Genomic DNA, 144,179 nt, shown 5'->3' on the forward strand with positions numbered 1-144,179 from the left:
CCATCCTGGAAAAGTCAAATTTTCTCCATTTTACAATGTCAGAAGTCAGTCAGCTAAATGACAAGATTTTTGTTTCATACATGTTTTTCTTCATCCTTCTTTTGACTTCAATTTAAACATTTTTCCATGCTTAATTTCTTCACTGTATTTGCCTACCAACTTTTTTACATAAACTTATTCTAAAGGCATTTAAAATAAAATTACATCTAATGAAAACTATTTAAAGGAAAAGTTGTGCTTAGGAAATAAGCATCTTGAAACTCCTTAACCAGTTTCTTGTTTGTCTGGTTACAACACATCTTTATTCTTTCAGGGAACTAAAGGTGCAAACATTTCAGTACACTAAATGCTTTTCAATATGGCAATCTGCAGGAGTAAACAGACTTGTAAGCCATCAGCAGACAGTCTGAAAAAGTAATTACCCAGGGGCTCTTTAAAAGAATTAGTACCCTGTAACATGCTGATTAATTGGCTTTTAACTAGTGAATCTCCTTGAGTGGGTCTTTCCAAGTGAATGGAAATTAAGAAACACATTTCATTGCTATCTGAGGTATGATAAAGGCATTTGAAAATCAGTTGTGTGGGATATGCAAAGTGCATTTAAGTGCACAGATGTACAAATAGAATTTATTTGGGGGGAGAAGGAAGTGCTGCCTAAAGCTACAAAAACTGACAGTTTGGAGCTGCCCAGTTGCACATTTAATTTAGGGTCTAATTTCACTTTTACTGAATTCAGTAACAAAATTCCTATTGATTCCAAGGAAAGCACAATCGGGAGCTTAATGTCCCCGGACTATACACACAACAGATTTTCAACAAATGCTGGGAGATGTTTTGTACTTGCACTTGCATGCTTATATCCTGCCCTACCCACTCAATAATGGCCTTAGTACGAATTGCTGAGCAACCTCAATCCCCTTGACTCCATGAGACTGGGGGACATTGACCTGGATCCTCAAAGGAACTGAGGCGTTGCAACACTGAGCATTGCAATGCCTAACTTTAAGCGCTTAAGGTTGTCCACACTTAAAATGCTACAGTGGCACAGGTTGCTGCTGCACCTGCCTGCCACTGTAGTGCTTCAGTGTAGATACTAATTATGTCACAGGGAGGGGTTCTCCCATTGGCATAGGTAATCCACCTCTGCAAAGGGAGGTGGCTAGATAAAAGAAAGAATTCTTCTGTTGACCTCACGCTGCCTAAACGGGCTCTTCGGTCATCTTCAATATGCTGCTCAGGGGGATGAATTTTTCACACCCTGGGTCGACATAGTTATACTGACCTAATTTTCCAGTGGAGTTCAGGCCTCAGAAAATCGCTGGAACAACAATGGGGTTCATAAAGCCTGAGTTAGGTGCCTAGGCTTCATATGCAATGCCTGGGGACAGAAAGGTACCTTAGAATGGGTTCCACAGAAGTCAGCATGCTAGACAGGGAGCTGCCTAAACTGACCAGAGGGAGATGTCAATTACAGGAGTGTGTCCTAAGTCCAGCCCCTCTGGCAGAGGTTGGTGCGTCAGCAGGGACTGCAGGGAGGCGCCTTTCTCTGCTTGCAATCCACAGCTGGGAACCCCTCTCCTGGAGTCAGGCCACTTAGGCACCTTCACCATTTCTTGTGAGAATGGGTAGGCACCTGCCTCCCCCCACACCACTGGAGGAGACAGCCTCCCTTATAACTAGCCTTGGAAGGGTTAGACTTTTATCAGTAAATGTCAGTAAACATCAATTTCACCATACACCCACAAACCGCTGAAAAAGCATTTCCATCAGTGATAATCAATATTTACAGATAGGCAAAGTAAGAAAAATGCAGCTTGAGAATTTAGAGTCAAAATCCCATGATTTAAACTTCTGAATTAGGCTCGTTATAAATGGACTAGCAAATGAATAGTAAAACCAGGTATGATTTGTTGATTTATGGATATTTACTTTCTGTATTTTGATGTGTGATGTTGACTATTTGTGTTTTAATGGTTTATAAAGCCTTAACTTTTTGAATCTCAGCAGCTGTCATTAAATAATTGTCTCACCTGCCCCCCACCATAATTACCTGCAACTGTGAAAATTTAAATTGATAAAAATCTGAAAAAAATGCTTTACATGGATATTATCCATTGAAATTATTAAAAATTAAATTACTCCACCCTATAACCTTTTGCCCAATGTTTAGGAAACTCACCCAAGATGTGGGAGGCCCCAGTTCTACTCCCCCGCCTCCACTTGATGAGAAGATATTTCAAAAGGGGTTCGCTACCTTTCAGGTGACTTCCCTGATCTCTTGCACTGCTCCATCTAAGCCGTGAGCGTGGGCGCGTGCACACAGATCTTAAACCCCGCACACATGGCGACACACCCGCCCACACTCCCGGCTTCGGCTGTGGCTTTTTTTTTTTTTTTTGCTTCGGTGGTGGCACAGAAGCATTTTTTTGTGCACACGACCTGTTAAAAATTAGAGGGAACATTGATCACCAGGCTATACAGTGATTCCCACTCTCTCTCTGCCTAATTACAAGTGCTAGTACATTATGTCTGGGCCCTTAATTTTTAACTGCAATCTTCTTCTAAAGTTGCTTTTCTAAAAGCAAATAATTTAGCAACCATGGGGACAAATCCTGAGTCCATTAAATTCATCTTGTAAAACTCCCATTGTCCCCTTAACTGAAGCTTAAATCTTTAGATGTGAGGGAATAGCACATTATTAATAATTATTTGTATTATCATAGTGCTTAGAACACCTAATCCTGGACAAGGACCCTACTGTGCTAGGCGATGTACAGACACAGAACAAAAAGATTGTCCCTGCCCCCAGAAAGCTTATAATAAAAGTGTGAGATAAGAGACAACAGCTGGATACAGGCAGACTGACATGGGAGTACAAGAAAACAATGACACTGTGGGTCAGCATGATAGGCTGTGGTCTCAGCACCCCAGCAGCATAACTGTTGTCAAGTTTTTGTGGGCATCGTAGCAAAGGAGAGTTTAAAGGAGAGTTCTGAAGGAGGATAACGAGTTAGTTTTGCACGTGTTTATGTGGAGCTTCTCCCAGGAGTGAGGGGCAGCATGGGAGAAATCTTGAAAGTGTTTGAAAATTTAACAAGTGGGCAATGAAGGCTGACACCATGGGCTGATTGGAGGCAGGACTTGACCTAATGTATAAACAGGAGAATTTCAAGTAGGAGTAGGGAGATTATATTACCTCTATATTTGGAACTGATGTGACCACTGCTGGAATACTGTGTCCAGTTCTGGTGTTCACAATTCAAGAAAGGTGTTGATCAATTGGAGAAGGTCCAGAGAAGAGCCATGAGAATGATTAAAGGATTTGAAAACATGCCTCATAGTGATAGACTCCAGCAGCTGAATCTGTTTATTTTAATAAAGGGAAGACTTGGTCGTATTCTATAAGGAATTACATGGGAAACACACATTTGATAGTGGACTCTTCAATCTAGCAGACAAAGATATAACAAGATCCAATGGCTGGAAGTTGAAGTTAAACAAATTCAGACTGGAAATAACACTGTTAACAGTGAGGGTAATCTTCTTCTTACTGTATGTGCAACATGCCTCAGGTGGCACATAACCAGAATTCATCACCAAATTTGGTCAGTTGGTTGGATTATTAGCTTTCCTGGCTCAGGCTGCGTACTGATGGGGAGAGCATGCCCCTAGTGAGGATAAGTAACCATTGGAACAACTTACCAATGGTGAGATAGATTTTCCATCAATGGACATTTTCAAATCAAGATTGGATGTTTTTTAAAAAGAAATGCTGTAGTTCAAACAGGAATTAATTGAGGCAAGGCCTATGGCCTATATTATGCAGGAACTCAAACTAGATGGCCACAGAGGTCCCTTCTTGCTTCATAGATTCATCCATGACTCTATTAATCATTAATGCTGCAAATATACATAGCTGGATGGAAATATTTTCAAACTTCACATAATTCCAGAAAAAATATCATTGTATTAGAGCACTGTGAGCCAAATGCGAACTGCGTGACTCTGGACAAATGTCTACAAACAGTGTAAGATGATCTTGACATGAATGCCTGGATTATTTCACTCTCTAGGCATGTTTGATTGGGCTGGGAAGCACTGTTAGCAGTGCCTTCATTGCTAACCAGGCTTAAATCACACTTCTAGTTATCACGGTTCTCGCAAGGTTCTCCAGGCTAGTGTAGTTGGATCGACTGAATCACTATTTTCAGTATTTTCAAAAGATCAGGAAAGCAATCTTTACTCAGAAAAGATGCTTAACTTTAAGCATGTGCTGAAGTCCCATTGAACTAAGTAGACATACATCATGTGCCTAAATGCTCTTCTGAATGGCGATGTGCTGAAGTGCTTTCCTGAATCAGCACTTTATATCATAGTCTATTACAGCTCTGAGGGACTTATTGTTTGTAGGCTGCTAAATAATGGTAAAGAGTCCTTGTTTGCATTTACACCAAAGTCAGTAATGGCTTCTGTTCAATTTGTCACCTCTGTGAACCTTTCTAAGAATGTATTGCAATCTCAGAAGTATACATGTAAGTCAAAAACCATCTGTTTAAAAAACCAGTAAAATAGAATCAGGCAGGAATACTTAAAAGTCTAAACCACTATTTCATCCTTACCTCATGCCATTTCCCTCCTCTTTTTTAAGCAATGGTGATGAGTTCAAAGGCAGAGTCAGAGCCTACATTTTAAGCCTTAACTCTGAATGCCCTTGTTTTGTTGGTTTTAGTCAGGTGGTTATTTTAACATATTTCTATGGTTTAATTTTATACAGCTATATAAAATGTATTTATTTATTGTAATTTAAGGGATTATTTCCTATATTATCTGAAATATAGAAAAAGCTCACTTTGTTTTGTGATTCTATTTTTAAATTCTATTATATAACTAGAAAGATGCAAGTCCAAGGGTTTAACATGACCCTTGGGAGAATTATAATCTCTGTGGAACACACTGCTCATAGCTGCGGTGAAATATCCATCACTGAAAATCTCAGCACTTTTAATTCCATCTCAGTGACATAGCTGGGGTAGCTGAAATATTGCTCACATGTGGGAAGCAGTGACTGTATGTGAAATTATCAAAATGACTCACTCAAAGAAAAACTCTAGTAAAGACAAATCTAGAAACAATTACTTTGTGTTTATCATTAGCAGGTTTTTTTAAAAAGCTCAGAGTGAAAAAGGTTAGGATGAGGTTGCTTATATTTTTTGGATATTTAAAACAAGATGCAATTCTTCAAAAGTTTTAAAGACCACAATCCGCAAAAGTAGTTAGGCACCTAAAGGTATGGCTACACTGCACACTCCTTATGGTGGTGTGTAGAGTACATACACTGTACGCCCCGCTGCTGCAGGTATAAGAGCAGTGTAGATGGTGAGGCACTGCTTAAGCGAGTAAAGACACACCTGAACTCTGTGGGTACGTACCCAATGTGGCTGTCTACATGCTCAATAAGTGCCTCCTTCGTCTACACGGCTATTTTTAGCAGGGAAGACTCCCACTGCCAGAGTCTTTCCCCGCCACAGGGTGCTATCGGAAACGCTCCAGTAGCGGGGAAAGGATCTGGCAGCAGGAAAAGGTTCTGGCAGCTCCCCTCTGTTGGAACCTTTCCCCGCTGCCTCCCTCCACCAGAGTCTTTCACTGACATATGTACTGTGTAGCTAAAGACCACATTGTGGACACAGCCTGTTTTTCACTGCAGCATGTAGCTACACATACAGGACTCCCCACTGCCAGTGGTGTACAGTGTAGACATAGCCTAAATCGCAGGTGGAGGTGCTTATATCACAGGCGTAGCCTCAAGTGGGCTTGGGTGGGCCATGACCCACTCAGTTAGAATCCAGTCTCACCCAATTTTCACTCACTCCTGCACTCCCTGCCTGCTGCCCATTACTCTTCCCCATGTGTCCTCTGCCAGGCAGAAAGGAAGGGATGCCTGGTTCCCTCCCATATGCAGCCAGAGCTGGACTGCTAGGGCTCCCATCCCAGCGCCGAACTCTCCTCGTGGCAGACACCCCTGGCCAGGCTTATGGCAGCTCCAGAATGCAGCTGGCAGGGAAGATGCAGAACAAGGGTGGAAAGGGGAGGTGTTTCCTACTCCAGGTACCTGGAAAATTCCTACACCCAACTCGCAGGTGAGTCCTGCCCCAGGCCTGTGCGTAGGGGATAGTGCATCATCTGCTTAGCCGCAAAACGCAGGGTGCAGCCAAGCCACAGCTTTAGTTTACAACTCCAGCCCACCCAGACTTGTCCTGTGGACAGGTTCTTGCCCATCCACCATAAGTTGGGCCCCCCCCCCCAAATTCCTACTTCCAGGTACCCCACTGGCCTAAGTCTCAGGTTTGGGCTCATTGTGACCTGCAAAACTCCCACTGAATCCTATAGGCTCCTTAACTCACCTAATTTAACCTAATTTTTCAGGGTAAAAGTTCCCTCAGTGCCTATGTTTCTTCCTCTGAGCATGCACACTGCTCTCCCACACTAGACATCCAGATGACCATCTCTGCCTAGGCTTCAGAATGATCCATGGACTGGGGGAGATAGACAGATGAATGCCTGTCTTGTGGAGGCAACCTGGCAGGTGTGCTTAGAGACTGTCTACAGAATTGGGTTCCATTCAAAATCCAGCTACTGGAGGAGAAGGTGGTGGTGCTCACCTTATGATTTTTAGCCCAGTGGTTAGAGAACTTGCCTGGGATGTGGGAGACTCGGGGGCATGGGATCCTGGGTCTCCCAACTTCTTAGATGAGTGCCTTAACCAGCAGGCTGCAGAGTCACTCTCTCTGTCCCACTTTTTCTGGCCCAATGGCTGATCCACTGTGGATAAAGAGAGAGAGAATGATTCTGTAAGCTAGTGGTTAGGGAACCCATGTGTTGCCTCTGTCAACAAAAACACTACCTTCCAGGCCTCCATAGGCCTCACTCTGTCTGTACAGGTTAGCAATAGACTCACCAACCGCGAGTCCTCTGAGTGTTCCTTGGGAGTGCTCAGCCCTTGTTCAACTGAACACTCTCAGAACTCTTGGATCTGCTCTTCCCAAAGAAACAGTACACACCAGCTTGTAACATTCACCTCAGGATCACCCTTTACTTAACACACATACACACACACACATAGTGAAAACAAGAATACGTTTATTATCAAAGACCAGAGATTCCAGTGTGAGAATATTGGGGAAAAAATGGTTACATATACAACAAAATCATAATGTACATTCTAGAAACTAATCTTAACTAACATGGCATTCCTCTATCTCCTACCAGATAGCTTACTCCAAGTTCTTTCCCCAGCATTTCAACCAGTTTCTTTGAAACCCCATAAAATCGAGTCTGCTGGTAGCTTGTCGTCACAGATTAAAAGAATGCCAGGGAATCTCTCTGTACCTCCAAATATATCAGAACAAACCTTTGATGTTCACCTAAAAGTAGGGTCCCCTTTCACCGCCACTATGTACCTCTTTTTGTTAATTTCCTTCTGAAGTCTATGCCAGATCTTCATTAGCATTTGACTTAATATGCTAATAGACTCCTACTGTATCACAGTGGCTCCCCATGGAGATAAATGTCTCCAACACTCTGTCTGGAGAAGTTTGTCTTAAGACACATTACTTTTGAGTGATCTACTTTTAACTACAGACCTAGAGAACATATTTTTTGTATATATGCGTAACTCCTCACATTTTCCATGCATACATCTCACAATGATTATAATGACCAATGTGACACAGACTTTCAGTAGAGATCTTACATGACTCCTTTTGGTGAACTCATGGGTGTGCTCCTGAGATGAGTTCCTGTTCGTGGATTGCTGAACAGAGATAGGCACCACACTGTAGCCCAGAATAAGGTTCTATCTCTGTGAGAGGGGCGTGATTTAGGCCTCTCATCAGCATCTCCCACTGGCTAGTTTAGGCAGCTCCCTGACTAACATGCAGGCTTTTGTGGAATCTATTCTTAGGTGTTTATATCTCCTTATTCATTTTATAGTGAGCCTAGGTTCCTTACTCAGCTTTGTGTATCTCAGCTTTGCTCCTGTGAGTTTCTGTTAGGTGCTGCGACACTGAGCGATGCCTAAGGTCCTTTGTGGCTCTGATCGAAAATGTTGACTAAACCTCATTGAACATTCTTTAGCCACTAGCTTTTGTTTCATGAAAATGGGGATCATATTGTAGAATTATCTTAGCCACATTTACAGTCACTTGTTTGATCACATCTCACTCCCATTTGGCTATTGAGGATCTGCTCTGCAGCTAATAGTTGCAATTAATAACTAATGGGGTTATATAAGTTATTTATATTGCGGGGTAATGAATTTATTATTTATGATTTTTATTATGATATTGCCTAGGAACCAACAAAGAATGAGGCCCCATTGTGCTAGGCGCTATACAAACACAGAGTAGAAGATGCGCCCTGACTTGACTATAGTGTCATTCTGATTCTCTCTCTGGCCCAATGCATATTTCATTTATACAAAGTGGAACAGCTTTAACAGAAGAGACTAAGGGGGGCCTGATGTATCAGAATATCCCATGGCTCAGTGGTTAGTGCACACTTCTGAAATGTGGGAGATTCATGTTCAAATCCTCTCTTTTTATCAGGAAGAGGGGAGAATTGAACTGGCTTCTCCCACATTCTGCATCAGTATCCTTAATCACTGGCTAAAGATTATAAGTGAGCACTTCCCTGCCAGTTGTTTTGTGTGGAGTTGGGAGTACTCAGAGTATGCCTGCCATATCGGGCCTTGCAGCCGAGAGAATGCCTATTTTCACCTGTTTTGAGAATCACACTGGGACATAGAAAAGGAGTACTTGTGACACCTTAGAGACTAACCAATTTATTTGAGCATAAGCTTTCGTGAGCTCCAGCTCACCTCATCAGACGCATACCGTGGAAAATACATAAGATGTTTCTATACACACAAACCATGAAAAAATGGGTGTTTATCACTACAAAAGGTTTCCTCTCCCACCACCCTACTCTTCTGCTAGTCATTGTAAAAAGTGGCCTATTTCCTCTTGTTTATTCCCCCCCCCCCCCACCAATGTTCCTCAGACATTCTTGTTAAACCCTGGATTTGTGCTGGAAATGGCCCACCTTGATTGTCATACAATCAATTTATTGTAAGGAGAGTGATCACTTTAGATAAGCTATCACCAACAGGAGAGTGGGTTTGTTGGGGGTGGGGGGGAAGAAAACCTGGATTTGTGCTGGAAATGGCCAACCTTGATTATCATACACATTGTAAGGAGAGTGATCACTTTATATAGACTATTACCAGCAGGAGAGTAGGGTGGGGGGAGAGAAAACCTTTTGTAGTGATAAACACCCATTTTTTTCATGGTTTGTATGTATAGAAACATCTTCTGTATTTTCCACGGTATGCGTCCGATGAGGTGAGCTGTAGCTCACAAAAGCTTATGCTCAAATAAATTGATTAGTCTCTAAGGTGCCACAAGTACTCCTTTTCTTTTTGCGAATACAGACTACCACAGCTGTTACTCTGAAACTGGGACATAGGCATCTAGGAACTTGCCTAAGGCATCAGTGCTCATCTAGAACCTCATGTAGGCACCTAGGAGCTTTTACAGTGAAAATTGAGATACCAAGGGAGCTTGGGCATCTACAAGGTTAGGTGGCAGCTGGTGACAGGGTTGAGGAGTTCAGTGTGCCTAAATTTTGGACTTAGGCACCTAAAGTGGGGGTTAAGTGCCTAAGTCCTCTTATGGTCTGGGCCTAGGTGTAAAATGCTTTGCAGAGGTGCAAATAACAACACAAGGTGCAAGCCAGTGGAGAATCAAGCATTATGAGATCAGACCAGCTGTCTCAGAGGGTGAAAACATGATATAAAATAACTTTACTATGCAGCAGAAAGTCAATACTTCAGAATCCAGTCTCCCTGGACTTCCCAGGCTATTGACAAACACTGTGGCTTTCCAACTGTAAAGCTGGGAATCCCCACATACAGTCATGATGAATTGTGAGATACAGGACCTCAAACCCAGCAATGGTATTGATCATCATCGTCATCAGGTTCCTATTACGCTGCTGGCGTTTAGGGCAGTGACGAAGCTCCTCCACTCCTGGCTGTTTCTGGCAAGTCTTTCAATTAGGACTGAGTATTTCCATTTCTAGTGTTTAAGGTAGTGTGATTTTTAGGGGAGACATTGAAAAATTAGGGTTAAAAGTAGAAAACACTTCTCCAGCAGATTGACTTTAATAAAATAAAATAAAATAATATTTCAAGTGTTTCAAGCAGCTCAGGTGTCTGAAATGGTAGAATAAGTCTCAAGGAAGATAGATTATTGTACAGGTGAGACAGTCAGAAGTGCATTGTCAAAACACAATATCACTAATTTGCATATACAGACTATATCTAAACATATCTATACAGTCTGGTTTACTGTTTGTGTATATTATATACATGTGTGATATATTTATAACAGGTAAAAGTGGATTATGTGGCATTATTACTTATTTTTGTAATATATTTAATAAGTATCCCTTATGGAATTTGTTACCATTGTAGACATTCAACAACAAAACTACCTGTTTAAAGAACACTGTCAACTTAGAAAAAATCACACTTCTGTGAAAATTTTACCTGCTACTGTTACAAATAGCATTTAAGATTATTGTAACTGTAAGAGATTAGAGAAAGAGATAGAAGCATTGTCTAGTCAGCTTTACTGTTCTCACTGTCAGTCAATCTATTTCTCCTGAAGTTTTTGTGGTCTTTCACATCGCAACATACTTATAAAAATAATAAAACGTCATAAAAAAGAAATTGGTGGGGGGGAGGGGTAGGCATATTATTTATTTATTTATTTGTTTGTTTCCAGTATTATGGTAGCACTTACCTGAAACTACTTTTAACTTATTTTTATTTAAATTGACTAGATTTCAACTTGAGTGTTCTTTAAAGACTTCTAAAACAAAACCTTTTTTTCTTTGAAGTTACACAATTGTAAATGTTGATTGTTTAATTGATGCTCCATTCATGCACTTAACTTCCCACTTAGGCACATGCAGGACATGACTTGAAGACATTAACAATCATTACTACATGTGGATTGCCTTAGGATTCAAGTTTATTTGTAATGGAGGCAAATACTCTGCATTTGGATGAATTCTATAAAAGCTGAACATTTTCTGCTCAAGGCAAAGCTTTCCAGCTTTTTGCTGGTTGTAATGAGTAATATGCACTCAAATTATGTATAATTTGGTTTTCATGGTTTGTGTCTTGGAGCACATAAAGTCAAGTATAATTACTGCCAAAAAGGCAGCTTCTACATGCACTTTGGGACATTCACCATGGACTTATGATACACCAGAAAGAGATTCACAATTACAGTACAGTACTAGGAAATTATTTAAGAATGTTTATTGTTTTCCCTCAAAGGCATGTGAAATTGCAATGAGCATTCACAGGAACTGCAATAAATGGTCATCAGGTTTTAGTGCTATTATAAACTAAAACTAGTATCAGTTGATATTCGTATATCCATGGGGGGAGAATTACCCTTTTAATCCCAGTCATTTCCCACAGTAAGATTCCACAAAATGGGATTCTTGAGGTCCCAAGAGGTAGTGGAATAGGAGAGGGAGGAGTCTTCTATGTTCAACAAGGCATTCTGCTGGGAGTCTCTAGTTTCCAGACAGGTGCCTGGGGCAAATAGTCTCCACTGTCTGCTGCAAGCTATTTTGTGTAGGTGAAAGTTCTCCATCTCCACCGGCAAGAAGACATTATGTTTTTGTTTTAAAACTGAAGCAGCATGTGGACTTTGCTGGGCTCTTTCTCCCCCAGTTGTGGCCACAGAAGTAGTTGCTTTAGCTCTAGGGCTTTATGAACTCCTGGGTTTTTTTACATACAACTTAAGTAGCCAGGAGAGAGGGAGACTCGAGATAAGGAGTGTTACGTGTAGTACTCTTCAGGGTGTGAGTTCTCTGCCCTGTACCCCAAACAACTCTACTAACCAGCCCTAAATTTTCCTTTGTGCTTTAAAAGCCACCAGAAAAGGCTTTCTGCAAAGAAACTGCAGTGAGAATTTCACTACAAAGATTCCCTTGCACGATTACATTAAGGATATAGAGTTTACTCCCCTTGGAAAATCCATCCCTAAGATGGCAGATCTTTCAGGATCCATGACAGGCCTGGCCTAGTCACATGGTAACCCTGTACAGAGGAGAGAGTTGGCTTTCTTTATTCCTTGTGTTGGGCCAACCTTCTTTTAAACAGGTTGGCCATGTGTGCAGTCAGCATGTATATGCATCCTGGGAATTTTGTGCCCCGATTCCTTTTTTACACATTCAGGGTATGTCTACACTACGGAATTAGGTCGAATTTATAGAAGTCGGGTTTTTAGAAATCGGTTTTATATAATCGAGTGTGTGTGCCCCACAGAAAATGCTCTAAGTGCATTAAGTGCATTAACTCGGCGGAGTGCTTCCACAGTATCGAGGCAAGCATCGATTTCCGGAGTGTTGCACTGTGGGTAGCTATCCCACAGTTCCCGCAGTCTCCGCTGCCCATTGGAATTCTGGGTTGAGATCCCAATGCCTGATGGGGCTAAAACATTGTCGCGAGTGGTTCTGGGTACATATCGTCAGGCCCCCGTTCCCTCCCTTCCTCCGTGAAAGCAAGGGCAGACAATCGTTTCGCACCTTTTTTCCTGAGTTACCTGTGCAGACATCATACCACGGCAAGCATGGAGCCCGCTCAGGTAACCGTCACTGTATGTCTCCTGGGTGCTGGCAGACACGGTACTGCATTGCTACACAGTAGCAGCAACCCATTGCCTTCTGGCAGCAGACGGTGCAATATGACTGGTAGCCGTCATTGTCATGTCTGAGGTGCTCCTGGCCGCGGCGGCCAGGAGCACCTGGGCAGACATGGGCGCAGGGACTACATTTGGAGTGACTTGACCAGGTCATGCTCTTTAGTCCTGCAGTCAGTCCTATTGAACCGTCTTATGGTGAGCAGGCAGGCGATACGGATTGCTAGCAGTCGTACTGTACCATCTTCTGCCGGGCAGGCAAGAGATGAGGATGGATAGCAGTCATATTGCACCATCTTCTGCCGGGCAGGCAAGAGATGAGGATGGCTAGCAGTCGTATTGCACCATCTTCTGCTGAGCAGCCATGAGATGTGGATGGCATGCAGTCCTTCTGCACCGTCTGCTGCCAGCCAAAGATGTAAAAGATAGATGGAGTGGATCAAAACAAGAAATAGACCAGATTTGTTTTGCACTCATTTGCTTCCCCCACTCCCCTGTCTAGGGGACTCATTCCTCTAGGTCACACTGCAGTCACTCACAGAGAAGGTGCAGCGAGGTAAATCTAGCTATGTATCTATCAGAGGCCAGACTAACCTCCTTGTTCCAATAAGAACAATAACTTAGGTGCACCATTTCTTATTGGAACCCTCCGTGAAGTCCTGCCTGAAATACTCCTTGATGTAAAGCCACCCCCACCCTTTGTTGATTTTAGCTCCCTGTAAGCCGTGTCATCAGTCGCCCCTCCCTCTGTCAGAGCAATGGCAGACAATCATTCCGCGCCTTTTTTCTGTGCGGACGCCATACCAAGGCAAGCATGGAGGCCGCTCAGCTCACTTTGACAATTAGGAGCACATTAAACACCACACGCATTATCCTGCAGTATATGCAGCACCAGAACCTGGCAGAGCAATACCGGGCGAGTAGACAACGTTAGCACGGTCACATGAGTGACCAGGACATGGACACAGATTTCTCTGAAAGCATGGGCCCTGGCAATGCATGCATCATGGTGCTAATGGGGCAGGTTCATGCTGTCGAACACTGATTCTGGGCTCGGGAAACAAGCACAGACTGGTGGGATCGCATAGTGTTGCAGGTCTGGGACGATTCCCAGTGGCTGCGAAACTTTCGCATGCGTAAGGGCACTTTCATGGAACTTTGTGACTTGCTTTCCCCTGCCCTGAAGCACATGAATACCAAGAGGAGAGCAGCCCTCACAGTTGAGAAGCAAGTGGCAATAGCCCTGTGGAAGCTTGCAACGCCAGACAGCTACCGGTCAGTTGGGAATCAATTTGGAGTGGGCAAATCTACTGTGGGGGCTGCTGTGATGCAAGTAGCCCACGCAATCAAAGATCTGCTGATATCAAGGGTAGTGACCCTGGGAAATGTGCAGGTCATAGCGGATGGCTTTGCTGCAATGGGATTCCCTAACTGTGGTGGGGCCGTAGACGGAACCCATATCCCTATCTTGGGACCGGAGCACCAAGCCGGCGAGTACATAAACCGCAAGGGGTACTTTTCGATAGTGCTGCAAGCTCTGGTGGATCACAAGGGACGTTTCACCAACATCAACGTGGGATGGCCGGGAAAGGTACATGACGCTCGCATCTTCAGGAACTCTGGTCTGTTTCAAAAGCTGCAGGAAGGGACTTTATTCCCAGACCAGAAAATAACTTTTGGGGACGCTGAAATGCCTATATGTATCCTTGAGGACCCAGCCTACCCCTTAATGCCATGGCTCATGAAGCCGTACACAGGCAGCCTGGACAGTAGTCAGGAGCTGTTCAACTACAGGCTGAGCAAGTGCAGAATGGTGGTAGAATGTGCATTTGGATGTTTAAAGGTGCGCTGGCGCAGTTTACTGACTCGCTTAGACCTCAGCGAAACCAATATTCCCACTGTTATTACTGCTTGCTGTGTGCTCCACAATATCTGTGAGAGTAAGGGGAAGACGTTTATGGCGGGGTGGGAGGTTGAGGCAAATCACCTAGCTGCTGGTTACGCGCAGCCAGACACCAGGGCGGTTAGAAGAGCACAGGAGGGCGCGGTACGCATCAGAGAAGCTTTGAAAACCAGTTTCATGACTGGCCAGGCTACGGTGTGAAAGTTCTCTTTGTTTCTCCTTGATGAAACCCGCCGCCCCTTAGTTCACTCTACTTCCCTGCAAGCTAACCACCCTCCCCTCCTCCCTTTAATCATTGCTTGCAGAGGCAATAAAGTCATTGTTGCTTCACATTCATGCATTCTTTATTCATTCATCACACAAATAGGGGGACGACTACCAAGGTAGCCCAGGAGGGGTGGTGGAGGAGGGAAGGAAAATGCCACACAGAACTTTAAAAGTTTACAACTTTAAAATTTATTGAATGCCAGCCTTCTTTTTTTGGGGCAATCCTCTGTGGCAGAGTGGCTGGTTGGCCAGTGGCCCCCCCACCGCGTTCTTGGGCGTCTGGGTGTGGAGGCTATGGAACTTGGGGAGGAGGGCGGTTGGTTACACAGGGGCTGTAGTGGCAGTCTGTGCTCCAGCTGCCTTTGCTGCAGCTCAACCATACACTGGAGCATACTGGTTTGGTCCTCCAGCAGCCTCAGCATTGAATCCTGCCTCCTCTCATCACGCTGCCGCCACATTTGAGCTTCAGCCCTGTCTTCAGCCCGCCACTTACTCTCTTCAGCCCACCACTTACTCTCTTCAGCCCGCCACCTCTCCTCCTGGTCATTTTGTGCTTTCCTGCACTCTGACATTATTGCCTCCATGCATTCGTCTGTGCTCTGTCAGTGTGGGAGGACAGCATGAGCTCAGAGAACATTTCATCACGAGTGCGTTTTTTTTTTCTTTCTAATCTTCACTAGCCTCTGGGAAGGAGAAGATCCTGTGATCATTGAAACACATGCAGCTGGTGGAGAAAAAAAAAGGGACAGCGGTATTTAAAAAGACACATTTTATAAACAGTGGCTACACTCTTTCAGGGTAAACCTTGCTGTTAACATTACGTACATAGCACACGTGCTCTTGTTACAAGGTCGCATTTTGCCTCCCCCCACTACGTGGCTAACCCCTCAACCTTCCCCCCTCCCCGTGGCTAACAGTGGGGAACATTTCTGTTCAGCCGCAGGCAAACAGCTCAGCAGGAACGGGCTCCTCTGAATGTCCCCTGAAGAAAAGCACCCTATTTCAACCAGGAGACCATGAATAATATCTCACTCTCCTGAGGATAACACAGAGAGATAAAGAACGGATGTTGCTTGAATGCCAGCAAACATACACTGCAATGCTTTGTTGTACAATGATTCCCAAGTACGTGTTACTGGCCTGGAGTGGTAAAGTGTCCTACCATGAAGGACGCAATAAGGACGAATAATAATAAGCCTTTGGGAGTACATCCAGGAGAGCCGTGAATGCCAGGGCAAATTAATCCTTTCACATGCTTGCTTTTAAACCATGTATAGTATTTTAAAAGGTACACTCACCGGAGGTCCCTTCTCCGCCTGCCGGGTCCAGGAGGCAGCCTTGGGTGGGTTCAGGGAGTACTGGCTCCAGGTCTAGGGTGAGAAACAGTTCCTGACTGCCAGGAAAAACGGTTTCTCCGCTTGCTTGCTGTGAGCTATCTACAACCTCATCATCATCATCTTCTTCGTCCCCAAAATTTGCTTCCGTGTTGCCTCCATCTCCATTGAAGGAGTCAAACAACACAGCTGGGGTAGTGGTGGCTGAACCCCCTAAAATGGCATGCAGCTCATCATAGAAGCGGCATGTTTGGGGCTCTGACCCGGAGCAGCCGTTCGCCCCTCTGGTTTTCTGGTAGGCTTGCCTCAGCTCCTTAAGTTTCACGCGGCACTGCTTCAGATCTCTGTTATGGCCTCTGTCCTTCATGCCCTGGGAGATTTTGACAAAGGTTTTGGCATTACGAAAACTGGAACGGAGTTCTGATAGCACGGATTCCTCTCCCCATACAGCGATCAGATCCCGTACCTCCCGTTCAGTCCATGCTGGAGCTCTTTTGCGATTCTGGGACTCCATCATGGTCACCTCTGCTGATGAGCTCTGCATCGTCACCTGCAGCTTGCCATGCTGGCCAAACAGGAAATGAGATTCAAAAGTTCACAGTTCTTTTCCTGTCTACCTGGCCAGTGCATCTGAGTTGAGAGTGCTGTCCTGAGCGGTCACAATGGAGCACTGTGGGATAGCTCCCGGAGACCAATACCATCGAATTGTGTCCACAGTACCCCAAATTCGACTTGGCAAGGCCGATTTAAGCGCTAATCCACTTGTCGGGGTGGAGTACGGAAATCGATTTTAAGAGCCCTTTAAGTCGAAATAAAGGGCTTCATCGTGTGGACGGGTGCAGGTTTACATTGATTTAACACTGCTAAATTCGACCTAAAGTCCTAGTGTGGACCAGGGCACACACACACACACACACACACACACAATCATTTAGAAAATGAGTGACACTATTGATTATGAGAGGACATAGCTCCATTTACTAGTGTGTGTGTATATATATATATATAAAAGAGAGAGATACTAGTATCTATATATCTACTAATAAATGGAGCTATGTCCTCTCATAACAGTGTCACTCATTCTCTAAATCATTTTGTCAAGCATTGATGAGTGGAAAATCTGAAATATTTGACTAGTGTAGAGATTAGCTGTTAATACAAGTTTGTGGGGGAAGCCTTATCCCCTATTTTCCCATACAGGACATAACCTTTGGTGGATGTAATTGGTAATTCTTTTTGATGTTCTGACATAAATCCCAGCAGATATAACTATGCTTCTGATGGTGCAGTAAAGAGCCCTTTGAAAATGGACTGAACATTTCAATTTAGATGTGAATCAACCATTATTAGTTATGTAAAATATATGTCAACTGCATCAGAGGATACCGCCAATTCAGTCAAAGGCAAAAATTGTGCTGTATTTTAACTTGGTTTCATTTAGTATTAATAAAGAGGAAAATATCTGACATCTGTCTGATTTAGACTCTCAGCTCAATTATGTTTATGTTAAAGCAGTATCTTAATTTAAATTAATTAATGCTATCTAAAAAATTTTACTTAAGCACTTTGTAGATGTTAATCTGCCTAAAAGTTAATGGACCTTTCAAGAAATATAAATTAAGGACCCAAGCCTGCAAATCCTTGTTCAGACTTAAATGAAATTATCATGGCCTGTACAAAGCCATTTGACTTCCCAACTGCAAGACCCAAGAGTCACTATGCAACTTTCTTTCCCTTGCTCCAACCTACCCCAGACTCCTGTGCCATATCAGACTGGGGAGGGGCATAGCACCTGAAACTAGATCCCAGCTTGAGGGGAATAGATGCATCTTGTTAGACAGGAAGAAGAGACTCAGATGTACTGCAATCAGAGCTATGACTTAAGTGCACCATGAACCCACCTCTCTTTTATTTACTCGTGTGTAGTCTGAGCAGTAAACTTGAAACTAGCATTGGTGAGAGAACCCCATGTGTCCCTATTGGTGGAGTCCCAGGCTCTTGCAGGTTTGACAGCACTGGCTGAACTGGCTCTGGGGACTACTGAAGAGTAGGAACTAGTTATGTGAACAAAGATTTGCAGTAGTAGGCTCTGTATTAATAAATGCAAGGGCTTTGAGATCCACTGATGAAATGTGCCAGATAAAAGCTAGATATTATTACTTTATTTTACAATTCATAATATGAGAGAGACAAACACAGCTATAACAACTCTGCCAAGAAAATACATAATATGCTAAATTTTAAAATGCTTTATTGAGCATTAAGAAAAATAGAGTCCACAAAAAATCCAACTGAATAATTAAATTAGAAGGTAAAGAAATTAGGAAAATTAAAGACATTTCATGCATTATTTAACACTTCAACTGTATAAAGTTTTCTTAACAATGCACTGAAATAGTGTTTTTTAAAATTATGCTTAATGACCCATACAACTGTTACATAAAACAGTAACACTTGCCCTGTGTAGTATTTTAAGATGTGTTTTTTATGCTTTACTTTCTGAATTCAACTATCTCTTTTCCTTTTTAACAGTTTGCACTCACACAAAATATATCATTCAGTGTTATGATAAAATAAGTACAGAATGTTTTGCTTTTATATTTCCTCTTGGATGTTAAAACTGCCAGCTTAACACTTCTGTTACTACTTATCTCTGAGTCACTGCCCTTGCCAACACTCAAGATAAGACAAGCTCGCATATTCCAAACAAAGAGGCACTTGCTGTTCATTCTGGGAATTGTAATAAAGTGTGTTACCGAACTGTTCATATTCAATTTTATTTTTTAATACATACATTTGATAATTCACTGTGATAGAGACAAAGATTTTCCTCTTTAAACAAGATTTAGATTGCTTTGACGAAGAGACAAATATTAAACTATGTAGTTAACCATGGAATATGTGGATGTATTTACATCTTAATATGCCAGTTTCACAAATCTGTGCAGTGAAATCCCGGCCCCATTAAGTCAATGGAAATTTTACCACTGACATCAATGGGAGCCGAATTAGGCCAGTGGTGAGTGGTTTTAAAAATCTTGCCTGTGGTGTCCTGTCAGCCTTTTCCCACTGCCTCTGCTGGCTACCATTACACCAGGTACACTCCAAAACAGCTGTCTGTAGAGTAATTTGCACTTGAAATGTTTTCAGCTTATATGATTTAAGTGCTAATTTGGGTAGTATTATGTATTAGAAAAGAGTTTTTCACCACCATTTTAACACATTTATGCCCCATTCACAATGGCATAAAAAACATGACAACAGAAAGTATTTTTCCAAATGAGACTACCGCTTGCTTTTTGTACGATAGGTGGAGGCAAAAACAATAAAGACAATGAGCCAAATCTTGGCCCTTCCCTGCTGTGCAGTGGAGCCACCAAGCATACAAGACCCACTTGGTTTCCTAGCTGCAAAGCTGCAATCAGCTCCTGAGATGGCAACTCTATATTCCGGTGAATATTATTACTCAGGTGAGTGCTAGAGGAAGCATATAATTTACATGAGGCCTCCAACCTGGAGTTGCTTGGCACTTTGCTTCCAAGGAGTGGAATGTGGTGTAACAGATTCCGCTGTAGGATCAGGGTGTGTGGAACTCCTGTGCAATAATTAGGATTGACTTATTATAGGCTACCTCAGCCTCGGGAAAGAGATGGGGCAAATATTGTCCCTGTCTCATTTCCATGTATCATCCAACCCCAACAGTGAATAAAGTGAAAGAAATTTGGAGCTCTGATCATTGTGGCTGGCCCAGCTACACGGGACCTGGATGGGACAAAGCTGACCTGTCACCACCTTTTAAGTTCGTCTGACCCTAGGACTGACTGAGAGATGGTTTGGACTCTGACATAAGCTGGAGCAGCCTCAGAGTGGCTCTAACTGTGCCAGTTGGTGTAATATGTGGAGGTCCTGGAGCACAGCACTATGCCTGTTCAGGCTCCTTCCCGGGACCCCTCTGCTGGGGACTGAAGGGTTGGTGTACCAGGGATTCTCCTTTGGCTGGGGGGAAATCCTCAAGGGGTGACCTAAGCCTCTGGAAGGATACAGAGGGGTCTTAGCAGGGGCTAAGCATCTGGCCCCATTACCTGATCATACCCTTCCTCTGCATTATTATTATGGGGCAGCCTTTATCTTTTCGGTATGGAGGCAGGAGGGCTCTGGGTGCTAGCCAAAACAAAGGGTGGCAATGCATTTCCCCGGGGCTGGGGTGGCCCGGATTCTTAACACGGGCTGGGGTGGGGTGGGAATGGTCGGGTTCAGGTGAAATCACACAAGTGGCGGTGACTTTGCCGGGTTTCTGTCAGAGCCTGGAGCCCCCCCCACCCCCCGGTGGCTCTGTTGGCAGTACCCTTCCCCCCTCGCGGATTTACTCTCTGGCTGCTGGGCCCCTTCGCGGGGCACGTCCCCCAGCTCCAGGCTTGTTGTTGTCACGTGGCCGGGGGAGGGGGCTCCGGCCGGGGGGCGGGCCGGGCTCAGCGGGAGGAGGCGGAAAGTTGGTGGAGCGGCTGGGGCTGGCGGAGACTGCAGCGGGCTGGGCGCTGTCTGCTTCGCCCGGCGGCCCCGGGGCATGAGCAGGACCTGCCGACCGCACTGAGAGCCGGCAGGTTGCGCCTGGGCGAGAGCGGGGCGGCGGCTCAGGGAGCCCCGGCCATGAGCTGCCCGCTCCGCGCTGCCCCAGCCGCCGCGCTGGGCTTGCTGCTGCTCCTGCTCGGCCGCCTGGCGGGGAGCTCGGCCGCCGGCGGCCCCGGCTCCCCCTCCTGCCCGGCTCCGTGCCGCTGCTTGGGGGACCTGCTGGTCTGCAGCCGCCTCAAGCTGAGCCGGGTGCCCGAGCGGCTCCCGCAAGGGGTGGTGCAGCTGTGAGTATCCCGCGGGGCGGCCCCCGCACGGCTCCTGCGCAAGGAGGGGGCTGGGCATGGCCGGGAGTGGGGGACCCTCAGCCCGCTCCGGGCTCCGGCAGGGCGCGGCGGCGCAGCAGCCCCCGAGTCCCCCCTCGGGGACTTGTTGCTGGGCTGGATTTGGAGGGTCTGGCCCTGCAGCTGCGGGGGGAGGGGAGCTGCCTCCAGCCCTCCACGTCCGTAGGGAGTGGCGTCCCCAGCGCCCCCCTCTGCAGCCCCCTGCCCATCTGGGCATCGTCGGCTCAGCCGGGGCATGGGTCACCTAGGGGAGCGTCTCAGCCCGTATATGTGACCTCTGCCTCCCTTACCCATCACCCCGCCGGCCTCCTCCCACGCACTTGTCCTGTCTGGGGGGGTCGGGACTCGGGACGGGGGGCATGGTCCTGATCAGAAAATTGTCCAAAGGAGAAGGGGTGCAAGGGTCTTTTGTCACTTACGAGGGGCTGAGTGTTTGTTTGTTTTTTTTAGTGAGGGAGAAAGTTTTTATAGAGGCGAATAATGCGGGGAACTGGAAGCTATTGGAAGTGACTTGTTCGTTCGCAAGTTGGGGCAGAGTCTGGTATCCTGCCAATAGGAAGAAATAAAACTGATACTGAACTGAAATGTAGAAGGTTATATTGGCGGGAGGGCTGAGGAGGAAGAAAGATGCTAAGATTGAATGTCTGTTTCTGTTTTAAGTATTAAAAAAAAAACCAAAAACTCTTCTCTAAGAAAACTGATGGCTGATAGGCATTGAAAATAATTGGGCCCAGAAAAGTTGCATATTGCTGTTAACATCACCAGAGTGCACTCCCCCCCCTCCACACCCCGGTATCTAATGAATATTCTTTACAATTACATTTTTGCAAAGCATAGTGTGTCCTTTGCAGGTAGTGTCAAATTGCCATATTCACTAGTATTTCTTTCCTATTGATCCTTTTTTTCCCCTCTAGTGGTTTTAAGAAATGTATTAAGAAGACAGCATATATCAATTAATTTAGCAAGACAAATTTGAAGACTGCTTAGTAACAAATATTAAAATGTCATATTTAGAATACTTAATTTTAGTAACAAACATTTTTGAACAAATCATAAGATATTGAAATTTCCTAAAAGAAAGAAAAAATTGGTACGATCTGGAACTTTTTTACATTTGACTTCTATATTTGTCTTATTAATTTTCTATTAAATTTCAAAAACCGATAGAGATAAAGACTAACGTAAACAGGAAGGCTTTCAATTAGTTTTGACTAATTCTGTTAAATTGCCTCATCTGGAGGTCATGCTTCTTTATTCATGAAACATGGATGGCTGTATTGACAACATATGGAACTGAACATATGAATGACTTTGGGAGGTGACTCTTTCCATGAGTAGTATTGGAAAGTATCTGTGAGAGAAAAGAAACTTAAGTTTTCCTTTTGGTTGATATGGTTAAGATGTTTCAGTGATATACATATTCAGCAATTCATTGTGCTTCCTGTTGAATGTTAATCTTTCTGGTTCTTTTGAGTTGCTCAGTAAGATAAAATAAATCTTTTGACAAAACTTGTCAATATGTCAGAAAATTAACATCCCTTTACCTTAGTGCTGTTAACTTAACATTTAGCTTTAACACCATGACAAACTAAAACTAAGGGGAAAGCATAGAACCTTTAACTGGAATTTACTTCTAAAAGTTGTCTTAACATAAATAACCAAATGTGTTGCCTTTTGCAATTATTTTAGTGATAGACACTAAAATAAATTACAGAGGGTTTTCTGTTTAGCACAATTGGAAGTGTAAATTGTTTTTATGTAAGTTCACATTCCTTTAAAGAAGTGAGAGAAAATAAGTTCCATTTGTATAAATAAATACTGGGCCTGTTGTAAGATATCCTGCTGTGATCACTCATTGGACAGCTGTGTCATTTGGTCTTAAACTCACAGGAGTACATCTTTGTAGGTGTCACCAAACCATGTGGTTTGGCTGCTTTTGTGTAAATGTTTCTTTTGTTTGTGTGAAATGCCTTAGAAGTACCCATGTTTCTTTCTTCCTTCCCTTCCCCTTAATAAGAGAGTGCAGAAACATGTGGCATTGTCTGTTTCCTCCTCCTGTTCAGTATTTGGAATTTTGACTGCTCACGGTGCAAGATAATGATTTTCAGCTTCAGGTAGTCAATAAAGTTTGAGTTAATGTGATTGTTACTCCAAACTATTTACTTATAAATAGTAACAGATTTTGTGTATTTTGTTGACAAATAGAAGAAAATATATATAATCTTGAAAGGCAGTAATTTAGTTGAAAAACTGCCAAGCCTTATTGGAAAATGTTGTAATATCCATTAGACCCAATTCTCAAGACCTTACTAAGGCAAGAACTCCCTTGTGGTTTGGTGGAGTTCTTGCTTGAGTTAGAACTTCAGGACTAAGCCCATTTTGAATGTTTTCCTCTTCTCTTCTGTCTCCCTATCCCCCAGTGCCTCCAAAAAGTCTGATATAAAGTAATATCTAGCATTATGAAGTGATGGCTCGGTCCTGTCTCATTCAAAGTTCTCACAAAATTAATTGAATGTTGTGGGTGTGCAAAAAATGCTGGATCGGAGCAGGCCTTATGACTACAGACAGTGAAATTAAGAAAATGAGCTTCATTGTTTGAAGGTTGAGTGTTTGCATTCTGTTACAGTGCTGTCAGTAGTTGCTCCATTATCCAGAAGCTGTCTCATGAAATATAGTGTAAATAGGGAATTTTGACCAGCTTTATTGGGGATTTAGAGTAAAGTGCATCTTCCTTAGTGCCATCTTCACATAATGTAATGGAAGTCCATTGAAAACTGAAAACTGATAAATATTTGTAGTGGCTTTGTATATAAATATCCTTAGATTTCAGTTTACTTCTAGCATATGTGCTCTGAGATTGAAAGAATGTTGCTTTGTTAGAATTAATGTTTCAGAGCCAGAATTGGGGGAGGGAAAGCAAATACTTGCCAGTGCTTTCAGTATTTTTAAATTCTATTGGAATTTTAGAATGTGTCTTACCAGGTTCACCTAGGAATGCCAAAGCTGTCCGTGAGACAGAAGGGAACATCTAAAAGATGATTTCAGCTAGTGTTTGTACTGCATCTTTAGTATTTACATTTTATAAATACTCTAGTTCTTTACCAGAATTGCCAGAAAAAAATTCCTTATGGTTTTCACAGCTGTTTTTCAATATTTTCCAGACTAAAACTTTAACATAGCAAGCTGATTTATGAGTCACTTTGGATCAGTGTCTTAAAACAGCTACAGCCTGGCTTTTTGTTTTTTAGCTTTCCTGATTTCTGCTGAATTAGCAGCTCTAAAGGCCCCAGTGGGATTGATTAAGAAGCTGTTGCTGGATTTGCATTTTAAAATTGCACTTGAGGCTCAGGTTTCTGAGTTCTCTAAGGGAAGAAGATGATAATTGCAACTAAGAGTTGTAAATTAAGTTAGGGTCTAAAAATTGTATTTATATAGTGTGTGATAATGGAGAGGTACCACCTCTTCTGTGTTAGGCCTTCTCTTTGGTTTTTTATTACATAACTATTAACACTTTAAAGCTGCAGTTCAGCTTTTCAGTGAAGAAGCACCATATGAAAGATTGTTAATGCAAAAGTAACTGAGTATGAATAATTTTTCTTTCAGATGTTTCATAAAATAGGTTCCTAAAGGACAGGGTCAAAAAGGCTTGAAACACTGCAGCATATTATAAGTATTACTGTTCTGTTGCAGTATAAATTTTTAAGTGAAGAGTGGACTATATAGTTTCTACTGTCTAGTAAGAGTTTCTTACATGTAAATTTGGTGTCCATAAAGTGTCTGAATTTAGTCCCCATTATATCTTTCTTGGCTCTTAGAACTCCAATAGTAAAAGTAACCATAGGAGAGATTTTCTTTCTCCATTTAATATGGCTTTAGTTCGGAGGAGTTAGATTTGGGAGGGAGAATCAAAAGTGGAAAATATTTGGCAACCTTAGTATTTAGTTTTCAGAGTAGCAGTCGTGTTAGTCTGTATTCGCAAAAAGAAAAGGCGTACTTGTGGCACCTTGGAGACTAACCAATTTATTTGAGCATAAGTTTACGATGACGTGAGCTGTAGCTCACGAAAGCTTATGCTCAAATAAATTCCTTAGTCTCTAAGGTGCCACAAGTACTACTTTTCTTTTAGTATTTAGTGTTGCCCACTCCTATTTCTAAGTAGAAATAATAAAAAAAAAAAAAAATAAAAAAACCCAAACAAACCCAGTCCACTTGCACTTTCTTATAAGTGGATTTTAATTCAAGGGCGGTAGTTGGATTTTGTCGGGTTTTTTAAAGTCTGTATCTTAAATTTTTACACCTAGGGCTCATGAGAAACTATAGGTTTAAATTTCACTTAAAATACATTTTCTAATTGCTGATTTTTCTAACTGTAGTTGATTCACATTGAGAAGTTCTGTCTTCACTCATAGTTCACCTGCAAGGAACAAACTTCCCCATAACATTTCTAAAAAAAGATTAACATTGAAACTGTGGCCTTATTAAATACTTTTTACTTTTATTGTATGTAATGTTAACAAAAAAAATTACACAAGTATGTGTGTTTGAGAGAGAAGGCTCAGAATTAACTTTTTTTTTTTGTTTGTTCTTTTTCAAATAGGAGATAAAAGTAAGTAAATCGATGTGGAGTCTCTGGATGTATATATTTTAAAAAATAGATACCCACAAATTTTGCATGTGGTATCTGCAGCGTTAAAGACTTAAATTTTGTTTCAAACAAAATTTAAGTTGTTACACTCACGGTTGCCTTGATAGACTCCAGATGGATGTGAGCTTGAGCTATGAGTGAAAGTGTCTGGCTCCAGTGTGGTGATCATGCACAGCAGTGGTTGTAATTGCAGGATTTTTATAGTTTAAAGACTCTGCCAATTTTTTTTACATGTTATAACTCTAGCAGAACAAATCTACTCACGTCTGTTACTGTCTGGTGGGTCCTTAGGCAAACATGTTTTAAATAAACCTTTTGCAGGGTTTTTTAGATGAAACGAAGAAACGCAGGTTTTTAGCAGTGATGTTGAAAGCTCTTTGTTGAAATAATTGCTGATTCCTAATTCTTGTCTAATGATGATGAACAGTAACATATTAGGCTCTAATATGACTTCATAGAATTTTGACTGTTTATTTGCATACTTCTCATAATCCCTACAGACAAACCAAAGCCAAATATTGAATTAAGTTTAAGGTGGTGGTGGGAGTCCTTAATAACTTTTTTAAAGTAAAATGTTTAATTTAGGTCACTTTTAAAATCTATTACTTTGCTGTAGTAGACTTCTTCAAGATTTGTTTGCGAATGTAGGGGTGAAGATGTCAAATTAAATATATATGTGCAGTTTTTAAATGTAAAATAAATGGATTTTTCTCAGATCTAGGGTCTGATGGATGGCTACTCTGGATTTTTAAACAGTGAAAGAATTAATCTTTCAATTTAAGTGTGACTAACCTTTATTTACAGGAGAACTCAGTCATGCTAATAAGACTAACATTTGTAGGCTTTTGAAAATGTTAGAACTGAACTGGTTTCCCATCTTCCAGATGAAGCTCCTTAGGTGCTTAGTCCATTTGCTGTCTCTGGACACTGCATACACTGCTCACTCCAAGAGGACACATGTAGAACTTCACTGAAATCATTTGCACTTTCTGATTAATAAACCATGCTAACATGTAGCCCTCTGGGGTTCTCAGTCTGGCATGGAGAGAGCTGAACTTTATGGCATGAAGTTGTTTCCTTAAATACAAGTTTTTATGCTGAAGTTCTGAGTAAGCTATAGACTGGCTTTTAAATGTAGGTTGGTTTCAGGCCTATTTATCTATTCACAGCTGCTGCTACTACATATGATCGGTATTAAATTTGCATACATGAGAATAGGGTTCCAAATCAAATGAAAACCTAAATTCTATTTTCATGCTTCCTTGCCTGTTGTATCTAGGCTTTGCAAACTGTTTTAGATTATTAGGTTTAAAACTATAAATGAAACTAACACATCCTATTCTTTTGAGCCTATATTAGAATTTAAGACTTAAGTGCAGCTCTATCTGTGAATTTCTCTTATAGTAGCCAAGAGGTTACTTTACCTAGACTACTTTTTTTTTTTTTTTTGGGTACGACGTGGTTTCCTTGACAATGTGTGTATATATGAAGCTTCCCATAGATATTAAGACTCTTTTGTGCTATTGTTTTTTTAAAAAACAAAAGGGATTGTTCAGTCACAAAACACCACATATAAACTAAAGACCTTTCTTTCCAGTTATTAGCAGTGGTCAAAGGATTTAAAATCACCTTCCTTGTTTTCACAAAACAATACTTGAGTGAGTTTCTATTGTAATTTTATTGATAGCAAAACTATAATGTAGATTTTTTTAATGTATTTAGAGACTATGTAGATTGAAGGTTCAGTCTAAATATGTATTATGAGAGCTAGTAAAAATATACCTGATATTTCAAAAGTGACATCTGATTTATTTTTGTAATCTCATAGGGACTTAAGTCACAACAGATTATCTTCAATCAAGGCCAGTTCCTTGAGTCACCTTCATAGTCTTCGAGAAATGTAAGTGATTTGTTTTTTTGGGGGTATAAAAATGTTTTGTCTGTAGGATGGCTGTCTGAGAGACAAAGGTGTGTGCTCTTATAGTGATGTGCTGCAATAAGTGAGTTTATAATTAGCTTTGAATTTTATGGGGTATTTAGCAATTTAAAATATATAGTGTATGCACTCCTTGTTTATATTGCAACAGACTTCCTTTTTTTGATCTTGACAGAAAATTAAACAACAATGAACTGGAGACCATACCTAATCTGGGACCAGTCTCTGCAAATATTACTCTTCTGTCCTTGTAAGTAGATTTTGATGGCACTCTTTCTAACTGTAAAGATGAAAAAAAATAGTGGAAATGTGCATTGATGTTAGTTTAAAAAAAAACTGGACGTTTATCAGATTGTGGCTGGGCAGTTGCTTATGTGATGTTGCATCAGGTTGTTTAAAAATGTGTGTATGTGTACACACGCAAAATTAAACTTAATCTAGTAGTGTTTCTGATGCTTCCCTAAGATATAGACAGACTGTATTATTATTAGTTTGTATTGTGGCAGTGCCTGCAGGCCCCAACCATAATCAGGACTCTGTTGTGCTAGGCACTGTACAAACACTAGTAACTACTATGCAAAAATGTGTATAGTGCAGGCCTTCAAAACAAGTTTGTGTATTTTGGTTGAAATTCTGCCCTCCTTGAAGTCTGTGGCAAAACTCCCATTGACTTCAGTGGAGTACAGTGGAATAGGGATTTCACCCCTTAATTTTAGGACACATATATGATAGATAGACTAGGATTCAGAATAAATCATGTGCCAGTAACTTTACTACAACTTGTTTGGTCTATCTTGTGTGTGTGTGTGAGAGAGAGAGAGAGAGAATTATTTCCTGTTATTGCAGATGTTACACAAGCTTTTGTTTGGTTTAGTTTGCATGCAATATGTTTATAATGAATCATCATATTACTAAAAGTATGTCACCTGTGATCAAAGGCAGAATTTGTACATTCAGAAAAAGTGGATATGAAGTTAAAACGAAAGGGACTCAAAACAGAGATGACCTGATTTTCATTTTAATGGGAAACTTGTGTAATGCTTATGCAACCATGAGGCTTTTGATCAACTTTCATAAAATGTGTGTGTATGAGGATACTTAAAATAGTAATGTCTTAACTAAATTTTAATTTTTTTTTCATAAACTGTCAAATACTTAAATACTAAAACATGGGTTTTCAGCTGTGGGGTTTACCAGCAGGATTTTTTCGTGTTAAAGCTAGTATTATTTAGCCCTATTCTTAATACAAATTGCAAGCTGCCTTGCAGAAGAGGCCTCTGAAGAGTTAAAACAATATAGTAAATTTTGGGAAGCTGTTCAATTAATTAAATTGATCACTATTCAATTGCTTACATCTGGTGATTTATAGGGGGTTTGTTTTTACTCTGATCCTAGGTCAGCTAAGTCAGCTGGTGCAGCCGCTGTGTCTGCACTGCTCTGTTTGAATAAGAATTAGGTGACATTTGATACTGATGTGGTTTTTCTACAGATCAGAATGAGAAAAGAATGAAAGAAAAAGCAGATGGTGTCTGACAAAGAACTACTGAATTTAAACACCCTATCTACTTTCATATTACATTAGTGTTAACACTTTTTTTTTATAGTGACACATCATTCTATAGTTTAATCATTGTGGTGAGTCTCAAATATACATTTAACTATTAAGTGTCATTTTTTTTAAAGGTCTGTTTACCATGAGATTAGAAACCTTTGCATAATAAAGCATTAGAAATCTTCCCTGTCTTGTTTTGAAATGTATGCAAAGTTGAGAGTTTGTCCTAAAGCATCCTCAACCTCTTTCCATGGAAATTAAACTCTAGTTCAGAGGAACCTAAAATTATCCTTCTGCAGCTGTGAAAAGAAATTTTTGATAAAATGAATTAATCCAGCCACTGCTGGATATTTGTCCCACACCCATGGATCAGTAGCTTAGTTTAGTTTACCCAGCTGGCCAAACATGGAGAAATCTTTATTAGATTTGATTTGTGCACTGTGTTCTGATTTTTTTTTAAAGTACCTTTTAAAAGTGTTCAACTGCCATGTACTGAAGATATTCCTTGGGAGCTGGCTGGTTGCCATTCTGCTTTGAAGCCCATGCCATGCCTATGTATGTCGTCAGGAAACTCCTGAGTATGCTCAGTGGAGCCCAATTAAAGTTACTAATGTTTACCATATACCTCATGACCACTGTGGAGAATCATTGGAATTAGAAATGGAAGAGACCTATGAAGCCATCTAGTGCATTCCACTATCAGTGTAAGACTAATTCTTGGAGCATATTATGTAGTGCTCAGTGGGCATGGGTAGTCAGAACAGAAAGCTAGAGAACGGTATTTCATGGTTCAGGGGAAAAAACTCTCTTGCCCCCAAGGGTTTTCACCCAAAAGACACCTCACAAGCTAGGGATTGTTAATGGCACAGAGGTCACAACTTCATTAAATAAACTAGTATGTAAATAAACAGAGGAATGAACATGCTCTTTGCAGCAGTGGATGGCTGTAGCTGGTTGGTAGTTCTGTACAAGAATGTGCAATATATCATTGTCACACATCAACACATATATCAGTCTAATGGCATAATTTTTGTCAGAGATAAAGAAACAGACTTTTTTTTCTGATCCTAAATTTAGTTTGCAGTGCTGTCAGTTTAAAAATTCTTTTTTTGTAAACTGAGCTAATTTGACGTATATAAGCCAGTGGAAGGGAACAATATTCAGCAATATGATGCAGCTTTCTCAGAGATGGTTTTCAGAGGGTGACTGCTTGAAGCAAACTTCTGATGAACTCTGTAGGAGCTTAGCTTTCATGGAAAAAGGGGATTGTGAAATCTTCCCAATGCAAGCAACTATTGTGTTCCTGAGTCTTGGTTCTTCTCAATAGCAGAAAAAAGGGTGTGTGAATTTACCTTAATGGGAGTTATCCTTCTGATTTGATTACATTTCTCCCAAGATGCGCACAAAAGCTAGCTATCTTGTTCAACAAGTCTTTGAAGAATGCAGCGTAGGGTGCCCTGATATGCTTTTCTTTCCTTGCCAGACTCTAGTGGCCCAGGATCTCTCTTCCAAGCAGTGAAAACTTCTCCTCCCTAGCAGCTGTTAGTACAGTTCTGAAGCTTTAAAAATCTACAGAGTGAATTCCACACAGGGTATGTCTATGTACAGTGCTGCAGTGGCGAAGTGGAGAAGATGCTCTATGCTTCGCCTAAAAAAAACCCACCTCTGTGAGCTGCAGAAGCTATGTCAGTGGGAGAAGGTCTCCCACTGACTTAGCGCTGTGCACACAAGTGCTTATGTTGGTGTAACCATGTTGCTCAGGGGGTGGAATATTCATATCCCTGAGTGACAGATGCTCCCTAACCTGCAGGGCACATACAGTTGTAAGGGCTCGGTAGGCAATGTAAGGCTTGACTTAACTAACACTGACTCAAGTAACTGCTGAAGAATATGCTGAAAATGTGTAGTAAATGCCCTTGTGTGGTATAACAGGACATTACTTGGCATACTGTGATGTTCCTTGAGAAATCCCTGAGGGGACCTTTTATTAGCAGTAGCACCCCTTTAACCCAATTGTTTCAGGTTTGGTTTTTGAAAAAATGACCATGGTTTAAACCAAAAATGGAACTGGCTTCTTTGACCTACTGTTGGTTGTTTCTGACTCTTCAAATTATACATACAATATAATTTATTTTTCTGCAGGAGAAAAATGAGCTCTGCATCAATTCAGTCCCTAGTTTCCTGCACATTTGGGTAATCCAAAACTAACACCTACGGCTAGTCACTGGAATTTAATTATTAAATATGTAATGTTAACTCAATACAATGTAAACATTTTTGGGTATACTGGATTTAACAACTAAATTACCACAAATATTTACACTGGCTATACATGGTAATATAGCCTCATTTATCTATCCCTAGAACTAAAATATTTTAGATATTTCCTTATTTGCATTCCTCAAATGCTTGTAAAGCCAGTTACAACTAACATAGCACTGTTTTTAAAACTTGTGATAGTTTCATGTTACAAAATTTTGAAATTCTGGGGGGAAAAAAAGCAAGGTATATTTTAATTATTGTTGGCTGTTGATCACTTTATATACTATTTTGTCAAGCTTAGAAGTGAATGCTAAGTGCCCCAACAGTTAGGGACATCACTGAATAAAATTTAAACAAGTTTTTGTTCTGAATTGCCTAAATACTGTCCTGCTGGTTCTTGCTCTACGTGGCACCCTGAAGTGGACTAAACTGGTGGTGTCATATTAATCAGTCTGTTTAGTGAGGGAGAAGGGACCTGGTAAATGTCTTTTAGGGCTTGTTTTCATTGCAACATTTACTTGGGGCCGGGTCTCTTCCCCGGCCCCTCCTGCAACCCCCCCGCACCTCCCCCAAGTGTCCCCGGCCCCCACTTGCTGCCCCTGTGCAGCTCCACCGGCCCCCAGAGCATCCCTGCCTCTCCCCTGCAGCCCCACACTGACTCGGTAACTTGATAAGATAACTTGAGTTCTGTCCACATACAAAAAACCTTAACATGAGTGTGGTGATGCTTTTAACTTGTATTGGTTGACCTGAGTGGGTGTGAAGGTTAAAACTAAAGGGAACAAAATTTGCCAGCTAACACAACCACTCTGTTGTGTGGACACAGGCTAGCAACACTCAAGTCCTCCAGTGTCTTCCCACAATTCCCCTTCCCCCCGTGCCCAGAAAGGCAGATATGTTTTCCCACAGTTCACTGGGAAAGAATTCATAGTAAGGATGGGCAGCAAGCAATCTGTATTTTTTCTGAGGTAGGTTAACTGGAGAGAAGTAATATGAGCCTCGATAACTTGAGCTAACTCTGCAGTAACTATGTAGCCAGAGTCTTGCATGATTTTGCAACATTACTTGTTAATTCTCAATTCTGTACCTAATGGGGTGTGAAACTTTGAAATTAAAAACTGCAAAAACATAGAGGTAATCAGTTTTTAAAAAGTCACTTGGCCACTGTCCTCCATAGCGTGGCTCCCTGCTCTAGAAGAGCCTTATGGTTCATAATGATTACTTAGGTTGGTATAACTTTAATCCCAAGGGATGACAAACTATTTAAGATGTAGCTAAGAAGCTACTTCTGGGGTGACATACGATGTTTCAGTGCATAACAACTTTATAAAGCAGTTCAGGAAAGGAAGGGAAGTATACCATATCCAACACAATGGACACTATATAGTAGGGAAACTCCAGGCATGTAGGATATAATTTGGCCTCAGCAGCATGGTATAATAATTTCCATGTGTTTGAAAAAAGTATAATGTGATATTTAATTACCACAAGTGGTTAGGGACCTCTATCTTTATATATTAATATTGTCTGAAAAATTAACTTTCATTGGTTTCAGTATTCCCTCATAAGGAAGAGGGCCATCTGTGAAATTACAAACACTTCTGCAACTCCTATGTTTTCTTTGAAGATATCAAAAATATTGACCAAACTGGAGTCTACTTTATTCACATAAAATACAGCCTATGGCATTACACGTGTGACGTCACCAGCAAAGGGCATCCTTCAGTACCTCTGAAAATGAAAGGCAGATATCAGTGGCTTTGAAGACCCTGAAAGACCTTTATTGTGTTGGGATATCAAGGGTGTTTTTTTTTTTTTTTGCCCTAAACCTGTTATACGTAAACTTGCAAATGAACTTCGAGCTTCAAAAAAAAATCAACGTCAGAATTATACAATATATCAATGGCTTGTAAGTCCCTGAAAGACCCTTCACATTTTGGGTCTTAAAGTATAAGGGCTATCGTCTCTCAAAATAAGGAAACCGCACATTCTGAGATGTGTATTGTATATAGCTTGAAAGACTACAATTAGAATATCTTAAAATAGTGAAGTCTGAAATCTTAGTGAAATTCTTTAAATAGTAAGCTTAGATTTATATATTTATTTGTACAGAGCAGATGGGAAAATTCTTGAAACAACCATTGTAAATCACTTACCTGTACCGAACAAAAATTAAGTTTGGCTAAAGCTAGACTGGAAAATTAAAAGTTCTGACAAAATGTGCAATAATTTGTAGACTTTTCTGTGTCTTTAGTGTCTCCATAGCATTGGCAGGAATCAGAAAATATTTGATTCAAGTGGAATAATATAGAACTTGTGAAAAGTGCATAATGACAACTCTAGAGAGTGAAATTTTTTGTTATATCCATAGGATAGGTTCGTCATGGACTGGATCAGTGATGCAATTTGTCAGACTAATATGTTAAAAACATTTATCGTGTTCTGGGCAGGCTACCTTTAGGAGGAGGTTCAAACAATTAAATACCATGGCCATTCAATTCTGAGCTTTGTGGTCGCCCAATAGGATGTCAGTATTGATGGAAGTTCTTGTGATGTAGCTACTTGTTTTTACTAGGCACTAGACTGGAACAACATGGTCATTTTTCTGAAGGTTATCAGACAGACTGCAATTACTTTGAATGATTTACCCAGCGTTGAAAGATTGTGCTCCACAGATTGCCTCAATTACCAATGTGCTTGACAATGTTCAGTATTAAAACAGGTTTCAGAGTAGTAGCCCTGTTAGTCTGTATTCGCAAAAAGAAAAGGAGTACTTGTGGCACCTTGGAGACTAACAAATTTATTTGAGCATAAGCTTTCGTGAGCTACAGCTCACTTCATCGGATGCATTCAGTGGAAAATACAGTGGGGAGAGTTATATACATAGAGAACATGAAACAATGGGTGTTACCATACATACCGTAATGAGAGTGATCACTTAAGGTGAGCTATTAACAGCAGGGGGGGGGGGGGGCTTTTTGCAGTGATGATCAAGATGGGCCATTTCCAGCAGTTGACAAGAACGTCTAATGAACAGTCAGGAGTGCAGGGGGGAATAAACATGGGGAAATAGTTTTACTTTCTGTAATGACCCATCCACTCCCAGTCTCTTTATTCAAGCCTAAGTTAATTGTATCCAGTTTGCAAATTAATTCCATTTCAGCAGTCTCTCATTGGAGTCTGTTTCTGAAGTTTTTTTGTTGAAGAATTGTCTCTTTTAGGTCTGTAATTGAGTGACCAAAGAGATTAAAGTGTTCTCCAACTGGTTTTTGAATGTTCTAATTCTTGACGTCTGATTTGTGTCCATTTATTCTTTTACGTGGAGACTGTCCAGTTTGACCAATGTACATGGCAGAGGGGCATTGCTGGCACATGATGGCATATATCACATTGGTAGATGCGCAGGTGAACGAGCCTCTGATAGTGTGGCTGATGTGATTAGGCCTTATGATGGTGTCCCCTGAATAGATATGTGGCAAGGGGCTTTGTTGCAAGAATTGTAGTTGTAAGAATGCTTGATAGAGATCTTGTAGGTGTTTGTCTCTGTCTGAGGGGTTGGAGCAAATGTGGTTCTATTGTAGAGCTTGGCTGTAGACAGTGGATCATGTGGTTTGGTCTGGATGAAAGCTGGAGGCATGTAGGTAGGAATAGCGGTCAGTAGGTTTCCAGTATAGGGTGGTGGTTATGTGACCATCGCTTATTAACACCATAGTGTCCAGGAAGTGGATCTCTTGTGTGGACTGGTCCAGGCTGAGGTTGATGATGGGATGGAAATTGTTGAAATCATGATGGAATTCCTGAAGGCTTCTTTTCCATGGGTTCAGATGATGAAGATGTCATCAATGTAGCACAAGTAGAGTAGGGGCATTAGGGGACGAGAGCTGAGGAAGCGTTGTTCTAAGTCATCCATAAAAATGTTGGCATACTGTGGGGCCATGCGGGTACCCATAGCAGTGCTGCTGATTTGAAGGTATACATTGTCCCCAAATGTGAAATAGTTATGGGTGAGGACAAGCATTCTTACAACTACACAACCCACCTGCTGAAGTGAAGAAACAGATTGACAGAGCCAGAAGTCACCTGCTGCAGGACAGGCCCAACAAAGAAAATAACAGAACCCACTAGCCATCACCTTCAGCCCCCAACTAAAACTTCTACAATCTATCCTGAAGGACGACCCATCACTCTCACAGATCTTGGGAGATAGGCCAGTCCTTGCTTACAGACAGCCCCGCAACCTGAAGCAAATACTCACCAGCAACCACATACCACACAACAGAACCACTAACCCAGGAACCTATTCTTGCAACAAAGCCCGTTGCCAACTGTGTCCACATATCTATTCAGGGGACACCATCATAGGACCTAATCACATCAGCCACGCTATCAGAGGCTCGTTCACCTGCGCATCTACCAATGTGATATATGCCATCATGTGGCAGCAATGCCCCTCTGCCATGTACATTGATTTGTGACCATTTATTCTTTTACGTAGAGACTGTCCAGTTTGACCAGACGTCAAGAATTATAACATTCAAAAACCAGTTGGAGAACACTTCACTCTCTTTGGTCACTCAATTACAGACCTAAAAGAGGCAATTCTTCAACAAAAAAACTTCAGAAACAGACTCCAATGAGAGACTGCTGAAATGGAATTAATTTGCAAACTGGATACAATTAACTTAGGCTTGAATAAAGAGACTGGGAGTGGATGGGTCATTACAGAAAGTAAAACTATTTCCCCATGTTTATTTGCAACCCCCCACTGTTTCTCAGAGGTTCTTGTCAACGGCCCACCTTGATTATCACTACAAAAGGTGTCCCCCCCCCCCCCCATCCACCTTGCTCTCCTGCTGGTAATAGCTCACCTTAAGTGATCACTCTCATTACAGTATGTATGGTAACACCCATTGTTTCATGTTCTCTATGTATATAAATCTCCCCACTGTATTTTCCACTGAATGCATCCGATGAAGTGAGCTGTAGCTCACGAAAGCTTATGCTCAAATAAATTTGTTAGTCTCTAAGTTGCCACAAGTACTCCTAGTATTAAAACAAAATCCTTTGCATTCCAGATAGTATTATTAAAATGAGAGCTTTAGATCAGTTTACCGAATATACTGAAATTGAATTTAAATACAAACATTTTATTTTTATGCATATTATGTACTTTTGGGAAAATAACTTTTGCTAATTTGTACGACTGTGCATGTTATTATTTTTAGTCCCAACCAACAGTGATCACAGAGAGAGATAGAAGGTTTAAATTTAAAGTTGATCTGGGCCAAGAAAGTTTTGTCAACCAAGTCGAAAGTTGTACTTTCTTGTCAGCTGCTCTAAAATTCTTCTAATTATTAATCCTTTATGTTTAATAGGGCAATTGTTAGTAATGGTGACGTTACCCTAAAAGCTAAAATCAATTGCTCTGTTGGAAAAATGTAAAAATGATTCTATTTTGATTGCAATCAAAAATTTTGCAGCACTCAATGATTTTTTTAGAAATACGGTCTGTTGCTCAGCTTTATAAATATATATTCAGAGAGAGAGAAATCCTAGAAAGCTGTGATGGATCAAAATAATGAGTTCTATAAATGTTTTTTTTTCTCTCATTGCTTATCCAGCCTGTGTACTTTCAGGGCATCTTTAGGTTTCAGTCTTTATCAGGCCCGGTGAGTGACTTTTTGTGAAATTTAAAAATAAGTTGCCATCAGCATGGAAACTAAGCTTTGACTAGGAGGAGCCAAGGTTGATCTTTGTGCATGTTAGATGTTTTTCTGCTATCTTGCTTCATAGCTAAAGTCAGAATCAATGGCGATCACCAAAGTCTCATCAGTGGGCAGGGTACTCCAGTCCTTTTTGGATTACACATTCAGATGACAAGGGAACCAGTTACAACATGATTGTTTCTTGTGATGGTTAAAGCAATTGCTCCACTATATGATGTAGATAGGACCTAACAATGTATTATTGGCAATATGAATTTTGCCACATTCTTTGGTATTTTAAATATGTCAGTGGGCAAAAGTATAACAAAGTTTTATGGGGGTTTTAGAGTGCTTGGGGCCTCTGATGCTACCAACCTAGCCACTTAACCTAAAAAGGTATTTATCCTATAGTGAGCCTTTTAACTCTTAAAAATGGAGAAGAAAAGCTGTTTCTTATCTGTAAGAAGTTTTTTGTTGGTTAACCAAGTTGCCTGATGTGTAGCTAAAAGTGCATACATTGATCAGTGTTAGTCGGTTTAATTCTTCCGGCTAAAATGAATTTTGAAGGGCCAGGTCCCATTACTGGGAAGAATGAAAAATTACTGGATGGTTTACTAGCTAGCTATTCTCATCCTTGCTTCCACATTAAAAATCATAAGGCAATCAACAATCAAAAGTTCTCATAATTTCAAGGTATTTGTGTTACTGATTGCCTAGATGGAATACCTGAACAATATCCTTCAGATGTTAGAACTTGCATTGTCTCATCCAGGTCCTGATTCACTGAAACACAGCATACTTAAGCACATGCCTAACTTTAAATGCCTGGGTAGTCCTACTAATTTCAGTGAGATTTCTCATGTGCTTAAAGTAAATCGTGTGCTTAAGTGCTTTGCTGAACTGTGTCTCTAATCCAAGTAAACTCTGATATATTTTTGAAGATGATCTTATACTACTACTCTATGTCCATTTCATAAATAGAGATGAAAATGTGAGTTAAATATTTTGTTTTGAGACTATGGCCATTATGCTCCAAGATCTTATTCTCAAATTAAATTAAGGAAGCATACAATAGTTTGTCTACCTCCACACTTGTTCAAATGTAGTTTAGTGGGCAATGTGTAGGGGCAAAGTTTGAATCAGGGTGGTAATTTGATGCATCTTTGGCTAAGTTTTAATGAGGGAATCTTAACAAATGCCTAAAGCAGGAGGACAAAATCACGAAAGATGATTGTCTGGAGGGGACAGGTGTCAGGGAGATCTAGGGCAACAATCTGGCAGGAACCCAGCTCTTTGCCATCTTGCAGTAGCAAAGACATGGATGGAAGCAGCATCATTTCACATTCCAAAGGTTATCTGTACAAGTATGAGTTCTAGAAATGACTTCTTAAAATAAAATCTTAAATTCTGTAGAAATTGGTGTCTTAAACCTCCTCTGTTTGCTAGATAATGGCATTGTCTCAAAGCCAGAATGCCAGATGAAAGAAGAGGATTAGGATACATAGGCTTTCTGGAAGAGCTTTGTTTTGAAGAGGGTAGAGCCATGTCAGACTGGGTTTCGGGCATGGAGTGACTTGGAGAAAATCCCAAGAATGAGAGTGGTGGTGAACTGTGAGTGATATGGGAAAGGTTGTGAGCAAAGAGGTAGACAGGAGCTAGATTTTGCAGTCACTTAAATTCAATGTGGCGAACAAGGGAAAAGAAATAAAAAGATTTGAAGAGGAACTGGGCGTGATCAGAGCGGCAAACAAGGAAGATAAACTTTTTTGTGGCAGCAATTTGGATAGATTGAATGGCAGGAGAAGGAAAACGCGTCTGGAAGATGACAACTTGTAGCTGAGGTATAAAACAGAGCCAAAACAAAGGCTTTTGCAAAGAGAACAGAGAATATCAAATAGATTTCTGAGATATTATAGAGGAAAACTGTCAGGATTTAGTGAGTGTTTGTGTTGGAGGACAAAGTGAATATAAAAATTAGAATGAGGCTGCAGTTGTAAGGAATGGGGAGGATATTAATTTCAGTGGTGATAAAAAGGGAGGAAAGGTGATGAGTTCATTTGCTGCCATGTTAAATTTTACTTGATGGTGGGGTATCTAGGAAGAAGTGTCAGATGAGCCCAAATGGAGCAGGGCAAGGTCGGGGTGAGATGGTAGATATGGTCATCCAGGAATAAGGCATTAAAAGGAGAAGTGAAGATACAGCCCTAACAAACCTTGACAGGGAGTGAGAAGAAAAGCAGTCCCAAGACACACTAAAGGAGCAAGTGGAGATGAGGTGGACATAGAACCAGAAAAGCACACCGTTTGAAGCCCAGAGAGAGGATAGTTTGTGAAAGGGAGCAATCTACTGTGTGGGGAAATGAAGAGCTGTTGCTACTTAGTGCTAAGTCAGTGGTGACTGACAAAAGCAGGTTCAGTGGAGTGGGGAAAGGGTGGCACCAGACTATAGTTTAGCAAGGGAAAAGTTAATATTGTAGTAAAGCATTGCTTTCTCTGATAGGGTGAAAATATAGGGGGGTTGTTTTTGTTTTCCCCTCATCCTTTTTTCTTTGGCCACTTTTCCTGGTATGTGTCATTTCATAGCTCCTTTCCCTTCCTCCCCTCATCCATGCCTGGCTTGGGCATCAGTAAACCTTTCCCTTCCAGAAATTCATGGCCACTCACATGACATACAACCCTCTCTGCCCCTTCCTTCCTAAGAAGGAGCCAGGGTCATTCAATGGACTAGCATGAGAAAGGAGGGGACTTAATGTTAATTTTGTACTTTTGTGCCTAGATACCACAAATATAGGCATAATAAAAATGCATAGAGCCAGGGCTGCTGTGAAGTCTGATCTGAAAGCCTGTCAAGAACATCACAGAATGTGAAGTTGGAAGAGATCCTCACAAGGGAAGCAGCAATGTGGCTCAAGGAGTGTGAAGTGCCTGTGTGTGAACCAGACATCAGACCTGTAGACTTATCAGCTGACTTGAAGGGAGCCAGAATGCTGTCCTGGCTCTACTTTGGCAGGTGCTTCTCTGGGATATGAGTGTCTCTTCAGGATATAAACATAATATTTTAATGACTGAAGAGAGAATGTTTCACCTATAAATGTCTCAGGCTGCAGTGAGGTGCACAGTTGTGAGAAAGGTGCACAGTCCCATTTATGGCAGTAGGGTGTTAACTTTGAAACATGACAGTTTAAATGACATCGTTAATTACACTACTGATAATTTTAGTAGAAACATCCTAGCTAATGTGCTTATTAAGTTGAATCCTATAACAGTGGAAAAGACATCGTAGTTCATTGTCTCTTTCTCTCCTGTGGCCACTGGAGAATTGTTTGCCACAGTAAACACTGCAGTAATTTTGTGCAGTTCTATTTGCCACAAAATACCAGGCTCCAGTCACTTAACTTGAGAGTTTATTGCACAGAAATGGTCCTGCTTTTTTTTCCAGCTTAAATTTTTCTTTTTTTATTGTCCTCCCATTATTCCCTGTCATATCATGGGCCCCAGATCTCATAGCATAGTGGGAGCCATCACTCGGAGACTTGGAGGAAGAAACCAACCATGGAACAGGGTAACAGCCAAAATGAAAGAAGCAGGCACCAGTAAAGGTGGAGAGGAGAAGAGGCTGGGGGAACCAAGAGGGGAGATTGTGTGCCAAGTGGAATGTGACTAGATTTTTTTTTAACCACTTTTTCTCCCACTGCCTGCCTCCCCTCCTCATCTTCCACACTTCTCAATAGGATCATGAAGTAAGGCCTGACTAGGAGTGTAGCAAAAGACAAGGACCAAGAACAGGATCTAGGGAGAACTTTACTGATGGAACGGGGAACAGTAATATGTTGCATATTGGAACATTGGACAGAGTTCAGCACAAGGGTGAAAAAGAGGACACCAATTCTCTCCCTGTTGTAGTAAATGTCAGCCTCCATGCAGTAGGAGTCTGTAGCCTAGATAAGAGTTCAAAATTCCACAGGTGTTTCTTTAATATATGGCACACAGGTTGAAAATATTTCAGTAGGTATTTAGACATACAGCCTTTGGGATAAAAAGTAGTGGTTTCCTTCAACATATTTGGGATATATCCACACAGCAGTTAAGAGGTGTGATTCCGAGTGCAGGTAGACAGATTCACACTAGCTTAGTGTGAGCTAGCTTGCTAAAAATAGCAGTGTGGACATTGCAGCATTGGAGATGACTCATGCTAGCTGCCCAGGCTTGGAAATGGGCTTCTAGCTGCCACTGACTCAACACCCACAGTGCTATTTTTAGCACACTAGCTCAAGTCTATCTACCTGCCCTGGGAAACACACAACTCCCAGCTACATTGTAAATATATCTTTTAAATACTTTTTGTAATGGCGTTACAAGACAGATATGGAAGTTGCTGTCCCATTTTTTTATTTCCCCCAGAGGCAAGGAAACTGTACAAGTCAATATGTTGAATATGCTGTAGCTGCTGTTTTGTATGGGATGTCCCCTGACTTCATGATTGATTGGGTTGCTATAAACTTTGTGGACATTAGTGGTGTAGTAAAAGTCATGAATGCTGAGAGGATAAGTGTGCATTTTTTTTAATAATCCTAACCTAAAACTAATTCATTGCACGTTCTAAACTGTTACTAATGTTAATATTTTGAGCATTGGTCTACACACAAACTTGTATGGATCTAACTAAATCCAGTTTGAATTCTCACCTTTTGTTGTTTTTGTGCAAGCTTGTGTGTGTACACTTAAATAAAAGATATGCGTTCAAACATCAATGCTAGTTATTTTGGTGTGTTTGCAAATAGACTAGCCCCTGGCATCTTTGCCTCTTCTTCAGCCACCCCAAGAAAAGTCTGTGGCACAGGGAAGTTATACTAGGTTTACAGTACATCATTCTACATAAATAAGTTTGAATCTGATTGGTTCAGGTATACATTTGTGGGAACTTGATGTTCTGGTTCTGCTGTTACCAGAAACACTCTAGTTACTGTGGTCTTCTGTTGAGGATCTGTAAGTGAAGCCAGGGCAGTGTATGTACAACTTACTTTGTCTAAGCACAGTAACATGGCACTTTGCAGTGGACTGCTGGGAAGCAATCTTTTGCACAAAAGATGTCAAACTTGTACTCTTAGTACTTCATTATGTTAGGATATTGTTTGGTTCTCCTCTGAGACGTTAGCTAGGCTTGTGTTTTCAAAAATGTTCTTTGTGACTAATATAAAAAATAACTTGAAGGATAGGAGTCTGAAAAAATTTACTATTTTTAATTTGCTACAAGGATTATAAAGAGTAAATCAAATTAGAATGGTTCAGTAGGCTTCCAGCACTGGATAGTCAGTCTCTTTCCGCCACCCCATATCTTTATTTTAGAAGTTTTAACAGGTAAATGTTAGAGACAATACAGTAATCCTTACAACAGTGAGACATTATACAGTAGTATAATCACTGGATCTCTATTTAACAGATGTTGCCGTGTTACAGACTTTACACTACCCGTTACATGTCTTTTCTAGTGATTTTTTTTATTTAAATTGAGTGAAATCTCTGATTACATACACATGTCACACACCAGGCATGCCTATAAAATGTCAATATTAAAAAAAGTGGACAGGTGTACAGGGGTTCTTTTGCAGGTGAATATACCTAAGTCCTTTGTCTTGGTATGTAATTGACACATCATTTTTTCCATAAAGAATGCCTTCCATATATATATTTATTTTTTTTGGAACCATTGCTCTAGAGTTGGACTGTTTTTTTTTTTTTTTTTTTTTTCCCCACTGGGGAGCTATCAGCCTAGCAGCTATTAGCAGATGAAAGATTAATTCTTCATTTCCTTTTGTATGATTGTTCCTGCTAAGAAACCCCAGGAGGGATTACCAAAGGATCATTTGGTAATAAATATCTGATACTTGGGGTTACAAACTTCATCACAGTAATGGCTGGATGTGTCTACCACATATGCATAAAATCTTCTTCGACCACAATTTCTCCAACATTTATCCTCATTCAATCTCTCTGTGTATCTATAGCTATAACCTGACTGGTTTGAAGTACCATTTGAAATAGCAGCTTAAAAAATGTTTTTATTATGCTACAGTCTAAGTTAGCTTAGTCATTTTTTCTAGATATAACCCCATTCCTTTGCTGTAATTTGTTCAGGTAGTTTTTAATTCACTGTGGGGTTTTGTTTGTTTGAAGAGGGAGTTGGATTAAGAAGTGGGGGCAGTCAGTAGTAAAGCATTCATATATCTTAAAGTATATTCCACAGTCAAGAGGCAACGTAATGCACAGTGAGGGCTTAATTACTGTGTCTTTGACCCCACATAAGAGTTGTAATAAAAACACTGATGTGTAGCCCTATTTTCGTGAACAAATGAGTTTGCTTTCTTTCCCTCTTTTGTGACTCCACTACCATGCCGCTCACCCCCACCCCAAAAAGCAAGCAAACAGACTTTCTGTATGCTGGTCTATGTCAAGTAATGGGCCAGGTAGTTAAGGCAGTAATCTGAAGATAGTATTTGGGTTTTATTCAGTTCTATTAGAAATGACTGAACTTTGTGATACAGGGGCTATTATCCTGCCAGTTGTAAGGAATTTCTGTTTTATGAGCAATGCTGACACAAAGACAGCACTGTGTAAGCCATGTCTATAACTGAACACTTTCACACTGCAATTTAGGAGGCGTGCAGTTCAGGAAATTGCTGGCTTCTGCTGGAGCACACTTTTACTGCAAGGAAAATTTTATTCATCACTCAAGTAATTGGCAGTTTTAATACCTAGTTAGTAATTACCTTATAAACAAACTAATATATAAATGAAAGGCTCTATGACCTGTTATCTAAATCATAGCCTTATTTGGCCAGTGAAAGTGACACATGATGGTTGTGGTTGTTGTTGTTTTTTATTAAAGTAATTTGTTACCATTTATTATAAATACTTCCAGCTAAGAGGTTTAAAAAAAAAATGCAGTGTACCTTTACCAGACAGCCTGAGGAATGAAACATGATACAGGAGAGCAATGTTGGAGAGACTGCAGGATCATTTACTCTTAATGGGAGGGCCTATTAATCTATTACTTCTGATTAAGTTTTTGAGTCTGGATTTTTCTGTCCTAATGAGTAGTAACCCCTTCTCATGTGCATAAGCAACCACCCCAGAATCTGTGGCCTACCACTTGATTTAAGGCCAGTATTGCTAATGTATTTTCAGAAACTATATTCTTGTTCATATCTTAACTTAAGCCACTTGGCATGCAGTCTCTAAATCGGGGGTCTCAAACATGTGGCCCACGGGGTTATTTGCTGCGGCCCGCCAAGCTCCCTGCGCCCCCCCCACCCCCTGTGCTTGCTCCCCCGAGTTATTTCCTGTGGGCTGCCAAGCTCCCCTTCGCCCCAGCGCGCTGTGTCCCAGTTCCCCTGCCTACCTCCAGGTGCTTAGCGCTTTTCAGCAGGGAGGGGGGAGGAACAGGGAGCTGTGTGCTCAGGGGAGGAGGCGGGGACGGGGATTTGGTAAGGGGTTGGAATGGGGCAGGGAGGGGGCAGAATTGGGATGGGGACTTTCGGGAAGGGGTTGGAATGGGGGTGGGGAAGGGATGGGCAGGAACAGGGCCTCATGGAAGGGGTGGATTGGGGGCAGCGGTAGGGAGCGGGGGTTGTCAGTGTCCGGTCAATGTACTAGTCCTCATGTGGCCCTCCTGGTGGTTTTAGTTTGAGATCCCTGCTCTAGATGGTGGGGGAAAAAGATCCCAATTTTTGAACACTGCTAAAACTAGGTATAGGAACTACTTCAACTAGATCTGATTGAGGTAGACTGGAACCTAACCAGCAAAGAGCAGACGCTGGCAGATGGTTACGTTCCTATAACCATTTCAGCTCCATTCTCCACTTTACCTCCCCAGCTCTGTACAGTGGATATCCCAGAATGTATTATCCTGTGTACTGTTGCTTCTGATCTCTATGCATGTCTCTTGGGCATGCTATCCCTCACTGAAGCGGTATAGGATTGCTGCTCAGATTTTCCTGGAATAAACCAATACAAAAACAAGGTTAGGTAGAATGGCAGGTACGAATGCAGAAATATGGTTATGATAAAAGGAAAAACTGTTTCTTGTAACAGGCTCTGATGCCAATGTCTCTAACCAGTTGCAAAGTTACTGTTGTAGTATGCATGGAGACAGGAAATACCATTAGTTGTGATGACCACACATAAAATCCCAGACACTCCTATATGGGTGACATGTACTAGTTTCTTTCTTAATTATTTGAGATGAAGTGAAATATCAACTCCACGTACAAAATAGCTGCGCTCTCTCAGTGGTGGTGCACAGTGATCAATCTGTCTTCTAATCTAGCTCCTTGTCCTTTTTTGGCCGTTTGGGTGGATGAACGTTCTTGTAACACTTATTTTAAAACAGCATTGTGGTGTGACTTGGTTAAGCCTTAGCATGATTTCAGTGCAATGCTGAGTGTCCTTTTGCTCAGTGACAGTACTGTATATCTTTAAAAAAAGATGTGCTCTTGTTCAATCACAAGTCTTTTGGAAATGATGCAGGAATTACTGGATGAAATTCTATATAGCCTGCACTGTGGAGGCCAGTGTGGATGATCACAGTGGTTCCTTTAGGTCTTAAAACCTATGAATCCCAGTAATCAGATTGTAATACAAGTAGATTCTTTTTCTGTCTTGGCAGTGTGATTAAGGAAATACGGATAAACAAGTTTCTTCAGAACATGCAGAATTGTAACTTCGTATATGATGTTAGCTAATCATTTTACTGAAGAGAACTTGCTGAATAGTATCTCTTCTCCGAAAAGTTAATTTCTCTATGGGAGAGTGGAGAACTAGTTTTTGCCAGGTTGATGTATAGTTTGCAAATGTTTATCACCAGAATGGCAGAATCTTTGACTAATATCCTAAAATTGCAGGACCGGTAACAAGATTGGGAGCATCTTGCCTGAACATCTGAAACCATTTCAGTCTCTAGAAACTTTGGACCTGAGCAACAATAATATTTCAGAGTTGAAAACTGCATCGTTTCCTTCTTTGCAACTCAAGTATCTGTAAGCAAACCTTCATTTTTAAATTTTTCCAAAGTGCTTTCAAAATGTTGAATATGCCATCAAATTATCTTAGTTGTCATTGCAGACCATACCTATCCTGCCTCTGTGCCGAGGCGGTATTTTTTTTTCAGCTTGATACTAACTTTAAATATTTAGTCCCATCTTTACCTGTTCACAACATAGATCATTGGTGTAGCCAGCTAGACTGTTCCAATGTAGCGTTTAGTTCATAGAAAATAAAAAGTCAAAGTACTAAGGCTAAACTGGTTAACAAAATATCTCTTGTTGAGGCCTAAAAATGTTACAAAATAAAGTTAAAAAAATCTTCAATTGGGTTTAGTTATATTGAATTACATTTGGAGTTTTATTAATTTCTTGAATCTTTACAGTATAATTGATTTGAGAATTCAGTTAATCCATAGCTGCATTTAGTCAGCATAGTTAAGGGGCATATGCTGATAACATACTTGCCAACTCACTGTTTTCTGACAGCAGCGAACTCTTACAGAATGGAACATAACTCTTGGCCCTCCAATTCCCCGTTGGTGAGGACTGTGGTTAGATCAGTAATTAATCTGTTAAATTCAAGTGTTGTTTACCCTGAGATAGGCACTGTATGATAATTATATCATACTACTTGGTATTAAAATTCCATTAAATAATTGTATATCTAACCTCCTATACATTTTCTCAACAGGTATATTAACAGTAATCGAATAACCTCCATGGAGCCAGGTGCCTTTGACAGTTTGTCTAGCACACTTCAAGTATTGAAACTGAACAGGAACAAAATTTCAGCCATCCCTCAAAAGATGTTTAAGCTGTCCCATTTGCAGCACCTGTAAGTGCAACCTACAGTTGGCTGATTGTTTTCAGGTCTTGCAAAGCGCTGGCAGTGCGGGGGTAACCAGACTCGAAGCGAGGCAGACACTGAGAACCTGCACTGCAGCTTCTAGTAACTGCAGCCTGATAGTGAAGAAAATGCTCTCACTCTCACATATGGGTGAGATGGGAATAGTCTTTGTGCTAAAATTGGATTTGCCTGATAAAGAAAAATACACAAGGGCAGCAAAAATACTCCATGAATTAGACACCTGAGGAGATACAAAGTGAGCTAAGGGCTTGTGAAAAAACACCCCCTCTCCCCCCTTAGTGCAGCAAGTTTCAGTGCTGTAAAGCATCCGTATAGACAGTGCACCAGCACTGGGAGCCGCGCCCTTCCTGGAGGTGGTGTGTTTTGGTTTTGGTTTTTTAGAGCGCTGGAAGAGCTCTTTCCCAGCGCTCTGCCACGACCACACAAGCCACGTTCAAGCGCTGCTGCGGCTGTGCTTTAGTGTTGCCAGTGTAGACTAGCCCTAACTACATAATTAGGAGACAAGATCAGCCTCTACATATTTTCTTGGCAAAAACAGATGCAGGGAAATCATTTGCTTTCAGAAAATGATAGGACAGGGAGCAATACCCTAAAGTTAGACGCCATCATCTTGACTAATGATACACTTCTGTCAGAACTTTTTTTTACCTTTTAAGTAATATCTAAAACTATTATAAATGAAAGGAATTGGAGAAGAGGCTTTTTTTGTTTTCTCTGAGCATTTGATAGTACTTTGTGTCTAGGGAGTTTCATTGTTTCTCCTGTATAGAGAGATTTCAGAGTAGCAGCCATGTTAGTCTGTATTCGCAAAAAGAAAAGGAGTACTAGTGGCACCTTAGAGACTAACCAATTTATTTGAGCATGAGCTTTCGTGAGCTACAGCTCACTTCATCGGATGCATTCAGCGGAAAATACAGTGGGGAGATTTATATACATAGAGAACATGAAACAATGGGTGTTACCATACACACTGTAACCAGAGTGATCACTTAAGATGAGCTGTTATCGGCAGGAGTAATAGCTGGCAATTGGAGTTATTACCAGCAGGAGTAAACTGCTGGAAATGGCCCACCTTGATTATCACTACAAAAGGTTCCCCCCCCCCCCGCTCTCCTGCTGGTAATAGCTCATCTTAAGTGGTCACTCTCCTTACAGTGTGTATGATAACACCCATTTTTTCATGTTCTGTGTGTATATAAATCTCCTCACTGTATTTTCCACTGAATGCATCCGATGAAGTGAGCTGTAGCTCATGAAAGCTTATGCTCAAATAAATTGGTTAGTCTCTAAGGTGCCACAGGTACTCCTTTTCTTTTTGTATAGAGAGAGTTCCTCTGCTGTGTGGGTCTCCTATATGTCTGTCTTAGTTTGCAAATATGACTTTGAAACCACAAAAATTGGCAGGGGGATTTACATGAGTTTGGGGAGTTGTAGTGTGATACCCAAAATAACTCTTAATTGACTGGATTTCAAATTGAGAGTGCCTCTTTAAGGGACAAAACTTCATTTGATTAACTCTTAAGAAAAAGTATGTAATAAATAATAAAGGTAGCTAGGCAGGAGGATACACTGTTGAGGAAGGTGGTTGCATACCATCCAGACATATTGAAAAGCAGTTTAAATCAGATCTCAATGGAAGTGAGAGTAGACTTGAAAATTCAGGGTGTATTTATGATCTCCATGGTCTTCTCAATCTTTAGATCCATCTGAAACTGTCATTCTTACCTGTTCTGATGTGCAGGGATTCAGATGAATGGAAAGCCAATCCTTATGCAGGTGGATTTAGTACCTTAGGTAGTGTGTTTACTTACCACTGCCGAGGCAAAGGAATTATGTGATTGTGCGTGATCTCATAATCATGCCCACCTTGACTTGCAAAGCTAGGCAGAGGAGGAACAGGGAAACACCAGCGTCTGCTATTAAGTGTGGCTCCATTAGGGCTTCTGTATATTAACCCCTTATGCAGAAGTGGGTGATAGAGCAGGTTTACAGGTTTGGTGGTTTAGTTCCTGAAAAGCTAAAAATTTGAAAAGTGAACTAGGTTGGAGGTGTAGAGTTTTGTGCCCCTGAGTGGGAAGGGTGTAGAAGCAGAAATCTCCTAGGGAGGGAAAGGCAGCTTGGCAGATCAGTAGTCCTTATGGAGAAAACAGAGGACCAATCTTGGGCCCTTTATAAGGATCCTTCTTTATTTAAACCCCTGATTACACACTAATTGCTACTGACTAAACATCAAGAACTTAAAAATGAATGTAAACTTCAGAAGGTGATTCATTATCTCCTAAACCAGCTTGGACCTTTTAAATTTAAAAATCAATGTAATAGCAAACACATGTCCTTCTATAGTTGAAATACATTAAGATTAACTGTGCTAGGACTATTCTGTGTTACAGTAAAAAGGTCTCATTTATCTTGTTTACTTTGTTTCATGTGTAGTGTGGGTGTTTAAAGTCTGATGATGAAGAAATGTTACAGGCATCCAGGTAAACTTACTCTGTTGTAACTGTAAAATTTATTGATGCAGGGAGCTGAATCGCAACAAAATAAAAAAAATAGATGGGCTTACTTTCCAAGGACTTACTGCTTTGAAATCACTAAAAATGCAACGAAATGGGGTAAATAGACTCATGGATGGAGCTTTCTGGGGACTAACCAACATGGAAGTCTTGTAAGTATAAACTTTCAGTCTTTTCAGAAAAGACATAATTTGTGTAATTCAAAATAAATAGACATGCTTGATCAAATTTTGAAGATATTTTCAAATTAAAATATTTTGGTTTGACAAGTAGTGAGCATTAATAATATGTAAATGCAGTTCTCGCAACTCTGCATGCCTTTTTTTATATATTCATTCTATGAAAACCAGGTATCTAGCCAGTAACATCTCACAATCAATCTCTGATCCATGATGAACCATGCACTTCACTTCACTTATTTTTTTTTTTTTTTTACCCTAAATTTTGTCTGTGTGTTTTGTAGGCAGCTGGACCATAACAACCTAACAGAGATTACCAAAGGCTGGCTTTATGGCTTGCTGATGTTGCAGCAGCTCCATCTCAGCCAAAACGCCATCAGCAGGATCAGCTCTGATGCCTGGGAATTTTGCCAGAAACTCAGCAAGCTGTGAGTAGCTTTTATTCTATTCCAGTTCTGAGAGCGGGGTACATGCCAAAGCATGAGCTGCTTACCACTGATCTGTGAATTTTTCATAACAAAGTTTCCAAAGTGACAACAGCTTTTTTTTGTGTGCAAGATAGTCCTATTTTGTTGTGAAAAGTTGAAGCCAACCATGACCCCTGCAGTTGTGCTAGGGCTTTGACACAGCAATTTTTGAATGAAAGAAATCCATTTGTGAATAGCAGGAAATAATACGCAAGTTGTATAATAATCAAAAATTGTGGTGGAGGCTTTGTGATAGCTGCAACTAAGAAGGTTTTTTGTTTAAAAAATGAAGTGGTAGGGAGAAATGAGTAATAAATACTCAAACATTGAAACAAATTTTTCCATCTTGAACTTGCAGAGATTTAACATTTAATCACTTCGCAAGATTAGATGATTCAAGCTTCGTTGGTTTAAGCCTACTAGTTGGACTGTATATTGGGAACAACAAAGTAAACTACATTGCTGATTGTGCCTTCCGGGGACTTTCCAGTTTACAGACTTTGTAAGTTGACATAATTTATTTTTAGGTCAGAAACCTAGGTGGTGCGTAAATATCCCCCCCTCCCCCCTTATTTTTTTCTTGAATTAATTTTGTTTTGAAGGAAGTGTAAAACAAACTTCGTAGTTCTAATCTTTCCTAGACCTTAGTAGTATGGTTTCTTTTTTGGTAAGATTTCATCCAGGGTAATAGTATCTGTTTTTTCGTGCAGTACAGGTTATGTACAAATTTATACATTCCCAGACCTTCCTATTTGTCATAGTGATTTCATAAGGAAGCTTCTTAAAAGAATCTCTGAAGGGAGAAAAGGAAACTAATAAATGGCTGTTTCTATTCTCATGGCAGGGAGCACAATACTAGCTTTCAGCCATGGCATCGTGGCATCTGCTGTACATGTGCACCCCAAACGAGCTATAGGCACATGGGTGGCCCTAGTAATTGGCTGGAGACTGGAGGCGGGGGACTCAATCCTCCTCGCTCCCCCACATCCAGTTTGTAGCACCCAGAAACATTCCTCTCCAGGCCCTGCTTATAGGGGAATGTGGAGGTCAGTAAAACTGTCCCCCTGCCAACATGGCTCCCAGTCCCTGTCCCATCCCCACAACATCATGCCTTTTTAAGGGAAGGATTTATGAGGAGCTGTTCTGTCAACTCCTGGGTCCCTTGACTTTGCAATCTGACCACCCTCTGTCCTGTGTCGGTCCTTTTTAAAAAGTTGCCTTTAAATCTAATGAGATGAATACCCTAACTGCTAAATGTCATAATTTGTATCTAAAGCATTAACCTGCCATGCCCCAGAGACTCTTGCAAATCCCAGTGGAGCTAAGAGAGAGTGGCAGAAAGGCTAAAACAGCACTGACAGCTTAGGCACCATGATTATAGGTTTCTCCTAATTAAATACGAGTTTCCCTCTTGGTAGATGTCATGAGGGTAGAAGCCTAAGCCCAGACATAGATATATTCAGAGGGTCATTAAAGACTAGGGGTTGATGATTATCAAGGCTTTGGGTTATTTAGCTGTGTCATCCTTTAGCATTTGTCTGAATACTGTCTAGAAATAATGCTGTTTTACTAACTTTGTGAATTGGGGGGGAGAGGTGAGAAGTGTGTGAATGAATTAAAATGGTCATACTCTGGAGGATGTTCAGCCTCAGTGTATTAGTGACATTTCCAATGGCCAGAACAGTAAGTTAGAGCTTATTCCAAGGGCTGGAAAAGCGTACATTAAAATTTTACTTCTAGGATTCAGACTTTCTGTGTATTCTTCTCCTGTGGCATGGTTCTGAGATTTTTTTCTAAAATCCTATCCTACAGAATTCTGATTCTCTGCTCAGACACCACTCCTCTTTCACAAATCTGGTCGCACACCTTTGCTGTGATGGCCCAAGGGTATAAAACTTGTTCCCTTTGACATCCATCTGTTGTCATATTTAACTCACTCTTTAAAGCTTCTGTCTTTAGGTGTGGTTTTATTTTGATATGACAACTGTTGGCCCCCTCATTTCTTACCATCCCCACTTTCCTTTTTCCCTTCTGATATATTTGGATGCTCTTGAATTTCTTTTAAATAAATTGATTCTTGTCATCTTTTAAAGTAGTGGTGAAAAAGGCCCTTGAACTTCAGACATTCCAGAAAAAGAAACAAATTGGATCAAGTGTCTTTTAAAATTGATATTAATATTGCACAATGTTCCTTACACAGACCATTCTAGAAATTGCTTTAAATACCATGTACTACTGAAGAAATATATACTTTTTGTGATTGGGTCTGCTCTCTTCACCCAGGGATCTGAAGAACAATGAAATCTCATGGACTATTGAAGATATGAATGGTGCATTCTCTGGACTTGACAAACTTAGAATGCTGTAAGTATGACTGACCTGATTTTGGATTTTCTTAGTTACTTAAAAATATATATATTGGCCTGAGCTCAGATAATACATACTGTGAGGGAGCCCAACCTTGGCAATTTTATTAGTCTCTTAAATTTGTGACTTCCTTACTGTTTTGCTCTTCATTGAAGCCTTCTTTTTTAGAAAACAAAACACCAGCTCTTTAGTCAAACAAAATCTGAAGACTATGATCCTTCTTGAATGTTATCAATATGGAGATTCATGCAGTTGCTGCTTAAAAACCTTTCACGCAGAATTAGTATTGCTCATAATAGGAAATGAAGGGAGGTGTGTTTTCAAAGATTACAAAAGCACAGTGCCTAAGGGAAGTCTTCGATAAAGTAATCCAGCATCTAGTGGCAATGGCTCTGCTATAATGCAAAGATGTCATTCCAAATATACAGCTATGGAATGAAAAGATGCTTACATTTATAGATTTTAAAAAACAAAATTCTACATTACTGAACTGTACACATTAAACATCTTTGAAAATCATACCTACATAGTTACTGAAGCAGAATAAATGGGTATATTTTAGAGATGAGGTATTTTGTTGCAGCAAGAAAGGCAGAATGGAGAATGTTAGTCACAGTTTAGTAATTGCCTAAAAAAGCAATTGTATAAGATTTTCTTCATAGTTCCAAAAAATGCCCCCATTTTACTGCATCTGTTTTCAATTAAGTATTTATATTTCCAGAATACTCCAAGGAAACAGGATTAGGTCCATTACAAAGAAAGCATTTTCTGGTTTGGATGCACTTGAACACCTGTAAGTAGCTGAAATTCATATTTAACCCAGCAGTGACCAAAGCAAATATCAAGATTAACCAAAACAAATATAAAACTACCAAGCTTACCTCATGACTGTCTGAATGAAGCAGATTTACCTTGTTCATCAGTAGTGTGGTACGTCTTAACAAGAACTTTCTGTCTAGGAATTCTGCTCCAAGTGCTATATTTTTAAGTGAACATCAGGATACTATAGAAACTTGTCTTTGTTCTTTTGTTTACTGAGCTGATTGCTGCATTCTGTACTGATAATATAGAGAGGTATAGCTTGAATCTTTATTTTAACCTTTATTTGAGCTAATAAAATGGATTTTTTTTTCTAAATTTTTTTCCCTCCCCCAGGGATCTAAGTAACAATGCGATCATGTCAGTGCAAGGAAATGCATTTTCGCAAATGAAGAAACTTGAAGAATTGTAAGTTCTTGCCTCCAAAATCTCCATATTAGAAAATATGTAAGCCATAAAAGATACCGACAGATTCAGTATTAATCTCTCACTGCAACAATTCTGAAGTCATGTAACAAATGGTTCATCAGTAGATTTTCTCTGTAGGAGCTGCATATGAGCTAGGTAGCATCAGGCAGCAAGTGTTCATTTTCTATTCCATTTGGTACCTAGAGTCCTGAGTTTAAACTGGTTGATCCCTAATACATGAGATAAGAAAGACTTATTAATGTACTGTAAAGTGGTATCACTGAACTACCACTTACTGTACCAGTAAAATGCATGTCATAATTCTTTAGCAAAGACCCATCTGCAGATCCTTCTTATTGGCTCCCTCTGTCCTGAATCAGCGGAGGAGCAGTTGAAAGTAAAGTCATAAAAGTGCTTTTCTGAGGGAATGCTGTAAAAGCTCTTTCTCTGTTGAGCTAAGTGCAACAGCTGTTACAGCTAACTCTTGCTGAAGCAGAAAAGGCCTTTGTTTTCTTTCCTTGAGTCACAGCTAATCTCTTGTCTCCGGTGCTCCTGTTTCATTCCTTCTCTAACTTTTCTTGTCTCAGCCCTGCCCAGTCTAGTCTCTGGAAACAAGATTGTGCAACATGACAAAACCGGATAAGTCAAAAAGAGAAGCTGCTCTTTCTGCGAGGAGAAACTACCTGAAACTTTGCTGGGGAACAAATGTGTGTTCCATTGTGGCTCAAGATTGCTATTCTGGGTCAGATGCAGAACCGCTTAGAGGCTGTCCCTCTTCTTCCTTCCCAATACCTGACAACATTTCCCAATGTTCAGGCCTCGGAGAGAAAGCAGTCAGCAACCTTCAGACAGTAGCATCCACCAAGGGAAGTAAGATGCTTAATTACATCATGCTCAGGGAAGTTCTGAGCCCTGCAGGGATGTGGACATTCCCTCTGTTTATAGAGCTTTTTCTAATGTCTCCCATGCCCACTCCCCAGAGTTCTCAAGTGTGTATCTCTCATGGCTGGTAAATAACTGGGCAGATGATAGGACATGCTTTCCCAAAATTGGCTGAATTAAATCCTTGTAATATGCATTCCCAGCAATTTCACCCATTCAAAGGACCGTAGAGAAGGTTAGCATGGTGAGGGTATGACTGATGTTCACTGCATCATGGTGGTCAAGAAGGCCATGGTTTTCTTCCATCCTAAAAATAGCAACAAGACCACTCTTCATTTAAAAAAGACCTGTTTCTTCTGGATCCAGTTCTGCCTGATGATTTGGCATTTTTAGGTTTTGAGCACAGAGCACTTGTGTGGAAAAACTTGATTTGAAAAGGGAATGTTCAGAGCTGGTAACATCCTCCCTTTTTCTTCTGGAAAGTAGTTAGCACAGAATTTCTATACTAATAAATGGGTGTTTCACTCACTACAAGTACATATATTTATCCCCCTGGACACGCACAAATTACTACAGTCTTTCCTCCAACAAGGTAACTTTTAAGACTTTTATCATTAGCTCTATCTAGATCCAAATACTTATGAGTAGTCCTCAGGGAGAAGTTTGATTTCTCGCTATTTTTGCTCCAGATTTGTAAGAGGTCTCAAATTTACTCTTCCAAGTAGGAAGAGTTCAAATTTTTAGTGGAAGTTTAAGTTGGTCTATATTCATTCACGGAATGTTCTTTTGAAACTATTAGTTTGGTTTCTTTGCATTTCTTCTTTTTGAATGTTACCATTCTCCTAGGTTTGGTAGTACTTTCAATGGAGGACTAAGTCTGCATTTGTGGTCCTTCAAATATCTTCCTAGTTCCTTTCCAAGATGAACTGTAATTTCCATCACTCCAGTTGTTTTGAGATCTGTATTTTAGCGCTAATCCTGTGGAGAAAAGATTACATAAATTGAGTATTTATGGTTCTAGCTATTTGAACTGATGTGAAGCTGTGAGTTTTTAGTGCTATTTCTGACCTTGATCTGAGATTAAACAAAATTTTGTAATGTACTATCGGCAATTGGATGCCTTTGCAGTTCAAATGCTTACAAAACTGGGTGTTTAAGCTCCAGCAAACGTTAAGACTCAGAGTATAAGATCTCCAGCAACATCTTAGGCAAAGAGGGCAGGAGACTCGGTTGAAAGCCAGGATTCTGAGGTGAAAATCCAGGCCTAATGAAGTTGGGGCAAAATTCCCAGGGGCAGGATTTTACTTGTGGTCTCATAATACATAGTATCAGAAGATACTACAAAGTGGATCTTTTGGTCTTCATCTTGGCAGCGGGTTTCCTGAGGCCATGGGGATCAGTATTTCTGCTGTTCATATCACAACATAGGGATTGGTGTATACCCACTACTCACATAAATACCACTGTTACCTTACTCATGCTCCTTCTTTTGTCAGTCCTTGTACAGTTCTTTAGATAGCTGTACCCCAACAGACCTCAGTTGGGATACAACTTGTAGTTGGGCTGAGCTTTTTTTCTTCCCCCAGAAAGTTTTTCTTTTGTGAGGGTATTTGAATTATGTAGGTTTTGGAACTCCTCTCGTCTGAGTGTTCTCTCAGGTACCCTCTTTACATCACTGCCCTGCCCCTTTATGTAACTGTCCTTGTCCTGACTCAAGATGGGGACATGCAATTGTAAAGAGACACAAATGTGACTTTTCAAAGAACAGAATAAGAATGAAAATGTTTGCTTTGTAGACCTGAAGTCTAATAATGGTGTCATGTGAGAACTGGGTGACATTAGTTTCTTTTATAATAAATCATTTGTGTTTAAAATTAAGTTTTACAAAAAATCCTATTGACTTGTACTGTTTGGGTGGATCTGCATTTTGTATAGAAAACATTTAATGTAATTGTTTTCCTTAGGCACTTAAATACATCAAGTCTTTTGTGTGACTGCCAGCTAAAATGGCTACCACAGTGGGTATCGGAAAACAACTTTCAGAGCTTTGTGAATGCCAATTGTGCCCATCCTCAGCTGCTAAAAGGCAGAAGTATCTTTGCTGTTAGCCCAGATGAGTTTGTGTGTGGTGAGTATAACCACTTCTCCTCACCTTCATAGGTTTTGCTTAGTGAATTTATTTTACACTGCTTTATCTGGCATGTTTTGATTTCTCTTGTTGGACTGAGAAGGGTTAATATTTTGTTTTTAATGTTTTGTCCTCTGCTTCCCAGACTTTTTTATCTGCAGGTACTCAGAGCTTGTGGTTTCATTCCAGATGGGGAGTAACATTTTTCTGACTTAATTTCATGTATTGCATACTTGCATGTTGCATACAAAGGAAAGATCAGTGGTTTGTGGTGGTAAATTTACGTGCTGCTAGAGTTAAAATATGAATACTGTTTAGGTAAGCACCATTTAAAAAATGTGGTGCATCTTGATGTACTTTAACTGACATGCCCATTAATATATGCAATATATTTAATTATATATGCAAATTGCATTAGTGCTTTATTAAATCTGAGATTAATTGCACTAAAGTTATATATTGAAGTATAGTTCCCATGGTAACCTTGACCTTGTCTATATGGGCTTTAAAACAATATTTTCAACTTTAAAAATCATTGTGACCGCATATACATTTCTTGTTTACGTTACTAACACCTCACTCTTATAAATGATTTTGATTTATCTTCTTGACCTGCTGCTCACAAACCGGGTTGAATTTGTAGGGGAAGCAAAAATGGATGGGAACCTGGGAGGCAGCAACCATGAGATGGTCGAGTTAAGGATCCTGACACAAGGAAGAAAGGAAAGCAGCAGAATATGGACCCTGGACTTCAAAAAAGCAGACTTTGACTCCCTCAGGGAACTGATGGGCAGGATCCCCTGGGAGAATAACATGAGGGGGAAAGGAGTCCAGGAGAGCTGGCTATATTTTAAAGAATCCTTATTGAGGTTACAGGGACAAACCATCCCGATATGTAGAAAGAATAGTAAATATGGCAGGCGACCAGCTTGGCTTAACAGTGAAATCCGTGCTGCTCTTAAAAAAGAAGCTTACAAGAAGTGGAAGATTGGACAAATGACCAGGGATGAGTATAAAAATATTGCTCGGGCATGCAGGAGTGAAATCAGGAAGGCCAAATCACACCTGGAGTTGCAGCTAGCAAGAGATGTTAAGAGTAACAAGAAGGGTTTCTTCAGGTATGTTAACAACAAGAAGAAAGTCAAGGAAAGTGTGGGCCTCTTACTGAATGAGGGAGGCAACCTAGTGACAGAGGATGTGGAAAAAGCTAATGTACTCCATGCTTTTTTTTGCCTCTGTCTTCACGAACGAGGTCAGCTCCCAGACTGCTGCACTAGGCAGCACAGCATGGGGAGTAGGTGACCAGTCCTCTGTGGAGAAAGAAGTGGTTTGGGACTATTTAGAAAAGCTGGACGTGCACAAGTCCGTGGGACCGGATGCATTGCATCCGAGAGTGCTAAAGGAGTTTGCGGATGTGATTGCAGAGCCATTGGCCATTATCTTTGAAAACTCATGGCGATCCGGGGAAGTCCCGGAGGACTGGAAAAAGGCTAATGGAGTGCCCATCTTTTAAAAAGGGAAGAAGGAGGATCCTGGGAACTACAGGCCAGTCAGCCTCACCTGAGTGTCTGGAAAAATCATGGAGCAGGTCCTCAGGGAATCAATTCTGAAGCACTTAGAGGAGAGGAAAGTGATCAGGAACAGTGCTGCACTTAGGACAGAAGAATCCAATGCACCGCTACAGACTAGGGACTGCAAGGCTCGTTAGCAGTTCTGCATAAAAGGACCTAGGGGTTACAGTGGATGAGAAGCTGGATATGAGTCAACAGTGTACCCTTGTTGCCAGCCAATGGCATTTTGGGATGTATAAGTAGGGGCATTGCCAGCAGATCGAGGGACGTGATTGTTCCCCTCTATTCAACACTGGTAAGGCCTCATCTGGAGTACTGTGTCCAGTTTTGGGCCTCACACTAGAAGAAGGATGTAGAAAAATTGGAAAGAGTCCAGCGGAGGGCAACAAAAATGATTAGGGGACTGGAACGCATGAGTTATGAGGAGAGGCTGAGGGAACTGGGGATTTTTAGTCTACGGAAGAGAAGAATGAGGGGGGATTTGATAACTGCTTTCAACTACCTGAAAGGGGGTTCCAAAGAGGATGGCTCTAGACTGTTCTCAGTGGTAGCTGATGACAGAACAAGGAGTAATGGTCTCAAGTTGCAGTTGGGGAGTTTTTGGTTGGATATTAGGAAAAACTTTTTTTCACTAGGGGTGTGGTGAAACACTGGAATGTGTTACCTAGGGAGATGGTGGAATCTCCTTCCTTAGAAGTTTTTAAGGTCAGGCTTGACAAAGCCCTGGCTCGGATGATTTAATTGGGGATCAGTCGTGCTTTGAGCAAGGGGTTGGACTAGATGACTTCCTGAGGTCCCTTCCAACCCTGATATTCTGTGATTCTATTAATCCAATTCACTTTTCTGTAGTTACGTTTTTACCTTTTGCATTTCTCACAGGTTAGACAGTGAATACTAATTAGAATCCGTTTTATTTTCAGGTTTGTAGTGCTGCAAATACTTCAGGGTAGCTTTTATTGTTTCCTGTCAACTTTGGGTTGAAAGTATCCCTTCATAATAGTCTTTCAGTATGTAAATTATACAATAGCTTAACACATACATTTTGTATTAATATGCATTTGCAACAAAAGTGCTGTTCACAGATGCTAAATACTGCGTGTCAAATATTGTCACTTTGTTGTCTAATCATGTAATGAAAGACCCTATTCTAATGTACAAAGTGGGAACCTTAATTCTTAATTTCTTGACTGTTTTAAGATAAAAATTTGGTACTTAATCTGGCATTAATATATATATTTGCTTGCAATTTCCATTAATAGAGGAAAAATTAAAGTTGACAAAATACTTTATTTTGTCCTGGATTTAAAGAGGTAAAATGGAAATTTCATCTTTCTTCACTATAATTTTGTTACCACAACAAGTTCAACATTGCTTAATTTTTATTAATCCTACCCTTATACCTATACAACCTCACAGGTCTTGGTGGGATTGCCTAGGTATAAAGGAGCACAGAATGTGCTTGGTGTCATGGTCTTGTTGCTGTTTTAATAGCAACTATTAACATTACTGTCTTATAAAAGTGTTTAGCTACTCTTAATTTAATATTGAAATATTAATGTATAAATTTCTAAAGCTGATGTGGACAGAACATAAAGTAAAGAAATTAATAGGGAGCTAATGAAGGACATACCTTCTTTATGAGGAAATCATTCCAGTGAGGAATTTGACATCTGAAAATAGCACTATCTATTAAGAACATAACATAAGAATGAGCATAATGGGTTAAACCAAAGGTCCATCTAGCCTAGTATCCTGTCTTCCAACAGTGGCCAGTTCCAGGTGCCCCACAGGGAATGAGTAGAACAGGGGCAATTATTGAGTGATCCATTCCCTGTTATCCGGTCCCAGTTTCTGGCAGTCAGCATCTTAGGGACACCCAGAGCATAGGGTTGCATCACTGGCTAGCTTGGCTAATAGCCATTATTGGACTTACCCTCCATGAACTTAATTCTTTTTTGAACCCAGTTTTACTTTTGGCCTTCAGAACATCCCCTGGTAATGAGTTCCACAGGTTGACTGCATGTTGTGTGAAGAAATATTTCCTTATCTATGTTTAAATCTGTTTTTCGTTGGGTGACCCCTGGTTCTTGTTATGTGAAGGGGTAAATAACACTTCCTTTTTCACATTCTCCACACCATTCATGATGAGACCTGTATTATATTGCCTCTTAGTTGGCTCTAAGCGGAACAGTCCCAGTCTCTTCAATCTCTCTTCATATGGAAGCTGTTCCATAGCCCTAATCATTTTGGTTACCCTTCTCTGTACCTTTTCATAACTGCATGCAGTATTCAAGGTGTGGGCGTACCAGGCATTGACAGAGTGGCATTATGATATTTTTTTTGTCTTATTATCTGTCCTATTCCTAACATTCTGTTAGCTTTTTTGACTTTCACTGCTCATTGAGAAATTGTTATTAGACAACTGTTTACGATGATTTCAAGAACTTTCTTGAGTGGGAACAGCTAATTTTGAACCCATCATTTTGTATGTATAGTTAGGATTGTGTGTTCCAGTGTGAATTACTTTGCATTTATCAAGTTGAATTTCATCTGCCATTTTGTTGTCCAGTCACCCAGTTTAGTGGGATCCCTTTGTAATTCCTTGGATTCAGCTGTGGACTTAACTGTCTTGAGTAATTTTGTATCATTTTCAAACTTCGCCACCTCACTGTTCACCCCCCATTTCCAGATAATTTATGAATGGATTAAACAGCTCAGATCCCAGTACAGGTTCTTGGGGATCACTGATATTTGCCACTCTCCATTGTGAAAACTGATCATTTATTCCTGTCCTTGGTTTCCTACCTTTTAACCAGTTACTGATCCATAAGAGGACCTTGGCTCTAGACTGTTCTCAATGGTAGCAGATGACAGAACGAGGAGTAATGGTCTCAAGTTGCAGTGGGGGAGGTTTAGATTGGATATTAGGAAAAACTTTTTCACTAAGAGGGTGGTGAAACACTGGAATGCGTTACCTAGGGAGGTGGTAGAATCTCCTTCCTTAGAGGTTTTTAAGGTCAGGCTTGACAAAGCCCTGGCTGGGATGATTTAACTGGGAATTGGTCCTGCTTTGAGCAGGGGGTTGGACTAGATGACCTTCTGGGGTCCCTTCCAACCCTGATATTCTATGATTCTATGATTCCTTTATATCCCATGACTCACTTCAGAGCCTTTGGTGTAGGTGTAGGACCTTGTCAAAGGTTTTCTGAAAGTCTAAATACATTATATTTACTAAAAAGAAAAGGAGTACTTGTGGCACCTTAGAGACTAACCAATTTATTTGAGCATGAGCTTTCGTGAGCTACAGCTCACTTCATTGGATGCATGCCGTGGAAACTGCAGCAGACTTTATATGTACACAGAGAATATGAAAAAATACCTCCTCCCACCCCACTGTCCAGCTGGTAATAGCTTATCTAAAGTGATCATCAGGTGGGCCATTTCCAGCACTTGTACAGATACAGACATTGGTTAGTCTCTATCTGTATTAAGTGGTGTGTGCCAGTTAAATCTTTAAAATGCAGCAATCACAATGTCTCTAGATATGTGTTCATAAAAAGACATAAAATTAACAACATATTAACTGCACAACATTATTTATTAATAGGAATAGAGAGACCCCTTTTCACATGTCAGATAAAAGTCTGGCTAAACAGAAGGGTGTGTTTTACTGTGCCTAGAAGGTTGATAAACTTGGCCTTTATTGGACCAGGAAAAAGAAGCAAGGGCAAAGAAATGAATCTTTTAGTACGTTGCTGTCCTGCCTTGTCATGTGAAAGCACACAGATGAAATCTTAACTTAGAGGGCAAGGCCAGTGGCATTGGTGGGGCTTGTCCCGTGGAGTTGGTGATTGAGGCTGTTGAAATGGAGATGCATTTGTACCATTGGCCTACACTTTCACCATCCAGGTCTTGGGCCGAAAGTTGCAACACATTGTGGCCCCCGTAATTTATGGCATTTATGTGTCTGCTCTGTTATCTATTCTGTAATATTGTTTTCTAAAAATTGTATGAATTTCTGGTGATGAACTAAAAGGAAAGAGTTATTGTTGCAGTGTCCTTTCCCTGAATACAACTTCCAAATTGAATAGAGGCCACCTTGTTTGGCTCCGGAGCATATTTGTTAAATTAACATCTCAGTGGGAAAAGGTGCATTTCTGCAGTGCTTAGTATTCTATCAAGCTGTGCTTCTTTCTTCTCCTTTTGTATATTTCAGATAGAATGATTACACATCTGAAGAAATGCTCGTTACACAAGAAGTTATTTTCTTTAACTTTAGAATGATGTACACTTTGTATGTTAATTTAAAATCTTCAGTGCCAAGTTGGAATTTTGAAAACAACTCAGAGGAAAAAAATTTAAAATTTGTTAATGGGATGGACACATGGAATGAGTGGTCCATAATAGTGTAGCTCAAACATGGCCAAATTGATGTACTTCACACTTTCTAAAATTATGCCTTTCAAGATGAAAGAAAGCATGAACAATTTCAGGCCAAAAATAAACTTTTGAGAAAACTGTTCACAATTGAAAATAGGTGCAGAAGTGACCTGTATTGACTGCTTAATTATACAGTAGTCTTACTATAGTGATTTTGTAACCAAATAAAACACGCTTAATAGCTGTCTCTTTTTTCCTTTGCTTATAAGTCAAGTGCTGAAGTTAATGGCTTGAAGAAGATGATGAGAAATATCCTTTATGGATTTTATTTTAAAGTGTGGTTCTACTCTGAAAATGGGCTATGTGAAAATGGCAGAATTTTACTCAACAGATCAGTTCCTTTTGTATATTGTATCGCATCTGCTTATGTTAGTGCCCTCCCTCCCCCAAACAAATGTTTTTAATACTTTTAACGTCTGTCTGCAGAGCATAGACAGCACAGCCACAAGAGAATGAGCTGCATCCTATTCCACCTCTCACATTATCAGTATAAACATTTAGTATGTTTCGGTAAATTATACCAATGCAAAACCACTGAACACAGTGTGGTGACGTAGATGTCACCAAGGATATAATTTGGCTTGTGGAACTTATTATAGGTATGATGCACAAGAAAGAAATAACCCAACAAGACTCTCAGATCCCAGGTTGTATTTGCAGGACTGGCTGTAGAACACATTTTTACTTGTAAAATTAAGTGCGTTTTTACTTGTAAATAATTGAAGGACAATAAACATGGAATCCCACAAAATACAAATGGTAAGTGCTCCCCCATCATACAAAACCCCACATGTGATCATTGTATAGTATGCTTAGCAGATTTTCAGCACTGCTGCATTTGAAAATTGGAGCAAAGAACTGCAAATCACTGGAACCACAACTTGTGTGTGGGTTGGGGGAGAACCCTGGAGTGTCTGACAATCTCTGGTGGCAGAAAGAACGATGTTTTGGTGAAGAAAAACTTATTGCAGCCTTAGGTGTAGAAAAAAGGAGTCTTGGCTTCGTGACTGAAAGTCAAAGTAGCTTTTACAGATGTTAAACTGTAGTTCTCTCCTTTTTATATATAAACAGCACATAGTCTGCTTTAGATGTGCTTTCTCTTCACTAAGAGAGGGCTTAGCACAGTAAACTCATAAATATGACATCTTTAAATGCCTGGAGATAAATGAAATCTAAAACTAAACCACTATATCTCTGCTTTATAAATACTTGTCTGACTTCTCTCAAACCTATAAAACAAAGGCTTACAAAATCTTTTTCTAAGAAGAGTCCTGGGGACCCAGGTATTTGCCTCTTTTCATCAGTGTCACAATTTTTTCCCCTTTCCCATCTTTACAGATGATTTTCCTAAACCACAGATCACTGTCCAGCCAGAAACTCAGTCAGCAATCAAAGGCTCCAATTTAAGTTTCATATGTTCGGCAGCCAGCAGCAGTGACTCCCCTATGACTTTTGCATGGAAAAAGGACAATGAATTACTGCATGATGCTGAAATGGAGAATTATGCACATCTCCGTGCACAGGGCGGTGAAGTGATGGAATACACTACCATACTTCGGCTACGCAATGTTGAATTCAGCAACGAAGGAAAATACCAGTGTGTGATTTCAAATCACTTTGGTTCATCCTACTCTGTCAAAGCCAAACTCACAGTTAACAGTAAGCATCCTGTTTTACCTGTGCATTTGAAGAGGAAATCAGTGTAAAGCAAATTAAAATATACAGTTTTCTTTTCCCACTGCATTATTTTTAGAAAATGCTTTATATCCTAATTTCAGCTCATGAAAGCATGCTGCTTCCAAGATATGTTTATTATTAAAGCTGCATCTAAAGGGCCCAACCAGAATCTGTCCCTATTGTGTGAGGTGCTGTACAAACACAGTTAAGAAACAATCCCTGTCCTGAAGAGCTTGCAATCTAAATAGACTAGGGAAAGGATAGGAGAGAGAAGAACCCCAGTCCACCTTTTACAGGGGACAACGACCTTCTCTACTGAGGTACGCAGACTGTGACTTGGCAGAGGTCAACTCTGCTACAGGCTTCCTGAATGAGGATGAAACCCACGTCTCCTGATTTAAACATAAGGCCATCTTTTCTCTAGATACAAGTTTCGGTCTTGTGAGGTTTTTTTCCAGACCTTTGTGCACCAGATCCTATCTGCAAAGCCTTGCACATCGCTGTTGTTGAAACTGGTATAAGTTTTATGCTTATTGGAGTTGGGTGTACTGAAATTGAGAAAATATTGTGCAAAGGAGGAAAAATAATTTGCCCCAAAATTGGAAACAAACCTACTTGTATCTGGTTAAACTTTTTGTTTTGTTTTTTGCTTTAGTGCTGCCTTCATTTACAAAGATGCCCATGGACCTAACCATTCGTGCTGGGGCAACGGCACGATTAGAATGTGCTGCAGTTGGTCATCCAGTACCGCAGATTGCCTGGCAGAAAGATGGTGGCACAGACTTTCCTGCAGCACGCAAGAGACGTATGCATGTCATGCCTGAGGATGATGTGTTCTTTATTGTTGATGTAAAAATTGAGGACACTGGAGTTTATAGCTGTACAGCTCAAAACACTGCTGGGAGCATTTCAGCTAATGCAACACTGACAGTACTAGGTGAGAAACTGTTGATATGTAATGATATAAGTCTTTTCTATTGAAGTGGTGTGACAAGTTTTGCCATACTTTTAGATGTTATTAATAAAATGTGTTATAGGGCTTAATAGGGAGATGTATCAATTCACTACTAGTGAGTGCTTTTGGAGGCACATGTTTAGCTGAAAAATGTCTTTTCAGATGAGTTCTGTGGTAATGTATTTCGTGAAGTCGTCATTTGTGAATCAATGGCCATTGGTTAGAAATCCATACTTATCATTTTTAATACACAATCATTGTTCTAATAAATAATAAAATAGAGTTACATTTTCCATTTAAATGCATAGTTTAAAATAGAAATGATTTAGTATACACAGAGAAAGGAGGAGGTTGCTGGGATTTTTTCCTGAGAAGTTCAGTAATAGAAAAAAGGAAAAAGTGAAGTTTTTTTTTTTATTATTTTTTTAAATTCAGAGTTGGCATCTCCACTAATAATATATTCTAGAGAACGCTATGCTAATATGTAACTTATTTCCTCGGTTTTTTTTCTTTTGTAGGGCTAGTGAGCATCTAGTTGTGATCACTAAATGAGCTGACGCCAGTCTTTTAGCTCAGGCTCCTGGAATATGTCTCCCCTTCTCCCCCACCAGTAGAAAAACTATAAGTATAATTAGGCCTTAATGATGCTTTCAATTTAGTTAAATCATTTCCCAAAACTGTTAGCTACCTCAGTGTTTGTGTAGAAATTTGCTTCTAGAATGGTGCGTGGCAACAACCTAGATATTTTGTCTTAAACATTTTGGGGTGATTGCAAAGAGCATGTGTATTTAGCAGATGCATAACTGTGTAGTCATTTGTCTAAAACAGGGGTGGCCAACCTGTGGCTCCAGAGCCACATGTGGCTCTTCAGAAGTTAATATGTGGCTCCTTGCATAGGTGCTGACTCCGGGATTGGAGCTACAGGTGCCAACTTTCCACTGCTCAACCCCAGGCCCTGCCTCCACTCCAGCCCTTACCCAACGCCCCCGCCCCTCCCTGCCCGCTCCCTCAGCATGCTGCACCCTTTCTCCTCCCCCCTCCATCCCAGAGCCTACTGCAAAACAGCTGGTCGCGACGGACAGGAGGCGTGGGGAGGGAGGGGAGGTGCTGATCGGCGGGACTGCCGGCGGGCACCGGGGTAGAGGGGGAGGGACTGTGATGTGGGCTGCTGATGTATTACTTTGGCAATGTACATTGGTAAATTCTGGCACCTTCTCCGGCTCAGGTTGGCCATCCCGGTCTAAAACATGCCATCTTTCTAAGGATTAATGTTTAGAAAAACACACATGTTAGAAATTTTGTGATTTTAATATTACCCCAACTCATTTGTTTTTTGTTTTGTTTTTGTTTTTCTGTGGATTGGGTTGGAACCACCTATGTTTTCTTATAAAGGTAATTTAGATTTTTTTTTCCCAGAAACACCATCATTTTTGCGGCCCTTGCTAGACCGAACAGTAACAAAAGGTGAAACTGCAGTCTTGCAATGCATTGCTGGTGGTAGCCCTCCGCCTCGGTTGAACTGGACTAAGGATGACAGCCCGTTGGTGGTAACAGAAAGGCACTTCTTCGCTGCAGGCAACCAGTTACTGATTATTGTGGACACAGACATTGAAGATGCTGGGAAATACACTTGTGAAATGTCTAATACGCTTGGAACAGAGAGAGGCAACATTCGTCTAAATGTAATTCCCACTCCCACTTGTGATTCTCCTCAAAACATTGCTCCATCATTGGATGATGATGGATGGGCCACAGTCGGCGTAGTGATCATAGCAGTGGTTTGCTGTGTGGTGGGCACTTCACTTGTGTGGGTGGTCATCATATACCACACAAGGAGAAGAAATGAAGATTGCAGCATCACAAATACAGGTGTGTAAACTGAAGCTTGGCAGTGCAAAGGAGTCCTCAAATGTGTTTGTGGTTGTTCTCCCATAACTTTCTTCCAGAAATGTTTGTGTGTTTTGACTCAAATTCAGAAGGGTGAATCATTTGTTGCCTTCATCATGTTGCTGGCTGGTTTAAAAATATTTCAAAGAAACCTAAAATATACTGATGGTTTTATGCATATTTCCCTCCCCCCCCTCTTAAATTACAGATGAGACCAACTTGCCTGCTGACATTCCAAGTTACCTGTCATCCCAGGGAACATTAGCTGAAAGGCAGGATGGGTATGGGTCATCAGAAAATGGAAGTCATCATCAGTTCATAACTTCTTCAATGGGGGGATATTTTTTACAGCAAAGAGATAGTAATGGTAAATACTTTAGGTATAAAACTTGGCACTGTTTTGGTTACTAGAAATCAGATACTACAATTCATTACGTTAGTTAGGAAGACAATGACACCAGTGAAGCATCTTCGTTAGTTACCATGTAGGCCCTGTGACTGACTTACTGATTGCTTCAACCCATTAAAATAATATTTGAAGCTGAGATTTTACTATGAAATACAGGGATGAGAAATGCTTGTGCTGATAACAGAAACTTGGTTTTACTGATCCACTTGACATATGGCCTTGTCTACATAGAGAAGCTTCTTCAATATACCTCAAGTATGAATTTAAACTGATTATACTTGCACCAAAACAAGATGAGTCTACACATGAACTCTACGAGTGTTAGAGTACCTTTTTTGTTGTTTCAGTTAGGTCTCTTGAAAGAAAACTTAAGCTATACCCCTCCTCATCCTCCAAAAGCACTCTTTTATACAGGAATAGTAGTGTCCATAGGGGGCATTATATTGTTTTACTATATGTTTAACCAATGAAACTTTCCCGTGTAAGCAAGGCCTTAATTTTTGAAAGCATCTCAAAATGATCATTGTGTTTTTAGAGGAGTAATCTACTCTGTAACACTTGATGACTTGTAGCCATTATTTGGACCATGGCTTCAGTATTCAGAGCAGAATCTTTGGTTGCAAATGAACTCATTGCGTGATTTTTTTTTTTTTAAATGAAATCCTGGCTCTTCTGGTATTTATTTTATACTCCTAGAAGATAAGCAGACCAACAGAGTGGTGACATGCTGAGAAATCTTGACATCGCCATTCTGGAGAGGGTTAGGGCTAAGGTGTAGCAGCCTTATAAAGCTGTTTAACTGAACTCTTGCAAACTCCTGCCCCTCCAGGAAAAGTGTTCTTAAATTCCACTGCAGGTTTCATCGCTGTAGTTGTTTTATTTGCAGAAGAACAAAACTCCACTAGTAAAACTAATTGTGCAGGATGAAGCCTAGAAAAAGGAGTCTGTTAGCTGATACATCGTGTCTTTATTTTTAAGGCATTTGTCATCTAGATAATGACAGTGAAACAGACCTGGAGGTTGTTACAGATCCATTCTTATGCCACTATCTGGGGACTTCAGGGACTGTGTATTTAAAAGGGAATGCTTATGGCTCTGACGTTTTTGAAGCATACCATACAAGTAAGTCAAATAAATATTTTAGTCCTGTTTCAGTCTTGCCTTATAAGATTCCTAGTAATCCTGATTTCTCCTTTTTATTAAGGCTGCAGCCCTGACCAAAGAACAGTGTGTATGGACCCATGTGACTCTACTTACTTAAAGAAAAAAGAACGCTATCCATATTCACTTGGAACATTATCACATTCACCAGAAGATCCCTTTGACCAGTATGTTGGCAGCATTGGAATGCAGGCTACAAGTAGTAAATTGCTTGACTCTACTTGCATGCCAAGTGAAGGAATTGGAGTGAAAAGCTTGACTCTAAACTCCGACATCTTTGATTTGAACAGAAATCAGGAACCATCCGCTATTACCACTAGTAGCACTTTCATGGGTATGTTTCAGCTACTGCATTTCTTAAAGCTGCAAACATCATTTGTATACATATGTTCCTTATGACTTGCATGTACTAGAAAACATGTTTATCCTTTAGTCAGAACAGTAGTTCAGGGTGATACTCGGTGATTGCTTATATGATTGTTACATATTGTGAGAAACGTATCTAAAAGCTGGTCACATAAGTAGCCTACCTTTTTTTCAGAGAAACTGAGCACATGCAGTTGCCCCTGAGTTCAGTGGGATACTACAGTTTATCAAATATATACTGTTTGAAAATTTTGGCAATTTAACCAATGAAACTTTCCCATGTAAGCAAGGCCTTAGTTTGTGAAAGCTAACTTTAGTATTACCTCTTTTCCTCCATTATTTATGTAGTGCCAGGAGCATGCAGGGCACTTCATACTCAGACAAGGCCTCTGAATAGACAGTGCACCAACACTTGAGGGGCTCAAAGGCAGGGCCAGCTCTAGGTTTTTGCCACCCCAAGTTCCAAGAGTGCAACTGCCCAAGCAACAATAAAAAAGAAAAAGGGTGGCCGAAATGCTGCCCCTGGAATTCTGCTGCCCCAAGTACGTTCTTGCTTTGCTGGTGCCTAGACCTGGTCCTGCTCAAAGGAGAAACAAAAAGCAGTGTGACTATATGGTGAAGTTATGAACAAGCCTTTAGTTTCTTGATTATTAATAATTTTTCTGATGGATTTAAAAAAAAGATTCCGTACATTATAAAATATATTTTACTATACAAGGGGAATAACTTCTGCATGTATTGCTTAGTTGATAACATCACAGTTTCTGGGTAACTGCACCTGTATTCCCCCTCCATGGTCCCTCAGGGCACGCACGTAAGGTTTTCTGCTCCCAGCTGTCACCTCTCTTGGGTGAAGACCCATGTGTGTCTCCCTCCTGACTGGAGTTTTAAGGCTTCACATCTCCCTACCTTGCACTATGATATTCCCAGCAAGCCAGTCTGCTTAAAGACTAGTGCCTGAGCTTTTGCTTTCTTTCCAATGGCTATGAAAAGTGTATTGCCAAAGGTTACAAGCTATCACGCAGCTCTTTCTAAGCAAGCACACTTTTTCTTAAGATAAAAGCATTACAAAAAATAAAAATAATAAAACAATAAACAGATTTAAACACACACTTAGCATACCAGGAATCACCCATCAATCTTATGGGGCCCTAGTAGGCTAGTGTCTTTCCAGCCCTTCCATGAGGGCCTCCCTTTGTCCATTTGCTGCATCAGAAAGAAGCCATAAGTCAGTTTAGGTTCATCCTTTTATATCAAAAGCTCCTCCGTTGTTTCCTAGCGTCTGGAAAACCCAGCATGAACTAGTATATACAAACCACCCCAGGGGGTGGAACATCTCGGGAGTTGTTTAGTCTCAGTGACTCACCTTAATCACCCCCCACTGTTTTTAGTTCCTGTGGTAGCCTCCCCCATGGAGTAAAACACAATCATGCATGAACAGTTCACAACTGTAATACAAGAGAGTGCGCTTTTTAGGACCATATGTCACAAGCAACATTCAGTTACCTCCCAGAAGAACTGAGTTTGGTAATGACTTAAGATAGACCCTTCTTCGGTAAAATGCAACTGATTGCAACCCTACTTCAAACCTGCCATATGTTTTTAAAGGTCTACATAGCATAACTTATTGAAGCCAAGTGTCACTAGGAGCCACTTTTTGGGGGGTGGTATGTGTAAGTGTGGTACCTTAATCAACAGATCTATGCCATGTGTCAGTCATATCTAATTATATTTTCTGTCTGTGAAAAAAGTGAAGACTTTCAGTGTAATGGTGTTAGCTGTGGAGTCTCCACATGGAAAAGGGAGACGAGAAAATGTGGTATTTTCTGGCTAGTGCATCAACAGAATTGTTTAATGAAGATTCAGTTGAATGCCAAATTCTACTTGGGTTACTCCTGTACTAGCCAGCTGAGAGCAAATGGGGTATAAATGAAGGCAGAATTTCACTGGCAGGATCTTTGTTACTGATGTGTGACACAAGCCAGAAAGAACACTGTCTGGCATTCAGATTGCAGGGTGTGTAGTTTTTATATATATAAAATTATAAACAGCTCTTAATATCAGTCTAGCTAAACAGAGTGAATGTTTGAGTCACTTTTCAGAGTACACCAGTCCAAAAAGCATGTTGAAAAGATTGTTCTTGGTTATGCATTAGAATGATTTTGCAACTTGTTTTCATGTTTTTGTTTGTATTTTGTGTTTTGAGAATGAGGAAATTCATGGAAACATAAACAAGGAAATTAAAGGGGGTGGGTTCTTCTGAATGGTTATCAACCAAGTTATTCACTTTGGAAACACTTTTAACAACTCATCTAAGAGTTTTAAATGGGTACATATGAGTATAGAGGGCTTTTTTCCCTTTGGGTGGGGAATAATAGTATGACTTAGAAACAAAGCCAAATTTCATTTCAGAGAACTTGAGCTGTGTCCTTGATTTGTATTCTCGTGTACAGCCCTTGGTAAGACTTAGAGCTGTTAACACCAGCATTTCTTTCCTTACAAATTTCTATCTTGCAGGAACATTTGGAAAGTCTCTATGGAGGCCTCAACTAGACTCTTTTTCAAGCTGTATGCAGCCAGCAAGTTGTCAACCCAAAACCTTCCATAATAATAATTCTCAAGCCTCATTGGACTTTGACTCAGAGGCAGAGGAAGATGGAAAGGACAGGACGGTTTCTTATGAGGAAAACAGCATTTGTACTTACAAACAGGCCTTTGAAAACTTTAGGACTCCTACTTTCCAGTCTTGTGACCTGAATACATAGCTGCTTTTGGACTGGCCATTGATAGATGGAACCAAAGGAAATATTTTTGACATACTACCTCAATGTGGAGCTTTATTTAAAAGGGGTGGGGGGAATCCATGTTTTTAATGGAGCTATGAAATCGGAAAGAATGAATACGTTTTTATACAGATAAAACATAATTGCCAAAATGTTATAAAATTTTATACAGGGAATACATTCCTTAGAGAAGTACTATATTTCTAATTATTTTATAGCTTTGTTTTATGCAAATGGTATCTCTTGTAAATTAATGATGTAAATAATACTATGTATATTTCCTGTCAGACTTCATTTTATTGAAATGAGTACTAAAGCATCTTAAACTTGTACCAATATCTGTACCTTTTTATGAATGGACGTTCCGTGCTGTTTGCAGGTACCATGCATCTTATTTGCACATCACTTTTAATAAAATATGCTGCCTTGTGGTCTTGAGACACAATAGAGTATGAAAAATGCAAGGTGGAGGTATGTTGATAGAAATTGAAAATATATGTTGTGTATATAAGCCTCTGGCCCTTATCTCATCAGTTTGTCTAAAATGTAAAGGATATGGATTCACTGTACTAGATACCTGCTGTCCTTAGAAGTGGTTCTGGTCATGCAGCTTCCCCAAATTGTCCCACATGTGCACAAGACTGGCTGTATAGTCAGCTGTCTAGCCACGGTGCATACAAATAACTTGAGTGTACACATCTGGTGGTGGATATGCAGATTGGACACACACACATACACAGCGAGCAACTAGTTTAAAAAAGAAAAAATCAGACCCTAGACGTTTGCCTGGTAGTATCATTCTCCTCTCAATAAATGGCTTGAAGATTAATTATTTCCCAAATATTCAGTGCAGGTCAGAGTCTGTGTTTTCCCCTATGTTTTCTCGACTGCTCCTCCAATCACTTCCACAACCAGCGTAAAAAGGTAACCAATGTACAAGATAATTCTTCCTTGGTTTAACTTCTGCTGCTCTTCCATTTGTGTCTGCTCTCTTCTCCATATAGATAAATGTGAACTGTACTTCATTCCTCACTCAAGTTGAGCAGTTGTTATAAGTTTAAATACTTGCTAGATTAAATTTAAATTGAGGAGCCCAATATTATTAGCCACCCTATACCAAAGAAAGACACTTACTATGTGATGGCAATTAAGACTAAATGAGAATTTTCCCTTTTGTTTTCCTTGATACTGATATCCAGTATTTAAAAAAGCTGTGAATTTTCTGGTCAGCAATGTATTAAAACAATGTGCCTCCCCAAGTTTTACTACTACAGGACTTACGTTTTCAGATCTGCTCACTTAGAAGGCGCAAATTTATATAGTTGTCAAACTTACTTTTAAACCAAATTGAAAGCAGCTGTTAGACTAGAACATCATAGACGGTTTTCAGAGGATACGTCTGGAGCAAAAGGTTTCCCTGCCTAAAGTAGCTGACTTAAGGGCTTTTTGTTGTTTGTAGCCAGAAACCTGGTACGCAGATTGCAGAGTAATTTCCCTCCTTTAATTTAGGCGCCAGTATTAGAGACAGGAAGTTAATCCATCCTTAATCACTGGTGGTCTGAATGTAGAGAATGGATTTTGCATGCTTTAGTTTATCATATTGCCAGATTTCTGAATCTGATTGTTAATTTGCCTTCATTGCAGCCAGATGTGGCGATGTGGTGACAGACGTTGGTATGGGTATTTGATGATGATTAACTGCATTTTTAAATATATTAATTTATCCTGAGTTAAGCACAAATCTCTAAGTCAATAATGCTTAAAATCTTAAAGTAGATTCACTCACTAAGTCAATAGTTTTTTCCCTTATCTAGTTTTTCTCTAAGTGTCATAACTTGGATCTCTAACCAGACATAATTTCCCGAATATCTAGAGAAAGAAAGTAAACCAAAGTATTCTTAATAAGAAAAGGAGTACTTGTGGCACCTTAGAGACTAACAAATGTATTTGAGCATAAGCTTTCGTGAGCTACAGCTCACTTCATTGTATGCATTCAGTGCAAAATACAGTGGGGAGATTTTATATACACGGAGAACATGAAACAATGGGTGTTACAATGCACACTGTAACGAGAGTGATCAGATAAGATGAGCTATTATGCCATCATGTGCCAGCAACGCTCCTCTGCCATGTACATTTGCCAAACCAGACAGTCTCTATGTAAAAGAATAAATGAACACAAATCAGACGTCAAGAATTATAACATTCAAAAATCAGTCGGAGAACACTTCACTTCAATCTCTCTGGTCACTCGATTACAGACCTAAAAGTTGCAATTTTTCAATAAAAAAAATTTCAAAATCAGACTCCAACGGGAGACTGCTGAATTTGAATTAATTTGCAAACTGGACACCATTAAATTAGGCTTGAATAAAGACTGGGAGTGGGTGTGTCATTACACCAAGTAAAACTATTTCCCTATGTTTATTTTCCGCCCCCTACTGTTCCTGACACCTTCTTGTCAATGCTGGAAATGGCCCACCTTGATTATCACCACAAAAGGCTTTTTTTCTCTCCTGCTGGTAATAGCTCACCTTACCTGATTACTCTCGTTACAGTGTGTATGGTAACACCCATTGTTTCATGTTCTCAGTGTATATAAAATCTCCCCACTGTATTTTGCACTGAATGCGTCCAATAAAGTGAGCTGTAGCTCACGAAAGCTTATGCTCAAATAAATTGGTTAGTCTCTAAGGTGCCACAAGTCCTCCTTTTCTTTTTGCGGATACAGACTAACACGGCTGCTACTCTGAAAACTATTCTTAATGCTGTTCATTACAAAACAAAATGTTATGTTTAAAAATCCAAGTTAAAAGGCTGTGACTAAAAATAGTGTTTGGAAGCATATTTTTTGTTTGTTTTTGGTATGTACAAAATGGGAAAAAGACAATATTCCATTCCTTCTCCACTACTTCAAATATTTTTATGAATTGAACGGTTAGAATATATGAATGCCCCAATCTTGCAATAACATAGAACTCATTATCGGGTCCCTGCCCACATTTTAATGTCTCCCGTCTGATGTAAAGATATTTCAAATGGTATCCTAAAAATACAGGTATCAGTATTTGTGGTGTCTTTTTTTTTTTTTCCCCCTTCTCGGTAACTTAAATATCACTGACATCAGAATAAAAATCCTTGTCTTTGGTCTTCCAATGACACATGAGTTTAAATGTCTAGGACGTTGACTATATTTATGGTGGTGTAGTGAAACGTCTCATGATATACTGACATTTTTGTAAATTGCAAGATACAATTTTTAATTGATTTTAATGTTGGAGGTGTAACCAAACTGGGCATTCAGTGTCTTCAGATGTAGTGTTCATTCTGAGATTCTGCCTGGTTTTATTTTTTATTTTTATTTTATTTTACCCACTTAGGTTCTGGATTCATTTGGAGGAGGTTTGGAAAACTTGCCTCTCCAGGCTAATCAAACGGCAGTGATTGAGTCTATTGTCATTTGAGAAAGTTAGCACCACCATTCAGGGCAGTGTTTCAGTTTCTTTCAAAATAACGTATGTCTAATTGCGAGTCCTGAAGATTATAATCCTGTCTGCAGTCTTAATTTCCCACAATTAAAAGGGTTGAGAAGGATGTGGTGGAAAAATAGTCATTGATTTCAGCTGGTTTCCTTTATATTGGTGTGGCTTTTGCCCTGGGTATAGAACAAAGATTCTTTGTGGTCTCCATAGCTTAGTGACGCACAGAGGTCAGGTGTCCATGCTGATTTCTTCTAGATTTTTCAGCAGCTGTTGATAATATCTGACCATGACTTATTTGTTGGCCTGCCTGCAGTCCCCAGGAAGGGAAGATAATGATGATTGTGTGGTTTGGTTTGGTTTTTCCCCTTCTCTGCAAGATAAGAGGTTGATTTGGGGTAATTGCTCATCTGCCCCAAGGGATCTTCTTGTACAAATTCCTGCCAAATTTTGTTCTCTCTTCATCCTGTCCAGTGTGTGAGACAGACCATTGAGGCTGCACTGCTATCAATCTGCAAATGATGTATTTGTCTGTTTTTCGCTGAATGAAGAAAATGTAATGGCTGAAAGCAGATCTTGGATGAGAATGGGTGCCTGAGGCTCAGTCTAGATGAGACGGAGTGATGCTGATTTGGTGGCAGGAGACAACTAGCTTGTGGGCAGTGATTGTGTCGAAGGAGGTTTGTTCTAACAAAGATTGAAGTTCAGTGTTAGTTACTTCTGGAACACCTCTTCCTGCTGGTATCCCAGATAGCCAGAAGTATCTTTACCAGCTGCCTTTTGCCATGAAGATTTTAATAACTGTATTAACTATGTCCATGACTAGCTCCATTGCTGACAACATTTTGTCTAGCACAATGGATATTAATGTTTATCATCCAGTACCTTGTAACAACGATAAATTTTATTTCTTAGGGTGAGGCATTAAGATTTTGTTTAACTGTGGATCATTAACACCACTTCTACTTGGTTAAATGTCAGAAGAATCCTGTAAACAAGCCAAGCCTCGTTTCTCTTTTTCCATTGTAATTAGCTACTTTGTTGGCTTAATCAAAATGAAGTGCACTTGTACAGATACCTCCTGTGTGCTTGTATGCCAATATCGTTAATATGGTCTTAGGTTCCAGAGTCTGGCTTCTGTCATATCCCAGTGCTATTTTTTATTGGTGTAAACTGCTTTTTCCATTAACCTTCCCCCAGGAAAAGGGAAATGTAGCCCTCAACATCAGGGCTGTGTAAGAGCACCAGCAGTCTCCTAGAGATTTGCTGTAAGCAGAGAAAATTTAGTGTACTCTGCCTTGGCAGAAGGACAAAAACTGTGTAAAGTGGCATTTAAAATGAGTTTAATTTTACATAAGTGTGGCCACACAGGAGGTGGAAAAGTGAAATGGTGCCAATGATGGAAAATATGACTAATCAAGAAACAATATTAACCCCAAGGCTAAAATAATATCTTGACTTTATGGTCCTATAAAGTGATGCGCTGGATGGTGGTTGTTTTTCTTTTTTATTTCTAATGTACTTTAAGTATAGTTGTATCCTGTGTGTATCCTTAACCCAGAACATTCTCCAGAAGCTTCATCTAGAATAATATTCATACTTTTAAATTAAACCTAGAGTGGCTATAGTTGTTCCAGCCTTGCAGGAAATAGGTAGAATGGTCCGTTTTAAACATAAGAGCCGAACTGAAGTAAGAATGGTATATTGCACAGTCCTCTCTCAAATTGGCCAGCTGAGGAAACTACATAAATTTCATAAAGCTTGATCTACCTGAATTGCTTTTTTGTGTGTTTGTTTTGTACTAAACTGCTGGGATGATGCAATCTGATTGAGCATTGTCAAGTACCACCATCTGTCAGTGTCCCCCCTACTTCTCCCCCCCCCCAAATTTTCTTCACATTTAAGTTCCGGGGAAAGAGAGATTCACAGAAACTGAAGTGAATAGGTCCTGGAAGGGTATCTCTCCTCCCCGCCCCTCTCCCGCCCCCCCCCCCCATCTTCACCCTCTGTCCAACAGTCTTGGACCTCTCTCCTCTGACAAAAACATTCTTAAATGGAAAAGATGGATTTGTGGATACGTTTCTCAGATTACAAAAAATCTACTGTACAAACCTGGTGAGACATTTTATTTTTATTTATTTTTAATGAGGCCTTTCACAAAGGAGGAGTTTTGAGTCTATGTGGGCTTCTTGTTTAAGTTTCATAATTTCCTCAGGAAAAAGTCTGCTTTTCTAGGGCCAGGTGCTAGATACATCTAAGTTACATTTACTGTCCCTTCTGAAAAGTAATAACTTTTTTGTGTGTAACATTTGTCTTATCTGTATCTTTAAGCATGTTGCTTATTTCCAATTCTTTGTAAATCCTCCACAGCCATATGCTATTTGGAAACAGTGGAGTCTAAAGTGGACATTGGTTTCTCTCGCTTCCCCCACCATTCTTACAGATGTTGCAGTAAATCAGTTACAGGACTGACATAGCGTTTGGCTGCATGACAAATGTTCCATAATAATGCAGCTCAATAAAATGTGGAATTTTTGAAGTAGTGTGTGTAACATTTTCAGTCCAGTTGTAAATTCCCAGCCATGTCAGCACAGGTGGAGAAGAAGTCATAAATAAAGTTTGTGTGCTATTCCTAAAGAGTTCCCTAGCTGTTGACCAGTTCCATGATTTAATTCAGCCACTTAAACTTAAAAAAAAAAAAAAAAGCCTTGATAAAATAATAATGTTTGAGAAAGAGAATGTGCTGTGCAAACCCAAGCAGCTGCAGACATACCCTATTTGTGTATAGAGATGAATGGGTCCAGGCTAAGCCTTGCTAAACTTCCTGAAAACATATTGGGTAACGATTGTATAGTCGTTTCAGTTACCTGCAATGAACTTCAGCATGGCAAGGAGTATGATAAATAATAAAATGCTGTCTTAACGTTTGTATTGGTTTACATTGGTTAATGATAGGAATTCTCTTGTCAACTCATTTGTCTCAATATAAAGCCAGTTCTTGCAGCTAGATCTGCGAAGGTGGACCCCCATTAACTTTAATCCATCTATGCACTGATGTAAAGGTCCATCGATGTGGATTTCTGTCTGGGGGTGGGGTGGGGCCTAGAATAGGCAGTAAATGATTTCTGAAAATCTTTTGTTTTCCCTGCTGCCTAATGAGTTGGGAATTTGAATTGTAAATGATTTGTGTATTTCATGTTATCAGAGATGGGCTGCCACACTCACTTATCTCAGGTTTCAGAGTAACAGCCGTGTTAGTCTGTATTCACAAAAAGAAAAGGAGTACTTGTGGCACCTTAGAGACTAACCAATTTATTTGAGCATAAGCTTTCGTGAGCTACAGCTCACTTCATCGGATGCATACTGTGTGCACACACACAAACTCTCACCCCCTGGAGAGTGGGTTTGTGGGGGGGGGGGGGAGAGAGAGAACCTGGATTTGTGCTGGAAATGGCCCAACTTGATTATCATACACATTGTAAGGAGAGTGATCACTTTAGATAAGCTATTACCAGCAGGAGACTGGGGTGGGGGGAGGTATTTTTCCATGCTTTGTGTGTATATAAAAAGATCTTCTACACTTTCCACAGTATGCATCCGATGAAGTGAGCTGTAGCTCATGAAAGCTTATGCTCAAATAAATTGGTTAGTCTCTAAGGTGCCACAAGTACTCCTTTTCTACTCACTTACTGTAACTTTAAGCAATCAAACAGGAATTGGAAACTGACTTCAGCTGTGAAGTTTGGAACCAAATAAAAACTTCCCCTGAGTCTGAGTATGTGTGACTCGCCAGGATGTGGTTCAAAATGTTATAAGGAGAGAAGTATGTTCACTTTGGATCTAAATGGGACTTCCCCAGTCCACGGACAGGAAGGTTGGGTCTGGGTTACTGACGTAGACTCCCCCCAGTCCCTTCTTACAATTGTCACTAAAGAAATATATGTCTAAATAGCTGAGCCAACATTTCTATTTAAGTTACAACTAAGTCTTCAGTTTTAACTTTGCCCTTTTGTATGTGTGCATTATGTTAAAGTCTTCAATTGCATGATCACATACCATTTCTTAAATACAGTAGAATGCTATTTTATGGACTAATTCAGGATTGAGGACTCGATAAAATTGAACATCCAAAAATTGCAGTGCATAAGTTAATTTATTAATCATTCAGGGATACTGTACCGAATGAATGGTAACTATAGGCTGTGCATGATTTTTCTTTAAGAGATCTGCATCTTTTCTGTGTAGCCACTTGAATATTGGCTGAAGGACTGACGTCACATTCAGGAGCAGAAAGATGACTTTGGTGGCAGAAAAATAGTTCATGTAACTATCAATCTTACGAACGACCATTTGTAAAATCAGGGTTTTTCTATAGAAAAAATGTGTGTAATACAGTGTTTCCTACAACCTTAGCTATGCATAGGTAACATCTTGCTTTTTTCTCCATTGTTCATTCATGAACTTAAACACATTTTATTTATAATCCTGAATATATCTACTGACTTGTGGCTTCATTTTAAATTGATTGATAGGCTTTAAAGATTGCATAATGCCCCTGCTCACTTGCTAATTGAGAGAGTAAAAAGGTAGTTGAACTTCTTCTCTCTACTGTCACACTGGTTATCAATGTTACAGACCAAAAAAAATCAGGCCAATGTTTCAAAAAAAGGGGAGTGGCTAAAGTTAGGCACCCAACTGGCAATTTACCTCCTTTAAGGGAATATTCTTAAACCTTAGCAGGCTTCAAGATTGAGCTACTCTTAAAAAGGTGTCATTAAATTAACTTGGGTCCTCTTGGTGGCTTCTATGTCACTTTTTAATTAGTTTTCCAACATTCTTTAAAAAAATCCTCTTAAAAAATTAAGTAAAAATGGTTAAATTAAGTTTACCCAACAAGATCTTATCCTTGTGTTCATTGAGTCTTATCTCCTCTAAGCACAGCCATACTAAGTCAGACCAATGGTCCATCTAGCCCAGGATCTTGTCTCTGACAGTGGCCAGTACCAGAGCTTCAGAGGGCGTGTATATAACAGGGCAGTTGGAGTGGTCTGCACCTGTCTTCCCAGCTTCTGTCAGTCAGAGGTTTAGCGTTGCCCCAAGCATAGGGTGTGCATCCCTGACCATCTTGGCTAATAGCCATTCACAGTTATGAATTTAAGTTCCCAGGTTTGTTTTTTGAAGTGCAGGTTTCCTTTCAGGATGAAGACTGATAGGTCAGGTATAGAGTGATCTCGGGAAAAGGGTTTGCACACAGGTGATAGTGTTTCTTTTAGTACTTTTCTGTGATGGACCTCTCCTCCATAACCTTAGCTAGTTCTTTTTTGAACCCATTTATAACTTTGGGTCAAGAACATCCCTATTCCTCAGTCTGCATCCTCATAGCTGCATGTGCCAGGAGGCCCTCCTCCTCCCACCTCCAACATCCTTTTGCAGAGTTCATCAAAACATTGGGAGGTGTCCCTCAGCTTTTCCTCCATCACTCTTCTTATTGGGGATTATTTCAGGGGGTTATTCCCTGGGTTATTGGCCTTAAATATTATATATATTGAATACCATGTGATATTACTCAAGTACTCATGTATAAGTACCTCTGTCTACATCCAGTTGGTCTGTTCTCAGTCCTAAATATAAATCAAGGCTAGATGACAGCAGGTCATTCTTTGTCAAGGATCCTCTGTTGTGGATCTCTTTAACAGAGCAAGGATGGTGAATATCTCTGGCTGTCTATATGACATTCTAGCAGACGAATTTATTTTTTTTATCATTTTTTGCATTAGCTACCCTATTTTTCTGTTTTCTTCCTAATAGTTGTGATTTTACAGAGTGATTGTCAGGCTAGGTCTTGAATTAACTGACTGGATATTTGTTACTACTTGTACATTTTTAGTATGTTAGTTATTTTCACTTGCCCTTAGATTCTTCACAATAGGCACACTCTAAATGGATTAAATATATTGCAACAAAATGTCTTCAATACCTTTATACACTGTTTTAACAGAAGAAAAGAAAGAAGCTTGTAAATCAAGGACAGAACATTTGAAAATAAATCCATGAGATAAATTTGAAGAGAAGTTTTGAAGTTGCCACTGAGTCTTAGCCTTGTTTAGTTGTCCTCAGACCTGATGGACAGAATGCTTTTTCATAATATATGTACATACAGGAATATTAGTATTATATACTGAGTTTTAAACCGCTCTTATTTCATTATCAAACTGGCTAAAACTGCAAAAAAAAAAAAAAATTTAATGTGAATGTGAAAACAGGCATGCTTTTTCAAGTACTCCCCCAAAGGCATAATATATTTCTTTCTACAATGTAGTTTGGGAGGAGAGTCCAAGGAGCATGAGGTGTAATTGAAATTAATTCAGTTTGTTATAAAATGCTCCATTATGTAAGCATTTTGTAAGTTTGAATGGGATAATTACGTTGAACTGCTGGAAACTCTTATGACTTTATACTACCACCCACAGAAACAAGTAAGATAAGGTTCATATTGTATATGGAGACCATATAGAGACTGGCAAACACTTTACATAGAAAATATTGCTCCCTATCAATAGCCTGAAATACTGATCTGTAACATTGAGGCAGTTGCACGATGCAAAAGATGGAATTAAAAACAAGATATTGTTTTGCTGCTAAGAATGAAAAAGGTCTGAATGTTTGCAAAGGGCTTAGTTTCCTTTCTGTGAACTCTTAAGGGGCCTAGTCTCTTAACGTTCTTTTACAACAGCCAAAATATCTCCTTATTTGCTAAAATAGATATACCTGGTGTCCTGATGCTTCAGGAGTTATCTACTTGCAGTAAAATCTTGGCCTGCCTTAAAGGTTACAGATATGCTAATTGACCACACCTGGACAAATATGCAGGGGATGAGGGAATAGCTGTAAAGATTTTTTTTTGGTCATGGTTTCAGCCCTTTTTATTTACCTATCCAACAACAGTTCTGTGGAGGAACTAATGCCATGGCAGTGCTCTCTGCTTCAGTCTTGTAGTCACCTGTGACATGAGAAATGAAAAAACATAAAAATTGTGAAAATTCTCATTCTCTTCCCACCCACCCCCACCCCCCATTCCATTTTTTCTGGCCATCTCCAGGCTATACTTTTTCTGGTTGGTAAGTCAACACTTTTTCTTGGACACAAACCTCTCCCCCTTCATCCATGCCCTAATCCTTTCCAGATTAGATTTCTATCAGTGTTCTCTTAATGGAACCAGAAGTGGAAACGAATTCCAGATTCATGGCCCCACATGGAGAACATCCTGCCTGAGGAGGACTTCAGCTTCAGGGTTGGATATGCCTACCTGATACCTTGCCTCTCTTACTGTGTGATACCTTTGCAGTTGTAGTGCGCAATGGAGCATGAGAGAGAGCTTTGTTAGCACCATAAATTTTCCATGTGATGCCATCAATGTGGTATTCACTCCCACAGCTTGGTCTCAAATACTCTTGACTGTAGAGTGTGCTGCAAGGCCTTGCTATTGACATAGGCTTTTAAGAGGTGGAGGGCAGAATGACATGGGTCAAGAGGGTATAGTTTGGGTTTGACCTTGATTACTGGTTGGTTATTTTCTAGCTGCTGATTTTATCTTTAGTCGTATTTCTAATTTATGTATCGGGCACCTAGGGTAAAATCTTGGTCGAACTGAAATCAATGGAGGTTTTGAAATTAACTTCAGTGGGACCAGTATTTTGTCTGTTGGTGGACAATTCTTGAACATGCAAAAAAGTGAAATTCAGTGCGGAACTTGTCTCCAGGAAATAATTTGACCAGCTCTATAGTTAACTTATAGTTAATTTGATAAGGAAAGTGGAAATAATTTCTCTCTAGGGTAGAATCTTCTGTTTGTTCTTCCTTCTTTCTTAAAATGTACACAGATAATTTTTATTGGTAGTAATTTGGTTTTATTGAATAACCAACAATTTATTACTGAGCTCATGCTATATTGCTTTTCAAACTTGTGGATATCTATTTCTTTTACGCATAACTCTTTTAAATTTATCCCTTCTTAAGAGCACTTAAGCAACTGTGATTCAGTTAAACCCATGTTCAATAGCTGAGCCTGTGTTTCACACTTGGCTGATAAAAGAAAAAGATGGTCTATGTTAGAATTATTGATTGACTTGTTTGTTTATGGTTTTAACCTAAAAGTCTTTAACAATCACTCTAAATTTTTGTGTGTCAAGTGCTAATCTAATAGAACAAAGCTTGAAGTGCAATCCATATTGGGAAAAGTTAACAAAATGCCTTGTTCTAACTTTTTATTTGTTTATGTTAATTAATTTAGAGTTCACAAAAGGTGACACTGTGGCAGCTTGAGAGAATGATGTCCTTTCATTATGCACACAAAAAGGTCACACAGAAATGGGGCAAAGTTGGAAAAATCCAGTTTTCCTGATTTCTGTCCAGTGCCCTACCCTGGACAAAGGCCCACACTGTCCTCCTTACTGATTCATTAGCTAAGTGAAATTCAGAGAGGATGCAAGGAAGTTCTGAGGGATCTAACCAAGCTAGGCAAATGAGTAACACAATGGCAGATTAAATTCAATATTGGTAAGTGCAAAGGGATACACATTGGATGGAAAAACAACTATTCCTACATCTATCTGATTCTAAATAAGCTCCTATGGGGTGTTCAGTGGGAAGATTAGGGTTTTGTTTTGTTTTTTTTGGGGTGGGGGAGGGAATAAGAAGGGCAAAGTGAGAGTCGAGTTAAGGAATGGTACTTGAGGCATGCACATGCTTGGCCACTGTGCTGCTAACTTTCACAGATTCATCAGGTTGGTGTGTCCTTCAGGTGATCCATCTGGCCCTGTTTTTATAAATCCTGGCAAACACTTATTTTCTAAAACTGGCTGGGACATGGGGAACGTTTTCAGGGATGTGATTATTCTATCACAACAGCTAATGTGATCCCTAGAATCAAAAAGAGAAGAGTCTGGCTTGTGTTATCCCTTCTGGGTGAGGTTCCTGGACTTACCAAACATCTGTCTTTCAGTTTATTGTGCTTTCTGCCACAGGTGCTGAGAAGGGGTCAGGTGCATTCAAAGGGAAAAGGGGCACTAACAAAAAGTCAGGAAAGAGCAGTGGTTGTAATGATGGGAAGAGAGCTGGGGAAAACTTTCCATCAAAACATTTTTCAATGGAAAATGGCTGTTTTAGATAGAATGGGAAGTTTCATTAAAATGTCAATTTGTTTAAATTCAGGTTTTTGATGAAAACAAGAAATGTTTCTACAGAATTGGGGGGGGGGGAAATTGGAGAAATTCTTCGCTGGGGAAAATCCTCGATTTCCTAGCCAGTTCTAGATGGGAGTATTTTGTGAGGAGAAACAGAGTAGTAGTGGTTGCTTGGATGGAGGACATGTGAATAAAGTGCAAGTTTGGGGGCATAGAGGAAAAGAAAGCAGAGATACCAGGTGAAAGAAACCACTTCTTAAGGAGGCCATCCCTCAAATCTTCTCCAAGCCTCAGTTTACTTCATTACTGTTGTCTCTAGCCCTCTAACCATCTTCAGGAAGTAGTCAGATTGCTGGTCTCTTCAGGAATGCTTGGGTGTCTGTGTCCCCATCTTTAGTAGCTATTAGAGGTAGTTTCCACCCGGCCCAAATGAATCTCTCAGCTGTTATCTACTTGCAACAGGCAGAGTCTGTAGTGGGTGGGTTTCCCAGGTTTGAGGCAAAATCCTTTCTATATCTGTTAGAGATTTTTTTCTGCCATCGCATGCTGAATTCTGAAATTTCTATGTTTAAGTATGAGACTTTTGTACCTGAAATTTTGAATCTGAGTACTCTTCATCACATGTACGCTAACTTACTTGATGGGACTTTTAAGGGAATTTGATCCATTGTAACACATATATCAGCTAGCTGGTTAAGTCCTGCTATATGCTGTATCTGCATTCAGTGCTGTAATGTAGTGGTGACCAACCTTATTACACAGAAGGGCCACGTAAACCTAGGTACAACCTTGTGTGAGCCAAACGGATTTCTATGTATTTTAATAAGATTTAAAATCACCTGTATTGATCTATATTTTGAGTTCAGCTTGTTGTGTGTATTTAGATAAGTTGTTCTATGTACAGCATTGCCTGTTTACACACTTATGCAAACTAAAATGATGTAAACATGATGGCAAAGCACTAATAAATCTACTATTAGTATATTGTGTTGAAGTAGGCGACAGACTTTATAAAATGCTCTGGTGGGCCATGAATGACCCAGAGTCTGTAGGTTGGGCACTCCTGTTATAACATATATTGTGTCATTATCTTCATTTTACCATGTAACTCTCAGGCTCAGTCAGCTGCAGTCTCACTAACACATCAAGATACCTACCAGTGGCCACTACATGTCAAAGTGGAAAACTGCTCACCCACCACTCTGCTGGGTTTCTTCTTCACTTTCCCAGTCATCCTCAGCTCCAACCAAAGCTGCATGTCTTTGTCAGGGGCAAGGACACGGACATCAGACTCTGCAGGTAGAGGGGATGTGGAGAGGGAAGGTTGTGTTGTAAAATGAAGCGAGGTGAGCAAGAGGTGCCCAGGAACATACCTTACCCCACAATGTTAGTTACCCCATAAGAAAGTTTTTGGTAGAACTTGGCTGAAAAATCTGATGAGAGATTTGAACACTGAAATATAAACTTGTTTGGTTCAGTTTTATTTTTTATAATATAAAATATTTCATGTTACTGGCCCCATAATCAGTAAGATTGTTTGCTCTATTTACTGGGTCTTTCCTCTATTTTGACACTGTTCTGGTTTTGGAGCAAGCAATTCTGATTATGCTCTATATTACCCTTTGTATTGTATTGCTGCTTTTGGCTGTACATTCGGTCTTTAATTTTGTACATAATGAGCAAAATACAAAAAACCCCAAACAAAACCAAAATATGTTATCTTTTGCATCTCTTCCATGCTTTTTGTAGATGATATGCACATAATTTGTACTGCTGCAACCGTCCGAGTTTCAGCAAACTGCTGTTGGGATTGTAATTTCTTTATGATCTTTTTTTCTTTTATTTTTGATCTGAGTAAGTACCTTAGTAGGATCCCTTGGAAAAGCTGCAGGCATAGGTATTTAAGCCAAGTTTCTGAGGAATTAACAAGAGCCATTTCATGTATCATTGAGTACTGGGATTATACATTTTCAACTAGCAGATGTCCCTTTTTGAGCATAAATCTCATGAATGTATTCTCCTTCGCAACTTCCATCCTAGCAGGCAGCAGGGCAGACGCTGTTCTCTTTGGAAAGTTTCACTATTGGCCTATAATACACTGGCAGTGGTTTGCATAAAATTAGCCTATTAGGTACAATCAATTGATTCATCTATCTAGTTACTTACACCATGCTTATCACCATAGTGTCTGAGTGCCATACAAAATTGTCAACACATTTAATTTTCTTTCCTTTGGTCCTCTCATATGGGCATGTAACTGGTAGTTTCTTAGGGATATAGTTGGGATGGGATATAGAGGGCATTAATTATAGTGGGAAGAGCCATGGCAAAGACATAGCCCTGATGCTTTGAAGTGTATTGGACGAAAAGCTGAGATTACACACTATCCCAGTCTCAAAAGAGCTCTCTTCCCTGGATAGCATTTCAAAGAAAGACGTCACAGTGACAGACAACCTGAAAGCTTACACTGCTTTGAGGTGCTAGTATCATTCTAATTAGGTTACAAACCATGGCAGTTCTCATTGTTTTGGAAAAGTGGCAGGTAGTGAAATGTTTTCTTGTACAAATGAGTCTTCAGACTTCCTGTAAGGAGAAAGAGCTAATTTTTCCCCCAGATGCTTGCGTTGACGTCTGCAGTTTAATAATGTGTGTGCAATATTATACAGTATCTGTGTAAGTGAATCAGTTACAGAAGCATCTGCTCCATGATCAGTGAGGGAAAAATGGTAATTAACAATGGTTGGCAGCTACATTTCCTTTTTGGAACCAATTTTTGTATGCATCATTTTATTAGAGAGCCAAATGCAATACATATTGAAACCAAATTTGGTTCCATATCTGCAGTTTAGCCAGGTAGGTTTGAGTTATGTACAACACTGTATTGAATTGGTCATTCAGATGCTTATATGTACTCATTTTCAGTACCATTTTCATTCATCCATGTCAAAGTTTTAGAAGGAACCCAGAATGATGAAGCAGAGTTTGCCTGTAGTTGAAATGTAGCATATCTACACTGAGGTGATGTGGGCATTGATTACTGTTAAGAAAAGATCCAGAGGCTGAAAGTGCAATACAATAAAGATGGGGTCAACAATTGTGTGTCTGGCATCTTCTGAATTATTTATCTCTTATGAGGAACTGGAATGCTGGGAAACAAGTCACAGTGAGTTACATGTGTTATCAACGCTTGTCAGGAGACTGGAGAGGACCACACCAAGAACCAGGAAGCCAGTATCATGGAGTCTGTGCGTACTCCTTGGCAAAGGAGGGTCAGGTGATGGGGTGGAGGTGAGATGGTTCACCACACAGTGCTCTATTTACTTTCTGATTCACTGTGGATGGTGATGGATCCACTCCAAATGTGGGAGCCAGCATACATGAGCACCACCTTTGTTGCCTAGACACTATTGTTTACTAGAGAAGGCAAAGTTACCAAAAGATTGACTGGAGTATGGGATTTCTCCCATGATGTTTTTACTAGGTTGAACAATCCACTTAACTTGGTTGGTCTTCACCCTTTATTCCCTGCCCTAATTCTATTAACTTTGCAATCTGATATCCACGTCTTAAGAACATAAGAATGGCCATACGGGATCAGACCAAAGGTCCATCCAGCCCAGTATCCTGTCTACTGACAGTGGCCAATACCAGGTGCCCCAGAGGGAGTGAACCTAACAGGTAATGATCAAGTGCTCTCTCTCCGGCCATCCATCTCCACCCTCTGACAAACAGAGGCTAGGGACACCATTCCATACCCATCCTGGCTAATAGCCATTAATGGACTTAACCTCCATGAATGTATTCAGTTTTCTTTTAAACCCTGTGATAGTCCTAGCTTTCACAACCTCCTCAGGCAAGGAGTTCCACAGGTTGACTGTGTGCTGTGTGAAGAAGAACTTCCTTTTATTTGTTTTAAACCTGCTGCCCATTAATTTCATTTGGTGGCTCCTAGTTCTTACATTATGGGAACAAGTAAATAACTTTTCTTTAGTCACTTTCTCCACACCACTCATGATTTTATATATCTCTATTATATCCCCTATCAAATTTCTCTTGTCCTGGCACTCAACCACTATTGTTACTGTTAGCAGGACAGGAAAGACAGCCAATGAGGGTACAAATTCCAGATTCCTCCACTGTAACTTGTTGCCCCCAACTGGGGACAAGCCAAAATGACTCAAATCCACGTTTATTTATTTTTTAAAGACAGTTGACCAGTTAAATCTATTTATAAATGCCAAATTTTAGAAATAGTGGTGGCAGGAGTGAAAAACAAAAAAAACTTGGTATAAAATGATCTCATTGCTGCTGGCAGTTGAGTTCAGAGGAGAGATTTAGTTTTAGATAAAGGGTTTAGCTTGGATTTAATCTTTCTCCAATCTCTCACTACCAATGTAACAAATCTCCTGGGCATCCATTCCTTCAGATTCTAGACCAGGGAGCAAGGCAGATAGTATCCTCCCATGTGTCCCATTAAAAGTGATGTGACCTTTCTCCTGCATTAGGTTATCGCATGTGATCATGATTTTAATCAGTTTGAATCTAAATTAAGCAGGGTAGACTTGATCCAGGCCATAAAAAGGTACATTTAAAGTGTGTAAACCAAATCCTCAACATCAACGTTAAGTACAGTGGATCTATTCCAGCTTATGCCAGCTAATGACTCTCTGTGTATGTGAGATTGAGTGAGTGAAAGAGAGAGAATTGCCATTGCAATATCTATCAGTGATTGGTCATTAGTCACTCCATTACCTATTGTGGAGACAAAGACTCCAATATTGAAACAAAGGGCCCAAAAAACCCAGAATGTGTAATTTGAAGGAAAGTATACTTCCCATAATGGGCTGTAGTTTGGCTCCTTGTTTCTCTCTCAAATACTCCTGAAAAGAATTCTACAATTTGCCTTAAATGTAACAGTATTTTTGGAAAATATACACTATGCTATTAATGATGTCATAGGGATGGGCCCTGTGAAATCTATTCCCTGAGCAGATTCTAATCTTCTTTTTGGCTGTTGTCTTATTCTCAATTAAATTCTGAAAACACAATGTCTTTGCCTAATGCACATGCAAGTCGGTTCTGAGACACTGGGGCATCTCAGGGGGTCATCCCCAGTGCTGCTGATTCAGGAGGGAAAAGGAGAGAAACTCAGTGAAGTGGAAGTGACGATGTCCAGGATTGAACTGTAGAAGTGAAGTACATTTGACCCAGAGAGAGCAAAGGCTGAGTCGGGATAGGGGGAAAGCGGATCAAAGGCACTGTCAGTACATGGAACACCAGACTTCCATCAGGGGGACGGAAATGGAAAAGCCAAGGGCCCTAATACATTTGTCTCCCCGTGTCTTATCTATCAGTCCCTGTATGTTCTCTATCCATCCTCCATTAGTCAATCACATTCTTACAATAGCACAAAGTGCACCAGTTACGGATCCTTGTCATGCAAACCATAGGCTCTTTCCTCACTTGACTCTCACTTTGAGTATGTGATTGTGTTTTGCACATTTTATAGAATACATTTTTTTACTGATAAACTTGAAGCGGTTCCCATCATATACAGGATTTACAATTTGGTTCAGTGGCTCTCAGCACCCCCACTATACAAATTGCTCCAGCACCCCTGAGTAAAGGACAACAAAAATGGAACTGTCTTCAGCTAATGGATAATGATTACAGTTATTATAACAGATGGTCCCAGGAGGAGTCAATGGGCAGGTCTACGCTACCACTTAAGTTGATTTAACTTACGTCACTCAGGGGTGTAGAAAGCCCCTCCCCATTAGCAATGCAAGTTTCACGCTATCCACACTAGCACTATATTGGCGGGAGACACTCTCCTACCAACATAGCATCTGCTTCTTGCTGAGGTGGAGTAATTATGCCAAGGAAAGAGCTCTCTCCCATCAGAATAGCGCGTCTTCACCAGACACACTACAGTGGCGCAGCTGCATCAGTGTAGCTATGATGTAGTGCTGTAGGGTAGACTTGATTTTAATTTTTAAGGAGCAGCTACTGCAAAGGATAGAGCCCTTTTATGAATGTGAATACATCAAAGGAAATAGTAAAAGTAGTAAATAAAACACAATGGGCGAAATTCAGACCTAGTGTAACTCCAGCGGGCTTAAGACTGGAATGGACGCATTGTGTCATCATTAATCACTGAAGCAGCAGGTAGTACCAGAATCCAGTGTATGTGTAACTTCAGGTTCTTTCGTTTGCCAAAAAGAAAATTTCATTTTTCAGTCAATTGTTTCCTAAAGCCTTGCAGAGCTTGCAAACAATATAGAACCCTTACTGTGTTTATGGAACCATAAGCTTTGTATTAGCATTTGGTTAATATTGGATAATAGAAAAAAGTGCATTCACTTTTATTAATTTGAAATAATTAGTTTTTAAGTGTAGGGTGTTCGAAATGGATTTTGAGTTGTCTAATTTGTCAGACTATTTATGCCTCACTTGGGCCCTTGAAACAGTCCAGTAAAAGAGAGCCTAGCTAAGGCAGCCAAACCTTTACATGTAAACAGAGACTGTGAGAGTCTAGTCAAGTCAGCAACAGAACCATCACAATCATAACCATCAAGCTAAATGTTACCAGCTAAATGTTAGAATAAAGAGCTTGGTTTATGAGCTCCTCAGCTGCCAGGCACATTCTGTGTGGCCATGAGTATAATAATTAGTTCCTGGTGAAGGGAAAAACTGGTGCCAATGTTAGCATGCAATGAAAGTATAAGGATCTTTGGCATTGTGCTCTCTCTCTCTCTCTCTCCTGTTCTGACAATGCTGTTTGTAGCCCATTTAGCCAGAAAAGGAACAGCAGCCGCAACACCAGCACCAAGAATTACATTACGCTATATGCGGTCAGGTTCTGTTGTACACAGTGGTCAGTGAGCTTTGTAATTAAAGTGGCTATATTTAAAAAAAATCAGTCAGGTCCACATTCTGCCCTCAGATACGTGTGTGGCTTTCATGCCTCCATGGGAGCTATGAGTGCACGTGTGAGGGCAGAACTTGGCTGTGTGCGTTGTAAGGAGGAGAGAAAAAAATCGACTATGGAATCAAATATTCTTTAGCTTCCTACTTCCAGTTGAACCAAACATTCTTCTTCTTCCAGTGTTTGTGTGTGGAGTTTTGGAAATACTAGCGTACAGCAATGTTCTCGAAAATTGTAGGCCACCCAGTGCCTAGGGTGAACCCATTCTGACCAAGTAAGGATGGCACCAAGCCTTTGCCCCAACCTTGAACTGAACCCGAGCCTGAACTTTTCAGAAACATGACAATAGTTTGTTAAATTTAAAATAAAATAAGTAAAAGACAAGGAAAAGAAGTAAAGAAAAAGATTGAAGATTTTGGTGTTGTCTGTGACAGGAAATAGCAATAATGAAATATCCCAAGAAAGGCTATTCTTGCTGTATTACTGCCCTCAGCCAAAACCAATATGTATTGGAAATCTTTCAAGAAACCCTCTGAGTTATTTCCAGTCTTCCTTCCAGGCCAGTGAGGCTTGGATAAGTATTCAAAAGTTTGAATACTTATCTGCTCCTTCTTCTTCCTCTAGTCTCTCCCCACCTACGAGAGAGCCCAAACTAATCAGCAGCTCGCTATCGATGTGACATTTCCTCAGGAACTATCTCTGACTGGTTCTCCACTCATACAGGTCAGCCATTTGGAAGAAAAAGTTCATGAAGAACTGAGACTAACTATGAGAGTGACTCATGGCTTAACACTTCTCTTAAAGGGCTCACTTCTAAGCAAAAACACATATTCCTTGTTACCTGCAAGGAGTTAACTTATCATTGGGCAGAGATGTGCACGCGCTATAAACTAAGTAACTACAGTATATTTGACCAAAAAGTGATCTTGTTACTGTAAATACTGGTCTTCCTCAACCTGTTCCCTCTGATGTTTGTAATTGTCTTCATATCTTTCCTTAAAATTAGATGGTAAAGTTTTTTGGAGCAGAGATCATTGTTTTGTTTTGTATTCTAACCTTCTGGTGCTACAGAAATTATTATAGTGGTCTTCTTGTTAACTGGGATATGGGGATGAAGTTCTAGCTAGCTGACTTTTAAATATATTTTTGGATAAGAGCTTCATATGTTTATTATTTTAACTGAACCATTTTGCTCATCTCTAACTATCTTTAAACAAAATGTATTGGCTAGATCTGGTTTGGAAACTTCTTTAAAATGAAAAGTTGATGAAAAGCAGAAATGAACATTTGAAACCTTTGATGATGATTTCTCTATTTTCTGACAAGTGCTCATACTAGGATTTTTATTAAATATCAATTTGAAGTTCTGATGTGAAGTAATATGCATAATTCTTTTTGCAACCTAGCTAATCCTTCAGTTGTCATTTCTTCTCAGATAAGTCATATCTCAGTCAAGAGTAGATTTTTTTGGGAAGTCTATTTATATAATCTTTTTTGAGCAATCAGAGTTTTTGACAGTTTATCTCACATAAGTCCCTATTCCTGCAAGGAACAGACAAATTTCAGACTATATTTGGTTTGAAATAACAGACGACAAATAGTGTATATATGATGCTTAGTATGAGATTTTTTTTGTGCTGTACAATTCATAGTTCATTATAGTATGAAGGATTAGGTGAGTTATACCCACAAGATCCTGGGTGTTTAGATGTAAATGATTAGTATAAAAATAATTAACAAAAGTTTGTAAAGAGCTTTGAGTTCCTCAGTTTCTTTAGATGTAAGCCATGATTGTAAAGTATTAGCATTTATTAATAACCATTTTTTAGTTCTAGAGTAGGTAGAAGACTCCTATTAACATTGTTATAGATTGGTGGTCATGTTTGGATCATATCTAATCTGTATACTGCTGAAAAAGTTATTCAAAAGACGCTGAGTGAAATTCGGGAGCCATTGAAAGGTATGGGAGCTTTCACCTGCATTTTCATGTTTTAGAGTTCACCCTGCATGTTTGTGGCTTGTGCAATTACAGCAGTAGATTAATACATTTCACTGAATACACATCAATGTATTTTAATATCAAAATATTTCAGATTTTTATCTGAGCAGCTGAGGGAAAGGGAAGCCTAAACTATCAGTATAACTAATAACAGTAGCATGTTTTAAAAGCAAACTGTATCATTTACTAACTATATAAAACTGTTACAGATTGGATTTACACTTTAAAACAAACCCCAAGTTGGATACTAAATTAGAAAGTTAACCCTGTTTTCTTCTGTGATCATTAGTTATGAGTTTAAAAGACACTAACACTTCTTATCCCCAATTACATGCAATAAAGCTACAAGAAATAGGATTTAATTTAGCAAGGATTTTAAAAGTAACAGTTTTACACATAGACCATAAGTATGGAATACATCAGCTCTATAAATAGACAACAAAATCATGTGACTGAATAAAATGCCTAAAGGAATAAAAGGAATCAATTATTTCAAGATGGAAATTTCAGTGTCCTTTGCTACTCATTAACATAATTTATAGCATGGATAAATCACAGAACTAGAAATTGTTATAATAAAGAAATGCACACTATAATAAAGAATTAGACTCATTTACAATAATATTGCAGAGAAGCCATCAATAATATATTTGCAGAGAGGTCTTAAAGACAGCAATATGCAGTATGCATATGGCTGTTCCAAAACAAACATGACCACATAAATGCAAGACTGATTTGGAGAATCAGTTTATACACTGTAATCTTGAGAGTAAACCCTATGATTACGGGCACAATCCTGCAATCCACATTCATAGTAGTAGGCTTTCTTCAAGCCAGTAGTCCCATTGAATTCCAACTGCAACCAAATCCTATTGGTTCTTCCTTTACAACGTAGTTGAATTCTGTCCTTTCTTCTCTGTTCCCACTACAAAAAACCTTGTCCACTTCTTGGTCATCTCTTGCTTTGACAACTGCCACCAATTCCTTCCTAAGGGTCTAACTATATCATCCTACTGAACCCACAATTTTCTTCTAAAATAATCATTTTCTCTAGCCCCTCTGACCATGTTACTTCCTACTTTCAATTTTTTGCAGCATTCCTCTAGCCTTCTATATCAAGTTTAGACTTCGAATACAAACCTCAAAGCCCAGAACAATTCTATATGGTTTGATTGTCTGCTCTTCCACTGTGGGCACTTGTATGCTCATTTTATATCCTTCTACCACTCTCATCTGTATTGGTTTTCCTTCATGCCGCCACTCATACTTTTAACTCCCTCTTTTCCCTAGTATAGCAAGCAACTAGTCTGTTGAAATACACTTCTTCTGAGACAACACCAAAAAAAAAAGTGCCTAAATTATATCACCATGAGATCCAGCAGTTATCAGATGCATAATAGAACTGTACTGTTTGTCTAACTTAGGGCCTGATTCTGCAAATTTTATTTATCTGTGGTCACTCTAGTGATTCCATTGACTTCAAAGGACTACTCAGATGTATAAGTGTTACAGAACCAGGCATTTGGGGAAAAAATATGAGATGCTTTTTGGAGTGAGGACTGTTTTCTTCCACATGTTAATGTTGTGCATGCTGGCATTTGGTTTATAATTATGCTAATAATGATCTATGTATTGAAAAACATGGGGAACTGCGTGCTAGGGCTGTTTGAGATTAGGAAATGGTCATTTACGATAGCTCTGATTCACTTTGCAAGAGTCTGTTGTCTGACAGCATAAGGAAGACACAGAGAAGCAGAATTCATATTTGGTCTTTCTCTGGAGGAAATTATAAGCTAACCATAGGTTCAGTCCTGCTTCCATTGATGCTGGTGGCAATTGACACTAATAGGTGCAAATTGAGCATAACCTGGTTAAAGAATGGTTGAAAAGAGGGTGTTATGAGGATGTTTGATATTTATAAGCAGGTATATTTAATCTCATAAAAGTTCTAGAAAAAGCAAATTTTTCTATGAATGTTAACTGCCCCAGGAAGTATGATAAAACAAGAGCTGTGAGTAAGTGAAACAAACAAAAATAACAACTGAGTTGGTGGTAAACTCCCTTGTAACAGCAAAAACAATGAGGAATCCTTGTGGCACCTTAGAGACTAACAATTTATTTGGGCATAAGCTTTCATGGGCTAAAACCCACTTCATCAGATGCATGGAGTGAAAAATACAGTAGGCAGGTGTGTATATATATATTACAGCACATGAAAAGATGGGAGTTGCCTTACCAAGTGGGGGATCAGTGCTAACAAGGCCAATTCAATTAAGGTGGAAGTGGCCTATTCCCAAACAGTTAACAAGAAGGTGTGAGTATCAACAGAGGGAAAATTACTTTTTGTAGTGACCTAGCCACTTCCAGTCTTTATTCAGGCCTAATTTGATGGTGTCAAGTTTGCAAGTTAATTCCAGTTCTGCAGTTTCTTTCTGAAGTCTGTTTTTGAATTTTTTTTTATTAAAGAATGGCCACTTTTAAGTCTGTTATTGAGTGTCCAGGGAGGTAGAAGTGCTCTCTTACCGGTTTTTGAATGTTACAATTCTTGATGTCTGATTTGTGTCCATTTATTCTTTTACATAGAGACTGTCCGGTCTGGCCAATGTACATGACAGAGCGGCATTGATGGCACATGATGGCATATATCACATTGGTAGATGTGCAAGTGAACGAGACCCTGGTGGTGTGGTTGGTCCTATGATGGTATCCCTTGAATAGATATGCGGATAGAGCTGGCAACGGGATTTGTTGCAGGGATTGGTTCTTGGATTAGTGTTTTTGTTGTGTGGTGTGTAGTTACTGGTGAGTATTTGCTTCAGGTTCGGGCGGCTGTCTGTAAGTGAGGACTGGCCTGTCTCCCAAGATCTGTGAGAGAGAGGGATCGTCCTTCTGGATAGGTTGTAGATCCTTAATGATGTGCTGGAGAATAACAGTTCTCCAAACTTGTAAGTATAACAAGAGTTTAATTAAAGTACATTGGGAAGTTAAAAATAAGTTGGTATGAAGGCAGAGTGATAAAACCAATATCTGGATTTTCTAACTCATATCAGAAAAATAATTTTTAAAAAGCCTAAAAATGAAAGAATGTTAAGAATTAGAGATGGGTCAAAGCAGTCGAATTCTGATCAGAATCTGGATCCAAATTTTGGATAGTATTTGTGTCCAAGGTTTTCCCGTGGTCTTATATCTACTAAAAAAAAAAAAGTTTAAGGCTCATAGAAGAGTCTAGAGCACACTGTTTGGGCAAATTGTGATTTTTGTGACAAAGTAATGTGTTTTCCTTTACGTCAGTAGTAATGAAATGGCACAGCATGTAGTTTTAAACATTATCTGATCACTTCACTTCCTGTCTGTGATTTTACAACAGTTTCAGCGCTCAGGTGGGTCAGTACCATTTTCTGAAATCAGATAGAAAGGATTGAATTTTTTTTTAAACTGTCCCAGGTAAAAATCGAGGGTGCATGTGATGAAAAGTTAAATTTATCTGTGTAATGTAATCTGCAAGTGATGGCTTACAGTCAGTTTGTACAAGGACTGCTAAATTGCTTCAAGAGGTTGAAGTCTCTAAGAGGACTTTTAATCACCCTTTTCACTCCCTGCTGGGTGAATTGTTTGCTCGCTGTCTGTCTTCTTTTTGCCAAGTACAAGGTAAGATGGGTGGCATCTGGAAATAACCACTCAGAGAGAGATGATTGAACAGCAGCAACTGGTTTTCATCTGGGAGCTCACCATTGAAAAGAAGAGAGCTATAACAGTGGGACTTATCTTTTTCTAATATTGTAAGACAAAAATGATACGGTCCCACATCACACGCAAACTAGGAAATATTCAACTGACAAAAGAGAAGAAAAGACATAAAAACTAATATTTACTGTGTGTCAGATGCTTTATATTACATATTTACTGATGCATATACCATACATACTAATTATATGGTGGGTGTGTGTGTTTTAATTTAGAGGAGATTTCAAATGAGGACGGAGTAAAAGGGGGGAATGGTAAAAAGTTACATCTCTTCAGAGATTCCCTAAATGTGACTTAGAGCAGAATATCCATCACTAGTAGGAGCAGTCCAAAACTTGCTCTTTGGCTCTGTTTACTGCACTATAACTTATCTTTGCCAGCAGCTGTCACCCCCATAACAACTTTAAGTTTTCCCTTGGCTTCATTCTCACAAAAGCAATAGTAGCCGGGGGAAATGATTTACTGTGTCTACACAGGCAACACCAGAAAAATAGATTTCTATTACAACAGCACTGTGACAAACACCATGTGTTAATTTCACAGAGCACACCACCCACATAAAAGAATTATTCTCAAGAGCCTATTTGACTGGTAGAGTGACTTGGGCACTACAAATATTGTTCAGAGTACAAGAATAGTAACACTATTGTACACTGGCGCTAATTTTTGTTTTTGTCGGTGGGTACTTTTGAAGCAGTGTGTGTTTGGGCAGTAGCTCTGCCAGTTTTGGTGGGAGGCAATTTTCAGTATAGTTGTACACTTTTTTCATATTCTAGTTATTGAATGTGTCTATCACTTGTATCTTAACAATTTAATCATTATTAAAATAGGAATGAACTACATAATGACCTTACCATGATGACAGTATATTAAAATCATTGTACTCACCTACAAGCTGTCTTCACTAATGTCTCCATTTAAAGACATTATGTCTTACTGTAGCTTTCTTGGTGAAACTGTCAGCAACATTGTCCAGGCTCGTGGGTGCTCAGTACAGGGTTCATGATGGAGCCATTGCGACAGGCTCACAGGCAAAAGGGGCCCCAGCACCTGGACCATGGCCCCGTTTCCCGGCCCCTTCTCAGCTGCTTCCCCATGAGGCCGCACCCATTCCTCTCCTCTCCTCTCCCTTCTCCCTGCTCGCTCCTCTCTGCCACCCTGTGTGAGTGGTGGGCAGACCCTCAGGGAGAAGAGGCTGAGTGGGGGCGGGCTTTCAGGGTGGAGCACGGGCAGAGCAGAGGGTGGGACCATGCTCCAGGTGACAGGGCCCACAAAAAATTATTCGAGCCCTGCGCGCACACACCCTTTTTTTTTTTTTTTGGTGGGTGCTTGAGCCCCAGAGCACCCACGGAGTTGGTGCCTATGCTATGTAGGAGCCTCTGATGAGGACTGAATGTACTTTTATAGCAGAAATGTACCCTGACTTGTTTTTCTTAGAGCTGTAGAAATAAAAGAGGTGAAGTAAATGTGGCTGCAGTATTAGTTGTGACTTTATTTAGGTCCAATTATGTTAAACCACAACAATTTCATTGAGTGCTACACTAGTATAAATTCTGTGGTGTTACAATACCTATTGCCACACAACAAAACTACATATTATATTGATGCCCATGATAACGTAGTCTATATTACCCCAGTATGGATCTTTGTTCCCCTGTACTGGATGGACCATGTAAATGTTTTTGTGTGTGTTCTTTTGGCCTACTACTTCCTTCAGCTAATGGACTTAGTGCTTTTGCTTGAGCAGTAGAGGTATTTCTTGAACGATTGCATGGAACAGTACTTCAAGGATGGAAGAGAAGGATGTTCTTATGTACAGCTCAAATTCAAGAGTTCTGGATCCAGTCAAAACAGTTTATATTTTTAAAATTGACTACTTGCAATAAACTGCGGTGGATAAACCATAGTCTCAGGATTAAATCATTCTTAATAATTAATAATGTTGAGAACTGGAGTCTCTTAACAGAAAGATGCAAAATTCAGTGAATAAATAAAATATTTATTACAAATGATTCACTCAGCTCTAATCACATTATATGTTCCTTTATTTTAGTTTCCTTTCAATATTTGAGTTGTTATTCTCACTGAGGGATTTCCCCAATATTAAAAAGAGCTGGTTTGCAGGCAAAACATGACACTGACTAAATATTTTGGAAGATTTGTATATTGGGGCCACCATTCAGCAAAGCATTTAAGAACAAGCATAACTTGAAACAAATTTTCCTATTTGACAAAACACTTAAATCCTGTTGATATCAAAGGAGTTTAAACACATGTGTGATGTTATCTGATTAAAATATGACCATGTAGATCACTGTTCCTATCACTATTATATAAACACAACAAATCTTGTACAAAGTATGTCATTGTCAAGGTTCCTTCCCCACTCTGAACTCTAGGGTACGGATGTGGGGACCTGCATGAAAGACCCCCTAAGCTTATTCTTACCAGCTTAGGTTAAACACTGCCACCACCAAAGTGCTACACAAAGAACAGGGGAAGTGCCCACTTGGAAATGTCCCCCCCTCCCCCCCAAAATGTCCCCCCAAGCACTACATCCCCTTTCCTGGTGAAGGCTTGATAAAAATCCTCACTAATTTGCATAGGTGTACACAGATCCAAACCCTTGGATCTTAAGAACAATGAAAAGCAATCAGGTTCTTAAAAGAAGAATTTTAATTAAAGAAAAAGTAAAAGAATCACCTCTGTAAAATCAGGATGGTAAATACCTTACAGGGTAATCAGATTCAAAACATAGAGAATCCCTCTAGGCAAAACCTTAAGTTACAAAAAGATACAAAAAAAGGAATATACATTCCATTCAGCACAGCTTATTTTATCATCCATTTAAACAAAACATAATCTAACGCATATCTAACTAGATTGCTTACTGACTTTTTACAGGAATTCTGACCTGCATTCCTGCTCTGGTCCAGGCAAAAGCATCACACACACAGAGAAAACCCTTTGTCCCCCCCCAGCTTTGAAAGTATCTTGTCTCCTCATTGGTCATTTTAGTCAGGTGCCAGCGAGGTTATCTTAGCTTCTTAACCCTTTACAGGTGAAAGGCTTTTTCCTCTGGCCAGGAGGGATTTAAAGGTGTTTACCCTTCCCTTTATATTTATGACAGTCATATAAGGTGTCTATGGAAAAGTTATGATTTGCTCAATATGATTATCCTGTTTGTATGCATGCATCATTTTTGTATCTTAAATTATGAATATTGACTATATACCTGTATTTCAAATGTGTTTGTTCCTGTGGTAACACCCACAAGGTACTTACATGTAACAAGCCCGCACATGGTGAAGGGATTATTCAAGTTGAATGGCCCATCAAAGAACACTTAACTCACAATGGGGCATGAAATAAGGCTATCCACACCTGATGGCTCTTCTTGAGGACGTTTTAGCTAGAGTATGGGTAATGGCTGCCCTGACTCACCAAAGCATGCGAGGGCATGTGATTAGACCATGTGACACTAGGCTGCATCGTGTGTGCCTGTACTTTCCCACAAACTATGCTAAGGGCTTTGCTTGGGACAATATGTTTCCTTCCATATGGCAGAAGTTATAAAAGGCCCTGGAAATATCTCCATTTGGCCTCTTTTCTGCTCTGATTTCTGGACTATGGACTTATACTAATGGGAGGATTCTAACCAAGGGACTGAGGACCTTCTAATTAATTGGGAGCAACCAGAGTCTTAACCAGTAAGCAGTTTATGCCATCACTGCTTTAAGCCTGATCCCAAAAACTTTGCAATTATTGTATGTATTTGATTCCTTTAACCAGTTTTAACTCTCACATCTTTCTTTTTATAAATAAACCTTTAGATGTTAGATACTAAAGGCTTGGCTGTAAGCATGTATTTGGGTAAAATCTGAAATACTGATTAGCTTGGTCGTTAATGTGTCCGATCCTTTGGGATTGGTAGAATCTGTTATATGATGAACAAGATTTTCAATAATCTTCATCATATTTGACTTGGCTGTCTGGGAGGGAGCCCAAATGCTGGGTTGCTTTAAGGGAACTGCGTTTTGGCTTCTGTGTAACCAGAAGGTAGAAACTGTTTAGGTTTCTGGCTTGGTAAATCCAAGTACTGGAATAACCACCATTTTGGGGATTTTCTTGCCCATTCTTTGCAGTTTGTCCTAACTGAGCAATTGCAGTGTGGCCCCTGAGAACCCCAGTCACACGTGCTTAACTACTTTCCTGAATCTGGGCTTTGGTAGTCAAAGCTGTATTGCCCTTAAATTTACCAATTGCTCCACCGATTTTATTTATGCAGTATATAGAAGAGGGGAATCAGAAACACCATAGTTTTTGTTCATATAAAATGGCTTGCAGCTACATGGCTGTATTTAGAGTGTTCTCTTCTCTATGGTGAAATTCACCACCAGGCAGAGGGCCAGTAGAAGTTAATCTGCAGCTCTTAAGCCCTTCCCACAGAAGTTTAAGTAGCAGAGAGTGAGTCTACCACAGTTCTTTATTCCAAGTGAAATGGACTCCAGCTATGATTCTGTACTTTCTGTACTGTTTCCTTTGTGGCTGAAATTATCTTTCACTGGGATAAAATGGTGCGTTAGGGAATAAAGACTCTTGTAGCCTGTCTGCATGGGGTGAATTTCACTCTGACAAAGTACAGTTCTGTGTGTTACAGATGATGAAAGGTTAAAAATGTCCCCCACTATTCCAGCAGGATACAGTAAGGTAATTTCTTAAGGAACTGCGATCAGTAAGAAACTTATTAACCTTTCTGAACAGATGCTGTTGACAGCTTCTTCAGACAGTGCTGATTGCGAGTATTTTTTTCACTTGTCCTGCACACAGATTAGCTTTGCTGATTCAGAAATACCTGATTTCAGATTACTATGCAGACAGGGCACATCAGAAGATTTCCAGGGTCTGACAACAATTTATTGCTAGAACAACAAGAAGCCGTCTGGATTGCTTATATGAGTATAACCATGCCAGTCAAGTACCAAGGTGTTATCTGGAGTGGGATTCATACTTTCTTAGGCTTGATCTACACGACAGAGTTAGGTCGACATAAGCTACTTTATGTCGACCTAATTATGTCAGGGTACACACTTCAGCCTAGCTCCCACTGATATAAGTGCCCTACTACACCAACATCATACCTCCACCTCCATGAGAGGCATAAGGCTTATGTCGCTGTCATTAGGGCAACATGGTGTCCGTGTAGACACTGTATTACCTATATTGGCTGTTGGCAGTCATTCTTGTCATCCCAGGGTGGGCAGGGACTCCAGCTAGAGCCCAGCTGATCCCTGAGCTCCCAACTCCCAGCCAGATTCCACCCACCCTGCTTGGAGCTGGCTGTCACCCGCGTCCCTGCTCTCCCAACCTGGGTGCTGCTTGGGCTCCCCACTCCCAGCTGGGCTGCACCCACCATGCTCCCTGCTCTCCCAGGCAGGCTGTGCCCTGGGCTCCCGACTCCTCGCTGGGAGCTCCGTGGGGAGTCCGGGAGCAGTCTGGACTCCAGGCACAGAGTTCCCCACCAGGAGCCCAGGAGGGCAGCTGGGCTCCTGGCAGTGGGAAGCAGGAAGCCAAGAGCCTGGGGGGGGGCAGCTGGGCTCCCGGTGGCAGGGAGCTGCATGTGGAGCTGAGATCCTGGATTCTCAGCCTCCCACACTGCCCATCTCAAGTCAGTGGCAGCGCACCACCAACAGAAGGAGGGTAGTGTGGATATGAACCACTGAAGTGGTTGTAAGTCAATCTAATATAGGCTGACTTAAGTTTCTAGTGTGGACATGCCCTTAGACTTGAGACCACAAAGATCTGATTTTTGGAGTTTTTCCACAATATCAGACATAAGTTTGAAGGCCTACTGTTTCATCTCTGTAAATGAAAGGTCTTCTTATGGTATTGTAATGTAATGGGTACAATTTTGATGAAGAGTTGTTTTTCACAAGCTAAGAGGAGGCAGAAAGTAAGACCTAACTCATACCATAACATTCTATTAATTTAGAACAAATATGTTTCTATTTTCTTTTAAAATGGGAAATAGAAGGGGAAGGAAAGGCAGAACATGTGTCTATAAAATGACATCTGGAATGGAAAGGAGAGAATCAATCCTTTGAGAAACAAAAAAACAAAACAAAAAAATCACCTCTATCCCTTCCCCCTCCCTAAAAACAAAACCAAAGTGAAACACTACAGTATATAACAAACCAAACATTCATCGTTAGAAGAGGACAAAAATTCTCATATTTTACTTTTTTTCAAATTTTTGACTCAAAACTCAAAAATCAATCTGACAGCTCTGTATTTAGTTTAGTTCATGGACAAGAATGCAATTTTGATTTACAAAACTGGCTTCATTTCTTGTTAAAAGCCCACACTAGCTTTGATTATGTATCCTTCGTTGCCCATGAATGTGGCACTAACCATGTGAGGACTGTGTAAAGACCCTTGAAAGTATGTATGTTACATGTAATATATGCATGCTATTTGGTAGAATTCAGTATTATGATACAGTATTATCTCTAAGAAGCTGCATAAATTAAATGTGCTTTTGAAGTCCATGTTGCCTTTAATATTCCATATACTGGATAGATGCATCATATTGCTTTTATTTGAGCAGTTGACCTTCTCGGAATCATTGAATCATTTAAAATGTCCATGTGACTTGGAATTTAGAAACTTCTGAAAAATGTACCTTAAGATACATGTACCCTGAGCTACTAGGGCCAGATTTTAAAGGTATTTAGGCACCTAGGAATGAAGATGACCGCCTAGTGGGATTTAAAAAAATGTAGCCCCTAGACTCTTTGGAAAATATTACTTTAAGTGTTTTAGGGTCTCAGGTGCCTAGGTAATTTTGAGAATGGGTCTGAAGTCCCTAAATCATGTGGGCATGCTACCATTTCATCTGATTCCCATTTTCAGAGGTGACTTAGCCACTTAGAAGCCTAATCAAATTGAAAGTGAATGGGATTTAAGCTCCTAAATCACTTGGATGCTGTTGAATATATTACCCTTTGTCATAAAGGGTGTTAATCTGTTTCGTAAGCTTTTTATAAACTCTTCTTACTCTGCCTCTCCCATGCCAACTGTCAAAGACTTCCTGTTTTTGTTTTTCTCTTGCAGAGGATTGGAAAGCTAGGAAGAAATTGTATAAAGAAATCCATTATGAACAGCAGTGTGTTGAAGTAATAGTGCTTCACCTAACCTTAAGAGCAGAATTCACACAATAAGCTGGAACTTTGAGTATTCATGGTGAAAATACCTACCCTGTTATTGGACAGATGATGGTTTTCAGGTGGTTGCAAAGTTTTGTAAGACTCATTACAATATTTCCGTAGGAACACATGCCTCCCCAATGAATGGTCTAAATTGTCATGGAATTGCAAGGTTTTTTAGCATTTACTGAAGAAATGTGGGTAGTGGCATCACACCAGTAGACATTTGGCAAGCTGGGAAGCTTGACAGTGGGGCAAACCAAGTCAGATATTTTACTCAGCAATTGGAGCTGAACAAAAAGACAAGTCATTGGAGCAGACTATTTTCATGAAAAATAGGGGTGGTGGATAAAGGGAGGGGAAAAATATAACTTCTAATGTTACTATGACCTGAAGATAAATTAGTTGAGCTCCTCTCACTTGTTTTTTGTCTCAAGCCTGAATATAGATGTATAGTGAAGCCAAAATCAAGCAATGAGGTCATTCACTGGCTTGCCTGCTACCAAACATCAACAATTACTGGAAAAAGGAGTAATTTTTAAAAGGACAGGAAGAAAAGGGGGTACTGAAAATGCCTGGATAACTAGGAATTTATAAGGAGGAAATATTGTCCTGTAGGTTTTATGAAGAGCAACAAATGAAGATCAAATAATCTTTAAATATTTCCAAGCAATAGGTTAACATAGAATGGATAATACATAGATCCACTGTGTTTGTAGTTATAGCCTGTTTGTCTATATACTCTGTCTTTAATTTCCAAGATTTTATTACAAATACCCACTTCTTACATACTGAACAAAACAATCAAAAACAAATAAGTTGCATACATTTAATCTTTCCAGATTTATGAGCTGAAGACTTTACTGCATTCTTTGAGGTTAAGTAACTAAAACATTATTTTTTATTAATAATTATGTTTTCAGTTGTTCTTTTTTGTTCTAATAAAATTAATATTTCAAATTTCAGTTCATAATTAAAAATTGGCAGGCTGTATGAGGCAGACTGAGTGGCTCCACTTCAAACAATATAATGGGAAAATATTAAAATATCATATTTCAGGGCTGTATTCATTATAAACTCTGCTTCTGTAGGGGTTGGCCATGTACAATTTGGGCTTCCCTAAGGTACTTGAACTTGCTTCAGTCTCATGAAGCACTCAGACATACTTGGTCCCATTTTCCGAATCAAGTAATGGAAAGCCAGAGTGATGTCATTTCTAATCCTGAGAGGACTCCTTTCTGCTATTCCTTCCCTCCTGTGTGCTTCATAGCACTTCTAAGAGGGCCAGCAAAATAATAGCTTGAACCTGCAAACTACTCCTCCAATGAGTAAGCCCATTGCAGTCATGGCCTATGAGCTCCCCTGTTCAAAAGTGCAGGGGAGGGGCAAACAAATTAGAATCAAAATCTCAGGGCTGCAAAAGCATCTCAGAATCTGCCTATTTTCTCCCATACTCTGTGGAGTCCTGGACCCCAACCTTTATGGATCTCAGTCAGTGCCATGTGGGTACTCTTGTGGTGGTTGGCCTTGCAGCTAAAACAACGCTGCCATTAGTGGATGGATCTCTGCTGCACTATGGGAAACTGGTGGAGAGTCACTAGCTTGTCATTAGCTTTCAAAGTGTTCTACAGAGCAGCTTGCAGTTCCACTTCTTATGCTAGCTTTTTCCACGTAGCCCAAGGATCACTGATACTGGGCAGATTTTCTGGGCAGTTTTGCTTCCCTCAGAACTGTATTCAGAGAGGAATAAATCTTTGGGCTTACTCACTGGAGCAAGAGTTTGGACAATCAGGTTTTAGGTGCAATATGGCAGTCTTTTGAAGTAGCATGAGTTTCTAGTGAAAGGCAAGTTAAACTGCACGAAACAGTGGCTATGGGAAGCTAATCACTCATCTCTACAGATTTAGTAGCAATATATTGTGTTGATATTGATGGATGTTTCTAGCATCAGATTCACAAGTCCCTCAGTTTCATGTTGCCAAGTTCCACCTCAAATATTATGCTCAAAAGCTGCAGCTCAACCAGTGATATGGAGCCATACATACAAGATCTGAAACATTATGGATAGCATCATATTCACACAACAAACACTGATGTGGACAAAAGGCCAAATGAGATTTTAGGGTAATCACGGTGCTTCAGGTGCTAGCTTTTCCTGCTCTAAACCAGTGATATCAGGAACATATATCATGTATTTTAAAAAAACTTTGACAAAAAGCACACAATAAACCAGTTCCAAGAGTTAAAGGACTAGTTTAGGGAGATATAGTAAACAAGCAGAGCATAAAAAGGCCTTTTTTCATCTACTTCATTCAGTGCACAGGGAGGAAGCTGCACTCTAAATGAGTAGCATTCAGTATTCCTTTTTACCCTATAACATCTGCTGCCATCCTGTGCACTGAATGAGGAGGGGTCCCGTGGGAGAAAGATGGTCTTTAATTACATGATCACATAATATGTCATAAAGTGTACACATAAGTGGAGGAAATTAAGAGGGTATGGGCAGTTCTAATCCTGGCATTTCCTAATTTCTAGAGCTTGATTTTGCAGCATTAACATTCTTTTAATACAGTTTGTTTGTACATAACTAAAATATGTAAGGCCTAGATGTCCTCCCACTTACTCTGGTTTTACACTAGAATATAACTTCATTGACATCAAAGGAGTCACTTCTGAGTGACGCTACTGAAAGTAAGAGGCGGACCAAGTCCACAGAACATACTGCGTCAGGTCCATAAAATTTAGATGATTTGAAAACCCGATTAATTTTTCCCTCCCAATCATGAATGGCTGAATGCTCTGGATAGAAATACAAGTACAAACTATATTTGCATCATCTTTCAAACTCAGTCCGAATATAATAGGCCCAATCCTCCAACCAGCTACACCAGTTTCACTGTAATGCACTGTATTTCACAAGTACACTGTATTGGTGACTCTGAGTTACACTGGTACAACACTGGGTTGAAGTAATGGAGAAATGGGCCCAATGAGTTCAATTCCTCAGACAGACACTCAGCCCCTAAACCTATCCCTGGAGCTCAGTTCTAGGATGAGAGACTATTTGCTTTGTTAGCCACAAACAAGAGTGGGGGAGAAAGAGGACTGAACCAATCAAATACATGGCCTGTAAGAGGTCATCGAACAAGAATCCAACTTCAATGACCTGACTAAACACTCAGACCGAAGAAGAGAGCTGTATGGGAAGTAGACCCAAGAGGACCCAAACTCCAGGACCCTTTTCTGCAGAGTGTGAGCAGAAGGAAAGGTTATGGACATAAGGGTTAACTATATGTAACTACCGGTAGGCAGATGTTTGCCACGGCACATTACATTTTTCTAGCTTACGAAGAGATTTACATTCAATCAAAAAGTTCACTGCATTAACTTTATAGGTTGAGGATGCATCAATCTATTTATATCTACCCCATTTTAAAAACTCCTGAAGATACTTCCCTGTCACAGCCAAGTTTTCTGCTGTTGAACCTGCTGGATCCAGACACAAAATCAACATCTTTCTGTGTTTTAGAAGGCCACAGATTCTTTCCTACAGAGTAGTGCCCTAAATGACTGAACAGCCACTGAGGCTAATACATAAAACTATCTGGAAGAAAATAATGAACATAAGTGTATAACTGACCTGTTTTATGTTTGTTTCAGAAATGTGCAATGAGTTGCTTAATGACTCTATGACCCATCATCACTAATGCTCATGGAAATATTTCTAACACACAGGAGAACCAGAAGAAATGAGTTTGAATTTCACATCTCTCTGTGAAATGTTAAGTTGCATAAAATAATGTGCTTATTTGCTGTTTTTTCCTCAAAAGAAATACTTGCATATTTACTTTTGATTTACTAGTCTAATTTGCACTTCAACTATCAACTTCCACTATCAACTGTATTTATGGGTTTCCTTACTCATCACACAGAAACTTGTAAATGCTAAATTGCAGCTCGCTGCAATACAGAAGGTTTTTATTTAATGATGGAAGACCACTGACTAGTAATACAGTCTGGCATTTATTGTTATTTGTCTTAGAGAGAAATTCAATGCATAAACTTTAGTGAGATTGATCAATTTACATACCGACTGAAGTTATTTAGAAATTCAAAGTTTATGTATGTCCAGGCTTTAGAGATGTTATATTTTCTTCAGTACTTTCTGAAGAGAATTTCTTACCAATGTTGTTTCCCATATATTAAAAGGCCCTTCTGATAAAGTTTCTAAAGTATTTTTAATAATATTTACAGTACAACTGATCTATTGGAACATCCCTTTTTGAAGCTATTTAAATAAACATTATAAAGAAGTTTGTTATTAACATATGGTGCTGATACAAGACGAATATTTAATCCACTGTGTTATTTATGTAGCAAACTATCTTAATGGTTCCCAGACTAAGATGAAAAGCTGTTGCGGCACCATCTGTGTATTAGATAATGTCTTGGCATTTTCCCTGTTACACTGTTATAAATAAATAAATATAATGTTGAAACTGAAAGAGGGTGGTTGGGTAAAGCTGCATTCCCAATATGTCCATGTTTCCAGAACAGATTCATAGGGCTTCTATGCCATTCAATGTGAATACATGAAGGCTTTGAGAGCTGCAGTCCTGTGCAACATCCCCTCCTCCATGTCTGAGAAGTGTATGTGTTGTGGGGTCCTGACTGATGGGGCAGGGCGAAAGGTGGGCAAAAAGAAAAGGAAGGGATATTATTTGTATTATGGCAGTTCCCAGAAGCCCCAGCCAAGATCGTGGCCCCTTTGCATTAGGCTGTGTGTACACATAGTCAGACACAGTCCTTGCCCCAAGGAGCTTAAGTTTAAATAGGCAGAAGAGACAGGTATTATTATTCTCATTTCACAGATCAGGAACTTGGCCACAGACAGATTAAGGCACAGATGTTTAAAGGCATTTAGCCATTGTTTCCCTCAAGGTTGTAAAGCCTAAGTGATTTAAATGGCCAAGGAGCCTTAGGGAATGTCTTCACTACCCGCCGGATCGGTCTCTTGGGGATCGATCTATTGGGGATCGACTTATCTCTTCTCGTCTAGACGCGATAAATCGATCCCCGAATAGATGCCTGTACTCCACCTCGGCAGGAGAAGTAGCAGAGTCAACAGGGGAGCCGCCACGGTCGACTCACCGCCATGGGGATGGCCAGGTAAGTCGAACTAAGATACTTTGACTTCAGCTACGCAAATAGCGTAGCTGAAGTTGCGTATCTTAGTTCAAACCCCCCGCCCCCCCCGCCCCCCATGTAGCCCAGGCCTAAGATAATTGAAAATCTTAGGGTGGGAAACACTGAATAGAGCAACACCTAAGTACCTTTCAAAAATCATGGCCTAAGGACACATAAGAAGTCTAGGGCAGGGTTGGAAGTTGAACGTCAGATCTTCTTAGTCTCATACCATGACCTTAACCACAAGGTGATCTTTCTTCTGGGTGAATGATTAGCAAAAAGTGTCTCTTCTGCCCATTTGTGTTGTCTGTAGAGCTGGTCAGAATACTTTCAATAAAATATATTGTCATCAGAATGTGCTATTTCACTGAACCTGAAATGTTTTATGGAGAAGTATCAATTTTGGCGAAGTTTTCAATGGAAAGGTTTCTGAGATCCTGGGCTCTCTGGTCACTTCTGACCAGAGAGAAGAGAAAGATACTTGAATAAAAAAATCTGACCTTTTTTGATCAGAAACCAGCTGTTTTGGCACAGTTCTGTTTCATGAAAACATTGGAAAGGTTTTATTTTTCTTCCAGTGGAGAATGAAAACAAATTTTGAAACCTTGACAGTTGCCACAAAATTGAATTGTCGTCCCCCAGCCAGCTTTAGGTGTTGGAAAACAATAGTTTTGAAACATAAGCTACCCCACTGCATGCTAGCTACAAGATTTTTCTAAGAAGATTTAAAAAGTGTGTTTGTGTGTCAAGGTGTAGTGGGAGTTGCGGTCATGTAATAGAGAGTGATATCACCTTAATGTGTCTGTATCTATTATTACTGTATTGATTTATATAGCAGTGTAAGGGATTTTGGAGAAATAAATATATACAAACCTAGTGATCAAATAATGTAATGAAAATGCTTTCTCTGGGTGAGGACGTAAGATATTTATTACAGGAAGCAAATTGCTGCAAATAAAGAACTTATTCTGGGGGTACTTTTTCAGTTAGAAGTAAAACTATCCCATGCTTGGAAAACTGTGCTAAAGTCTGTACATGTTACATGGGAAATGATCTGGATACATTTTTTACCACTGGAAAACTATATCCCATGTATTTTGAAGGTTATTATTTTATATTGCTATCTAAGCCCACCTTGTACAATTTGGACCATATGTCTCTGTCTTGTTTTGCAATTTCCTTTTTCTATCCCTAACAGTTATTGTGAGATTTCTTGAGCTTCCTTTTCCCATTGAAGACGGTGGGTATTTTGCCATTGACTTATATCACGGCAGAACTGAATTATACGTTTGTTTATAAAGGATGCAACGAACAGAGCTAGCTTTGTGGCGATACGTGCTCCTGCTCAAGCAATGCTCCACCAGCCGTTCCTTGTTTTGTGCTTTGGGGCAGGGGAAAGAGGAAACCTGATATTTGATTCTCTTTCTATGTGTGCTGTAATCAGTAGCACCTTCCATGACTACCTGGTTCAGGCTAGGATTTAGACAGGCTCTGTGAGATTCCACTAGGTAGCATAGGCAGGATTTAGTTAATGAGCTAGAGAGCCAGAGAGAACTACAGGGTCCTGACCAGTGGTGCCCGGTCCCCTTTGTATTCAACACAGCTGGGTCGCGTTCATTCTCTTCCACAAAGGACACTGCACCGCACTAGTGCATCCACTATCTCTTGGGGACAGACAGCAGACTGGTCTCCTGCCTGCACACTTCCTCCATCCCACCAACATATTGCTGATCTATTTCCCCTTCAAAACAGTCACTCAAGTGTGCACATGCACACTGACATGCTTTTTTCCTCTTCTTCCTTCCCCACCAGCCCTGAAACACCCTGAGCATTCATCCCATCCTTTAAATCTAAACTCACATGCTACCACTCAAGCTTGTAATCCTCATATGCAGATGCTGCCACAGCTCTGGCCACCCTAGTTACTAGGAACTGCAGAAGAGTGGTTTGGGTCTAGTATTTCTAATGGGCAGTACTAGCTGTCTGTGTTTGTACAGTGCCTGGTACACTGGGGTTTTGGTCCATAACTAGGGCTCCAAGGCGCTACAGTGATACAAATAATAATAAACAATAGTAATAGCAGTGGGAAGCTGACTGATCTAAGACTGGTCTATGCTACAACTTTCAATCAGATTTGATCAGTAATGAGTTGCTACCCAAATTGTCCAACAATGTACAGATGCACACAAAAAAAAATCAGCTGTGCAGACACAACTATCATGTTTGAGGTCTCAAGTCAGATGAGCCTGCCACTGTCTCATTATAAAAACACAGTTGTACTTACAGTGCAGATCGCCCCTAAGCCTGAATGGGCCTCTTTCACTGGCATTCAGTAGTAAGGATGCAAGAACTATTTCACAAAGAAACAGAATGCAAGTTGTTCATTTTGACCATTTACCAGCTGCTTAAGGTACCTGCAAGGGAAACACACATTGCATTACTCTTGGTATTGCTCAGTGCTTTTAATGTAATCTCAGTTTCAATCTGAATTTTAATTAGCTTTCAGTTATACTTTCAACCAGAACTGTGTGTTAATTAAAGGCCTGGAGCAAAGCTGTATTTAAAGGGCTCATAATTCTCCCAGTAGTGCTTAGGCAACGATCAGCTCATCATGCAGGTGCTTTGGCCCGCACATTTCATGCAGAAACTGTTTTTCATTGCACTGTTCAGAATTATTTTTTTCTAATATTCTAAAACAAACTTTTGCTTGATAGATGATGTTTCAGTATAAGAACCTAGACAGATTCACATTGGAGTAATATCCTTTGATTAACTCCCTCCAACCCCTTCTTCCCATATTTAGGGAAGAATTCAAAGTGAATGTGCAGTTACACATGTTATTTCAAGTTTCAAAATGCAGCATTTATTCTAATTTTTCTGATTGCTGAAGAGTTAAGCTGATGGTTCTCTATTGAATATATTACTCTTTTCCTTTAGGCAAAAGCATAAAACTTGAAATCAAGCTAATAGCAACTCTCTTTTGCCCTTTTGGGTTATGTGCATTTAATTAAGTGCAAGACTGTGGCTCCTAGACACGTCTCTGCACTCAGGGTGACTAAGTGGGGCAATGCTTCTGGAAGCAAAGTCCAATGACAAAGTGCCAACGGGGATTTAGAGAGAGAGCACTGGCAGGCAGAGCAAAGCCTTTATTGCTGGCACAATCAATCCCCCTTTCCTGGCTGCCAAGTCTCCTCCTTCTCCCGAGTGCTGGTACTGGTTCGTTTTTGTTCTCCTAACTCCTTTGCCGATTCCTGTCCGAAGCTGCCAAGCTTCCATCAGAGACTCAAAAGAGATTTGCACAGGACCGACAAGACAATTTCCTAGATTTAGCAAGCCGATTGGGAGCAGTGAGTTCACTTATATCGGTGTGCCCAGCATCATGCACTAGAATGTAAACAGGGCCCTGGCAGCAAGCCTGGGCAAATGCAATGGTAACAATGCCACGTACGTTTGTGACCATGCTCTGTGATTTATGCAATCTGCCAATTCCCATGCTGTAAAATAGAAAATGTGGTGAGAGTAGATAGTGAGCCTGCAGAGCAGACGGACCCACTCTATCTTCCTTGGCCTCTTGGCAGGCCGGGCCTTTTCAGAGGAGGCCCAGGGAGGGTGATTTGTCTCTGCAACTTTTGTGAACTCACATAGATGAGTGTCATCGGCCCATCTCTGTCTCCTACTCCACTTTCTCCTTTTATTTATCATCCTTCATATCATCCCCCAACTCCTTCTGCACTGCTGCTTATGCTCCTCCGCCACTAATCCTGCAAGGCATCTGTAGCCACCCGAAATGAGTCTTGCCCATAAGCTCCAAAATCATTTCCACTCATCTAAACAAATCTTAGCTCACCTGAATGGTAATGAAAAGTGTCTGGAAACAAGGTGTGAACATAGCAAATGAAAATTTGTTTGGAATATTTCTTCCCCATTATTCCTCCATGTCTAACACCTATGAGCTTCTTCATTACAACTGCAATACTTGGGTCTGATAAGAAGCTATAAATAGCTGCAAGGTGCAAATACCAATGAGAGACAAGAATTGGCATAACTAATGGGTATAAACAGAATTAATGTGATCAAAGTAAGAAAGGTAACACTTTAGGCTGAGCTATCAGGAAAAACCTATATTGCAAAGTAATCTCCCAGTGGAGGTGGTAGAAGTCTTAGTGTTTAGCACAATTAAAACTAAACCGGACACAACACTTTGAAATGTATGAATGGTAGGGAACAATCCTGCAGTAGGACAGAATAAAAATAGGTGGTCTACGCCTCTATAAAAGAGGAATGGGCAAGGAGAGTGCCTGGCTCGGAACTGCTGGGAAGTGGGGGAGCTGTGCAGTTCTGGTGGAACTTCCATGTGTTTACAAGTGAAACTTTGGATAAAAATCCCAACTTTTTTTAGGGGATGTTTGAACCAAACAACCCCCCGTATTCCTTATCACTATTTTTGAGCCAATTCCAGTAGTTGCCCAAATAGCAGAAACATGATTTCATTGTGCTGTGTGTTTTGAACAAAGGATGTGTTTTTCGTGGCTGAGCATGGGTGGCACACCTGGGAAGGGGGATCTTATCCACACCATTATATGATCTCTCTCTGCCCTGGCAAGTGCAGAGCAGAAGGAACACCATTCTGTCCCACATTAAAAATAGACCTCAGGATTTGGTTACCTTCTGTCACCACCTCATGTGAATTCATTCATTTCCATCAGACTTAATAAGATGGGAGGAAATATCCCAGCGTTGGTACTGTAGTTTTTCTTTTCAAAGGAACATGTTAAGCAAACAAAATTGACTTAAAAACTTGAAACTAAGTTTAGCATAACAACATAAAAATAGTAAAACTGGAAACTATTTGCTTAAGACTGTAACTCTGACACTTATCAAAGGTATCAGATACATCCAGTGAAAACAAATCTCATGCGCAGAAATGTGGTTAACCCATGACTCAGTTTAAATTTAAAACATAGAATAAAATATTCACCCTTCCCACCAATCAACTTTCATTCCAGGGAAGAAAAAGAAAAAGGAGAGATCCCTTACCTAAGGTTCTCTTCCTAGATCTGTTGGAGGTCAGAATTGCTGTGGAATACACAGTGGCAAACTTTATAGAGCAAACACCCACCAAAAAATCCCACAAGACCTGAGCTTTCATGTGTTTAGGTGTTTGCAAATCCCATGGGCTTAAAATGTAGTGCTTATTTTTTCAGGCTGGGAGCAGCAACGTCGGTGACTGCTCTGTCTTTGGCCCATAGCAGGTGCAGGCAGCTCGATGCTGGAAATTAAGATGTGACACAACTTATGTCTGCACCAAAGAAAAGATAGCAGGAAATGCCAAAACGTAACTAACCCAATGTGCTCTACATAGAGCATATGCAATATCTGGATTTGTAGGCACTCCACAGTGCATTGGGCTCACAAGAGGGTAGCCAGGATGGTTTTCCAACCCCTTCCCCAAAGTCCCTGCCCCAACTCCACCCCCTCCCTGCCCCTATTCGATTCCTTCCCCAAATCCCGTCCCCGCCTCTTCCCCACCTCCTCCCCTGAGTGCACCACATTCCCGCTCCTCTCCCCTCCCTCCTGGAGCTTGCTACAGCTGTTTGGCAGTGGCAAGCACTGCGAGACAGGTGGAGAAGCAGGGACGCGGCGTGCTCAGGGGAGGAGGCAGAGGCACAGGTGGAGGAGTAGGTGGGGTGGGGTGGGGTGGGGCGGGGCAGGGAGCTTGGCTGCCAGTGGGTGCAGAGCACTGACTAATTTCTCCCCATGGGTGCTCCAGCCCCGAAGCACCCAGGGAGTCAGCTCCTATGATTAGTTAAATAAAAAACATCAAATAATCTTACTGGAAGGTTGCAACATAACATGACTTTATTTCTTAGAATCCAGAACAATAAGCCAGTTATCCAAAGAGACAAAGCAAGCTGTTCTAAGGCAGAGAAGCACAACTCACCCCACCTTGTTCTAGGTTGGTTCTTTGCAGACTGATTCTGATTGCATGCTTCCCTGCAGGATAGAGCACCCAAACTTGGAAGCAGGACCAGGAAACCTCCTGCGCACCCACCCACTCCCTTGCTCTTAAAGTGTTAGCTTGCGATTCCAATACGGTTCTTAATACACCACATGGGCATGTCCCCAACGTACTGGCTGGCACAGCTGTGCTGGGGCAAAGAGGGAAATAGACTGTGCCTGGAAAAAGGCGAGTGTAGCTTACCTCTCTCATGGAGCACAGAAGAAGCAGGACTGAGTCACAGTTTGGGCCCTGCCTGGGAATGTGCAGCTATATTTTGTCCATTGGGCTGGATTGCAAGGTGCCAAGCCAGCCCCATATGAGCACTTATTTTGGAGCAGAATTTTATTCCCTGAATTACCATTGCATATGGGGGTTAGTAGATAAGAGCAAAACCCACTTGGTGCAAACACAGATAGCAGATTCTGCCTTTGGAGAAATGCCACTGGTAAATGATATTTCCGATGGAGGGAGAGTTAACTTCTATTGTTACAGTGGATATGCCTATGGCTAGAGGCCTGGGCCACAGACTTGGTATCATGTTGCACATGTTTATAGACTATTTAAAAGCCTGGTGAGGATTGTGATCGGTTGGAGTAGAATGGAAATAATCTGAAAATAGTTTTTAAAAATAAAGTTATTGAATTATATTACTTGAGCCAAAAAATGCAGATGTCAGCTTAAAAACAATGCTGGAGAATGTCACTCACTAAGGTCAAAGGAGTGTATCCAATTTTTAAAAAAGATAATACTATCATCTGGTTCCAAGTTTTCTGTGTTTTAATTCCAACATTTCAGTAAAGTGTTTGAAACTGATCAACACCTCTCTTTTCCCTTGTCTTCTTTACGTTCACTTTCTTTTAAGAAATAGAAGACAATCTTTTAAAAACATCTACACAGTAATTTCCATATTGGCTCAAGATGGTGGTCCCTCTAGTCCAGGAGAGAATTCTGTCTCTTACTCTGACTGGATGTTTCTGAAGGAAGGGGTAACCCCAACTACCTTTATAATTGACAATTTTTCAATAGGGAATTTTTTTCTCATCCCATCTCATCTCAGTTGGTTAACTGAGGCTTGATGCCTTTCTATAGTTTTATGCTCCCTAACGCATGGGTTGGCAACCTTCGGCACGTGGCCCATCAGGGTAATCCACTTGCAGGCCACGAGACATTTTGTTTCCCTTGACCATCCGCAGGCATGGCCCCCCGCATCTCCCAGTGGCCAGGCACGGCAAACCGCGGCCACTAGGAATTGTGGGGGGCCGTGCCTGCAGACCGTCAACGTAAACAAAATGTCTTGCAGCCCGCCAGCGGATTGCCGACCTCTGCCCTAATGCAACTGTGGATGACGCTCTTCCTATACGTGAAAATGTATTCTGGGCCATCAAGCCACCACTCCTGTCTTCATTCAAATCTTTGTTTAAAGACTTGCATCTTCTATGACACTGACAAGAAGAGTCACCAATTTAATATTATTAATATAGAGATAGGGCCTCAACTGGTATAAATTGGGGTAGCTCTGTTGACTTCAGTCTCTTTAATGCAGTAAAATCCTAGCTGGTTCCTCCTCTTCCCACTGCATCCTTTCTATTCTGCATCCATCTCTTTTACGCTGTAAATTTTTCAGATCAGAGACTGTATTTTGTGTCATGCACAAGATCAAGGATGTTATTGATGTTCATCAAATAGTATAGAATTCTACTGTTCTTTTCTCTACTTTTTTTTACTAATAGTGTTTCTCTTTTAAAAAGAAATTCTGCCTTTCATCTGATTTTCTTCTCTCTCGTCATTTTTGTCTTGAATTGAATTCAGATATTTCTTTGCTGGGTGGTAAATTGAATTCAGTTATGTCTGGGCTGTGAAGTCAATCTGGCTGCTTTTATTAGTGTGGTGAAAGAGGCCTGCAGCCCAACCTGGGGGAGAGCGGGACAACATTCCTGCAGCATCCACAGAGCTACGGCTTGCTTCCACGTAAATGTAAGGATCCATAAAGTTGGGGGTGGGGGCAGGGTTCAACTCTGCCTATGCCAAAGGCTCCAAAACACAACTAGTGTGAGGGGAATGAGCCTCATAGAGAGTTCTGTCCCCTCCATTACATTCGTGTTTGTTTTTTCAGGGGAAGCGTTATATGGTCCATTGCTATTTATTATCACTGCCATCAGCATGATAGCTGCTCTTTTGCTTTTTGCCTACATTGGTAAGTTGAACAGGTTTTGGTCCAATGTCAACAACTGTTTTTGTTTTTTTTTACTGGGTTCACGAGTACAGATTCTCTTAGTTTTGTTAACTAAAGTATGTAAACTTCAGTTGCAACTTGCACGGTTATTACATTTAGATTCAGAAGATAAAAGATACAATATTAATTCTTTCTTTGATAGGACAAAATCTGTCTACCTTCTGTCTACTTATGTGGCCCCCATGATTGCAGTATCTGAAAGCCTCACAATCATGAATGCATTTCTCCTCATCACCCCTGTGTGATTAGGTTGGGGGGGGAAAGGAGTGAGAGTGAGGGATTAAGAAACAAAGTTATCCATGGAAGATGGGAGAGATTGTAGAAGACTGGAAAAGGGAAAATATTGTGCCATAAAAAGGGTATAAAGGTAATAAAGGCCCTACCTCTATAAAAAGGGTAATAAGGACAACCCGGGGAGTTACAGACCAGTCAGCTTAATGGCAGTACCAGGAAAGATAATGGAGCAAATAATTAAGCAATCAATTTGCAGACACCCAAAAGATAATAAGGTGATAGGTAACAGTCAGCATGGATTTGTCAAGAACAAATCATTGCAAACCAACCGAATAGCTTTATTTGACAGGGTAACAAGCCTTGTGGGCCAGGGGCGGTGAGGGGGGGAGACCTGTAGATGTGATATATATTCTGTGATATATATTCATTGACTTTAGTATGTCTTTTTATACTGTCTCATATGACCTTCTCATAAACAAATTAGGGAAATACAACCTAGATGGAGCTACTATAAGGTGGGTGCGTAACTGATTGGAAAACCAGTCCTAGAAAATAGTTATCAGTCAAACTGGAAGGACATATCAAGTGGGGTCCTACAGGGATCAGTTCTGGGTCTGGTTCTGTTCCATATCTTCATCAATGATTTAGATAATGGCATAGAGAGTACACTTATAAGTTTGCAGATGATACCAAGCTGGGAGGGGTTGCAAATGCTTTGGAGGATAGGATTAAAATTCAAAATCATCTGGACAAACTGGAGAAATGGTCTCAAGTAAACAGGATGAAATTCAATAAGAAGAAATGCAAAGTACTCCACTGAGGAAGGAACAATCAGTTCCTTACAAAATGGGAAACATATACAAAATGGGAAATGATTGCCTAGGAAGGAGTACTGCATAGTGGATCACAAGCTAAATATGAGTCAACAGTGTAACACTATTGCAAAAAAAGGGAACATCATTCTGGGATGTATTAGCAGGAGTGTTGTAAGCAAGACATGAGAAGTAATTCTTCTGCACTACTCCACACTGATTAGGCCTCAGCTGGAGCATTGTGTCCAGTTCTGGGCGCCACATTTCAGGAAAGATGTGGACAAATTGGAACAAGTCCAGAGAAGAACAACAAAAATGATTAAAGGTCTAAAAAACTTGACCTATGAGGGAAGATTGAAAAAATTGGGTTTGTTTAGTCTGGAAAAGAGAAGACTGAGAGGAGACATGATAACAGTTTTCAAGTACATAAAAGGTTGTTATAAGGAGGAGGGAGAAAAATTGTTCTCCATAACCTCTGAAGACAGTACCAGAAGCAAGGGCCTTAAATTGCAGCAAGGGTCATTTAATTTGGACATTAGAAAAAACTTCCTGTCAGAGTGGTTAAGCACTGGAATAAATTGCCTAGGGAGGTTGTGGAATCTCCATCATTGGAGGTTTTTCAAAGCAGGTTAGACAAGCACCTGTCAGGGATGGTCTAGATCAGCGGTTCTCAACCTATTTACTATTGTAGGCTGCATATGCAGCTCTCTGTGTGTTATGCGGGCCACATCCACACAACATATATAATAGTTTTATAGCCCTGAGGATGTCGCATGGGCCACAGCTGTGTGTTGATTGGGCCGCAAGTGGCCCACGGGCCGTGGGTTGAGAACCACTGGTCTAGATAATACTTAGTCCTGCCACAAGTGCAGGGGTCCGCACTTGATGACCAGCTGCAATTCCTTCCATTCCTACAAGTCTATGATTCACTCATCAAGGATAGATGGGGGAATATCTTTGTTTTCACAGAACTGATTTACTACTGCATTACTCCACTTTTACACCAGTATAACTCATCAAAATCAATGGAATTACACCAGGATAAAAAGTGAGCAGCACAATGATAAATCAGACCCCATAATGTCTAAATCTCTTTGTGAAAATTAAATAGAGAACATAGTTTCTGTTCACCAATAGATGAGAGCCGCACAGGAACATGTGGGTTCTCAGTAGTTAATACCAAGGAGAACACACACTGCAAACACAGCTTTTTTGCAAATTACTCCCTTCAGAATCTGAATATCTGCCTCCTCTTGGCCTCACCATAAATAACCTAACCCTTTCTGTAAATGATCCATACAGTATAACCAACTCTAGTTTACTGTAACTTCTAAAATAGCAAGGAAACGTATTCTTCTTTTATTTTTTTACTTACATTATGCAAAAGGATATTAAAACATGTTCAAAATAAATGTTCATAAATTGTATTTTGAAAAGTTTGTACCTTTTTAATATGCAGGTCAACTCAGTGGCATTTGATAATTTTATGATTTTTAGTAGTATATTTTTAACACAACTCACTAATCTGTGTTCATCTATCCTTGTGCATATACTGTGTATCACTATCATCTTTTAAAATCATTTTCATGAAGAAAATTAGTACAAATTATGTACCCCAAATATAAATATGTAATGGCAATTTAAATGCAGCATTTATTTTATTCTTATAATTTTCATAATGACTTGCAAGTTTTAATTACTGTGTGTTGTACCGTAGGAATTATGCAACTTTTGCCATTTGGAAAGAATACATTTAATAGCATATGATAGGGAAAATATTATAAGCATATCACAATATGTTCCAGTAAATATTATCTGGCTCCTGTCTACTTCATTTGTTAATTTATGTAACTATAATTATTTTAATTGTTTACTGTTAAATATATTTTGCATATATTTTATTTGTACATTTTTCTGGCAATAACCATCAGTATTACCAACAGTACTGTTTTATTATTAAAAATACACACTTATAGTATGTGTCCTACATAGGATTTTTACTCTATCAAGGCATCCAAGTATCTAAAAGGACTTAAAAAACTGTTATAGCCAAAATGTGCCCTGGTGTAAATGGGTGTAACTCCTTTGACTTCAGCGGTGTTACTCCTGCTTCTAACAGACCACATGTTTTTCCAACAGGGATAAATCCCACCTTCATAGAAGTCAATGGGAGTTTCACCATTGTAAAATGGCATCAGGATCTCACCCTAACTGATCAACCATCATGGCATCCCCAAAGTAGGCATAGTAGAGAGAAGAGAAAACCCTGTGGTTAGGGCCCTCATTTGAGATCCAGCCAGTCCTGATTTTATTTCCTGCTCTCACAGACTTCCTGTTTGATCCTACACAAGTAAATTAGCCTTCCCATGCCTCAGTTTACCCTCTGTGAAATGGAGATAATAGCACTGCCCTACCTCACGGGGGCATTGTGAGGATAAATATGTTAAAGTTGTAAGGTGCTCAGCTATTACAGTAGGGTGATCAGACGTCTCAATTTTATGGAGACAGTCCCGATTTTGGGGGCTTTTTCTTATATAGGCACCTATTACCCCCCACCCCCGTCCCAATTTTTTACGCTTGCTGTCTGGTCACCCTATATTACTGTGATGGGAGCCATATAAGATTATACTGATAAGGAAAATGGAGCACAGAGGGAATGCTTCTCCACTGCTTTGCATTTTGGGTAGTCATTTACCCTAGTCCAAAATAAGTGTAAGAGTCTACTGTTAGGTTGTAGTAGCTTTTCACAGTCATTTGCATTTACTTTTCACAGCTGTAAATTACTATGCACAATATCAACAGTGTTTGAACTGACTTGAGGGGTCACCTTGGGAAAGCCCCTTAAAGTTTCTGAGTTAAGAACAGAACCAAGCTCTTTCAACCTGAAACCAGGCCTGGGCCTTAATTAGATCACACTGCCTCCTTGAAGGGGATAACTTGAACACTCCTTTGTTTCTCCTATGGATTCTGGATTGGGGCATCTCTCTTGTTAATTAAGGTCCAGATTCTGACACTGCTAGTCTGTGAATAGTTTTACTGAAATTCATGGAGCTACTTATGAAGTAAGGTGTTACTCAGTCTGAGTAAGGGTATTAGAATCTGGCCACGTGTAAAAAAAGGCCCCAATTCTGCAAGCTGCTCTGTGCAGGCCAATGCCCCCTGACTTCAGTGAGACTCTGTGTCAGTGCAAGGGTCTACTTGTGTGGATCACTTGAGTGTGACAGGAAGAATCAAGAAAATAAATCTTTACCTGTGTCTGAGGTGGCACCATTTTGTGGGCCAGATCATCAGCTGGTATAAATCTCCATAACTCCTTTGCCTTCTATGGAGCTGTGCTGATGTATAGCAGCTGGGGGCCTGGCCCTGTATCTTAATAGCCCTACATGTATAATGATTGGCTACTGCGCATTAGTGATTTCATATACTGTGGGTCCAATAGTTTTAATCATGTCGTGTCTATAAAAAAACACAACTCTGAGAGGCTGCATATGAAAACAATGTTCTTTCCCACTAATATGCACTTTTGTCTGTGATTAGTTCATTTAAATTCACAGACTGCAAAAATCACTGATTTAATGCAAAATAATTTTGCTGCTGACTGAATCTCATGATAAATTTGATAAAGGATAAATTTATTGCAAACGTGTAAACATGAACTGCTCAGAGTCCATTTTTACTTCATGTTTGCCTTACAAGTGGCTGATTTCTCTCAGTCCTTTTGTTTTTCATTTGGTTACATTAAAAATCCTTTGGCATAATATCTTCTCTCGATACATCAGAGTCCTTGAGAGAAATGCCTGGAAAATTAGTTCCATGTACATTTTAGGAAATCTTGCTAACAGCTGCATTTTTCCATTAGAAATGGTTTCAAAGGCTACATAAAAAAACAGAGCCAAGTGAGGCAAAGTTTAAGTGAGAAAACATGTGTGTAACATTAAGCCAAGTCAAGGGAACAGAGTCACATTCTTTGAGAAGTACAGAAACTCTCTCTGCAAAGCTTTTTAAGAAAAATATTAAGAACCCTGGGCCAGATCCTCAGCTGGTGTAAATGTTTGCAGCTCCTTTGATGTCATTCAAGCCATGTCCATTCTTGCAGGCTGAGGATCTGGCCCATTTTTAAACTTCTGCCTAAGAGAGAGAGAGAGAGCTCCCACTATCAAAAAATGTACTGGCCAAATTCATTTACTGGTTCAGAATAATGCCATAACTGCATGATATTCAATGCTTGGTTGTGCACAGAGTTCTGCAAATGCAAAAATAACTTGGAATGTACCAAAAGACATGGCATAAAAATATTACAAAGAATTTTTTGACTAGCAAAGGAAAAAATAGGGTTGTGCCTTTTTTTTCTCCTTTATGATGTTTGAAGAAAGCCTGAACATTTATTTAAAATCTACTTATTTTCTCCCTGGAACTCTGTAGACAGCTGGAAAACTAGGATTAAGAAATCACAAGAGGCTGAAACCAGCAATTCACTGGGGGTTGAGGGTGGGAGGGGAGTCTTTTTGCTGATCAGATTCTGAGCTGTTTCATGCCAGTGGGCAGCCCAGGGGTTCCACAGGGTATAAATGAGCTCAGACTTTGGCCCAGAGACTACACAAGGTCAGATTTGTACAATATGACCTCCTTTTATGTATTCGCAATCTGCAGGCACAGACAATGTCACTTAGATGTTTAACAGACTGGCTGCACCTGCTTTTCTTTGTCAGAGGTGTCAACTTATTCTTTTGAGACAACAGAATTCCATTTTTATTTATGGCCTATGAGTCAGTGTATAAATTTAACACTTTGTAATAACTTCAGTCCACATCAGAATTCCCACAGATATCAAGATGCAACTTGCACAAAAAATGAAGGTTATAGCCTTTGTGCAGTAACTAAACTTTTAGTTTTTTTATTTATTTATTCAGTATGTTAGTTTTTGCATGCTGCAAAATGACCCTGGTAAAGTCATTAGAGTTGATTTACTCCTCAGAGAATTCTGCGCCACTGCGCATGTGCAGAATTCATGTCTCCCTGCAGATTTCTTTGCTTCCCTGCAGAAAAACGACTTTTTGATGGAAGCAAAGGGAAGCTACAAGAGCAGTCACACACCACTCCCTAGCTGTGCAGGTAAATCATTTCAGGTACCCGGAGCAATCAACAGAGAGGTAGATCACTGCGATGCTGGGGATACCCCAGCCAGTGGCCCCTACCCTGAGCTGGGATCAGCTGCTAGTCCCTCCTGGGCTGGAGGCAAGAGAGGACAGCACTTCCTCTTCCCCAGCAAGGAGTGGCTTTCTGTGTCAGACCCAATTCCAGAAACCTCCCCCAGCTGCAGGAAGCTCAACATCCTCCCCTGCTTCCTGCCCCCATCACTCCTCAACTGTGAGGGGAGGGGTCACTGTATGGAGAGCTGCTCCCCCATCCTCCCAACCCCCATGCAGCTGGACCTTCCATACCCAGACACCTCTGCCAAGCCTCACCCCATACACCCAGAAACCCTCTAGCACTCCGTACTGGAACCCCACCCCACTGAATCTCAACCCCTGCATCTCGAGTCCCCCTGCACCCAGACCCCTTGCCTCAGGACCCCCTGCACCTCAGACCACCCCCACTGAGCTCCCTGCACTCAAACCCTCATCCTTATGAGCCCCATCCCTGCACCACCCTGAGCCCCCACATCCAGACACTCACACCACTGATCCCCAACTAACTGCACCCAGCGCCCCACCACACCAAGCCCCACTCCTCCAGCACCCAGACTCCTCTGCTGAGCTCCCACCACCTTCACCTGGAAGCCCCTGCAGAATCCCATTGCCCCTGCACCTGGAACCCCCCCCCAATGAGCCTCTGTGCATCCAGATCTCCCAATCCGCCTGCACCCAGATTGTCCCACACAGAACCCACTCACCCCACACCTGGATCCCCCCCACACTGAGTCCCTTCACAATTGGATCCTGCCTGGTTAAGCCTGCCTGCCTGCCCCTCACCTAGTGCAGAGGGGCAGGGCCCCAGGGTGTTTCTGGGTCAGGCCCAGGCCTTGTGCCATGTCAGGGTTGGGTGCAGTCTCAACCCAGGAGTGAGGGTTGAGAGGCTGCAGGGTGATCACCCACCTTCATGCAGCCAGTGGCCTGTGCTCCCCACTGCCATGCTGGAGCCTCTGCATTTATTTATTGACAAATAAAACTTGCAGAATTTTGCAGAGCTTTAAAATATTGTGTGCAGAATTTTTAATTTTTTGGTGCAGAATTTTTTTTTTTTTGGCCCAGAATGCCCTCAGGAGTATTGTTTGAATAAACAAGTAAAAAGCAAAGTGAATATTTTTCAAATATCTTGACTGTTTATTCAGCATTTTGATGTTTTTTTGAAAAACACAAAATTTCTACCAGTTCTATATAATGGGAGAAGGGGAATCTCAACACAATTTATTGATTTTTTTTAAATAATGAAATTTTTGAAAAATTAAAATAATTCAATCAACTCTGGAAAAATATGCCCTTTAGGATCATCAGTATTTCTGCCCTTTGTTTCTCTTCCTTCTACATACTCCTTTCTCTGTTGCTCTCTCCCATCCCTGTTTGTCTTCTCTATTCATCCATCTGCATTTTCTTCGTTGCAGCAAGTCCAAACTCTGTGGGCTTTACTCCCACCTCCTCACCCATTTAATCTGCCAACCAGCAATAAAGTTAATGCATCTATTAAAGTGCTGTCATTACACATCAGGGTTAGCACTAGAGCTGGGTGGGAACTGGAATTTCCATCCCATGGGAAATTTCACATTTCAAAAAAAAATTCTCATTCTGGTTCAGGAAAAAAAATTGGAAATGCAAAATTTCTGGTGGAACAGGACATTTAAAAAAAAATCCACTATAGAAAAAATGAAATGAAATTTTTCTAAAAACTCCAGGCCTAGCTTGCTGGCAGACAGGCCATTGTAGAGCTGGGAGCCTGGGAGCCTGAACTCTATGGCAGCTTGCCTGGCAATCTGCCTAAGAGCTGAGGGTCCAAAGGCTTCCAGATAAGTTGTTCAGGAGGTGGGAAGCCCTGGGGGTCAGATCCTCATCAGCTGCCAGGTGAGCTGCTGAGGAACCATGGTGGTGGGTGAGCTAGCAGGGAGGCAGGCAGGCAGGCAGGCTTCTGTCAGAAATCTGCCTTGTTCCATCAATATCAACATTTTCTTATTGAACATTTTGGTTTCATGAATCAGCATTTTCCAGGAGCAAAATGTTCCATCAGAAAATGTCTAAGTAGCTCTAGCAATCACGCAACTGAGGAGGAATTCACCACTCTGAGTCATTGTTTCAGGCTGTTTTCAGACTCATGAAAGACTCACGGCATCCATTACATTTGTCTTGTGTTTGGGAGGCTTTTCTTTTCAATGAAATCTTCCATATTGTGCATGCTGGATCTGGGCCACATAAGTACACCCAGTACAGCACAGCAGCTGTTTAAGATGTTAACAGATTGGTTCTTTGCAGGAAGTTTCAGGTTTTCTTTCCTTTACAATTTGCTTTGAGGCAGTTACCTGATACAGGATCACACCAAAATAAGCCCCCTGAGTATTAGAGCTAAGCATAGCAGCAACTCAGTGAAACCAGAAATGGAGAAAACGAAGCTAGAATTTTGCTCTCCCCGCTCCAAAAGACTAGTTTAAGAAATAAATGTTAAGATTATTATTATAAATCTCTATTAATCAGCATTTTTAACAAAGCACATTGAAGATTATACTGCTGAATTTTCTTTGATTTCCCATTTCTTGTGAGAATGTAAAAATTTTCCCTTTGAAAAAAGCACAGACAAACTACAGAGTACATATTAAGGTCTAAGACTTATCAGCTGTGGAACTTACATTTTATTATCATGTGACATAGCATGGCACACTGATTCAAAGCACTAGTCCGTGAACAAGTTCTAATCCAGGTTCTTACTCTGGAGGCCTGGAGCAATTCTCTCTGTCTCCATTTTACCAACTGTAAAATGGAGATGATAATACTTATCTTGGTGTTGCAAGGGTTAAAAGAGTTAATGATTTTGTACCAGAAAAGTGTTAAATATTATTATTACTACTGAAAGCAGAATGTCCAAACCTGCCTCTCTTCATTCTCACTGTGTATTGGAGGTGTTTCTATTGCATTCAGCAATCTCAGAAAAGGGCTGCTATCACTTTTCCTTGGGAAAACAATTATACTGTTGTTTAAACTTTTGTTGTTTAAACAATTAAACTTTTGTTTCCTCAAGCTGTATTCTCTTTGTACTATGTCACTATCCTTATTTAATAAACGGAGGCTCACAAATTGAAAACCATTGTACACTTCTATTCATGTTAAATTAGGAAACGAGCACAGTGAGTTTCCCTAAAGCATTTGGGGGGATTTTCTGTCTGGTACAGGCATGGAAATAGGAGGGGAAGAGCTGTAATGTGATCTAGTGGATTACATCAGCTAAAGACCTGGGCCTGTAATTTCAGTTGTGTTGCTTAGGCTTTAATTCAAGACAGAATTTGATCAGACAAGTATTTTCATATGCTGTAACTGCCCCTGGAGCTTATTGGACACTTATGGGAAGTCTTTGAGTATAACCGTTAGCTTCAACAGAGCTGTGTTGCAGGATTGGACAATATATTTTGGGTCCCAGAGAACAGGTTTCCTGGTGGAAGATGCCAATGTTTTAAAAATTCCACAAAAGTTTCAGTACTGCTAGAAGCAGGAGCAGCCTCATGGCTGCTCTAATTAAAGTCATGTAGGAATTACCATGTTGGCTCAGACCATCTAATCGACTGTCCTGTTTCTGATAGTGACCAGCACTGTGCTGGCTTTTAACAGTCCCCTAGGGCCATTAGGCTGATGGGGATTGCTGGAGTGCAATTGCTGTGGAAGTACCCTTCTTGTCTCTAATTTGCTCTGTGTTAAAGCTGGGTGGGAAATAGTTTTCCCATCCCAGGAAAATGTTTGAGATTTCAGAAAGTGTTCCCATCCTGAACCAGGACAAACAGTTGAAATCTCAAAAAATAAATAAATAAAAATTGTGAACCAAAAAAGAAAAAAATTCATGTCAGTCAAAATGTTTTGTTTATATAATTTTGAAACACTTTATTTCAATTTCTACCTTTTAAAAATGTTTTTAAAATTGTGTACTATCATTACTTTAAATTTTAAAACAGAGTCATTCAAATTGAAAAAAAAAAAACCCAGAATATTTTGTTTCAAAAATTCCAAAATGGGACATTTAGACAACTTCAACAACATTTTTTGTTTAAATGAGAAATTCATTAAGACTTACCCTTTCCCGCAAACAGTTTCGGTTTTGATGAATTGGCATTTTCCAGTGAAAAAAACATTTTTGTCAAAAAATCCCTGACCAGCTCTACTCTACTATCTCTGGAGATTCTCCTGTAGCTATTAAGGCAGCTTCTTAATCCATTTGTGCTGCATCATTGACAAAAGGCACTGGAATGGGCTCGTGGATCTGGCTCACAGGGTGTAGGTAAGAACAGAATTTGTCCCTTTGTATTTCTTTTTATTAATTATTATGATTATTAGTAGTAGTATCTGTTTTGTTGGTGAAACTTTCATTTCCACTCTGGAATTCATTGCCTTTAAAATGACATATTTTAGAAAAACTGTGTCTTTAGCTCTTCATAGTTATAACAACATACACACATATCAAATTATTTGATTATCATTATCCATGAGCTATGGCATTTGAAATAATGGTTCTTCATTTAATTAGTGCATAACCTAATACACTTCAAGATTTTCCACCCAGAATGAACCAAAAATCCTAATAACAATTTTCTCAGGTGGCATTCTGCTTTGACCAAGACATGCCATTAAATATCACAATGCATATAGACTAAGGATTTAATCAGATTATTTAGCAAATTGATATAAAAACCATCAAATCAGGCTGAAGCGTCACATACTGTGACAAATTATTCCACTTCCTTGAAGCGACACACAAACAGGCTCAGGAATATTTATCACTGAGGTTTTCTTATCTGGTAATGTTAAATGTAGCAATAAAGCAGAACTTTGTGTTCTCAGTGAGTTAAAATCTAAATACATAATCAGGAAATGTACTTATAAAAACTAGAATTCCCCAGGTGATATTTCACTATTTTTCCAATATTTCAGCCACTATTTGAATTAATCTGCCAAAACTTGGGTTTTGGGGGAGGAGGGGGGGCAATCGAGAGAGAGAGAGAGACCTCAGTTTGCCAGTGTTTTATCTCTCATCATGACAGATACTGGGCATGTTCCTTGAAGTATCTCAGTTCAGTATCCCATTATATGCTCTGTGATAATTCCATTACTGATTTAGGCTATGTTGGATAATAGAGAGCTCATTTTACATTGCAATTCAAGGAGAGCATAGCAGAAAGAATCAAGGTACCATTGAAAGAAGTGTGAACTTCTCAAATAAAAATAATACATTTAAACCTATTAATTTATATACTTTATACATACCCTATAGCCTGGGATGGGCCGACCTCAGAGACTGCCTTTCTCCCATGCCATGTTGGCACAGCTTCAGTCAGCAAGGGCATGCCTACACTGCAATGTATGCCCACGGTTAGCGGGCTTGAGTCAGCTAAAATTGGGTTAGGGAACCCAGGGCTTGAGCATCTACACTGATTGTCAGCCCTAGGTTAAGAATGTTCTAAATCAGGCGTGAACCCAGCACTTTGGGGGTCCACGCTGCAGCATGCAGACCTAAGTCAAGCAAACCATATCCCAGACTTCCTCACACCCTCCCATAACCTGCTCTAGCCTTTTGACCATGGCGCAGTGTGGGAAAACTTAACTGTCCACCCTGAATGTTACAGGAAGTTTGAACAACCTGCCATCATATCGTGCCAAGCAGTCATTTCAGGCTCTCAGCACCTGGAGCCAGCAATGTGGAAGAGTCACCATTTGAAGAGCTTATCTCACCTGCACTTTTACTCCTGTTTCAGGAAACGGGCAGAGCTTCCACGAGACAGTGGTGGACATTTTGGTGGTATTTTATGAACCACCAAAGGCACCTGACAGAGCTTATGATGGAGCAGAAGGTGGCATGGGAACAGGAAGAGGAGGAGGAGGACACAGACATGGCAGATTTGAATTGACTGATACAGCTTATGACACTCAGTATGGCTGCTGACTCCTCCTAGTGGACCAGCACTCCCGGTGCAGAGCCACAAGCACAGACTGGTGGGATTACATCATCATGCAGACCTGGATGACCAGCAGTGAGCCAGAACGTTTGCTGACCAGGTCATTGTGCACTATTCTTGGCTCTGTGCTTAGCACAGTACCGAGCACTGGGTCAACTCTTCATAAAACTGGTATGATGTCTATGAGTTGCCCGAGATTTGATTCTGGTCCCTGGTTTTCCATACTTGCTCTTTAGCCATTTAATTTGCTCCCTGCACTAGTCACAGGTCTGATAGATTTCCAATACTGCCACCTTCTTTGCTATTTGCTGGTATGCGTGGTCATTCCTAGTAGTATTACTGAAGTCCACAGTACTTCTGGGCTCACACCAGAGATTAAGCAGCACACTTTGCCAAGGACTTCTTCCAGTCAGTCTCCACTACAAATGCAGAAAGCTCTCTGATGGTGTGTTTGCAGCTCGGCAGTCAGAAAACAATGGAAGCGTTAAACGCTGAACTGCTGACCTATTGCACTACAACAAGGGGAGTTGCTTCCATTTCCCTGGAGTTGATTGGCGATTCTTGGGCTAGAGAGGACAAAGGAAGTTGGCCCATGTGATTGTGGGATACCATTGGTGGACTCCCAGGACCCAACTCAGAAAGGCTATGTCCACACTGCAAAGCAATAGGGCTTGAACCCTGGATCCCAACTTGACTCGGGCTTGAACCCTCCACTCCTGTAGGGTTCTAGGACCCTGGATCCAGGGCCGAGTATGAGAGATTTGGGGATAGATGGAACGGCATTGGGCCTCAAGCCTGAGTCTGAGCCTGAGCTTACATTGCAGTGTAGACATACCCTAAGAGTGCTGAAGCTGATTACCCCTCATTATAAAAGAGTGGAAGTGACTCAGAGGGCATTCTCTGTGAGAGCTTGAGACTCTGGAACTTGCCCCCACCTTGGTCTCAAGTAGCCTGAATCTGGTGATCTTTCCGGCATCCTGCAAAAGACACCAGTTTGAGAGGGGTTTTGAGAGGGCTGAGGGTATCCTGCAGGTGGCTGGCTGAGTTCCCACTGAAATAATTATTTCTGTGCTGCTGAGATTTAATTGTGATGTTAATGGTGTGTTAGAGGCTTGGATACACATAATGTTTAGTTCTTATTTAAATCAAAATAAACACACATGTAAATATATAATAGCTAGATACTTTTTTTTGTCAGAAATGCCAATGCTGTCAACCTGTCCAGGGTAGTTCCTGTGCTCACTGACCATCCAGCTGGATTTGTACCTATTTATCATAAGTGATCACATAAAAGTGGTATTTTCCATTAACAATTCCTTGACATGGCTTCTAGGAATGGGAGGTGCTCAAACATCATAGCGACACATGCGGTGTAGGAATCTGAAAAGAATAACGTATGGCTTGGAATGGATTCATCGTTGTCAACGTATGAAGAAATCTGACAGGGAGAGCTTTCCAAAGACTTGAGGATGGAGATGTTTCCATTCTGGTGAATTGTAGGTAATATTTTCTTTGAAAGTGAGAGCAAAATAACTTAGAATGTGCAGAATGCAAAAGAAACCATCTGGCAGCTCCCAAATGCCCTGCTATTTTTTGAAAACCATGCTTATAAAAATATTGCTTCCTTCTGTCTCTGTTGCTCCTCCTAGCCCTCATATTGTTCCCACTAAGATCTCATGGCTCATTGTTCTCCCACCATTTATTCTCCTTCAGCATACTTTCCTTCATGGCTGCTTCTCCACCTCTCTTTTCCATCCCTCCATTTGGCTGCTTTCCCCTCTCTTGCCCTTCGCTCCTTTTCTCCTCCCTGGCTATATTCTCTCACCTTCAGCTAATCTAGTTGGAAGGATTAACCTGATTTCAGTTAGTTCTGAAAAAGGCATTTGAGTGATTTGGAATCACATTTGGTAAGAAAAATCATCCTCTCCCAATAGGAATATGAAATGCTTTCTATCAGTAGTGGTACTGTAATATTTACCCTACGGTACGCTTTGCAGAGTTTGTGTGTCTTTCAGAAAGAATTGTTCCATCTATATAGAAACTCAGCACAATTAGAATACAATCTTAATTCTATGTTTATCCTGTCATAAAGTACACATATCCAGCTAAGGGCATTCTTTTGACAATGCATCCATTTCAGTGACTCTGCCTTAATGTATGTGGCCCTAATAATGAAGTGATCTATTTCTTCTCTTGAAAGCTGTGTTAAGTATGGATGTGCCAGGATTGTGATGGACCGATGACTAGTGGAGAAAAAACAAAGCTAAAGTTGCTTCACATCAGAATGTTTCAGCTAGTGTACAACCAATCCAGAATTTTGACCGGATCGTGATGTGAATCTTTTTTAGTGCATTTTGTTAGCACCAAGGTTTATTGAAATTAAAAATGTCAGGTGAAATGTGTGTTAAACTGTGTCAGTCTGGTCTATTATATGGCATAAAACAATATGAGTGCAAGAAAAATGTATGTGTCTTAGACTACAAAATATATAATTGAAAACATGACAAAAAAGCATAGATTTCCTCAAAAACACAGTTCAAGCATTTCAAGAATTTCCACCCTACCATCAACCTCAGCCTGGACCAATCCACACAAGAGATCCACTTCTTGGCCACTACAGTGCAAATAAGCGATGGTCACATAAACACCACCCTATACCAGAAACCTACTGACCACTTACACTTACTTACATGCCTCCAGCTTCCATTCAGGACACATCACACGATCCATTGTCTACAGCCAAACCCTAAGATATAACCGAATTTGCTCCAATCCCTCAGACAGAGACAAACACCTACAAGATCTTTATCAAGCATTCTACAGTACCCACCTAGGGAAGTGAGGAAACAAACTGAAAGAGCGAGATGGGAACCCAGAAGTCACCTACTACAGGACAGGCCCAACAAGGAAAACAACAGAACACCACTGGCCATCACATACAGCCCCCAGCTAAAATCTCTCCAGCACATCATCAACAATCTACAACCTATCCTGGAAAACAATCCCTCACTCTCAAAGACCTTGGGAGGCAGGCCAGTCCTCGCTTACAGACAGCCCCCGAAACTGAAGCAAATTCTCACCACAACTACACACCACTCCACAGAAACACTAACCCAGAAACCAAATCCTGTAACAATCCTCATTGCCTACTCTGTCCTCATATCTACTCTAGAGACACCATCAGAGGGTCCAACCACATCAGCCACACTATCAGAGGCTCGTTCACCTGCACATCTACCTATGTGATATATGCCATCATGTGCCAGCAATGGCCCACTGCCATGTACATTGGCCAGACCGGACAGTCTCTATGTAAAAAAATAAATGGACACAAATTGGACATCAGGAATGGTAACATACAAAAGCCAGTAGAAGAACACTTCAATCTTTCTTGACTTTCTATAACAGATTTAAAAGTAACCATACTTGAACAAAAAACTTCAGAAACAGACTTCAAAGAGAATCTGCAGAACTAAAATTCATTTGCAAATTAACACCATTAATTTGGGCTTGAATAGGGACTCGGAGTGGCTGGCTCATTACAGAAACGACTTTTCCTCTTCTGGAATTGACACCTCCTCATCAATTATTGGGAGTGAACTACATCCACCCTGATCGTATTGGCCCTTTCAACACTGGTTCTCCACTTGTGAGGTAACTCCCTTCTCTTCATGTGTCAGTATAACAATGCCTGCATCTGTAATTTTCACTCCAGCCATCTGAAAAAGTGGGTTTTTTACCCATGAAAGCTTATGCCCAAATAAATCTGTTCTTCTTTAAGGTGCCACTGGACTCCTTGTTGTTTTTGTGGATACAGACTAACATGGCTACCCCCTGATACTTGAGTTCAAGCTACAGTTAGTTATAAGGAGAGTGGCTTTTTAAAGTTGTTTTTTTCCAAATACTTTGAGTATGGATATGGCAGGGGTGTATTATCTTGAATGATACAAACGTGTATTCTGGTCTACTCTGGAGCTTTTTGTGATATCTTGTATTCACTATTTTCAAGGTTTTTAGTTTCATGGGAACAAAAGGCTGCAAACGCATAAGTTGTGAGCAGGGTTATACTCAAAATTAATGCTCATTATTATCGCCTTGGATACATCAATCAATTTTGAAAGTAAATATTTCTGCTAACTTAAAGGCCACCTTTTTGGATGTTTGTGGATAAGAATGGGATATGTGTTGTCATAGGAACAAAAAATGATTATTTCCCCTCACGAGTATATCACATAGTTGGCAGTGTAGTGCTTTGTCGTCCCCTTTGTGTCTAAATGACAGCCCTTTTTTTTTTGAAGAATAATGTTTGATTGACAAAGGTAATTGTGTTGAAATAATATACTTAGATTTCTGTAAGTCATTTGGCTTCATACTGCAAACATTCTGATTAAAAAAACCTAGCAGTACACAAAATTGATGGAACACATATTGAAATGAATTAAAAACTGGCTAACTGATAGATCTCAAAAAGTAAGTGTAAAATGAGGAATTATTATCCAATAGTGGTCTTACTTATGTGGTCCCACTTGGAAATGTTCTTAGTTCCTGCTATTCAATATCTGTATCAATAATCTTTAAGAAAATATAACATCATTGCTACTACAACTTGCAAATGTCACAAAAATTGTGGGGTGGTAAATAGTGGTAAAGACAAGTTGATTTTACAGTCATCCAAATCACTTGGTTATCTGACCTCATGTGAACAACATGCATTTTAGTACAGTTAAATTCAAGGTCATACAACAAGGAACAAACAATTTAGGTCACTGGCAGGATAGGGGACTATATTCTAGAAAGCAAAGACTCTGAAAGACTTAGTGACCCTGGTGGATAACCATGTGAACATGCTCAAATAAATTGGTTAGTCTCTAAGGTGCCACAAGTACTCCTTTTCTTTTTGCGAATACAGACGAACACCGCTGTTACTCTGAAACATGTGAACATGAATTCTTAGTGTCAAGCTGGATGAATAAATAGGGAAATATCAAATAGAAGTGGGGAGGTGATATTACCTCTGTATATGGTATTAAGACCAGTACTGGAATACTGTGTCCCAGTTCTAGTGTCCACATTTCAAAAAGGTTGCTAACTAACTGAAAAGGGTTTGGGGAAAAAGCATGAGAATGACTCAAGGTCTAGAATGACTCTACAGTGTGAGACTCAAGGAGGACAGTCTATTTAGGTTATCCAAAAGAAGGTGAGTTGATATGTATGTATATACATGGGGAAAAGATTTCTGATAGTAGTGGTCTCTTTAATCCAGCAGACAGAAACCATAATGAAGTCCAGTGCTGGAAGCAGAAACTAGATAAATTCAGACTAGAAATTCAGACTACAAATGTTTAACAATGAGGATAATTAACCATTGGAACAACTTACCTAAAGATGGGGGTGGGTTCTCCATCATTTGACGTCTTCAAATCAGAAGGTGATGTCTTTCTGAAAGATGTGCTATAGTGATAATAATGATAATAATGACTGTGAATAAAAAACACAGCCCTGCTTGTAATTCATGTGTTCACAGCCTTTGATTTCCTATGAAACTTAAAAATCTATGCAGAGTAATGAGAAAGCTGAATGGGAGTCAGGAACTTTTTCAGCCATACCATAGTCATGAGATTTTTGGGAAAACCTACCAGATGAGCAAAACCTATTTTAGTATCAGTTAAGATGTGTATTTAGGAAGAATATCAGAAATGCAAAAATAGAAATAAGAGATGATGGAGATAAATGGAGAAGGATGACATTCTTGTAGTTAAGGGGCTGCACTGAGCCTCAGGACAGAGATCTGGGTTCTTTTACTGATTCAAGCCAGGGCTGTTCCCAGGGCAGGGTGAGCAGGGCAGCCACCCAGGGGGCAAAGCCATGGGGGTGGCTCAGGCCAATGATGCCAGGCAGCTCAGGGCAGCGGGGCTTGGTGGGGATAGCCCCGCACAGTGGGGTTCGGGGAAGGAGCACCACTCTATCCCCTGACTCACCTCAGTGGGCCACCCAGCCTATCTGGGTTGGGGGGGGCAGGCACAACCAAAAAATCTGGGGGGTGGGGACATGATTCCACATGGCTCCCCATGCCTCTGGTAGGGGATGCAAATATGCTCGCTTGCCCTGGGTGCTAAAATGCCTAGTTATGGCTCTGGTTCAGCTATAGACAAGAAGTGTGACTATTCAGATTGTGTCTAAACTGGCTGTAAATTCTTAGATTGCCTGTGTTATGATTATAAGCTCCTTGGGGCAGGGACTGTTTCTTACTGTGTGTATGTATGTGTATACATGTAGCACAATGGGGCCCCTATTTCAGTTGGGGCCTCTTGGCACTAGTACTGTAATACAAACGATAAATGGTTATTTACAGTTGTGAACATAATACAGAATTTGACGGACAGTGAATATGGGCCATATTGTCCCTGACCCTAGCACAAGGAGCCTCTGTGCTACCCACCACTACCCTGTGCAGCCCAGGCAAGGGCCAGAAATGATTATAGTTCCAGCACATCCATGCAACCGTAACAGTTCCACTGCTATTTTGTACCTTCCATCTGCATTGCAAACCAACCATACATTTGCTTTCTGCTTCATGCAAAGGAAATCCCGAAAGGCCAGCTTCCAGCATAGATTCCTGGTGAACTTTCAGTTGAAAAGGTCATTCAGAAAATTACAGTGGAGCCTCAGTGAATATACATGGTGGAGAGTCCAGGTCTGTGATCTGATAATGTCCAATATCTCATGCTGAATGTTTTTCAGGGGAATTTGTTGTTTGGGGGCATCCCGGGGAGAGCTCTGCATTCCTTACAAATTTTACTAGCAATAAAAATGTAAAAGAGTCTGTCATAATATCATAGTATTTCCAAAATTCTTTTATTTGAAAGGCTTTTGTGACTTCCACTGGTTTATTTTTCTGTGCCCCTTTAAATATATTTTTGGATATTTTCCAAGCGGAGTCTGGATCATTGGATATTTCCTTGACATGGTGTGTTCTTATTTTCTTTATTATCTGAGGTTTCTAATCTCTTACTTTTTTCTTCCTACGTCCACTAGCAATGACAGCACTGTATAAATAACAAAACAAAAATAACAATAAAGTAGATCTCTGCCTAGCCAAGCTATTTTTCAGTGAGCAGCCAGCATCATTACATCTGCCATTACTCGCAGAGATAGCCATAGACGTTGTTTGAATGTAAAAGAACAGGGAATGTGCTTCTTTTATGTTTGAAAAGCACCTATCCCACTGAGGGATGCTTCTAAAAAGAAATAAATGATGATGACATGTAAAATTGATTACTCCATGGCGATGTTGCTGCTACTGTTCTGATTGAATGAGATTAATGTTGAATTATAATTATAATAGTAATAACTAATGAAGTGATATTGCTCCTCAAGGTACATAGCTTCTGTTCAGAAAGAACAGCAAGTTGATATACCCACCACAATCAATATATTTACTAATGAATCAGGTATTCATCGGACACTCATAGGGGTAGTTTGACTGGTTGGGTAGTCAGTCACCAGTGTACGTCCCTCTGTTCAAAAGTGGTACTGCTCAGAAACTGATGGTTAGCCACATATTCAAAACAGGACTGCAGCTAGGCCAGAGTACTGGGTACATCTCCCATTTCAGTTCTATTTAAACATCCTTTTAATTCAGAAAAATCCTTTGGATTATTCAGAAAAATCTCTCTTTGCTTCCCATTCAGAAATTCTTATTTCTGGAACAAAACAGACTCTCATTACTCTTTCTAATAGTTTTGATACTAATAGTTGCATTATCCTCTTTAGATCCTTGAAAGATCCTTTTCCTTTCCCCTTTGTGCAGTAGATTCATAGCTCTAAGGGAATGTCTGTTTCCAAACTTCACTTTCACCCTTTTCCAAAAGGATTTAAAACCCTTTTCCACATAACTCTCTGTAGCAGGATGCACTCCGCTCCTGCCTCTTTTGCACCACAGAAACTGTCTCAGACTCTGCTAGTAGTGTATCCACCATGCTATTTATTTGGGATCCCTCTACCAACACATTCATAGTCCCATACAACTGTACTATTTACAAGATCCCCTCTGCATGCTCAGCCAGCCCTATTCCCCTATCTTTTAGGCTTCCTTCCTGTGCCTCTTTATCAGACACAAGCTGATGGGCTAATTGGCTGGTTAGCTTATCCAGCCCACAAGCCTGATTAGCTGATTACCCCAATCAGTTTTTTCCAGGTAGGGAAGAGGCAAGCTAATTGGTGTTGGAGTGATCAGAATGCAGACTCACCTGTTAATTTCCTGTGCTCCACCCACAACTTCCTTGGGGAAAAAAAATCTACTTTTGAGAGGCTGTTTTTACTGAGCTTCATTTTCTTAAAGTTCATTGCTGTAGTTGTGAGTCAGTTGTTTTCAAAGGGAATTTTGCTCAAGCCAGATCCTTGTCCTGCTGAAGTCAATGGGATTTTTTCCTCAGACTTTTGTCCTCAGATTGTTAAATTGGACCAAAGTCCTCAGTGTTATTGGTTGTTCGAATAGTTCTTGGGACAAAAATATTCACTTCCACCTGCAACTTGCAGCTTATAGGAGGTTCTGGAGGCTGGGTTTTGCTGTATTCTTGATATGTTTGCTTAGGAAAGGGACATATGTGTTTTCTCTAGGATTGATAATAGTTTCTTTAGTGCCGGATGCACAATTGCCTGTTTTAATGTGGATGGTATGTTCCTCAGATCAAAGGATTTGAACCGTGGCAAGCACCATTAGCATCCAAAGCCTTGTCTAACCTAGGATTTAAGATGCAATGTTAGCAAGGTAACAAAAAGTTAACAAAAGATTTACTGAATTTTTTTCTTCCAAATCAACACACTCTACCCTATTCTCTTGCTTACAGTTTCCTTTGGTTTCCTTCTATACGTGAAATTTTCCTACGGAAATCCCTAGGTCTTCACTGTTCCCTGTTTAGCTGACAATGTTCAGACTAATGTAAAAATCACATTTTGGCATGGATTTCTTTGCTATTTCTATTAGTTTTGTCTGGTGGTGTCCCAAAGAGATGACTAGGAAAACTAAATATACCCATATACAATATTTCCTGTTCTTTGCTTTATGTTTGTAATAACAAGGAGGTCTAAGACAGTGTCCCTTAGCCCTTAGTTTTTAAGGATCTCTTCTCCTTTGCTATGCACAGGTTCATAACCTCTATTCATTCAATATTGCCTTTTTTTATAACAGCAACGTGGAAACACAAGGAACTAAGATGCATGTAGAGACAGGAAACTCAGAAACATAGAGCCAGGATCTAAGAGTAATAGTCCTTTGATTTGTATTTAAAGCCAAAATGTAAAGTCCTGCTAGACCATTCTTTTCTTCATTACAGTCATTCTATGCATGAAACGAACCATTACATTTTGGAAAATCTCTCCAAATTTAGGATTATGAAGACTTATGAGCAAATATGAAACTGGACAAGATGGCTTGAGAACCACAGCCAATGGTACTCTATATTGGTGCTTTTGAGAGTATGAGCGTCCTGTGATTTTTTTTTTAATGTCATTTTATGTTACATTGTCTTGCTATGAAGCATTTGTAACATATAATGATGCAAGTGGCCAGCTGGCTGCAAATGGTAACAACATACTTCACCAGAACTGTCATCAGAAGGGCTGTCGAAGGCAGATGGCCTTTGTTGTTGTTGTTGTTGTTTTGTCCCATTAGAGAGCTTACCAAGGACAGCCATCCTACAGACATCACAGTGATAGGAAGAACAACTTTGCTCCATTGACTATAAAAACTCCTTGAAAATGGGTACATAGCAGATACAATACACATAGAGTGATTATAACAAAAAGTAAAAGGTGGTTAATTTAAGCACTTTGAAATGATTCGTATGTCTTGGCAAACATTCTGCATGGGTACTGTATAGTAGTAGGTTTTATTTCCTTAAAAATCAGAGTACTCAAACCTATTGCTCTACAGGGAGCTGCTTAAATATTTTATCAATGGTAGAATCAGAAATTATAGTATTGGATGAATTTGTATCTGCTTGTTTCATGCCCATACTGAAAAGTGTTCAAATACAAATGCCAAGGAAAAACAACTCAGATTCAGGAGGTCTTAGGGAGATTAATTTTTATGGCCATGTCACTGAAACCTCTTCCATGGTTCGGCAGCCCAGACGAATGTTTTCTCTGAATAACAAAGGAGTTCAGCTGGCTATGCTGCTTCTATTTCTAGAGCTATCAACAATAATATTGTCATAGTTTCGAATGTTTTGTCCTGCTTAACTAAAATAGCTTCTTTTAAAATTATTTTGGATGCTTGGCACTTACTTATTAGTCCTTGGTGGGTTAGTGGTTTTGTTCTTTTATTTTATTGTTCCATATCTGTAAATGCCTTTAGGGACACACTGTTCCTTCGGAAGTCAGTAGCGAAACACCCGTTGACTTCAGTTGCAAGAGGATTTAGCTCTTAGAACTCAGAAATATGGTATTGGCTAATACTAGGAGCAGTGTAGGCATGTTCTGTACAAATTTCTCTATTGCAGGTCACCTTGTAGATCTTGGGCATCTTTCTTTTTTTTAGCATAGGCCGCGAATTGTACTGAGCTATATGGTGATTCTGTGATGTGCATAAATGAGACAGGCACAATCATTTACATTTGAGCCCAACTCTTCAGTGATTTATTAGGCCCCAGTAACATGCTCAGAACCATACAGAACACACACTGATTCTCTTCTTCACCAAAGATCTGCTCAGGGCAGTGGTGGGGTTGGAAAAGGAGCAATCAGGGAGCTGGTTCTGGTTTTCTGATGGGGCCAGCCCCTCTGCTTCTTTGACAGAGAGCTGCTTGTGGACAGCTCTAACAAAGAGTCTTTAATGAATCCTACTCTAATGAAGGATTGCCCTAGTGAAATGGCACTCTGACGCACCCCCTTCCCTTCTCCAACAATCCTACTGTGTTGAGAGAGGAGAAGATGAAGACATGGCACAGCTGTGATGCAGATACACCAGCAGGGAGTTCACCTGTTTTCTGGGAGGCATTTGCAGTTGGATTAGAGGGGTGGGAATGTTTTAGGGTAATAGATGGGGACTCATTTCCAGATGAGTGACAGATTCCTGGTGTGCAAAGTAAGAATAATATCCATTAATGATTCAGTTGCTCTGCTACTACAGTAAGAAGGGCCACATAACTATCTAGGCAGATGGATTACGTTTCTTTCTGCTATCTGAGCAATGCAGATACATTACAGCCCTTTTATGCCACAAATGCAATGCAGTGGGCTCCAAAACGCAGCTGCAGAACCTGGCTCACAGCCTTGGCCCCAAGGAGCTTACATTCAAATGAGAATGCACTACCCGTCACTGGGTTAGGACCACAGCTGTGGCTGTGACTTGCTGTGTGAACTGGTTGGGCAAGTCCCTTAACCCGTTTGTCTTTTCACTTGCAAGATGTGGATAATGATACTTCATCTCGCCAACACTTTGTCTGATTTATCTGTTTAGATTATAAACTCTTTGTGTCAGGGCCTGTCTCTTACAATGTATAGGTAGCGTGCCTAGTGCAACAGAGGTATGATCTCTGGGTCTCTAAGGCCAGCTCTGTTGTAATACAAATAATAGTAATATTGATTTTTTTGTATATCCCAAAGAAAATAACAACTGATCTATTACAATTTGAAATGGTGCCTGGTGCTCCTGAATAGAAGGTTTTCATTCCATTTCATGGTGCTTGCCTACACAACAAAAAGCATCTACCACACAATCTAATGCAGAGGCCATGATTCCACGGACGTAATAGTTTTACACTGAATTAATTAAATTGTGGAGGGTGATTTTGATACTAGATTAAGACTGCAAGACCATGTCCCGTTTGTACTGCAAAGCAACTACCATGCTTGAGGATTCTATAAAATAATCGTTATAATCATAAATAAATAAACAAATAAATAAATGAAATCAAGTGAAAGCTGTTCCAAAGCTGTTCCTGTTGCACTTTTGCATTTCCCTATCTCTCTTGAGCAGAGATTGCTTATTGTGCTGAGCAGCACCAAACTGTTTTTTGGTTTTCTGCCTGGATTGTTTACCGTTACTGGTTTATTGTTTAATTTAGGAAGGTAGTGTGATCTTAATTATTATGAATGTACCCTGACATATATTTCTTCGGGAGCCAGGAGTTTTCCTTTATTCTAATTCTTGAGTTAAATTGCGCTCAGAGTTTAGTGTAGTTTCTTTGGTTAGACAATTAGTTCTCGTGTGGTCGTCAATGAGGGAACGTTGCTTGAGTGAAAAAAGAGGCCTGTGTCAGCGAAGTGTGAGAGAAAAGGACCTGTAATGTTGATTAGGCCATGTAAGTCGCCCAATTCTCAGGCCTCTGAAATGAGAGATGATGATGCATTGTACATATATTAAAGGTTTTTTTATTCATCTATTTATGAATAAACCCAACAACAGTGGCTTAGATTCTGCTGTCTGTTTTTGTAACTGGTTCTGTAGGAACAGTTCTGGCTGCCTAATTGGGAGGGATCACAACTCCCCAGCCAGTACCCAGACTACAACCACCACTCAACAGCTCTCTGGAACCAGCAGGCGAGGGGGATGGTGCAACTCTGGTCCACAAGAGGCTCTGCCCACAAAGCCCCACTGGTAGGCCCAGATAAACTACTTAAGCCAGAAAGAGGCACAGGAATTGTCTGAGAAACTGAGTGAACTTCTGAGCTGCTGCTCTACTGGACCTTGATTCCCTGACTCCTGCTTGACCCTTGATACTGCTATCTGATTCTGACTGCAGCTTGATCCCTGGAACCTTTCCCTGATTCCTGATGCCAGCTTGACCGTTGGCACAGCTATCTGACTTAGACTCCAGTCTCAAACCAATGGTACACCAACTCCAGCCCTAGTGTATAGCACGATGCTGATTCACTCCAGCTCTGGCTTTGGTCCTGGTTCTGAGCACTAGGCCAGACGGCCCATGGCCTGGTCCTTACACTAATCCTGATCTAGACTTTGGCTCCCACTAGTTTTAAGACTGGTTTAGTGAGACGAGTTTTAAAGCTGGTTAGAATTACTGGAGAATTCTCCCCAGTGTACGCAAACATCCTGACTCAGCTATTGCTGCCCTCAAACAAGGTAAGGTAGAATTTTACCCACATGTTGATTGTCACCTATTCAGATTGTCTGGCAGCTGCAAAGTTAAAATATATCTTGTGGAATCTTGGAAGCAGGTGTTCATTACAAGAGATTCAAGAAAGGAACTTTAGTACATTTTCAAGCAATAATGTAAAAAGAAAACCTCTCAGCACACTAAATGACTGGGATTTTCCTAGCCGTAATTTAGATGTTTGTTTTTTCTAAAACAAATATCCTATAAATATTGTAATGCTCAATACCCTGCAGGAAATATAGTGAGTTTAAAATATTTATCACATTGTACTTTCTCACTGTGTTTTTATTAACTGTAATAATTGCACTGTAAAATGATTGCTCTTTACTTCCTAAGGACAGTATGAGACTGCGCTGGAAAATTCACTCAATAGAGGATTGAGGCACTCTGTGTGTGTGTGTGTGTGTGTGTGTATAATATAAAAGAAGTACTTTTTGATGAGGGGAAAGAAATCTATTTGCTCTGCGCTGATCCTGTAGTGTGGTTGCTTCCCACCAATGGGGAAAATTCATATTGTAAAAACAATCCCCTCCACTCCCCCATTAAAAATATTTCTAGGGATGAAGCAGTGAGTAAAGTAACTGTGATGAACAGGTTCTCTCTTTTACTTTGCCACAAGTACTCCTTTTCTTTTTGCGGATACAGACTAACACAGCTGCTACTCTGAAACCGTTCAGGGGAAGGTCACTCTTCCACCTAAATTTAA

General features: G+C 40.3%; 1 protein-coding gene across 1 annotated transcript; it reads left to right on the forward strand.

The window, feature by feature from the left end:
• The first annotated feature begins 20,762 nt into the window (after positions 1-20,762).
• Positions 20,763-73,362, forward strand: LRIG3 (leucine rich repeats and immunoglobulin like domains 3). Its single transcript, XM_084617875.1, has 19 exons — positions 20,763-21,136; positions 27,667-27,738; positions 27,950-28,024; positions 46,194-46,328; positions 47,026-47,169; positions 49,724-49,867; positions 50,179-50,322; positions 50,720-50,863; positions 52,645-52,725; positions 53,450-53,521; positions 53,884-53,955; positions 56,802-56,965; positions 64,315-64,635; positions 65,309-65,590; positions 67,025-67,477; positions 67,704-67,862; positions 68,883-69,026; positions 69,109-69,399; positions 71,949-73,362. Exons 1-19 carry the CDS (start codon positions 20,931-20,933, stop codon positions 72,194-72,196), a joined length of 3,351 nt encoding a protein of 1,116 aa, XP_084474001.1. The 5' UTR covers positions 20,763-20,930; the 3' UTR covers positions 72,197-73,362.
• The last annotated feature ends 70,817 nt before the right edge of the window (positions 73,363-144,179 follow it).

The sequence above is a fragment of the Lepidochelys olivacea genome (assembly GCF_965140295.1).
Source record: "Lepidochelys olivacea isolate rLepOli2 genome assembly, chromosome: 1".
In the NCBI taxonomy this organism is placed as follows: Eukaryota; Metazoa; Chordata; order Testudines; family Cheloniidae; genus Lepidochelys; species Lepidochelys olivacea.

What these genes read in the sequence shown, in the direction of transcription:
- LRIG3 (XM_084617875.1), top strand. Translation starts at nt 20,931, where the DNA reads ATGAGCTGCCCGCTCCGCGCTGCCCCAGCCGCCGCGCTGGGCTTGCTG. An exon ending in CTTGACAAACTTAGAATGCT is followed by an intron (nt 52,726 to 53,449) that starts GTAAGTATGACT and finishes TTATATTTCCAG; the next exon opens with AATACTCCAAGGAAACAGGA. An exon ending in ATGAAGAAACTTGAAGAATT is followed by an intron (nt 53,956 to 56,801) that starts GTAAGTTCTTGC and finishes TGTTTTCCTTAG; the next exon opens with GCACTTAAATACATCAAGTC.